At 45.3% G+C, this 113,201-nt stretch overlaps 2 protein-coding genes and 5 long non-coding RNA genes across 11 annotated transcripts; 1 reads left to right on the top strand and 6 right to left on the bottom strand.

The window, feature by feature from the left end:
• Positions 1-28,953: 28,953 nt before the first annotated feature.
• On the bottom strand, positions 28,954-48,922 carry ASB1 (ankyrin repeat and SOCS box containing 1). The gene is made up of 6 exons (XM_081182243.1): positions 48,758-48,922; positions 45,768-45,909; positions 44,537-44,839; positions 36,438-36,506; positions 35,734-36,119; positions 28,954-33,785 (listed from the first exon to the last, which is right to left on the bottom strand). Exons 1-6 carry the CDS (start codon positions 48,840-48,842, stop codon positions 33,652-33,654), a joined length of 1,119 nt encoding a protein of 372 aa, XP_081038369.1. The 5' UTR covers positions 48,843-48,922; the 3' UTR covers positions 28,954-33,651.
• On the bottom strand, positions 37,339-44,530 carry LOC308582018. The gene is made up of 2 exons (XR_014005451.1): positions 43,928-44,530; positions 37,339-42,816 (listed from the first exon to the last, which is right to left on the bottom strand). It is a non-coding gene; the product is annotated as an uncharacterized lncRNA (long non-coding RNA).
• A 1,010-nt stretch (positions 48,923-49,932) lies between the features above and the next one.
• LOC308584531 lies at positions 49,933-110,012 on the top strand. The gene is made up of 2 exons (XR_014006893.1): positions 49,933-50,073; positions 109,885-110,012. It is a non-coding gene; the product is annotated as an uncharacterized lncRNA (long non-coding RNA).
• On the bottom strand, positions 55,038-77,250 carry TRAF3IP1 (TRAF3 interacting protein 1). Of its 5 annotated transcripts, none has more exons than XM_081189278.1 (17): positions 76,900-77,250; positions 74,488-74,556; positions 74,189-74,350; positions 72,967-73,083; positions 72,375-72,857; positions 71,399-71,476; positions 69,009-69,084; positions 67,499-67,600; positions 66,519-66,593; positions 65,873-65,893; positions 65,392-65,485; positions 63,011-63,094; positions 61,998-62,115; positions 61,321-61,357; positions 60,755-60,828; positions 58,131-58,354; positions 55,038-55,317 (listed from the first exon to the last, which is right to left on the bottom strand). In XM_081189278.1, exons 1-17 carry the CDS (start codon positions 77,233-77,235, stop codon positions 55,158-55,160), a joined length of 2,310 nt encoding a protein of 769 aa, XP_081045404.1. In that variant the 5' UTR covers positions 77,236-77,250; the 3' UTR covers positions 55,038-55,157. The 5 variants fall into 5 exon arrangements, with proteins under 5 accessions (XP_081045404.1, XP_081045408.1, XP_081045405.1 ...); XM_081189282.1 differs by lacking the exon at positions 76,900-77,250 and adding an exon at positions 76,516-76,584; XM_081189279.1 differs by lacking the exon at positions 65,873-65,893.
• Positions 85,545-86,488, bottom strand: LOC308584521. Its single transcript, XR_014006882.1, has 2 exons — positions 86,325-86,488; positions 85,545-86,128 (listed from the first exon to the last, which is right to left on the bottom strand). It is a non-coding gene; the product is annotated as an uncharacterized lncRNA (long non-coding RNA).
• LOC308584512 lies at positions 90,110-91,993 on the bottom strand. Its single transcript, XR_014006868.1, has 2 exons — positions 91,013-91,993; positions 90,110-90,609 (listed from the first exon to the last, which is right to left on the bottom strand). It is a non-coding gene; the product is annotated as an uncharacterized lncRNA (long non-coding RNA).
• Positions 92,119-102,457, bottom strand: LOC308584504. Its single transcript, XR_014006853.1, has 2 exons — positions 101,723-102,457; positions 92,119-93,597 (listed from the first exon to the last, which is right to left on the bottom strand). It is a non-coding gene; the product is annotated as an uncharacterized lncRNA (long non-coding RNA).
• Positions 110,013-113,201: the final 3,189 nt, after the last annotated feature.

Raw genomic sequence — 113,201 nt, 5'->3', positions numbered from 1 at the left:
TAATAGAAAAAAACGGAGACAGTTGGAGGTTGCAGAGCTTAGAGAAATTAAAGAATAAGGTGCGAGATTGGTTACACTATGCTCAAATTCAAGAGGTTTTTAAACTGGACAAAAAAGTAGGGTTCCAGGTGGAAAAATCGAAACTAGAGACAGAATTGCTTGAACCAAAGACTAAGGTACTTTCGAGAATGTATAACTTGCTGCTTAAATGGAACACCCAAGATGAGACAGTCAAATCAGCCATGATAAAATGGGCTCAGGACATTGGGTATAACATTATGTTTGAGGACTGGGAAAGGTTATGGACCACCGGAATGAAATTCACGGCATGTAATGCCCTGAAGGAAAATATTATGAAAATGATATATAGGTGGTACATGACCCCAGTCAAGCTTGCAAAAATATATCACCTGTCTGATAATAAATGTTGGAAATGTAAGGAGGCTGAAGGGATATTCTTTCACCTCTGGTGGACTTGTCCAAGAGTGAAGGCCTTCTGGGAAATGATCTATAACGAGTTAAAAAAAGGTATTTAAGTATACCTTCCCTAAGAAACCAGAGGCCTTCCTCTTGGGCATTGTCGGCCAGAAAGTGTTAAAGAAGGACAGAACTTTTTTTATGTATGCAACCACAGCAGCAAGAATACTCATTGCAAAATATTGGAAGACACAAGATTTGCCCACACTGGAAGAGTGGCAGACGCAATTGATGGACTACATGGAACTGGCTGAAATGACTGGCAGAATCCGAGATTTGGGAGAAGAAACAATGGAAGAGGACTGGAAAAAATTTAAGGACTACCTACAAAAATATTACAAGTTATATGAATGTTAAGAAGTTTGCAGGATTTGGAAAATCTGGCTTCAGCAATCAGGATTTGATACAGGAATTTAAGCTATAAGTATGAAAGCGTCAAAGTTTAAAGTGATATTATATCTAATTTAAGGTATAAGTAGATTGAAAATAAGTATCTTAAACTTAAAATATAATATTTGAAAAGTACAAAGGAATGCATGAAACAAGGTAATAATTTGCTGATATCTTTATTGTAAAGAATGCAGGGTGAGGGAGATGCGGGGAAGTCCGGCTGGTTATGGAAAAATGTCATGAAATGTCGGATTTCTTTTTCTTTTTTTCTGCGTTTTCTGTTATTTCTTTCTTGTATTTGATTCTTTATCTGTACCTGAAAAATGGAATAAAAATATTTATAAAAAACAAAAAAAAAAAACAAAACGAAGCCCAGGATTCAAACGTCAATGAAAACTGCTGCTCCCACCTTGGGAACTCTTGTGCCAGGTTTGACAATGATATATTGAGAGTTGGCTAAATCTATGCCAAAAAATGGGCGAAGTCACGCCACAGTCATAGTTTGGTCTGCCATCTTGAATCAAAATGGCTCCCCACCCCAGGAATCATCATGTTGATTTTTGCAACATACTGAGAAGTGGTTGGATCCATGCCAAAAGAGCAAGTGAAGTCATGCTGCCAATGTCAGGTTTTGGCCCACTGTCTTGATTCAAAGTGACACCTGGCACCCAAATGTCAACACAGACCCTCAACCCCAACTTGGGAACCCTCATACTGAGTTTGGCAATGATATCTCAAGAGGCGGACAATCCTTCGCCCAAAATCGACATATAATCATAGAATCATAGAATCATAGAGTTGGAAGAGACCACAAGGGCCATCGAGTCCAACCCCCTGCCAAGCAGGAAACACCATCAGAGCACTCCTGACATATGGTTGTCAAGCCTCTGCTTAAAGACCTCCAAAGAAGGAGACTCCACCACACTCCTTGGCAGCAAATTCCACTGTCGAACAGCTCTTACTGCCAGGAAGTTCTTCCTAATGTTTAGGTGGAATCTTCTTTCTTGTAGTTTGGATCCATTGCTCCGTGTCCGCTTCTCTGGAGCAGCAGAAAACAACCTTTCTCCCTCCTCTATGTGACATCCTTTTATATTATTTGAACATGGCTATCATATCACCCCTTAACCTCCTCTTCTCCAGGCTAAACATGCCCAGCTCCCTTAGCCGTTCCTCATTAGGCATCGTTTCCAGGCCTTTGACCATTTTGGTTGCCCTCCTCTGGACACGTTCCAGTTTGTCAGTGTCCTTCTTGAATTGTGGTGCCCAGAACTGGACACAGTACTCCAGGTGAGGTCTGACCAGAGCAGAATACAGTGGCACTATTACTTCCCTTGATCTAGATGCTATACTCCTATTGATGCAGCCCAGAATTCCACCAAAGTGATGTTTCAGTCAACCCTCTTGTTTCAAACATCAACAAAGACCGCCTCTCTCAAAATGGGAACCCAAGTTTTGTGATGGTGATATCTCAAGAGGTGACTAAACCTATAGAAAACAAACAGACAAACCATTTCCCTAAATAGGCAATAGACGCTAATTAAGCCATTCATCACGGTAATGGTAAAAACCATAAACCGATGAAACAATGGGATGGTTGGCAGGTGGGCAGAGATAGGTGGGACGGGCTGGCGAGCTAGACTGAGGGATGTGTCAGAGCAGAGGTCCTCTGCTGCTTCCTCAAGCAGTGCCTGAGCAGTTGGGGTTAAAACGTATCCAAGTATATTCTGTGACTGATCTCCTTCCCAGATGGAACTTTCTTTCAGGACCAACATAAATAAATCTCATGATTAACTCAATAATTCTGTTGACATAAATGCTGGCAGCTTTTCCTAACAGTAAAATAAACTTAAGTAAGTTCTTCAAATAAACCAGTACAACCAGTACATATTTATGAAGGGGGCCCTCTCATAATTTGGTCCCCCCCCCTTACATAGATATCACACCGCTGTTGAAATGAAAGTGAAGACCAATTACTATTCAGGTTAAAAGGAAGGACATTTCACTGCTCAGTGCACCTCAAAGATGGAGATGTTCAGGGCTGCCAACAGGCTTTTCTGGACAGTGTACCATCCACACTGTATGTAGATTGTGCCCCCCACCTACTCCACTCGCAAGAGAGGGCACATATTTGCATAGAATTTGCATAAGCATTGTACCAGTGCTTTTTTTTCTAAACAAATGTTTAGTGGCGCTCTCATTTTCCTACTCATATTGAAATACTGCCCCTCAATGAGGCCAAACTTAGATTCACAAAATGTTTGAGGGTATGTGTACCCCTGCGCACCCCCAGGATAAAAGCACTGCATTATACTATATACTGTACACATTTCTGCCCTCTATTGTGGGAGGCTAAAATAAATTCAGTGGCCACACATAAATAATAAGTAATAATAAATAATAATAATAATTTTTTATTTATACGCCACCCTCCCCAGCCAGGGCTGGGCTCAGGGCAGCTAACATCGAATATAAATTACAATAAAACGTAAGGGGGGGGACACAGTTAATTAAAATACAGCTTAAAATGCAGCCTCACTTTAGTAGTAGCCCATAAATCAAGACCATAATGGGAGGAAACATCAGGTATTCACCCAAGCCAGCTATCCATGCTGGTCCTACATGGGCCAGCAAAAAAGCCAAGGGAAAATTTATATACCAAATCCCATATAAGGGGTCAGAGTGAGTCCAAACCGAAGGCCAGGCGGAACAGCTCCGTCTTGCAGGCCCTGCGGAAAGATGTCAAATCCCGCTCACCCTCTTTTGGGGCGGCAGATGCTCCCCCAAGGTCCCAGGGAGGGAATGGCAGCATCGGCTTCCTATCTTGATATGGGGCATGAGCCTCCGCTGCCAACAGGAGCAGGATCCTAGCCTGCACCCAGGATTGACAAATGGGGTGCAGGCTCAGCCATGGGTGGGCGAGGAAGCCAAGTCAACAGAATGAGGAGGCTTCCATGGGGTCTTCTCCCAGGCCCTTTCAACAGCCCACACCTGGGGGCCCACCTGCTTCTCCTTTGTGGGGTTCCCCACCCCCACCCTTGGTTCACGCTGCTGGTCATGCCTTGGCTGGAGGGCAGGAAGCGCTGGGGTATCCTGTTAATGGGATCCGGGGGGGGGGGGAGTCACCATGTCCTCACACCCAGCTGGGGGCCAGGGCCAATGACACTCCCCCAGACGGCGGTCCCTGTGGGGGTCACCCTATTTGATGTAAGTCTTAGGACCCCCTGCCTGGATTTACCTATGCATCACTTCCGGCAGTTGGGCTGGAAGTGTTTAATTGCCCCCTGCCCAAGCCAAACCTCTTTCATCTGTATTCAATAAAGTTGTGGCCTGCTTTGATCCAAACCAATCTCAGTGGTCTTTTAATTCTCTGGGGTTGGGGACTGGGGAGCACGATGCCTGGACCTGCAAGTCTGAATGACAGAAAGCTTTCCCCATAAATGTATTTCCATATTAGAAAAGGCTTAACCTGTTGAATTTATGGCTCCTGCACAGCTGTAAAAGGCACGATGCCAACCCTAAACCATGCAAAAACCTCAAGTTTCATGAGTTGTAAACCAGTTAGGTTACTGTAGGCATTTTATCTATTGATCTGAGACTAGTAATACTACATTCAGTGCAAGATCAAGTGTGCTGTCAGACTAAAATAAAAATTCAAGATTTACAGCAGCCTTGCTCAGATGTTCATGTCAAAAAGCATGCAGTGTGTTTATTTATTGTAGATATTTATTAATTTTTCATCACAGGTCAAACCATCACCTTTTTTTTGACATGAGAGAAGAAAAGCCTCCTCTGGCACAAGGAATAAATTTGTATACACACTTTGATCCCTTTCTGCATTCTTTTTTAAAAGTTTGTTTTAGCCACATCCTTTTCACTAAACCACTTGGCTAAAGATGCTTTAAATTATGGAGCGCTTCCCCCCTTCCGCTCCCCTCTCACCTGCCTGCAAGGCCTCAAGCTAGTCAGATAGCTTCATTTTGAAAACAGAAGAATGGCACAAATGAAAAGATTTTTAATTTGATTTATTCAGATATACTGTAAAGCTTCTAACATGTTGTCAGGGCTGCCACTCAGTCCCAGCTCACATAGGACCACGTTAGCCAGCGTTCAGGTTAAAAGAGTCTTTATTGGATTACAGCTTCCATTTCCAAACTGCAATATGCAGCCCTACTTCTTCTAGGTCAGACCGGCGAAGACCCGTCTGAGTCTCCGCCTCTAGCACACCAGCTTAATACCCTAGCCTTGCTCCACCTCCTGCGCCTTTCCCTCCGTCTCTGGGTCCTTCTGCCCCCCGGGGTCTCCTTTTTCCTACTCTCTTCTGACGCGGACCCCCCTGACCCTTCCGCCTCCTTGCGGCGGGCTTTGGGACCTGGTTCACTCTCTGGGCTGCTTACTGCGCCAGCTTCCGCTACATTTGAACTTGGCGCGCGCGCCCAACTCTCAACCTTCCTCTTGATCGTTTCGTCGCTCCCCGAGGTGGGCGTGACTACTCCTGACTCATGCCCTCCCTCCTTCTGAAAGCCTCCGGAACCCGATATCTGGTCCCCTTTCTCCCCGCTGTTCCCGTCTGGGTACGTGGGTCCCGATCTCCAACTGCTGCTCTCTGATTCCTCTCTGGACCCTTCTTCCTGGGGTGTCCCCCTGCTTTCCCCCCTTGCTCTGACTGCTGGCGCTCCCTTCTGGGAATCCTCGGACTCACTGGATAAGCTCGGCGATCTCGGTTCGTCATCCCCACTCATCTTTCCTTCGTATTCCTCCCCCTCGCTCTCTGTCTCCTCCCTTCTCTGCGTCTCTGCTTCTGAACCCCTGACATCCATCCCCCCCTCGAAGCCCCCCCTTCCCCCCTCCCCACTTTCAAGGGTGGTTGCAGGGTGCTCCATCATCACAGGAGTGAATGCCGGATACAGTTCGCTCCTCGTTGCTGGCCGCCAACTGAAGACCTCCGAGTCTTCCTCCTCGCGTTCGTCAACGGTGAGCTGCTCCGCCTCCATTTCAGTGCCGCCGTGCTCGAAACCGAGATCCTCCCCGCACACGTCCATGTCAGTCTCTGCGTCGATCGCTTGACCTGGCATCTCCAGCCACCTCCGGCGCCACTGCTCCTCTGGCCGATCGTCCCACCAATACGAGGTGTCGGACGCCGAACCCTCCGGTGACCCCTCTGGGGAATGTGTGCGCTGTGCGGGCTCCCCGTCCGAGTCGAAGCCATGGAACGTGCTGGAGGAAAGTGTGGGCGTGAACAACCAGTCGTCGAAGAAGCCTGCTGGCATGGGTCTGTGTGGGAAAAGGGCATGAAACTCGTCCTTGAGCAGGGGTTCCTCCAAAGCGTAGTCTGGCACCCAGCTATTAGCACTAGCCCGGGTGCCCTCTCTGGCTAGGAGGTATTCCACTCCGTCTTCCCCCCATCTGGAGTCCAAAATCTCCGTGACTTCGTTGATGGGGTCCTGCTGTGGCAATCTTCCCGCCTCCGACCGCTCCTGAGACGGACTCGGTGCTGTTCCTGGTTCCTGGAACCTGTGAGGTGTCCTGTAGGGAGTGAGCACCGACCTGTGGAACACCGGATGCATCCTGGAACCCTTCGGGAGCACCAGCCTGAAAGCTACTGGGTTGATCTGCGCTTCGACTTGGTATGGACCGAGTTGCTTGTGCCCCAACTTCTTTTTGGCTAACGATCTGGTCGGCACTGCGTGGGCTGCCAACCAGACCCAGTCTCCCACTCGGATCTCTTCGCCAACCCGCCTGTGCTTGTCCGCTTGCACCTTGTATGCGTGCTTCGCTAGCTCCAGCTGCCGTCGGAGTTGATCGTGGACCTCCTGCAACTCAGACGCGAAAGCGTCCGCCGTCTGCGGTTCCCCTTCCCCCACTCTGTCCAGTCCCGGGAAGGTTCTGGGATTCCTCCCATTGTTGGCGAAGAACGGCGTCACCCCTGTGGACACGTGCTTCGTGTTGTTGTAGGCGAACTCGGCGAGCGGCAGGTAATCCACCCACGTCGCAGGCTGTTGATTGGCATAGCATCTCAGGTACTGCTGCATGATGGCATTGACCCTCTCCGCTTGCCCGTTGGTCTGCGGGTGTCTCGCTGATGTCAGGTTGATCTTGACGTTCAGGAAGCCCATCAGCTTCTGCCAGAAATTCGAGATGAACTGGCGACCGCGGTCGGACAGTATAGACCGCGGCAGCCCGTGCACTTTGAACACGTGATCTATGAACAGTTTGGCTGTTTGTTCTGCCGTGGCCACCTTCGCACACGGTATGAAGTGTGCCATCTTGGTGAACAAGTCCACCACCACTAGTACAGCCGTCTTGCCTCTCGAGCTGGGTAGATCCGTGACAAAGTCCAGGGCCACCCTCTCCCACGGTTCAAACGGCGTTTGCAGCGGTTCGAGCAGTCCCGCCGGTGGTTTGTGCACCGGCTTGGCCCTCTGGCAGGTGTCGCACCGCGCGACGTAGTCCGCGACTTCCCCTCTCAGTCTGGGCCACCAAAAGTCCCTTGCGACTAATTCCACCGTTTTTTCCGTGCCAAAGTGCCCGGCCGTGGGTGCGTCGTGCAACTGCTGCAGTACCTTGGCGCGAAGTTCATCTCCAGGCACGTAGATGGCCCCTTTACGTAAGAGCAAGCCGTCCCGTATCTGGAACTCGTCGCTCTTCGCCGTGCCCTTGTGCACCTCGGCCATCTTCGCCTGCGCGAATGAGTCGTCCTGCAACGCCCGCCGCACCGCCTCCAGGTCTACTGTGGCTGAAGCGCACGCCCACGCTGTTGGCGCGAAGATGTGCATGGCTGCCGCTGGCGTCGCCTCTTCGAGGTATTGCGGTTTTCGGGACAGTGCATCCGCCATGATGTTGGTGTCGCCTGGGACGTACTCTATTCGGAAATCGAAGTCAGCAAAGAACTCCGCCCAACGTATCTGCCTCTGGTTCAGGAACTTCGCCGTGCGCCAGTGCTCCAGATTCTTGTGGTCCGTGCAGACCTGCACCGTGTGCTTGGCGCCGATCAGGAAGTGCCTCCATGCTTTGAATGCTGCATGAATGGCAAGCAACTCCCTGTCCCAGATGGTGTAGTTCTGCTCCGACTTGCTGAGCTTTCTGGAGTAGAACGCTCCCGGTCTCCAGACCCCCTGTGGGTCCCTCTGCAGCAGGACAGCTCCCACTGCTCTATCGGACGCGTCTGTCTCTACCCGCATCGGTCTGCTGGGGTCGATATGCAGCAGTTGCTCTTCCGACGCGAAGAGACGCTTGAGTGCCTGAAAGGACTGCTCTGCCTGCTCCGTCCAGATGAATTTCTTTTTCTTGGAGCTTAGCGTGTCCGTAATAGCCGCCGTCTGCATCGCGAACCCTTTGATAAACTTGCGATAGAAGTTGGCGAAGCCGACAAACCGCTGGACCTCCTTCCGGTTGCGCGGGCTCTTCCAATCCAACACCGCTCGCACCTTGGCGCTGTCCATGGCTAGCCCCTTGTCCGACAACTTGTAACCCAAGAAATCCACCTCCGTCGTGTCGAACTGGCACTTCTCCAGTTTGGCGTACAGTCTATGCTGCTGCAACCTCTCCAGCACCTCCCGAACGTCTTGGTCATGCGCTTGCTGCGACTCGGAGAATATCAGGATGTCATCCAGAAAGCAGACGCACTTCTTGTAGAGGAGTCCCGCCAACACATGATGCATGAAAGCTTGAAAACAGTGAGAACCGTTTTGCAATCCAAACGGCATCACTCTGTACTCGTAGGTGCCCAGAGGCGTGAACATGGCTGTCTTCCACTCATCGCCCTCCCTCATGCGGATGAGATTGTACGCCCCTCGCAGGTCCAACTTGGTAAACACGCGTCCCTTGCGCACCGTCGCCAGTAGGTCGTCAATCCTGGGCATGGGGAAATCAGAGGGCTTGGTCATCTTGTTCAAGAGGCGAAAATCCACCACCAGCCTCTTTTGGGGCGTGTCCTTCTTCTTCACAAAGAAAACAGGACTGCCCCCTACTGCCCTGGACTCCCGGATGAAACCGCGCTCCAAATTGTGATCTATGAACTGTTTGAGTTCCTGTAGTTCATCCTCAGACATGGAATACAGCCTCCCCTTCGGTAGCGTCGCCCCTGGTAGGAGGTCAATCTTGCAGTCATATTGCCTGTGCGGTGGTAACTTGTCTGCCTCCTTCTCGCAGAAGACCTCCAGAAAGTCTGCGTATTTGTGGGGGACTGCTTGCAACGTTCCCAACTGCAGTTGTGATTCCTCCTCCTCTCCCTCCTGTCCGGGCAGGATGCAGTGTTCTGCGCAGTAAGAGGAGCCGAAGATCAGCTGTCGCTGGTACCAAGCCAGTGTCGGACTGTGCCTGTCCAGCCAACTCATGCCCAACACAATGGGTGTGTCCGACAGTCGTGTGACGTTAAAACTGATGACTTCCCTGTGGTTGCCAAGGCGCATCACCATTGGTGGCGTTTGCTTCACCACCTGCCCCCCCAGCAACTCTCTGCCATCCACTGTGACGACTTGCAGGGGCAGAGTGGCCGGCAATAGCTGTATAGCGTGCTGCTCCACAAAATCCTGTGCTATAAAGTCTGCGTTGCTTCCAGAATCCACAGAAAGCGGGACTTCGATAGTGACGCCATCGGGCAGCTGAAGAGATGCTGTGAGTTGCACTACTGGTTTGGGTGGGAGGGGGTCTGTGGGTTGCAAGATCGCTGGGGACTGCTTCAGTGATGCGTCTGGCTGGGCCCCAGTGCCTCTGTCTCCAGCCAGACATCGTCGTTTCCCTGCTGGTGTTCGCTGTGTTGCGTGGCCGCTTTCACCGTTGCAGAGGCTGCAGTGTGCTTGGAGCTCCTCTGGGGACACTCTTTCGCCAAGTGTTGAGAGCTGTCGCATATATAACACTTCCTGGTCCCTCTAGGAGGTTTAGTCTTGACTGCCGCCGGTGCAGGGGCTCTGGTAGCTGACTGAGCCCTGGCTCCTCCCACCTCCATAGGTTCCACTCCCCCTCCTGGCGGAGGTGTAGATTGCGAACGCGTAGCGTCCCTGGGAACGAAAGAGAAACTTCTCGCTGCTTCGCGCCCTCCACGTCCTTCGTCTCTGCACCACGGACGTTCTTCCAGCCTCACCCCCCCAGTCAGCGCCCTTTGGACCACCTGCTGCGTGCTCCGGGGCCTCTCCCCCCTCGCAATTTCGTCTTTAACAGCACTGCTTAATCCCTCCCAGAAGAGGTCTCTGACTGGGGGCGAATCCCGGTCCCATTCCAAGGCACTGACCAGCGCAAAAAAGCGGGCGTGATACTGGCGTACGCTCGCCCTCCCTTGTTTCAGTCCATGAATCTCCCGTCGGGCAAGATCCACGTCAATGGTAGATAAAAAGCACGCATCCATCGCTTTGATAAAGGCATCTGCATTCTGAAGCGCCGGATCTTTATCCCTCCACAAATTGCGTAGCCACGCTTTAGCATCCCCATGCAAATGGGATAGTATAAACCCCACTTTCTCTTCCTCATCCCTAAAGTCTTTCGCCAGCAGTTGCAGTGCGCACATTACGTCTGCTCGAAAATTGGGGTACTGTTGTAAATTCCCATCGAAGTGAGCCACAAGCCCTCCTGCTCTCCGTGCCAACCCAACCCCCTCCGGTCTGGGTCCTGGCTGCCCATGCTTAACCAATGCTTCAAACCTGGCGTGGAGATCTCTGTAGGCGGCTGCCGCATCCTCCTCCCTTTTCTTGGATGCCTGTACCTCCGCGTTCAATTGGGTCACTGCCTGTTGCAGCGCTGAAATTTTCTCTGCTTCCGTCATCTCTGCCAACCGTTGTGAGCTCGCTCCCAAACACCAATTTCCTCCTCTCGCTGCTTCTGCCTCCGCTGCGAGGTATCAGGTGTCCGAAGCTTAAAAGAGACGGGTCTTACTGTCAGGGCTGCCACTCAGTCCCAGCTCACATAGGACCACGTTAGCCAGCGTTCAGGTTAAAAGAGTCTTTATTGGATTACAGCTTCCATTTCCAAACTGCAATATGCAGCCCTACTTCTTCTAGGTCAGACCGGCGAAGACCCGTCTGAGTCTCCGCCTCTAGCACACCAGCTTAATACCCTAGCCTTGCTCCACCTCCTGCGCCTTTCCCTCCGTCTCTGGGTCCTTCTGCCCCCCGGGGTCTCCTTTTTCCTACTCTCTTCTGACGCGGACCCCCCTGACCCTTCCGCCTCCTTGCGGCGGGCTTTGGGACCTGGTTCACTCTCTGGGCTGCTTACTGCGCCAGCTTCCGCCACATTTGAACTTGGCGCGCGCGCCCAACTCTCAACCTTCCTCTTGATCGTTTCGTCGCTCCCCGAGGTGGGCGTGACTACTCCTGACTCATGCCCTCCCTCCTTCTGAAAGCCTCCGGAACCCGATATCTGGTCCCCTTTCTCCCCGCTGTTCCCGTCTGGGTACGTGGGTCCCGATCTCCAACTGCTGCTCTCTGATTCCTCTCTGGACCCTTCTTCCTGGGGTGTCCCCCTGCTTTCCCCCCTTGCTCTGACTGCTGGCGCTCCCTTCTGGGAATCCTCGGACTCACTGGATAAGCTCGGCGATCTCGGTTCGTCATCCCCACTCATCTTTCCTTCGTATTCCTCCCCCTCGCTCTCTGTCTCCTCCCTTCTCTGCGTCTCTGCTTCTGAACCCCTGACACATGTCTTACAAAAAACAGCAAGATAAGCAAATGGATGTCATACAACATTTTAGAAGCAATACTCAGCATGTCTCACTGGTCAAATTTTCAAACAATGGGCCAATTTTCCAAAAATTGATAAAAAGTGACCATTTCTGCACTAGGAGCTAAAAAAATTATGCTCCCCAAATGTATTTTGCAAATAAAAAATTGTAGTATTTGGAGCAAAGCTTCACTTTACACAAACATGGGACTTAATAGTGTTGCTTTCTGACATACTGAAATCTTGTTGTAATCCTTAAAAGCAGCCCTAAAATGTAGGCCAGTATTCCTCTGTTGGGCAATCCCTAAGGAGAAAGGAGAATTTTAATATGTTCATAATAAAACCCCCAGAACAAAACAAGTACAGTGGTACCTCGGTTTACAAACTTAATCCATTCCTGAAGTCCGTTCTTAAATCAAATCTGTTCTTAAACCAAGGCGCGCTTTCCCTAATGAGGCCTCTCGCTGCCGGTGCCCTTCCACCGTTCGGCTTCCATTCATAGAGAGGTAAAGTTCACAAACCAGAACACTACTTTTGTGTGTGTGTGTGTGTGTGGAGTTTGTAAACCGAATAGTTCGTTAACAGGGTCCGAGGTACCACTGTAATACATATTCTGTCCAAGTGAAGGCAGTGATATCCATGCAGACAGGAGGGTGATTGTCATAGTAGATATTATATCTTGTTAAACCTTGTAGATCTTAATGCAATCAATATCTGGTACTGTTTACTTTGCTCTCTTTGACATGATAAAATGAGACTCTGAATAGGTGTTATCTTTTCTGAACAGGAGATCCCAAAGGGCCACCATGGATTGCTGCCTGCCACTTGTGGCACAGTTTGTGACTGAGAGATTGGGGAGATGGGACAAAGAGGCCCTTGCTCAAGTTTGGGTCCCGTCCCCCCTGCGCCCCAGCAGGTACCCTCTAGCTCATACTTTGAGAACTCTGGTTCCATGGAATCCAACTTGCAGCCCTGTTCTGTTTCTACATGCTTTCTAAAGTTATCATTTATGCAAAGAAGCAAAGATAGAATACAGACCAGTGCCACGCAGCAGGACACAGTGTTGTTGTTGTTTTTTAGCAGACTAGGCAGCCGTTTCCAGCTTCCTTCTCTGGATTGCTTAGAGCTCCTTCTGGCTTCCAGATGTACAATACCAGCCCCCTCCCTTCTTTCTACTATTTTCAACACAGGCTTTGATCTTCCTCATCTGTGACAGTAGCTGTGGGGGGTGAGGCAACAAAATGCCTCCTAGGTGCTGTGAAGTAAAGTGGCTGGTTTTCAGCCATGCATAACCAGAGCCCAACTTCATCTGCAATGAATCCAGAAGCCCCAGCTTACAAAGGTTGTTGTTTTTTCTCACCTTTTCAATATTTGCAGCAGTTGCTAAGGACCTTCCAGACAATCACATCATAGTCATCGTCATCATTTGCATCATGATCCTATAATTGCACAGGTTTGTTACATGGAAATCAGATGTCTGCTTGTTAAACTATTCTTCCAATGTGAATTCATTGCATTTTGCCAGCATTCAACTTGCACTCCTTTTGGCTCCCGGAAATATGCACTGTTGTTTTTTTCAGCTAGTGGTTTGGTTCAACATAGACAGCATCTTAAAAAGCAGAGACATCACCTTGCCAATAAAGGTCCGTATAGTTCAAGCCATGGTTTTCCCAGTAATGATGTATGGAAATGAGAACTGGACCATAAAGAAGGCTGGTCGCCAAATAATTGATGCTTTTGAATTATGGTGCTGGAGGAGACTCTTGAGAGTCCCATGGAGTGCAAGAAGATCAAACCTCTCCATTCTGAAGGAAATCAGCCCTGAGTGCTCACTGAGAGGCCAGATCCTGAAGCTGAGGCTCCAATACTTTGACCACCTCATGAGAAGAAAAGACTCCCTGGAAAAGACCCTGATGTTGGGAAAGATGGAGGGCACAAGGAGAAGGGGACGACAGAGGACGAAATGGTTGGACAGTGTTCTCAAAGCTACAAACATGAGTCTGACCAAACTGCGGGAGGCAGTGGAAGACAGGAGTGCCTGGCGTGCTCTGGTCCATGGGGTCACGAAGAGTCAGACATGACTAAACGACTAAACAACAATGACATAGTTAAATGACCTATGGTTTGCTAGGAATGAGCTAGTGTGCTGGTGCACGTTGCACTTGCCCCCTCCTCCCTGCACCAGGAGGAAACAAACCAGATGCTGGCTTAGCCTGAAGTGTGATTTCTCTTCAAACAAACCAGGAGGACAGGCCATAAAAGAGGGTGTTTGTAGTATTTTGTTTCTGAGCTCTGGTCAAGCAGAAAACTCACCCAGCCCTCTAACTATCCTCATCTCTACTGCCTGCTCTCTGTTGGGCACTTTCCTGGGCACAGGCACCAGCTCTATGGGGCCCTGGTCCCTTCGCCCGCTAATAAAATATTTAGGGAGACTGGGACTCCACAATATTTTCTGCAAGTTGTTACTGCCCTTCCTCCCTTGGGCAGCCAACACACGCCCCCCCCCAGGAAGGGTGGGGTGGGGGATGGAAGGGGAGACCTGTGCCCAGTAGTGGGTAGTGGAGGAAGGCGCATTCTGCAGAAGTGCGGGAAGGGGAGAGAATTGGTATTCAATATGACCTTAACAGAACTGGGCCCAAACTAACAAAATGTATTTCTATAGGGACAAATGTCAGGTTCTGTGCTTAGGCAGGAAGAGGCAGCTGCACCAATATAGGATAGGGGATACCGGGCTTGTGAAAAGGATCTAGGGCAGGGGTCAGCAAACTTTTTCAGCAGGGGGCCGGTCCACTGTCCCTCAGACTTTGTGGGGGACCAGACTATTTTTTGGGGGGGGAATGAACGAATTCCTATACCCCACAAATAACCCAGAGATGCATTTTAAATAAAAGGGCACATTCTACTCATAGAAAAACACGCTGATTCCCGGACCATCCGCGGGCCGGATTTAGAAAGCGATTGGGCCAGATCTGGCCCCCGGGCCTTAGTTTGCCTACCCATGATCTAGGGGTCTTAGTAGACCACAAGCTTAACATGAGACAACAGACTTCCAGTGCTTCCTGCCTTAATGGGTGCAGCTCCCAGATTAGCGGAGATCGTTAGTGAAGATAAACAAGTATGATTTGAGGGTAGTTCTTTTTGCAAGTTCCCCCTAGGGCCCGGGGGAGTAAGCTTCATCCACAGATCATCTTGATACCTGGAATGCACAAGGCAGGAAGACACTGGGTGCCAAAGCACTTCGCCTATCGGTAACCCCCCCCCCAACGCAGCCATTAAGATGCAGAGGCTCTTCTGTTTATTAGGATGAAACTGGCTCTAATTTACAGACATGTGCAGGGTGGATGGGACAAGATTATAAACTGCCAAGTGAATCAGCTACTGAGTTGCAACGTTTCGAACTGGAAAGATGATTTCCTTCATAGAAAAATATGGTATGTGAGCAGGGAGGGGAACCTTTACCCTTTCTTTATATATCCCATGTTTGCTACTTAAATGATTCGGCAAACCTCCCCCTGAATGCCAACAAACTGCTAAAAAGCAAGAGGAGAAAAAGAGAACAAGATTATATTTATGAATTAATATGAAAATAGAACTGTGTGAGAACATTGAAATGATTTAAAGCACTGAACTTCCACTTATTGCAATTTGGACTATGGGCTTAGAAGATTGGCCATAGCTCTGGCAGGACACTAGATCGTTAGTGATTTAAAGGTTGGAGGAGAAGGAGAAACTGGAGAATCGCCCGGAGCTATGGCGGGGACACCAGATTACTTCTTATCTATACTCAAACAAACCAAGATGGCGTGTGACACAGCTGAAATTAAATGGAAACAGAGGAAGAGAAAGAGTGAAAAAGCAGGAGTAGAGAAGCTGCATAGGACATGATCAGAACAGGAAAACTGAAGAAACAAATTGGGGGGGGGGACTTCTCACACACAGGGAATTTACAGGATATAGAACTCCTTCTGTGGAAATAAAATTTATTAAATGTGTTAATACGAATGGAAGTCAAGAACTCTGCAGCTATTGATAAGAGACTAAGATCAGGACTGAATGTAATTGGATTAATCAAGATTTTGGAAGCAGAAAGAAATAAGAACTTTATACCCCAAAACCCAGCACATGGGAAATCACACAAATTGTATAATTGGCTTTATAACTGATATATATTTGGGTATGAATTATAATTTGATACTAATAAAATATGGCTGTTACTGGATTTTAGCAATTGAAATTAATAAAATTTATTAAAAAATAAAAATAACATGAGACAACAGCAGCAGCAAAAAAAGCTAATGCTATTTTCAGCTGCATTGAGAGAAGTAGAGTCCCAATCAAGGAAAGTAATAGCACCGCTCTCTTCTGCCTTGGTCAGACCACACCTGAAATACTGTGACCAATTCTGGGCACTACGATTTAAGAAGGTTGTTGACAAGCTGGAACATGTGCAGAGGGGGGCAATCTAGATGATCAAGTGTTTGGGAAACGGTTTAAGTATCTGGGTACGTTTGGCCTGGAAAAGAGGAGACGGAGGGGAGATACAATAGCCATCTCCAAATATCTAAAGGGTAAGATGATGCAAGCTTATTTTCTCCTGCACAGGGGAATAATGTGATAGGAATTTTATGGTCTTAGATATATGGTAATGTTCATAACCGCACATACATAGATCAACACAGGAAGGCCAACCTGGAACCATTTTGATTCCTAAACTGACCAAATGTTTTCTCTGCAAGGTCAAACTGGAAAAGTCTCCCCATTGTCTCTTTCCTCACAAATCCTGTCTTAAGGACACATTTAAGATATGATTAAGGTGTGAGCCTGTGACCTGGCCCAGGAAATAAGTATTTTACCACTACAAAATAATGGCCAGGCTCCCCAGGCAATCCAATCAAGCAACCTGCCAGACAGGAGATAAAGAAAAACAACATTTAAATTTCTGTGATGTAGGTGGGATGTATCTGAGGGGTGGTCTTAGGTTACACCCCTTCTGTGATGAATGCATAATGTTTCTGGGGGTGGTCTTGATCTACAGGATGGGAATTTCAAAAGTCTTTATAAGTTCTTGCACAGCATTTTGTGGGTCCTCCTCCTTTCCTGCGTGTGAGGGGAGCACCCTGTTGCAACAGATCAATAAAGATCAAGCTTAGTAGCTGCTTTGCTTCTCAATATTCTCTGGTTGGCCTCTGTTATTTTCTCCTACCAATAGGGAACCTATGTAAGGACTCTATATGGGCTCTTGGATACCCCATAAGGGAAAAGGGCAGATTTTTATTTACAACAGTAGGAACTGAACCAATGGATTCAAGTTAAAAGAAAGGAGATTCCAACTAAACTTAAGGAATAATGTGCTGACAGTAAGTGTTGTTTGACAGTGGAAAAGACTCCCTTGGGAAGTTGTGGACTCAGCTTCATTGGAAGTTTTTAAGCAAGGGTTGGATGGCCCTCCGTCTTGGACGCATCAGCTGAGATTCCTGCACTGCAGGGGGTTGGACGTGATGACCCTTGGAGTCCCTCCCAACTCTACAATTCTGTGTAGCAGTTTATGCGTATTCTTTTAGTTTTGAAGTGCACTTTGCTTGATCATGAAGATGGCTGTTGTCTTCAGATGCCTTGATATTGTTGTGGTTCAGGCTTCATGAGCGGGAGCTGTGTCGCGTAGAAATAATGGCCTGAGAATGAATGCATGAATGTTAATAAAATTAATATGGGAAAGAAACACCGTGAGGACAAACTTGCAATAAAAACAAACTAACCCTGAGCCAATGTTTGCATTGTTCCACCTTCTCCCCTTGGGGGCAGGGAGGCTGTCCCCCCATGTGCTGCCAAGAAACAGAGCAGCCATAAAATTGCTGATATTCTTTTCAGTTCCCCTTTCAAATAGGCAGCGTTCGCCCCTGCTTCCCTCTCACAAAGCAGGAAATGTTTCAGGTTAAATTAGCATGGAAGCCTGAAAGCCTGGAATAGGAATCATTCTCTTTGCTGGGCTGTGAAGGGAGAGAGGAGGGGGAATTCTTCAGGCAGGATTTGGGAAGGACATCCCTTGCCAGCCCTTTCCACAAAGACAGGCACATTTTCCCATCCCATATTCTGCTTTAGTGCTTATGAGATTTATCCACAGCCTTGCTATGCCAATTCAGGAGAAGCAAACTAACTGGTTTAGTTGTATGTGAGTACAACATGACGTTTTTCAGATGTCCCCCATGATACTCCTGTGAGGAAGCTGGTAAAATGTGGGTTTGTCAAGGTTGACTGACTGAAACCACATAGTACGCCCTAATGCCAAGTGGGGTGCTGCAATGGTCTTTCCTGGGCCCGTTGTTCTTCAACATTTTCATAAACAACTTAGATGAAGGAATTGAGGGGATGCTCATCAGGTTTGCAGAGGACACCAAACTGGGAGGGGTAGCTAATGCTGCAGAAGACAGAATTGGAATTCAAAATGACCTTAACAGATTGTAGAATTGGGTGCAAGCTAACAAAATGAATTTCAATAGGGACAAATGTAAGGTTCTGCACTTAGGCAGGAAGAACCAGATGCACAAATATAGGACGGGGGACACCTGGCTTACTAGCAGTACATGTAGTAGATAGGTAGCCGTGTTGGTCTGCCATAGTCAAAATAAAAAAATTCCTTCTAGTAGCACCTTAAAGACCAACTAAGTTAGTTCTTGGTATGAGCTTTCGTGTGCATGCACACTTCTTCAGATACACTGAAACAGAAGTTGCCAGATCCTTCTATATAGTGAGAAGGTGGGGAGGGGTGTTACTCAGAAGGGAGGGTGCGAATGGGAGATTGGCAGATAGCTGAGAGAGCCTCTTGACGACTCTTAACGACTGTAATAGGTCTTACAGGAAAAGGCAAGGGGTGGGAAGGTGAGAAATGGTTTAGTCATGTATAGTGAGATAAGAATCCAATGTCTTTGTTCAGTCCAGGTCTTTTCATGGTTTTAAGTTTGGTAATGAGTTGTAATTCAGCAGCTTCTCTTTCCAGTCTATTTCTGAAATTCCTTTGTAGTAAAACAGCTACTTTGAGATCTTGTATAGAATGTCCTGGGAGATTGAAGTGTTCTCCTACTGGTTTCTCTGTTCTGTGATTCTTGATGTCAGATTTATGTCCGTTTATTCTTTGGCGTAAGGTTTGGCCTGTTTGTCCAATATAGAGAGCTGAAGGACACTGTTGGCATTTGATGGCATACACAATGTTAGACGATGAGCAATTAAATAGTCCCGAGATGGTATGTGTGATGTTGTTGGGGCCAGTAATGGTGTTGTCCGGGTGTATGTGGCAGCAAAGTTGGCATCTGGGTTTATTGCAGGCCACAGCAGACCTTGCCACTAAACTCTGCCAATTTGTCCTTACCCACAACAACTTCAAATTCGGTGATGACCTGTTTCTTCAGATCAGCGGCACAGCAATGGGCACCCGCATGGCCCCACAGTATGCCAACATCTTCATGGCAGATTTAGAACAACGTTTTCTGAACTCCTACCCACTCAAACCTCTCTTGTACCTGCGATACATTGACGATATTTTTATCATCTGGACACATGGTCAACAGACCCTGGACACCTTTCACCAGAAATTTAATGATTTTCACCCCACAATCAACCTTACAATGAATCAATCTATGCAAGAAATACATTTTTTGGACACTACTATAAAAATACAGGATGGGCGCATAGACACCACCTTATACCGCAAACCAATGACCGACAAACATATCTACATGCCTCTAGCTACCATCCCAAACATACCAAACAGTCCATTGTATATAGCCAGGCACTACGTTACAGCCGCATCTGTTCCAACTCTACAGACAGAGACTCTCACCTAAGGGATCTACAGCAAACCTTCTCAGAACTAAAATACCCAGCAGATGAAGTTAGACAACAGATCAACAGAGCCAGACTGATACCCAGAGAGAACTTGCTGCAAGACAGACCCAAAAAAGAAAATAACAGAACACCTCTAGTCATCACATACAGCTCCCAAGTTAAAACAGTACAACGCATCATCAGAGATCTACAACCTCTCCTGGACAATGACAGTTCTCTTTCTCAAGCTCTGGGAGGAAGACCTTTCATTGCCTACAGACAGCCACCCAATCTTAAACAACTCCTAACCCACAATAATACTACAACCAGACTTAACACAGACACTGGCACCAGAGCCTGCAATAAACCCAGATGCCAACTTTGCTGCCACATACACCCGGACAACACCATTACTGGCCCCAACAACATCACACATACCATCTCGGGACTATTTAATTGCTCATCGTCTAACATTGTGTATGCCATCAAATGCCAACAGTGTCCTTCAGCTCTCTATATTGGACAAACAGGCCAAACCTTACGCCAAAGAATAAACGGACATAAATCTGACATCAAGAATCACAGAACAGAGAAACCAGTAGGAGAACACTTCAATCTCCCAGGACATTCTATACAAGATCTCAAAGTAGCTGTTTTACTACAAAGGAATTTCAGAAATAGACTGGAAAGAGAAGCTGCTGAATTACAACTCATTACCAAACTTAAAACCATGAAAAGACCTGGACTGAACAAAGACATTGGATTCTTATCTCACTATACATGACTGTCAGGGGTTCAGGAGCAGAGACGCAGAGAAGGGAGGAGACAGAGAGCGAGGGGGAGGAATACGAAGGAAAGATGAGTGGGGATGACGACCCGAGATCACCGAGCCTGTCCAGTGAGTCCGAGGATTCCCAGAAGGGAGCGCCAGCGGTCAGAGCAAGGGGGGAAAGCAGGGGGACACCCCAGGAAGAAGGGTCCAGAGAGGGATCAGAGAGCAGCAGTTGGAGATCGGGACCCATGTACCCAGCCGGGAGAAGCGGGGAGAAAGGGGACCAGATATCGGGTTCCGGAGGCTTTCAGAAGGAGGGAGGGCATGAGTCAGGAGTAGTCACGCCCACCTCGGGGAGCGACGAAACGATCAAGAGGAAGGTTGAGAGTTGGGCGCGCGCGCCAAGTTCAAATGTAGCGGAAGCTGGCGCAGTAAGCAGCCCAGAGAGTGAACCAGGTCCCAAAGCCCGCCGCAAGGAGGCGGAAGGGTCAGGGGGGTCCGCGTCAGAAGAGAGTAGGAAAAAGGAGACCCCGGGGGGCAGAAGGACCCAGAGACGGAGGGAAAGGCGCAGGAGGTGGAGCAAGGCTAGGGTATTAAGCTGGTGTGCTAGAGGCGGAGACTCAGACGGGTCTTCGCCGGTCTGACCTAGAAGAAGTAGGGCTGCATATTGCAGTTTGGAAATGGAAGCTGTAATCCAATAAAGACTCTTTTAACCTGAACGCTGGCTAACGTGGTCCTATGTGAGCTGGGACTGAGTGGCAGCCCTGACAATGACTAAACCATTTCTCACCTTCCCACCCCTTGCCTTTTCCTGTAAGACCTATTACAGTCGTTAAGAGTCGTCAAGAGGCTCTCTCAGCTATCTGCCAATCTCCCATTCGCACCCTCCCTTCTGAGTAACACCCCTCCCCACCTTCTCACTATATAGAAGGATCTGGCAACTTCTGTTTCAGTGTATCTGAAGAAGTGTGCATGCACACGAAAGCTCATACCAAGAACTAACTTAGTTGGTCTTTAAGGTGCTACTGGAAGGAATTTTTTTATTTTAGCAGTACATGTGAAAAGGATCTAGGGAGTCTTAGTGGACCACAAGCTTAACATGAGTCAACAGTGTGATGCAGCAGCAAAATAAGCTAAGGTAATACTATTCTAGGGACACGGGTGGTGTTGTGGGTTAAACCAGTGTGCCGCTTGGGCTTGCCGATCAAAAGGTTGGCGGTTTGAATTCCCGTGACGGGGTGAGCTCCCGTTGTACGGTCCCTGCTCCTGCCAACCTAGCAGTTCGAAAGCACACAATGCAAGTAGATAAACAGGTACCTCTCTGGCAGGAAGGTAAACGGCGTTTCTGTACACTGCTCTGGTTTTGCCAGAAGCGGCTTAGTCATGCTGGCCACATGACCCTGAAAAACTGTCTGTGAAAGCGGACAAACGCCGGCTCCCTCAGCCTGTAAAGCGAGATGAGCGCCGCAGCCCCAGAGACGTTTGTGACTGGACTTAATTGTCAGGGGTCCCTTTACCTTTTAATACTATTCTAGGCTGCATGAACAGGAATATAGTGTTCAGATTAGGGGAAGTAATAGTCCCACTCTATTCTGCCTTGGTCAGACCACATCTGGAATACTGTACCCAATTCTGGGCACTGCAATTTAAGAAGAATGTTGACAAGCTGAAACGTGTGCAGAGGAAGGTTACCAAGGTGATCAAGGGTCTGGAAACCAAGCTTTATGAGGAATGGTTTTCTTTACACAGAGGAGTTGCCATATTGGGCAAAATTTCATTTTGCTTAAAGGAGTAGAGCAAAGGGGGAGGTGTGTAGTTTGAGGGAAGGGCCAGGAGATCAACTGATGGTCTTTGCCCAAGGACCCCCAGAAAGCTGGAGCAAGCCCTATGTGGGATAATAGCAGCCGGGGTAGTGGTGGTGAAGACTGGGGAAGTGGTGTGGAGATGAAAGAGTTAAGCCATCCTTTTCTCAGCATTGCTCCCCTGCTCTGATTTAGGGGTCCCACAGCTGCTTTTATGTTAAATCTAAAACAACAGGAGGTTTGTTGAGTGGCCTCCTGCGTCTTCTTGCTTCCTTTGGCCATCAGAGCCATCTAGTATTTAGAAAACAAATCTAAAGTCTCTTCCACCCTGTCAACATTTTGTCCACGTGCTGCATTTAAATGTTCCATTCAGCAACCAAGCCTGTTTAGTTTTTTTGTTCTTTTAGCTGAGATGACTGGACAGGTGGGTAAGTACACACTCTCTTAAGCAAAGGGCAGCTGGGGAACAGTTACCGCAACCTGGGATAAGCAAATGCATTATAAAACACCCAATTCTCTAGTTAGTATAAAGGCCTATAAAACTCCAGCCCTGCTGCTGCACATGATGTGGAGAGAGACCAGTGCTATTAAAAAACGAAAACACCTCTCCTCTCAGGCGGTTCAATTTGGCCCCCTTATCAGCACCATTTGAACTTTTGAAGACCTAACACCTCTATAAAAGAACAATTGCAGTTGCATTACACAGATTAATTCTTTGAAAAGGAAAGAACAGAGCTTTCCAAATTTTTGGTGTTGGGACACACTTTTTAGACATGCATCATTTCATGATACAGTAATTCAGTTTTACTAGCACACCGGCAGAGGATGAGATGGTGGGACAGTGTTCTTGAAGCTACCAGCATGAGTTTGACCAAACTGCTGGAGACAGTGGAAGACAGGAGTGCCTGGCATGCTCTGGTCCAGGGGGTCACGAAGAGTCAGACACGACTAAACGACTAAACAACAACAAAGCAAACCGGAGGTTAAACTAGCTCCTTTCGAGCCCTGAGAGGAGTGTTTCTGTGACACACCTGCACACTGCAGCTGACACAACAAACAAAGCTCTGGGAAATAACAGAATCCAAAAGATCTGCACCCAAAAGAAGGGGAAGCTGTAGTGGCTTGGCATGGGCCAGAGAAGGCAAGAGGAGAGAGAGGGCACCAGGGCAGAAGCAGCTAGAGACATGTACGTTCTGGTAAAATATTAATTTTAACAATTACCTTTTTATAGGGAGTTTTTTTAAATAGCAAATTTCCCAACTGCCCAAATTCTCCATCAGACACTCCACACTAAGAAGCAAACCAAATGAACACAAAGCATGCTTTGCTCCATGCTATTGTCCTGTATCAGTGGCCGTTTTCTCCACAGGGGCCAGTTGTTCTCATCTATTATACAAATATAATAGGCCACTCCCATGGCCCTCGCACCAGTGTAAATGTCAATTCAGTAACACTTGCACCAGTGTGAGAACCCCAATGCATCTGAAAGTTTTTTTCCTCTTCCTGCTGCCTCATCCAACTTATGCTGCCTAACCTGGTACCTCTCAAAGCAGGGGGCTTCTACAGTTTTCGCCAAGATGAGATGGGCTTCCAAGCACAGCTCCGCTAGCCTTTCACTGCACGCCACAATCCACAGGGCCTGCAGTCCAGACTTCCAATGCTGACTGGTCTTAGCCGACAGAGGAAGCAGAACAACTCAGGACACCATGTGGTGCTTTTATTTAGGTGTTTGTGGGCTCAGGGGTGAGGGCCATACATATGGCAAAAAAAATGAAAGAAAGCAGGATAACCCCTCCCCAACCCCTGTTCCTGACTCAAAGCATCCTTGCACAGTGTCAGACACAGACCTTGACTTGTGCTTCTTCTAACCAGCAAGGAACTAAAAAACAAACAACTATATCTAGCAGCTAAAACAGTTCTCATCTGCCCTTGTCTTCCTAGCTCAGCCCGTCAGCAGAATTTAGCCTTGGTTGGCTCAGCTGAGTAATTCAGTGCTAGCAAGGCTGAATTATCTCTCTCGTGTAAAATTTATTTAAACAAATAAATAAACTGGGTGTATTTCTGTTTTCCTCAGGGTGGGGAGCTTCACTGCAAGGTGGAAGCCAGGCCCCTTTTCACCTTGCCTTCAGAAGCTGCCTAAAAGGCCAGGTCCTATGGCAGGAAGACCAACCCAGACACAGAGGACTAAGCGGGGCAAGGGTGGCAGGCTACTGCCACCTACCAAGGAGTCTCTTCCACTAGCAGAGGGAGATCCTATGGTTGTTCCAAACAGTTCAGAAGCCTTTCTTGTCCCATGTTATCCAAATCTGCATTGGGGCTGCTCTACACAGGTGGTGACAAGAAAGGGCCTTGGCAAAGGTGGCCCCATGTCAGCACGGAGTCCCATCAGCACATCTGCTTCCAACATGCATGATAACATCCTGTCTCTGACAGGAGGCACTTCAGCATTATAGATCTCTCTTAGCTGTTGATGGTGAAAACTGTTTTCATAAAGGTGGATTCAGGGGAGGAGATGCTGTGGAAACGGCCAAAACTGATGAAGAAAAAATCTGGATCTCCAGGTGGAATGAGACTGAGTTCTCCAAACACCAGTGGAAGTTGCTAGAAGGGTTGAGAACCCCAAGCGCTTCCCATACTCCTCTAATATCTTGGTCTTCTGAGATATCCCCACCACTAAGTAGAAGCCTGTGCTGTGACTGAAGCTAAAACGAGGAGGGGTCAGCTGGATCCCTCAGACCACCAGTACTGGAGGCAGAGGGAGAAGCCTCAGGATTGGACCATGCATTACCCACAGATTGAGCCAATCAGATCAGGATCTCTTGAGACAGAACCTCCTGATTTCGGACTTCTGGCATCTGTACTCTCAAAGCCTCATTATCCTGCTGAATAACTACCTCCCTAACCCACCAGAACTCAGTTTCAGCATCTCTCAGGTGGGCACCCTTGCCATTCTAAGAGAATGAGGGAGGCGTTCATTGTGAGTTCCTGCACCCCAGGCACCCCACCCCAATTGGCCCATCAAGTTCTAGCTTCCAAGGAAGAGGTTGTGTCACAGTTTAAAAACATCTTGGCACCTGGGCCAATTTGTGTTTGGCAGTCTAGTAAGTTAATGTTTGCTGGTGGCATTTATGCTTATGGTATAGTCATCCAGTGGAACAGATTCCCTGGGGATTATTATTATTATTATTAATTTTATTTATACCCCTGGTTTCCCCAACCACTCTGGGCGGCTCCCAACAGAATATTAAAAACACAATACAGCGTTAAACATTAAAAACTTCCCTAAACAGGGCTGCCAACCTAGCAGTTCTCCTGCCAACCTAGCAGTTCGAAAGCATGTCAAAGTACAAGTAGATAAATAGGTACCGCTCCAGCGGGAAGGTAAACGGCGTTTCCGTGCGCTGTTCTGGTTCGCCAGAAGCGGCTTAGTCATGCTGGCCACATGACCCGGAAGCTGTACGCCAGCTCCTCAGCCAATAAAGCAAGATGAGCACCGCAACCCCAGAGTCTTTTTTTTTTAATGATATTTATTGCTTTTCCAATAATTTCAACACAACACTACAAACATAAAAAAGAAAAGAAAAAGAACAATACAAATACAAACAAAGTAAAAACAAACAAAAACAGTTTAAAAACACCTCAAACATTTTCAATATCTTATCTTTCATTTGCTTATTTCCAACGACCTCCTCACACCTCCCTTTTTGTATTCCACTTCTATTAATTGTTTCAGCAATTCCTTTCCATCTTCCTCTGTTTTCTATCCTATAATTATCTTAACACATTCTAACCTTATTTTTTCCTTTAATATTCTATTAATCTATTTATACTTAATTCCTTATAACATTTCTACTAAAGCCATATAACTTCATTCCAACATTCTTCTAACATTCATTAATTTTACAATACTTCCATAAGTAGTCTTTAAACTTTTTCCAGTCTTCTTCCACCGACTCTTCTCCCTGGTCTCGGACCTTGCCGGTCATTTCCATCAATTCCATATATTCCATCAACTTTGTCTGCCATTACCCAACACTTCAGTGTTTTCAAAAAGCAGCCATTCTCTCAGCCAGCAAAAAGCAGATGATTCACAACAAAGTTTAGGGGTCTGGCAGGGCAAGTCCGCCTCCTTCTTTAGCATCCGTCAATATCTTAAATTTTACTCGAGGCTTCCTGCCCTGCCAAACAAATCTGGAAACATCGCTCTGCCACCTCCTGAAACAATCCATCCCATCCAAAACTTGCAATGTTTGAAACAAAAGCAACATCCCCGGCAACACAGCAACCCTCATCCCCACCGCAACAGCTCGGCCCAACAATAACGACTTCAGATTTGTCCATATTTCCAAATCCCCCTTCTCTTCAATCCAACATCCTTCACAGTTATCCTTAAATAAATTCACATTTTTGGTGGTCATACTAACCCCCAAATACCTCTCTTTCTCAACCGATGTTAGTCCTGCCTCCTCCTGAAACTCTGTCAAGCTTTCCTTTCCCAATTCAGGTAGGGCTCTGGTCCTCAAATTCATCTGTTTTTCTTTAAGCTCAATCATAACAAATGTCAGCTTATGTTCATCAAGTTGCCTTTGTATGGATGGGACTCTCTCTCTCTCCAATTGTATTGCTTTACATTCAGCAGCAAGGGCTTTCTCCCTGGCTTCATCCGCAGTTTGCTGTATCAAAGTAGATTCCTGTATCAATTTCTGGATGGTTTCTGTATTGGTATTCACCTTTTGTCCCAGATTATTTATACTTTCTGCAATTGAGACGATTTTAATATTTGCAACATCCACTTTCACATTTATCACGTCTGTTTTCTTATGAAGCTGTTCCAGCGAATTGTTTATTTTCACTAATGCGACCACTAAGGCCTCTTCTGTCGACATTCCATCTGTTTTTTCCTTTCCATTTGCCATAACACTTAAGAGATTCAAGGTCTTCTCCCGCCTGTGATTTTTACGGGTCTCCGCCTTCGCCATGGCAGTACAGACCCAAATTCCAACGGGGCGAATTCCTCCCGATCAGAGGAATTCCGCCATTACCGGAGGCACCAACCTGGAAGTCTCCCGCAACCCCAGAGTCGGTCACGACTGGACCTAATGGTCAGGGGTCCCCTTTACCTTTACTTTAAACAGGGCTGCCTTCAGGTGTTTTCTAAAAATCAGATAGTTGTTTATTTCCTTGACATTTGATGGGAGGGCATTTCACAGGACGGGCACCACTGCTGAGAAGGCCCTCTGCCTGCTTCCCTGTAACCTCACTTCTCATAATGAGGGAACCGCCAGAAGGCCGTTGGCGCTGGACCTCAATGTCCAGGCTGAACGATGGGGGTGGAGACGCTCCTTCAGGTATACTGGGCCTTTGAGGCCGTTTAGGGCTTTAGAGGTCAGCACCAACACTTTGAAGTGTGCTTGGAAACTTACTAGGAGGTGGTGGACTTTCCTTCCATGGAGGTTTCTAAGTAGAGGTTGGGTGGCCATCTGTCATGGCTGCTTGCGTTCAGATTCCTGCATTGCAGGGGGTGGACTAGATGACCCTCGGGTCCCTTCCATCTCTACAGTTCTATGACTCCATGTTGTAAGCCGCCTTAAGCATGGTTTGAACTGTGGAAAGGCGGCTCACAAATAAAATGATGCATGTAAAAAGAGACTGAGATGTGGGTGGAGCATAGGTTGCGACGACATGCCCACTCTGGCAACTTTTGCTCAGGGTTCAGATTAACTTTTTCGTGCACACAAATGTGAGTCAGTAACTGTATATTACAACGTAAAATAATTGTTTCTTTTTGGAATACTTGCAATTAGATATAGATTACTCATTCAATTTATTTGAGTTTTATTTTTATGTGGTGGTAATCTGGCAACAAATACCACAAAAAAAGATTGCCCGTTCTTTTCCCGTGAACTGGAAAAATGGCAACTTAGCTGACATTACCCAACTCATACAAGTAGGCTGTTGGTATGAGAAGGGTTCCCTCCCCGTCATTTATTTGAGCACATTGACCATCAGTATTTTGTCAGAACTGATCCTCAGTGAGAAAATGATTTAGGAGTGCATTGAAGTTGTACTGAAATGGTTAGCTAGTTGTGGGAATGTGGCCATTGTTGCTTCAGGAAAATCTTTATTTGATGCGCATGAAATTGAGCATCAGGGCAAGGAGAGGCTTTCAGAAGGCTTCCAATTTACTCCATCTGATGAGGAAGAGCCATCAGCAACGTCTCAGGGCAGCACTCACAAGACTTCCACTAATTGCCTTTGAAATGTAGCCTTACCTTTCACCTGGAATTCTAATTTATGGTCTGTATGGCATTAACAAAGAAAATAAAAGATTTCCACCCTGGAAAAGGTGACAATTGACTGTCTGCTTCTGGGGGCTTTTCTCCACTAAAATAATTCCTCATTCTGTTGTAATGCAATAGTAACTTGCCAGACCTTCTAATGACTAGTGCTGTTTATTCCAAAAACAGTATGGCTTTTCCATTTATAATTCAAAAACCAGAGGGCACAACTTTCCTACAGTGCAATCACACTGCTTGATGTTGAGCCAGGTTCACAGGATGAAAATAAAAGCAACTGGGTCCCAAAGGAAACCAGTGGGGGGAGGAGGAAGGCTCTGCAAGGCGGCCAAAACCCATGAGAAGTTAAGTGGTGATGGTCAAGGAGCAATAAGCTCCACTGCTCCAAGAATCTCAAACTGAAATAAGTTTCTGGCCCTCATGGCTCCCACGATCTCTGGTAAAATGCTGTGGCACATGCAGAAAATCCCAGGTCCAGCAAAAACAAGGCCTGGATGACATGCATAGTTAAAATGCTGAAGTAAGAATAGAGCTCAGCATTGAGACACCGCTTGATAATGAATAAAGGGCATGTTATAACCTTCCTATTCTTTCAACAACCCTTTAGAATAAGCCAGTATTGTGGGGGGGGGGGGTTGCAAAGTTTATTATTACTATTTCATTTTATAATGTACAGAGATAACAATTTCATGAACAAGTTGCCTCCCCTCACCCATGACTTCCACCCAAGCAATACACAGGACAACATAGCTACTGGGTCAAATCAGGCCACAACTTTATTTATGACAGATGTAATGGTCTTTGGAAAGGCATTGGGTACGGCCACATGACCTCCAGCCTGCCTGTTAGGGGTCAACCTGAGGCCAAGGGTTGCCGCCCTGAGGAGCACTATGGCCCCCGCTTGGGATTCTGGACAGAAGCAACTACTTCTGGATCCCCTTAGGACTGGAGAGGCAGAGGCTGCAGTCTCCCCTCCACCAAAGATCAACAGTGAGATCCCACAAGCAACCAAGGGAGGAGCTGGGCGCCAGCAGTGTTCCTGAGGTGGACTGAAGTGGAGATGAGTGTCCAGTCCAAGCTGCCCCAGGGATGGAGCCAGCGGAGAGGCTTGCCTGCCATTGGCCAGTCAGCCAGCAGCCTTTGGTCCACTTCCCAGACCAGCACAAAGCCCAGTTGTGCTGGGCCTGGGGGAAATCCCCATCCCTTGCCAGCTCAGGGTAGGGAGAGAGGTGCTGCCATGCAATGCTGCCTGACCAGTTAAGGTAAGCATAATGATAAAGACAAAAATGGAAACCAAAACTATAAAATAGGCATGCAGAATGAATGGTTGTACATGACTTAAAATAAAGTCGAAGTAGAGACTATCAGATCTTCAAGTATAATTCCAGATTTGCCCGGCTTTTGACGAGGGTTGACTTGAAAATGAAGGTTTTGCTGTATATGTCATAAAGTAATGCCAAATCATATTAAAACTGTCTGGAGGTTCTAGTCCTTGCTGAAATCTCAAATTATACATTATTTTCTCCATTACAGCTATATTCCAGAGTGAGTGGTACCAAGCGTTCAGTGTAAGATTTTGGGCTGTTTTGCATTGAGTTGCACTTCCAGTTTGTGCTGCCTATATCATATAGAAGACCAATTCTATTGGTATCATAAAAAATGTCCAGTAACATTAATTTTGGACAACAAACAATAGTTTCCTTAGTAGTATTTCACTCCCTTCAAGTGTCCCAGTTTTCTAAGGACAGTCCTGGAATTACAGAAGTCATCCCAGTTTCTGAATTGATCCTGGAATGTCCCGCTTTTCCCTTTTCCTCACCTCCATGTCTCAGAGAACAATTAAAAGTGGGGGTGGGGGTGGTAGCTGCAAAAAACAGAGTCCTGTTTATACTGAAAATAAGATCATTGCACGAAGTGAAGGAAAAGGTGAATCTAGAAAGCAAAGCCCTTTCTATAATTTTGAAGGAAAAGTTCACCAATCCACTTTAAATTCTTTAATTGCAATGCTTTCACAATCAGCCATTTTTAGGAAACGCAGGGAGCCTCGATTTCTTTATTGTAAGTTGAGCCTTCCACTGTCTACTCACAAGTAAGTCCCGCTATATTCAATGGCGCTGAAACCCAGGTACCTGGGTCAAGACTGGGCAGCCTCACACTGCAATCCAAAGCGTGTCTACTCAGAACTAAGTCCCACTGAGTTCAATAGGATTTACTGTCTGGTGTGTTCCTGATCATTCTCATGGTTACTACTGATACTACTACTACTACTATTACTACTACTACTAACAACAACAACCACTTCCCACCTTTTTCCCTGTCAGGGACTCAAGGCAGCTTACAGCTACAGGTTTATTTCACTGTTGTACACGATCCCTTTCCTCGCACATTTTTTCTTTGCAACAATTCTGCAAGGTAGGTTCAGCGGAGAGGCTGTAATTGGCTCCAAGTGACCCATGTAGATGTGTCTATAACGTCTATGTGTGCGGGAGATCAAACACGGGAGAAGCTTCCTGGTATAGAAAGAGATAGCCCTATTTTCATCAAAGAAATATTGGTGGGTATGAAACTTATCATCTTTGCCAAAATTAAATTCCAAAAACCTCGCACCATCTAACATTCCCACCATAAAAGAGAATACGTACCAAGTTTATTGTAACCCCTCCAACAATTAGGTGATATATATATATATATTACATTTCCAAAGGGGTGCGTTACCATCTGTGCAATAATTTCCCCATTTTTAAAAGGGGTTCCATAGATCAATAAGTTACATTGAGCAATATAGAGTACAATTTAGAATCTAATCCTTTTGCCCCTCTGCATTTAATAAATTTTCTAATTGTGTTAAGGGTTTCAGAGCTTGTGTTTTTACATGTTGTTTCAGTTACTGTTAAGATTTGACAAAGGTATTTTTATTTGGTTAATAGATATAGGTTGATTATTGCTATACAAATCCCATTATGTATATAATCCTATGGATTCCCAATGTTCAAATTGCTTATCTCGCCCTTTGCTGGAAGAAATCTGGGTGGTGTGATATTGGAATTAATGAAATAATAGGTGTAAGTTTAGGTTGCCAGATTTTCTATACCCTAATAGTACAATTAGTAAATGGATTTGCTACGGTGTTCAATAGATTTGTTTTAAGATTCTTAAATGAATGAGCTCATAGAAAGTTTGGAAAGTTTGATTTCAATGCTGAATGGGAGTGAAAGGAGAGAGAAGAACCCTCCGCCACTGCAGTTTGGAGTTTTAATTATACCAGGTTTAATATTGTCAAGAATGATCCTGAATAATAATAATAATAATAATAATAATAATAATAATAATAATAATAATAAATGCCCCGCCCATCTGGCTGGGTTACCCTCTGGGTGGCTTCCAACAAAATATTAATATTAGCTCTGATGAGGCACAGACACGGAAGATAAAGGCAATAGCCTGAAAACAGTTGGAGATTGTGAAGAATGGGATGTGTGGGTAAAATGTCCTGGGATTCCCTTATAGTGGTTTTTAGAAAGCATTGATTCACAACAGCAGCGCACTGAATCAGCAAACTCTGAAGCCCCAGGCAGATGGCCACCCAGTGTCCAGGACGGCATGGAGGGAGACCCAGGATAGCATTCATCAGCCCACATTCAAGACCTCATTTGCACAGGGGCCTATACCCAATGCACAGCACATGTAGGATTCTCACAGGCAACTTTGGCTCTGCAAAAAGGGAGGGTACAGGTCCTGCATAGAAAACCTATTTATGCAGCCCCTTCTGCAAGCATGATCCCAGTCCGGCCCACACATATTTATTATTTGTATGTACAATTTCTGTTTACACACCGGGTTTGCGATATCTCTGACTATATAAGCAAAACAATGATTTCTACCCTCCCTGTGATCCTTCACTTTTCTCTTTGTGCAATGGCAGTGATCAATGCAGCTGATCAGACTCAAGTCCTGTTAACTGAGAAAAAGTCTGGTGGTAAATTGTAAACCTGTGGTCATGGACTATGGTTGTATCCAACAGTAAGAGGGCACCGGTGGAAGCGCCTTCTGTATGCACAACAAGACTCTCCCTTCCAGCCATCTTCAAATATCTCAAGGGCTATCACATGAAAGACAGAGCAGGCTTGTTTTCTCCTGCTCTGGAGGGCAGGACTCGAACCCATGGCTTCAAGTTACAAGAAAGGAGAGTCAGACTAAACATCAAGAAGAACTTTCCAACGGGAAGAGCTGTTCAACGGTGGAACAGACTCCCTCGGGCGGAACCTCCTTCCTCCGAAGTTTTTAAGCAAATGTTGGGTGGCATCTGTCACGGATGCTTTGGCTGAGATTCCTTCCAACTCTTCTATGATTCCTGCACCCTGTGCGTCCACTCTGTGCATCCTCAAAATCTGCTCCAAAGGCTTGGAGTCCTGCTGTAGGAGGAACTCTACTTGCACTACATTGGATACAACCAATATTTTAAATATTTTTACAGCACATAGAAAAATGCAGGTGCTTTGTGAATAATAAATACGAATAGCATTAGGAGCCAAAAGTACATATTTTGGACATCAGAAAATGCTGCATTCGCCTTACCCTGAAGATTTTTTGAAGCCAACATGATTTCTTAAACACATACACACAAGATAAAATGCTTCAGAACTGTGGTTACCTCATACTACTGATGGACAAGATTTTTAGTATACTTTACACTGTGCTGAAAAGAAACTGGAATAAATTCCACAACAGCTAATCATCAAGACAGCAACAATAATTTACTGGTGATTATTTGAATAGCATGAAAAAAATCAGATGAGTGCATTTCAAAACATATATGTAATTTGTATTGAGAAGGCACGACTGGGAATATGTAGGTTGTTGGAGTTGGCCGTATGGCGAGGGATGAGGTAAGTCTTGGAACCAAAACCATGTAGATTGCGACCCTGAACTACTTTCTGCTGCCTATGACTGCAGAACTCATTCTGAGCCCTCAGAAGAGCAGCACTGCTCACCTGGCCTCCCTCTGGCTGAGATGCTGCCTCATCCCAGGATGGAGAAGGGTGAGGTGTCTGTGGCAGCCGGGAGGCACAGCCTTGCCACAATGGCTGCTAAATAAATACCTTGAGCTGTTTTTGGAATAACAGCACATGCTATAAATAAACACATCCACACCACTAAAGACAAATACTGTCTGCACTAAAGCTATAGGACCATGTCCTATCTTTTTCATGATACGTGAAGCACTGTAACACATCAGATCAAATTCACCAGGAAGCAGCTTTGCTAAAACCCAAATTATATAGAATAATTAACAGAAATAAGATCATGAAAATAATTGTATAGCATTAAACAAACACAAACAGTTCTTCCTGTTTTCAATTGCTCACTCTTAAAAAAGCAAAATCCTCATTAAAGGGGGGGGGGAGGAAACAATGAAGGAAGGGAATTGTCCTCCAAAACATCCAAGGAGACCTCACTGCTGTTTATGGAGTAAAAAATTTATGATTTGGTCTGGCACTGGAAGAGCATGGATCAGGTGCAGACGACGTTTCCCGAGTGTCCTTCGTACTGCCACGCGGCACAAAGACATCAGACTCCTAGGGCAGCCTGTAACGCAACACACGAGAAAGAGACAAGGAGAGAAAAAGAAACAACTGAATACCACAGCAGACCCACAAAGACCTATGCCTAGTTAATACCTTTAGGCTGCATGCAGAAGTGAGAGGTGCACCCAGCTCTAAGCAGAACTTAGGGCTCATCGCTTTCACCCAGGGAAAACCCACTCTGCAGGGCTGAACTGGAGAGAATGTCAATCGGGCTTCCCGCAAATGGGTGTTTGCTCCGATTCAGCACTAAAGAGTGGGCTTTCCCGGAAAGTGGAGTAGCAAACGCTCAGTCCCCTGCTTTCTAGGCACGAGACAAGTGGAAGTGTGGAAAAGCCAGAAGCAGGGAGAGTAAGAACTAAACAGCGACTCTGCAGGAAGGAGCTGGTTGGATATCACTGCTGCTCACAAATCTGCACTAGCTGCCAATTTGTTACCAGGCCATATTCAAGGTGGTACTATTAGTATATAAAAAGTCCTCAGTAGCTTAGGCTCAAGTTTACTTGAAGGACTGCCTTACCTTGTATGTGCCTACATAACTGCTTTGATCTGAAGAACTGGCACTTTTACACATACTTCATAAGGTTTGTTCTTGACTTGCAAGGAATTGATCATTCAGTGGAGCAGTACCTACAGCTGGAACTCCCTACCCCTTGATATTAGGCAGGTGCCCTAAAGGAGCAGGTAGCGCTGTGGTCTAAACCACTGAGCCTCTTGGGCTTGCCGATCAGAAGGTTGGCAGTTTGAATCCGCACAATGGGGTGAGCTCCTGTTGCTCTGTCCCAGTTCCTGCCAACCTAGCAGCTCAAAAGCACACCAGTGCAAGTAGATAAATAGGTATCGCTGTGGTGGGAAGGTAAACAGTGTTTCCGTGCGCTCTGGTTTCTGTCACGGTGTCCCATTGCACCAGAAGCGGTTTAGTCCTGCTCGCCACATGACACAGAAAGCTGTCTGTTCCCAGGCCCAACTCAAAGGGCTGGTTCTTACTTGTAAAGACTAAAACAGGTTTTATTGTAGTTGTATCTGTACTTCCTATCAAATTTAATATTATATGGTTTTATTGTTATGTGGTATTCTGCACTCTTCTACTTTTAGTAGAAGAGCAGGGTATAAACAGATGATTTATGATGATTATTTAATCCTTATTATCTCAGGGAACATCGCCTCCTGCATGACTTCCATGCGCAGAGCTTTTTTTCAGCCGGAACTCACCAGAACTCAGTTCTGGCCCCTCTCAGCTGGGCGCCATGGCCATTCTAAGAGAGTGAGGGAGGTGTTCACGGTGAGTTCCGGCACTTCTTTTAATAGAAAAATAGCACTGTCCCTGCCACACCCACCTCGGCAGTACTGATGAGCTCCTCCTCTGAATTCCATCTTATGAGGAGCCTAGATTTATTTGTTTGTTTACAGTAAACAAACTTTATACACCAACTGACCATAGTAAAACCTCTAAAACCTTGTTCACAAGGAGTAGGGCTTCCTTGTAGGGACCCCAGTACTGTGGGTCACAACAAGATTCCTACAGCTTCCCCCCTGCTAACTTGCTGAAAATAGGCAAAAAAATTTCTGTCTCAGTTGGCCTTTGAAAAGGAATTCATTAATTGTTCTGGCTCTAATGTGGATTGTAGCTGTGTTTCTTTTTTGTTTTTACTGTTTTAGTTAAATTATTTTATTTTATGGGTGTTTTATTAGCTTTTTGTTTGTGTGCTGCTTTTGAAATTCATATGGAAAATTCTATATAAATTACTGTAATTATTTAAATGAAAATCATATTCAGATACTATTAAATTTCCATGTCATGTATTAAAAACATTTCCCCATTTTCATCAGTTAAAAAAATCCCCAATGAAAATTTAAACCATCTGACAACCCTAAGAGAGGTACTTTCAGTTCACTACGCACTCTTTTTGCAGGGATAGAATATGAATGTCAAAATAACTTTTTCCACTCACTCCTGGCTTCTTTGAACACCTGCAAGGCTTCTGGGTTCACTTTGATCCTTCCTGCAGCTCCTTCTCCCAGAGTCTCCCATTTCACCAGATTCAAGTTGGCACCAAAGTCAATCAAGAGGTTGACAAAAGCCACGTCACACCCATGTCTCAAGACTGCATCCATGACACACACCGCAGAGCCCCTGGAGAAGCCCTGGATGTTGACGGGGCCACAGGAGTTAAAATCTGGGTTGGCTCCCGCTTGCAGAATCAGCCGGAAGCACGGCAGGTTGTGATAGGCCGCGCTAATGTACAACGGGCAGACCACCAGGGAGGTGAGCGGCCGGGAAGATGGGCTGGGGGTCCCCGAGATCAAATGGTGATTTACATCCACATCAGCACCATACCTGAGGAAAGAAAATGAAATTCATTGGGAAAGACTATGGCAACCCTGCCTTCATCAAGCTCTTTTGTGGCGGCGAGATGGTGGCTAGGCAAGCTGCAAAATCCTGCCCTGTTGGACTTTATGTGCCTTGGACCAAGCGGGATAGGAATAAAACCTTGTGAAGTCGAGCAGGAGGTGGTCGTCCTCCACCAGATTATGTACCTCTAGCGTTAGGTGAGAGCCAGTGGGGTGCAGTGATTTCAATGTCAGCCTTGGTCCTGGGGAGTCAAGGTTCAAATCCCCACTTGGATATGAAGCTTACTGGTTCAGCTTCACCTACCTGACTGGGTTGCTGTGGGGATTAAAGGAGGAGGAGGAGGAGGAAAACCAAGACCACCACTTTGAGCTCCTTGGAGAAAAAGGTAGGATATAAATGCAATAAATACATAAGAGGTGCAATCCTCAGACAACAGATAAAGACAATTCCAACAAGAAAGAAAAGCACGAGGCACTAAAGAAACTGGTGTGGCTGCATAAGGAGCTTGGAGAAGAAATGGAAGAAAGGGGAAATCACAAAGGAGGAGTATTATACACAAGTAGCACAGTTGCCCAGGGAAGGTCAGGTGGGTCAAAGCTCAAAATGAGATCAGGCTTGCAAGAGAGGTTAAAAATAATAATAAAAGTTTCTTTGGCTATGTCTGAAGTAAGATGAGAGTCAAGCAAGTAGTAGGTCCTCTGCATGGAGAAGACGGAGAAATGCTACTGGGTGGCAGAGTGAAGGCCTACTTTGCCTCTGTCTTCACCCAAAAGGAAAGCGATGCCCAGCCTGGTGATAACAGAATAAATGATGTAAGGAGGGAGCTGCAGCCCAAGATAGGAAAAGAGGTAGTAAGGGAACACCCAGCTACTTTAAATGAACTTAAATCTCCAGGGCCTGAGGAGCTTCACTGAAGGGTACTAAAGAAGTTTGAGGATGTCTATAATCTTTGAGAATTCTTGGAGAACAGGTGAGGTCCCTGCAGACTGCAGGAGGGCACATGCTGTCCACATCTTCTAAAGGGAGGGGAAGAGAAGATCCAGGTAGCTACCAACCAGTGAGCTTGACATCAATACCTGGAAAGGTCCTAGAAAATATAATTAAACATTTAGTATGTTAGCACTCAGAAATGCATGCTGTGGTTACAAAGACCCAGCATGGGTTTCTCAAAAATAAGTTATGCCATACAAATCTTTTTTTAAAAAACAATAGAGTTAGAAGCTTGGTGGGTCAGGGGAATGCTGTGGACATAGTGCGTCTTGATTTCAGTAAGGCTTTTGACAAAGTTCTTCATGATATTCTTGTGAAGAAGCTGGTAAAATGTGGGTTGAATAAGGTAACTGTTAGGTGGATTTGTAACTGGTTGACTGACTGATCCCAAGGAGCGCTCCTTAAAGGTTCCTCAGGGTTCTGTCCTGGCCCCGTTGTTGTTCAACGTCTTTATAAACGACTTGGATGAAGGAATTGTGGGGGTGTTCATCAAATTTGCAGATGACACCAAACTGGGAGGGGTAGCTAATTCAGTAGAAGACAGAATCAGAATTCAAAGTGACCTTAACAGATTGGATAACTGGACCCAAGCTAAAAAAATGAATTTCAATAGGGACAAACAACAAGTTCTACACTTAGAACCAGCTGTACCAATATACGATGGGGGACACCCAGTCAGTAGTACATGTGAAAAGGAGGTCTTAGCAGAACACAAGCTTAATATGAGTTAGTGTGATGCAGCAACAACAACAAAAGAAAAAGCTAATGTTATTTTAGGTTACATCAACAATAGCATAGATACTGATCAAGGGAAGTAATAGTCTTATTTTACTCTGCCTTGGTCAGAACACACCTGGAATACTATATCCAGTTCTGGTTACCCCAATTTAAGGAGAATATTGACCAGCTGGAACATGTGGAGAGGAGGGTGACCAAGGTGATCAAGGCTCTGCCAACCAAATCTGATGAGGAACTGTTGAAGGAGCTGGGTATGTCTAGCCTGCAAAAAAGGAGACTGAGGAGATATGATAGCCGTCTTCAAATATCTCAAGGTCTGTCACATGGAGGATGAGCAAGCTTATTTTCTTCTGCACAGGAGAGTAGGAACTGAACCAGTGGATTCAAGTTACTGAAACATCAGGAAGAACTTTCAGACAGTAAGAGCTGTTTGGCAATGGAATGCACTGCCACGAGAGGTGGTGGACTCCCCTTCCTTGGAGATCTCCTTCCTTCCTCTCCTTCCTTGGAGGTTTTTAAGCAGAGGTTGGATGGCCATCTGTCAGGGATGCTTTGGCTGAGATTCCTGCATTGCAGGGAGTGGACTAGAGGACCCTTGGAGTCCCTTCCTACTCTACAGTTCTACCATTCTCTGACTATAACTGCATCATCAAATGTTGCTCTCGGTTGCTATACTGGCTCCCTGTTCAGGCTGGGTTTTTCTTTAGCCGTCTGGCCACCTTGCCCTCTTTGCCTCTCACTGCACTGACGATTCCTGTCTCTCCCTCTTCAGTTTCAGAAGCTACAAATTCACATGAGCATCAGGGTGAGGCAAAGAGGCTTTGTTAAATCCCTCTCTAAAGGTAGTGCCAATTAAATCTGCTTTTCACCGCATGTGGTTACAGACAAGAATATATATCTGCCAAGTAGCCAGCTTGCTAGTTGCTAGGATAGCTTTCACATGGCAAGATGGAAACAGAGAGTGTTTAGCAGTATTCAGAATGTAAACTATGAAAGCCAAGACTCCAGAGATGTGCTGGTGCGAAAGAATTGTGCCGCCCTCTGTGGGAAAACTGGGGGAAAGCCTGGACTGAGCTCTCCCCGACTAAAATGAAGAATCACATATGCTATCCTGACTGTTTTGGGAAGCAAAGGTTGTCTAAAATGTGGCCCAATAGAGGAGAGGGATGAGGGGACACAGATTCCTTAAAAGAGCCAGTCCTGTTGGACTGCAGAAGCACAGAACCAGAAGTTACTACAGGTATTCCAGCCGATCTCCTGCCTCAGTTAAGTACAGTTCTCCCAATGCATGGATCACCCCCCTCAGTGCAGGCCACAGTATGCCATATCCATAACTTAAGGGAGATTTCGGAAGAATTTAGGTTAAGTGTTGACAAAATCCTTCAGCGTTTATTACTGATAAGATCATGAGGTTTGTGATTCTGCCCTGTAATATACAGTGGTACCTCAGGTTAAGAACTTAATTCGTTCCAGAGGTCCATTCTTAATCTGAAACTGTTCTCAACCAGAAGCACCACTTTAGCTAATGGGGCCTCCCACTGCCGCTGTGCCGCCGCTGCACAATTTCTGTTCTCATCCTGAAGCAAAGTTCTTAAACCGAGGTACTATTTCTGGCTTAGTGGAGTCTGTAACCTGAAGTGTCTGTAACCTGATGCATCTGTAACCCGAGGTATCACTGTATTTTGAATCCTTCCTGGGCAACCCAGTCAGATGGGTGGGGTATAAATAATAAAATTATTATTATTATTATTATTATTATTATTATTATTATTATTATTATTCCTTCCCACTCCCAAAAATAGGTGTGGGCCAGGGGTCAACCTAAAACAAATTCACAGTCATGCAGTGTCTCAGTATTCAGGAAAGAGGCGGCATATTACACCTTTCCTGGCCTTGTTGGAAATGAGTGCAGTGGTCAAGCTTTGACCACTGTTTTGAAATGGAAAATTGGTGGCTGCAATGTACACACTAACTTTACCGTCTGATATCTGAATATTGATCACAACCATAGAATTCCCACAAGGCAGTCATTGCTAAGTCAATAAAAAAGACAAAGCACATTAGCAGCTCAGCTTTCAGCAGCGGGAGCTGCAATAGGCCTTGGCTAGATTCTGTGGGCTGGACTCACACATCTTCCCTAACTAGAAGTGAGCAATGGCTAAGAGACTGGGCTGTGAGACGGCTGGTGCAATTCTTACTACAGCCATGAACTCACAAGATGGTTTTAGGCAAGCCTCTCTGCCTTTTGCCTTCAGTCCCCCTACCTGCTATATGCAAATAATAATAACAACACCACTAGAGGACTGTTTTAGATCATGCATATTAAGTACTTTGAATATTAGAAGTACTCTATTAATATGAAGTAGTAGTATTACTGTGCTGATCTTCCTCCTCTATCCCATACCAACTCAAGGGGAGGGGGGGAATTGGGGGTGCCACTGAGGTAGCCCCACTTTTGGTTGCTTCCCACTTGTCCTGCCTCTTTGGCCCTTTAATGTGACTGTTCCAGTGCTGTCAGCTCACACAAACACCAACAGCATTTCCGAACTTGTTGCCTTCTAGAGATCTCCTCCTATGACTTTCACTATTGACAGACACAAAGATGCACACACCTTCAGGAAACCAACCTTTTGTGATAATAACGGCTGGCAGAGTAGAAAAGCATGGACAGCAGCAGCAAACAGGGAAGGCGGGAAATGGCAGCTCGTCAAATAAATGGCCACGTATTCGTTTTCTGTTTATTGCCAGATAGAACTCAAAGAGTTGAGCAGGATTTCAAAGCTATCACTGAGAGCAACATGTTTGTTTGAAATGTAAATCCCGCAGACTAGTTGCGCTTGCCAAGGCAAAAGTCACCAGAAGCAGAGCAGTTGTGTTTGGCTCTGCTGTAACCAGGAAGGGGATTCCACTCTAAGCAGAGTCTCCAAATGTCCCTACGGAGTAATTATATGACTTAGGAATAACTTTACCTTCCCATCCAAACAGTCTAAGAATGAGGTTCTGCTTTCCTAATTATATATTTCCATTCTACCTCCACTCCCTGGTTAATAAGGAAAGGGTGATATTATTCTGTGCCAGGTTTGTGGGGGAAAGTCCTGGCTATGTCTGTATGTAGAACTTACTAGTCATTGCAAAGCTGGAAAATACCACTTTGAAGAACGCAGACAATTCTCTGTGAAATCAGTCAGCACTATCTGCAGGCTCAGAGACTAGTCAGGCTACATAAAATCATGGGGTGGCACATGGTCTGCTTACAGTTTTTGTTTTCTGATTTGGCCTTTCAGGAGAGGGAATTCTCTAGAACCCTTTCACATGATGAGGAAAGAGCCTCCTACTCATGAAAAGGCTGCTCTACCTGATAGAATCCTAGAACTGGATTGGGACCCCAGTCATCAAGTCCAAACCCATGCAATGCTGGAATCTTAGCTAAAGCATCCATGGCCTCTCATGCCAGAGTGTTGCCCATGAAAAGGCTGAAAAGTGAAGCTAAATCTTTAAGATGTTTTCTGATTCTGTAAGAGTGTTTGAAAGATAAGAACTGCTGTAGAACTTATCAGTTTGAGCAACACTTGCCCAAGTAATTGCAAAACAGTGGCAGTGGCTATTTGCTTTCTGCTCATCCTGGTTTTTCAGCTCCAACTGTTTTTGTTTTGCAATTTAATTTTGAAAATATCCAAGAATGGCCTACTGAATCTTGCTGTGAACCTTATTTCTCAGCACCCCAAATAAAAAAATGGTGTCCCTGCTTCTGAATGGCTGTCAGGAGATGAATCTGACATGCACCTGGAAAGTTGTATTGCAATCTAATTGAGGGATGGGAAGCAGAAGCAATATTAAATGTATTCACTTCTCAGACCTTCTAATATTTCTTTTCCCGCACAGACACATGAAAAACCATCTCAGATAAACCACATACTCTGTGAATTGGAAACGGGGACACAGGTGTGCTTTCAGTGTAGCTGCATGCATTACTAAACTATGGCATGTGTCAGATGGATGATTTATCATGTACCCAGGTCAAAAATGTATTTGAGAGATGTTCTAACATAGGACAGTCCCTTCCCCCCCAAAAAAAGTATATTTGCTTAGGTCATAATTCTTAGGGTCAAGCTAGACTGGATGTGGAATTTTGTTTGCTTGCTTTAGCAGTTGGGCATATGTATGTATCTGTATTTTACTGGACGAGTGCATTTTCTGTAGTATGAGTGGCATAACTGATATTTTAAGCTTTCCACAAAGCAATTTAAACTGATTAATAGCTGTATTTCAACTTGACAATCTGGTATTAGCATAGTCATCATGATAGAGAAATTATTTAATGAGAAGATATTGGCCAGGGTCAGTTAATTTTAAACTTGAAAACTTTCCAAAGTCTACATTTAATATTGCTGGCCAAGAGTCCTTGCAGCAGAAGTATAAATCTGCACACCATCACCTTACACCAAAGGGGCTGTTGATCCATAGATCATGGAGATGCAAGAAACCTTGGATGTGGTTCTGACATGTGGGTCTGCCTCCATCACATGTCGTTTGGCTCACAGAACTGAATGGCTCAGCTGCCTCCACTGCGACATGACACTTCAAACATCAGCTTTCCAGGTCTGTATACAGAAAATTTTATGTGTACACCTAACTAAGTAAAGTGGTCTTTAATTAATGGGTGTTTAAGAATGTGTATCTATCTTATCTATTGTAGGCATTTATCTCCCACCCTTCAACAAGTTTATTGGAAGGCACACCTATTAGAGGCTTGGGACTGGTGGTGTGAGTGGCTCTTGAGTACACACTAGATGGCAATCCCAGGGGTTATTTGTCTGTTTGGCTCTGGACGTATTTGCCCTAGAATGCCAACTCTTTATCTGCCTTCAGACCCCGGGTTAAGGCAATGTGTTATTGGTGAAGGCTGTAATCTGTCTGGTTCTCATACCAGGGATTGTTTCTGGCTTTGTTGCTTCTCTCTTTGAATTAGAATCATAGAATCATAGAATCATAGAATCATAGAGTTGGAAGAGACCACAAGGGCCATCGAGTCCAACCCCCTGCCAAGCAGGAAACACCATCAGAGCACTCCTGACATATGGTTGTCAAGCCTCTGCTTAAAGACCTCCAAAGTAGGAGACTCCACCACACTCCTTGGCAGCAAATTCCACTGTCGAACAGCTCTTACTGTCAGGAAGTTCTTCCTAATGTTTAGGTGGAATCTTCTTTCTTGTAGTTTGGATCCATTGCTCCGTGTTCGCTTCTCTGGAGCAGCAGAAAACAACCTTTCTCCCTCCTCTATGTGACATCCTTTTATATATTTGAACATGGCTATCATATCACCCCTTAACCTCCTCTTCTCCAGGCTAAACATGCCCAGCTCCCTTAGCCGTTCCTCATAAGGCATCGTTTCCAGGCCTTTGACCATTTTGGTTGCCCTCCTCTGGACACGTTCCAGTTTGTCAGTGTCCTTCTTGAACTGTGGTGCCCAGAACTGGACACAGTACTCCAGGTGTGGTCTGACCAGAGCAGAATACAGTGGCACTATTACTTCCCTTGATCTAGATGCTATACTCCTATTGATGCAGCCCAGAATTGCATTGGCTTTTTTAGCTGCCGCGTCACACTGTTGGCTCATGTCAAGTTTGTGGTCAACCAAGACTCCTAGATCCTTTTCACGTGTACTGCTCTCAAGCCAGGTGTCACCCATCTTGTATTTGTGCCTCTCATTTTTTTTGCCCAAGTGCAATACTTTACATTTCTCCCTGTTAAAATTCATCGTTTGTTTTGGCCCAGTTCTCTAATCTGTCAAGGTCGTTTTGAAGTGTGATCCTGTCCTCTGGGGTGTTAGCCACCCCTCCCAGTTTGGTGTCATCTGCAAATTTGATCAGGATGCCCTTGAGTCCATCATCCAAGTCGTTGATAAAGATGTTGAATAATACCGGGCCCAAGACAGAACCCTGTGGCACCCCACTAGTCACTCTTCTCCAGGATGAAGAGGAACCATTGATGAGCACCCTTTGGGTTCGGTCAGTCAGCCAGTTACAAATCCACTGAGTGGTAGCATAGTCAAGACCGCATTTTACCAGCTTCTTTATTCTGCTGGCTACAATTTCATTGTAGTGGTGAGACATATTTTTAACCATTTTTTATGTTTTTATGACTTGTTCATGCCAGCTGCCTTGAGGGTGGAGAGGTGGGGTCAAAATGGGACTTTAAATGTTTAACTTTGGCAAGACAGAAGATGGAAAGCCAGACCTTCAAGAGGGGACATGAAGGTCTTTGACCTGCAATCCCTGTTCCACATGTCAGCCATCAGCATGGGATGTTGCAGCTGCTGGCTGAATAACTCATATATGTTCTTATTCTCAGAATGGTCAGGAAGGGAAGAATAAAAGTGTGCCGTCTTGAGCATGTTTTTGTCAGAATGGTAACACATTAAATTTTGCAGAGAAGAAAAAGACGAAGTGTAGATATTTGAAAGGATTCTGAATTTCTCCTACCCTAAAAATGGAATTCCCAAGTCTTTCCATTTTCTGAAGACCCTCCCCCAACTCTGCCTATCTTCTCTCACTGACAACTGCTGCCTGTTGGAATTGGACAACTGAGAATCCTTTCCGTAGCAAATGTACCCTCTTTGGCTGACCGGCAATTGGCTCCTGGGCAAAGATGAAGCAAAATCACTCTGTACTTACCTGATCAGCTCTCTCAGGATGTCAGTGCTGCCTACCCGGGCAGCATGATACACGGGGGTGCTGCGGTGGTGACGGCTCCCATTGGGGTCAGCTCCGGCTTGCAGAAGGATCTGTGCGCATTCCAGATGCCCATTCACAACAGCTACGTACAGGGCAGTTTGCCCTTTCACGTCCACAAGATCAATCTCTGCCCCTTTCTGAATCAGGAAATCCACACAGTTTCCATGTCCTGCCGTGGCAGCAATCCGCAGCGGCGTACAAGGCAGCCAACCACAACACCACACGGATTTCTCATTGATGCGGCTGAAGAAAGCAAAAGCAGCACAACTAAGTAATCCATGAGCGTGCCTGGATCTTGCCTTGCTTCCCCCTGTGAGCATGCCCTGTTCTCAGCAAGTGTGGGGCAAAAATTAAGAACAAACACCAACTTTTCTCTCTCTGGATTCTTTCCCTGGATGTCCTATGTTATCCATAACAACAATTTTCTGACAGCGTGGGAATAAAATCACGTCTAAATAGATATATAAGGCACAATCACATGCAGCCTTTGCTAACCTGCCACTCTTCACTTGTTTTGGACTACGATTCCAATCAGCCCCATCCAGTATCCATTTGATGCAAACAGTCTGTCACTGACTGCACACATGCACACCCAAACCTACCGTATTTTTTGCTCTAGAAGACTTTTTCCCTCCTAAAAAGTACGGGGAAATGTGTGTGCATCTTATGGAGCGAGTGCAGGCTGTGCTGCTATCCCAGAAGCCAGAACAGCAAGAGGGATCGCTGCTTTCGCTGTGCAGCGATCCCTCTTGTTGTTCTGGCTTCTGAAATTCAGAATATTTCTTTTCTTGTTTTCCTCCTCCAAAAACTACCTGCGTCTTATGGTCTGGTGCATCTTATAGAGCGAAAATACCGTATATGCAACCCCAGCTTAGATACATACACCCAGAATTACGTACGCCTGAATAATTCATAAGGAAGGCTACCCATAATCTGAACTCTACAAAAATGGACAGTACAGATCTGATAGATGGAATAAATGTGCAGATGGAACCTGGAACATACAGAGCCCAGGAGGATGATCCACAGGAGATCCCTATCTTCCTACATCCCTTTGAACCCTCAGTGCTCCTCAGTGACTATTTGCATGAGGCTAAAATGTACTCAGGGCTAAAGTGTTTGATCTATCACCTGAGAATCCATGCTCCATTTCAGTAAAATTGAGAGCTACCTTTGGAAGCTCTCTTCCTCCAACAGGTTTTTAATGGTTTGCAAGTCTCCCACATAAGCGGCATCATGCAGTCGAGTGTCCTCACAGTGCTCGATGGGGTGGTCACAGAATTGTTCCTTCAGCCACTCCTTCAGATTGCGACCTGTGCTGGAGAGATTGTTGCTGCTTTAGGTCATAAAACTCAGCAGGAGCTCTGCCCTGACCAGGAGGTTCTGCTATGGTCACTGGAGTAACCCACTGCGGATGAGAAAGAAGCAGGGCCACAAGAGAGGCCTTAACCACAGTTACCTTTTGCTCAGGTCTGTGCTTTAAAGCTCCTTTTCCAACAGCTCTTTCTTTTGCCCCAAAACATTCCCTGTAAAAACCCACTCTTTAAAGCTGAAGTGCAACCAATGGCAATTCAGGTTTTCTGTGAATTGCTGTTTGCTCTTATTCAGTGATAAAGACACGGAGCTTTAAAGCACAGACCATGCCTGGAAAGCACCGAGGAGAGGTAAGTGTGGAGAAGCCCTGCATCAGAGAGGGTCAGGTGGGGCCTGAGATATTTTCAACCTCTTTGAGACCCTGTACAGACTGGTTGTTGCTTTTTCCAGATATTTGAAGGTCATGTGGCAGGACTATTTTGCCCTCAAGTATAAGATGTTCTTTCATAGGTTTTATAGGTTGGGAAGAAAATAGCTAAAACGTCAGCAAAACCTATTTGACAAGAGACCATTGTGGGACATAGCACTACCCTACTGTCTCCAAACGTCCAAATAATTATTGTTTACAATCATCCAATATGTCCTGAAAACAAATGCCTTTGCATGCAGCGAACAAGTGTTCGAGCCACTTACCGTCACATTTAAAAATATCAAAGATTTGTAAAGTTGCCTAACATGTTTCATAATATGGCTCCTCCATTAGACCCAGCCAAATAGGCATGAGGCAAAATGTCCCTAGATATATTCTGAGCAGTCTCCTTCGCTCAAGGACTCCTTGAGATGTGACCTAGCACAATGCAGACAAAAGATACTTGTAACATACAAAGTGCTTTGTGATGTTTAGAGTTGTTACCTAGCTTGGAGCTTCAGAACAAAAGTAAATGAACACAATCATCTGGCACTCCTTCCCTACAGGATCAAGATACAAATAAACAGGTTCAACAAAACCAATTTTCAGTTGAATTATATTAGCAACTACCTAGAGAAAACAGGGAAACTAACATAATTAGACATCAGCAATCGAGTCCTAATTCTCTCACTGAGATTGTAAACCTATGTTTGGAGTGTTTTCCTCCAGGTTGGGGCTTCAAACTCATACAGACTGCAATACAAAGACTTATCTATCACCACATCATCTAGAAAACAACATGAAAAATTAGTTTAGTAACTATGTATAAGAACCTGTGATGAAATCTGTTATTAACATTTTCTGGGAATCCCAGGAAGTAAAGCAAACATGAATTAAGAATAATTGCTTGCTGCATTAAAAGCCACAAACTTCAAACCCATTTGCTAGAATGACTGAGAACAACTGTGCGGCCTGGGAATCCATTAGCAGACAATTACATTTCTTCCCCAAACAAGTCACTGTGATCTGATTAGGTGAAATTAAATTATAATTGCATGTGTAAGATTCAGAGATATTTGCCTGTTAAATATTCTGAAGGTATTCTGTAACATATCCTACTAATAATACAATGTTCTCTCTCTCTCTCTCTCTCTCTCTCTCTCTCTCTCTCTCTCTCTCTCTCTCTCGTGTGTGTGTGTGTGTGTGTGTGTGTTTGTTTTGCTGGTGTTATAGAGAGTGGCTGATGCCTTTTTCAAAAAAGGAAAATATCTGTAGATGTTCAAGACAGTAAAGTGCTTTAAATTTGCTCATGAAAGTTCATCTCAGCAAAGCCCCAGATATACACAGAAAAGCCTGTTTGAAGCATTTCCACACACAAATGCTCATCACACATTCCTTGCTTCCTGTATTTGGGTGACTGCGTGAGGAAGCAGATTCTGTACTCACACTACTATGTCTCCCAATTTACCCTTTGAATATTAAAGAACTGTGCTTAGTTAATTTATTAAATTTGTATCTTTTCTTTCCACCACACTATTGCAATGAGGGTAAAAGCCAAGAAGGAGTGGCAAGGGCTTCTGTATTCCTGGTATATGCATTCAGCATTCAATGTTTGTAGAAAATCAAAGCACCACCAATGGGCGTAGCCAGGATTTTTGTTAGCGGGGAACAGAACCTTGGATTTATATTGATTTTTATTAATTTTGATTGATTGGGGCGGGGAGCCTGCCCTCCTGGCTACGCCCATGGCACCACCATTATCCCTATTTTACCGAAACAAATAGCAGGGGACACGGAGCAACATTTCCCCCAGATTCATCTGGCAGCTGAGCTAAGAATACAGGTCACTTGATGTCCCAGCCCCCAAAAGTGACCACAGTCCCCAGCAGACAGAGTGCTTCAAAAAACAAAAAAGCACTGGCTTTTGCATACAACCTGCTTACTTTTATCAAACGCAGTCCAGTAGATCATGGCGAGGATAAAAAAGCTAACTAGTTATATTAGAGAGGCTATTTTCCACGATCCGTGAATAACTGCTCAAAACCACGCGCAAACCATCCCTCCCTGGCTGAGCCTCAAAGGAGAAGCGCGAGGGATCAGAAGTCACAGGTTGTAAATGGGAGCAAGATGTGCACTGGCTGCGCCTCGAATGCGCAGGGAGCCGCTTAAGTGTCTTGAGGATCCTGGTCAATTTAAGCAGAAACCTGTTTGGTTTAGTTTGTTCAGCCTTTTCCAAGTCCAGGTGCCTGAGAGATACTCGGGTGGAAAATTCAACATCGGAATAAATATGCACCACTTACTGGAAAGAATCCTGAATGTCAGCAGCTGACACGAACGAATGAACACATTCACACAAACACACAGACACGCGTTTGACTCTTTTTCGCGTGTCAGACCCCCCTGAAAGGAAGACGGATCCCCGGCGCCCCGCACGTTACCTGCCTGGCCCCGCGCGGCCCCCGGAGGAGCCCCTGGGGCTTCGGGGCGTCCCTCGGCCTCTCCCGCCGGCCTCGCCTCGGCCATCAGCCCCGCAGGGAGCGCGGCCTGGCCGGCCTCTCCGGCTGCCTCTCCCGGCGCCGCCTTCGCGCTCGCCCCATTGGCGGAAAGGCTTCCCGCTTCGGCTTAAGGTGGTTCGCGGGAGTTAAGGTGGTTCGCGGAAGTCTTTCCCCTCTGGGTTTCGCCTGGGGCCGGAGCATGAAAGGCTAAAGCGTTTGGGGGCTCGATAGGTTTCCGTTTTCAAATGATGCCCGAGAGGAGGCAGGATAGAGGCCGGTCAAGTTGCAAGAACTCTGCCTTTCGGCGGGGCTGCGCCTGCCCTGCGGAACTCCCTGCCTCGTGACGCCAGGCAGATGTCCTCGCTGCGCTCTTTCCAGAGGCGCCTGCTTAAAAACACATTCCTGTTTAGACAGGCTTGCCCAGATGATTAGAAAGCTGGTGTGAATGTCAATCTATTTTAGCTCCTGTGTTTGCTTGTAAATTTCTGACAATTTTATTGTTTTATCTTTTTTTGGGGGGGGGGAACCGCTTTGAAGTTTTCTTTTGTTTTACAATCAAGCAGTGTATAACTTTTATGAAACAAACATTAATAACGTGAATACGGAATCGTTTCTCTATCAGAACACTAGAAAGCCAGTGAGATTGATGGGCAGTAGATTCAGGACAGAGGTGCCAGCTGCCAGGAACCCTGGGGCCCCAAGCACCCACAAATTTGCCCGTGAAGGGGCTGGGCACCCACAGATTTTGGTGCCAGGGCCACTCACGTGTCATGGCACCCACAGTCGCAGGGCAAAGTTGGCACTCCTGATTCAGGACAGGTAAAAAGAAACTACTTCTTCCACACAGTCCATATGCATGGAGTTTACTCACGCCTGGATGTGGTGATGAGTACACAGTTAAATGGTTCTAAAGGGGATTTGACAAATTTGTGAAGGTGAAGCCGATTGAAGGCAATTAGTTGCAGTAGCTAAATGGAACATTCATGTTCAGAAGCAGCACACCTCTGGCAGAAGGCCAGTTGCGCTGTGTGTGTGTGTGTGTGTGTGTGTGTGTCTGTCTGTCTCTGTCTGTCAAACAACAGGGTTAACAAACCTGACAGCCCTTTAAGGTACCGTATTTTTTGCTCTAGAAGACTCACTTTTTCCCTCGTAAAAAGGGGAAATGTGTGTGCGTCTTATGGAGCGAATGCAGGCTGCGCAGCTATCCCAGAAGCCAGAACAGCAAGAGGGATTGCTGCTTTCACTGCGCAGTGATCCCTGTTGCTGTTCTGGCTTCTGAGATTCAGAATATATTTTTTTCTTGTTTTCCTCCTCCAAAAACTAGGTGCGTCTTGTGGTCTGGTGCGTCTTATAGAGCGAAAATACGGTATTTGAAGGTGGCGGATCCCAGACTCTGGAACTCCTACCCTGGAGAAGCAAGACTGGCTGCCACCCTCTTTGCTGTCCTTCTGCCAGCAGATGAATATATTGTTTTTACTGTATTGTATTTTTATTATCAAACACTGCTGTGTAATCTGATGGATGAAAAGGAGTCTATAATTTTAAAGAAAAAAAGTGGGAACTTTGGTTATACTTTCCTGCACAGTAGGAAATCTGTATACATATGGGGTCTTATTACCTCAAGCCATGCTTTCAAAATATAATAAATGTGTTGTAAGTTGTTTGGAGAGCTCTGTGTAATAAATAATAAATTATGATAAACTTCCAACAACTAAAATGCTGTGTAAAAAATAAACCAGACAAATGGAAGAGAAATCTGCATGTTTTTGTAGCACTGCAACATTTATATTAGATTTTTTTAAAAAATAGACTAACAATTCTATAAGCGTGTCTTACGTTTTTGTTACCTGTTGTTTTGTACAAAATACACAGAACTTTAGAGAAAGTAAACACAGCATTATCCACAGCTTCTTGTCAATGTTTGCTTTCACTATGGTTGCTGGTCCATTCCACAAGCCCATCAACAACATCTGGAAAATATAGAGGGCTGTTTTAGACGGGGAACAGGCATTGTTCAGGTGTGGCAGACGGCCTGCTTGCTTTTTTCTGTCTCTGTGTGTTTGTGTAGGAGAATGCTTGCTTTGCTTTTACTTTTCTCTTCTCTTCAGAACAGCTGTTCAGCTTTTGTGTGAAAGAAAAGTTGGGCATAAAAGTGGTGGGATGATTCCATTTCAAATTTAGACCAGGCTCAGTTATGACCCCTGAAAAACCAACCAATTTGAACAAAGAGAAAGAGCAGAGATGGATTCAACACAGAAGCTCACACCAAAAGGCTAACACAACAGAGTGTTTCCCAAACTTCCTTCTCACTAGATACAAATCTTGTTTTAAACTGCCACGTTCCTCCTCTCAACGTCACCTCATTCATTCTAGCGGTCAAACTGCTTCTGGTTTAAAATGGTAATTCCCCCTTCAGTTGTTTAAAACCTGCTGCGTCGATTGTGATGCGACATTACAGATCCTCCAGTGAGGGCTGTGCGATGACCACCTCATGTTTTTCCATAAATAGGAATAAATATATCCCAGCTTTCCTCCAAGGAGCTCAAAGTGGCACATATGGTTCTCCTCTTTCCGTTTTCTCCTGCAAGGTATATGGTAGGTTGAGAGACAGTGACTGCCCCAGGTCACGTAATGAACTTCACGGCTCAGCGGGGATTTGAACCCGGGTCTATCAGGTCTCAGGCCAACATTCTGACCACTACACCACACTTGCCATGTGTGCTTGGTTGCAGCACACGAGGTGCTCATGAGTTTATTTGGCTTGTAAATGTGTCATTGGCCCAAACAGCTTGGTAATGCCTGGTTGGAGGTGTGAGCGATGTTGAGAAGACCTCACACCATTCACACAGAGAGTGAGAGAGGGTAGGATCATGCCCCCTGGACACCCCCCCCCAAAAAAACGCTGCATGTGTGTGGTGTCATTGAAGCCCCACATTTATAAATGCAGGAAGCTGACTGGCCAGCATTCGGTTTAGATGGAGGAGTGCCCCCCCCCCAGGAGCTGGAGTCTGCGCCTTGCCCTTCAGGCCAGGTGGAAAAGACCTTGCACTAGGGAGCAAGTGCCCCAGCAGTCACCATGGACTGTTTATATAACATGCAACAAAACGACACCACCACAAACTGGATTATAAGTATAAAACCAAATTTACTAGAATAACCAGAATAGAGATAGACTTGTAACCATTCAAGGGCTGCACGCTTCATCAGTCCGAAAAGCTAGTCATACAAAACTGGCTCAGGATAAAGAAAGTATTCACAGGCACAGCGTGTAGCGAAACCTGTAATATATCCTGAGAACAGGTCTCCTTTTGCCCACTTGCTTTGTGTTTCCAACTCAAGACCTATTGAAGAATATCTCATCCAGTTCAATCTTTGAAAAACTTTTTCATATTCTCCAGTGTGCTACTCTTGCCATTGTGGCAGCACGGGGTTGCCGTTCTGTGATTGGGCTTATGCTACTTGTTGAACAGTTCATTTATCCAGTCTGTACAGTGGTACCTCGGGTTACATATGCTTCAGGTTACATACGCTTCAGGTTACAGACTCCGCTAACGCAGAAATAGTACATCGGGTTAAGAACTTTGCTTCAGGATGAGAACAGAAATCATGCTCTGGCGGCGCGGCAGCAGCAGGAGGCCCCATTAAAGTGGTGCTTCAGGCTAAGAACAGTTTCAGGTTAAGAACAGACCTCCAGAACAAATTAAGTTCTTAACCCGAGGTACCACTGTATAACATTTATTGCACATGTAACTTGTTATGATACAGTTGTACATTTATCCACTCCATGTTTACAGTATCTCCAGGCTTTTTTTGCACATGGCAAAAAAAGTATGTTTGTTGCTTGAACGGTTACTAGTCTCTCTCTATTCTAGTTATTATTCTAGTAAATTTGGTTTTATACTTATAAGCCAGTTCGTGGTGTTGTTGTTTTGTTGCATTATTAATATTGTCACCACATTTGATACTTTGTGTATATACTCTGTTTCTATAAACAGTCTTCTTTCTCATTTTATTGGCTTTCAAAAATAACTACAATCCAAACACCACTATTCATAGAAAAAATATGTCATTTAATTATTATATATAAAAAGAAAATAAATTTATAATACAAATTATATTTTAGGCTGTACATTTTTACTCACATACAGAAAATGCTGGATTCTTCTAACACAAACAGTTTTAACCATATATACAGATCCACACTTAAATGTGATGGGATTTTTTCAATGCTGAATTCAGTCCTATATACAATTACATGCATTTTGAAAAGACTGCAGCTGAAAACAGTTCAGCACTTCTGCTGATGCTTTTTAAGACATTTTCCCCAAATTAACTTCTAATATCCCTTTCCAAATATGACAATCATACCATATACTAAGGCTCTGTAGTTACTTTGAAATATATGCAAAAACATTTGTTGTAGTAATTTTGGGATGGCTTCTTTATAAAGGCAGCGGGAACCATTCAGTCAAAAACTCTACTAGACAGCAAACAAATCATATACATTCCTCTGTAAGGGCTTAGACTGTTAGCCTAAGCTGTGTTATTTATTAGAAGTAAATGTCATTACTTCCAAATGTTTTGATCAGGGTGTCAGACTGATAAAGTGCACACAATTTATTAAATAGCTTGCTAAACTATTGCAACACAGCATTTTTCTCCAAGCCTTAAACATTTCTGAGACTTCTCAGTCAATAAGCACAAGATTTCAAACCATATCCCACATTACGTTTCTCCTGTGCAACATCCAGTAAGCCATACTTAACCCATAAGAAATATAATTTTATGAGAAAATGGAGAGATGGTAGATATGCAAACGAAGAGACCATGAGATTTCTCAAATCCAATCTACCGGGGGTGGAGGGGGTTGGGAATGGAAACTTGAATCACATTCACTTAAATAATGGTGTAGCTTCAAAAGATTCAGATTATATGTGGTCTGTGTTTATATGACACAGGGACATCAATAAGCAAGTCCACAAGCGCACACAGCATGGTGTGTCCTTACCCGCTTTTGCCAAGCATGACAAGTCTCAGGTGTCCTTCCAAGCTTGAAGTAAAGTGGGATGGGAAATTCATGCAGTTGTGCTGTTTCTAAGGCACTCTAAGCACTCTGCAAGTGCAATGCAACGTGAACAAGTCCCAACCCTTGAAGCTGGGAAATCATTACCATGAAGGAGCTGGGCTACACTTCAGAAAGACTCAAATGCTCCAGAAGATCTGCACAAACACACTATCCCTTTCCTGAACTAAGAAATCAGAAGGAGGGATAGGCTTATATGTATTGTGTTTGCTTCCAAGGTGCTTGGGATACCCCAGAAGCAGAGCACAGCAGCAGGGATTCTTTTGTCCCAAGTGTTGGGAGAAGAGCTGGGATTTGTTGCTTCAATATGCCTTGAAGGAGTTCCTAGCACCCTGGAAATGCAATGCAATAGTTAAGTTTCAGGCCTATTCCAGAGCTGCATTCTTTTTGACTTTGCAATGAGAGGCACTTAAGAACATCTCCACGATTCAATATGACATCAGGCAGTACTCCGTTAGGCAAGGCGAGAAGCCACAAATATGGCTGATTACCAAGACCATCCAAGATTTATGGGGTCTCCAAGTGCAAGTATTGCAGGTACTCTTCAAAAAAAAATTGGAACCCCCCCCCAAAAAAAACCCTCCATGCAAAAATGCATACACCCCCTGCTCAAATTCTCTCAGAATGATTTAAAGTAAAAACATACATGGCTGGCCATTTAGTTGGAGGAAAAGTACTTAACTACATAAATAAAGGCAAGTATAATTAACATGTTCAGATAAACTTATTTTGTTATCTTTCTTATTTGTATGACTTAAGGAAAGACAGATAAACCCAATTTTGCTTCTTGATCTGCATGAATTTTTAAATAATTCTTCTTAAAGGGTTTGCCAACAAAAGGTCATATTTCAAGCTACTCCAACAGTAAATTCAAGCTACACCCAAAATTTCATACAATATATTTATATATTGCTCAAAATGCCACACATATACCAGACATGAAGGGTACAAAACCTGATCAGAGTATATTGTTATTAAATAATCCAGGAAAGTGAGCTCTGCTGACAATAGAAAACCTATCACAATATAGGTTAAATATAGCGAATGTTTTGCATCGACTGTTTTTTAAAGCTTTTTACAAACATTGAATAAATGGCAAATTTCACCTACACAATATAAATCTTCCGAGGCCATACACCATCACGTGAATAAGTTTATTTGAAACTGTATTTGCTGCTGTATGCAACAGATTTCTTTCAACACAAAGATTTATTTCTTCTATTTAGAAGAAAATCCATTCCCGCTCGCGTGTTCCATTGTTCACCTCCTTGAGTTGATGTTATGAACCATCTTCTGAATTTTTTCATCATTCTTTAAAACATTGGCCATTTTAGCACAAATCTTATCTTGTTCGTCTTTGATCAACTGATCCAGCTCCGCAAGTTCTACTTTCAATGGTTCCACAACACTGTCTGTAATACTGTTGAGACAAAACACGGAACTTACAAAAAATTCTTGTGAAATCCATTATGGTTAGACAAACACATCTGAAGCAAAGAAAGCAAATGTAAGGGGAGAAACTAAAAGTACATACTAAAAACAAACAAACAAACAAACAAACAAACACTCTAATGTTTGCCTATACAGTGGTACCTCGGGTTACATACACTTCAGGTTACAGACTGCTAACCCAGAAATAGTGCTTCAGGTTAAGAATTTGCTTCAGGATGAGAACAGAAATTGTGCTCCGGCGGCGCGGCGGCAACAGGAGGCCCCATTAGCTAAAGTGGTGCTTCAGGTTAAGAACAGTTTCAGGTTAAGAACGGACCTCTGGAACGAATTAAGTACTTAACCCAAGGTACCACTGTAGTGGGTAGGGGAAGAGGAAGTCAAGCAGGAGGTTGGAATGAGCTCTGAGAGTTCTACACTCAAATCCCAGTTCAGAGGGGGGAAACCCTCAATTGCTTTTAGGCAAGCATCTTACTCTTGTTTACTATTCGGTAAAACAAGAACAGTTGGGATCTGCCTGACAAAGTAGATATGAGTAGGAATGATAGCTATCTTAAGCCTTATCTTACACCTCATCATAGGCAGATACTAATCATAAAGATAGTGTTTTTATATAACTTAGCAGGAGTGAGAAACAGCCGCATAACTTTCTTTGTACTATCCACTGTCATTAATACCAGTGGGAAGAGTCAGTGTTGCATTGCGAAAAGGGTGGGGGGGGAGTAGTACTGGGGGCTTTAATACTCTTGCTATGAATAGCATTTAGTTAAGTCACAATCTCTAATCAAAGGACTGTCCTGCAGATAAAACAAGATCACCCACATATGCTAACACCCTGAATTCCTTTGAAAGACTGGGTATTCCCATGGAATGCGGAGTCAAGGACCCCCATCTTGGAGATATTCAGATCACCTCAGAATCTAAGACTGCTTTAGATATCAAACAGTCCAAGGTGATAACTGTCTCTGAGGCTTTGGAACTGTTTTGTAGCCTCAGGAGGGCTTCCAAAGTTTGTTGGTCAGAGTTTTGTTAAGAATGCAATAAAGGGAACATGCTAGGCAGAGAGGAGGCGGGAGGCAGAGAAAGAGAAGTATAGTTTGGTGGCTGACAGAGCTACCTTTCCTCTGTTCTATTTGGGTAGTTCTCTAGCTACAAATGCTAGATTAGGAAGATTGGTAAGCATTTTCAGTCTTAGCCCCCCAAATGCTGACAGGTTTCTGCTCACCCACCTATGCCAAGGGCTAACTCACTGACTGCTTTATGGCCCACCTACTGGAATTTATTTATATATAAAGTTTCCAGTCCATCTTTCAGCAGTAACGTTCCATTTGGACAACTGCAATGTACTGTTCATAGGGTTGCCAACTACAACAGCTTAGAAACTCTAGCTAGTGGAGAATGTGGTGGTAAGATTGCTAACTGGGACAAGTGTTTTGAGTATATTACATCCTTTCCTTCTTCCAGTGACTTCCAATTTATTTCCATGACCAATTCAAAGTGCTGGCTTTACCTTCTAAACCTCCACACAACTTGGGTTCCCAGCATCTAATGGAACACCTTTTCTCATGTGAACCTACCCAAGCTCCAATAGGATCTATAGAGGCTCTCCTATGAATGTCATCTCATACTAATTGCAGATAGGTAGCCGTGTTGCGTCTGCCATAGTCAAAATAAAAAAATTCCTTCCAGTAGCACCTTAAAGACCAACTAAGTTAGTTCTTGGTATGAGCTTTCGTGTGCATGCACACTTCTTCAGATATCTGAAGAAGTGTGCATGCACACGAAAGCTCATACCAAGAACTAACTTAGTTGGTCTTTAAGGTGCTACTGGAAGGAATTTTTTTATCTCATACTAAAGCAGGGAAGGTGGCAAAGAGAGGGCCTTCTTGGTGGTGGCCCCTTCCCTGTATTTGGAAACCTCTCCTTAAAGAGATGTGCCTAACATCTGTTTTAATGTCTTTTCAGCACCAGGCAGTGGCCTTCTTATTTCCCAGGCCTGTTAACAATTTAATGCTATTTCAGCACCTCCAATTTTAGTTTCTAATCTGCTGGAAATAAGTTTTAGGGGTTTTCATTTTTATATGATTGTGCCAGAGCAGATAACTTGTCCTTTATTGTTGATTGAGTGCAATCACCCAATTCTGAATTGTTTGCATTTTGTATGTTCCAATGTTTATATTGTATGTTACTTAGAGGATCACTGTGTGAGATGACTTGGCAAATATATATAATCAAACAAATGTCCTCTTCGTGCACAGGACAGGTGGAAGGAACTTCCTCACAATTCCCAGTGGAGGTAGCAGCTAGGAAGCTCCTTGGCTCACAGCTTTCAGGGGAGGTTGGTTTGAGCAGAGGGCAGGCAGTGCTGCTGTACTCCTTAAACCTCCCTGCCCAACCTCCTTGGAGCTAGAGCTTGGCTGACTGCTCAGCTGGGTGCCAGTCAACACGTAAGTGGTGGGAAGCCTTGTGTTAGGCTGCTGAGTTGACCGCTTGCCTTTCGCTTAATACGGTGACATGACCCGAGAGGCAACAGCACCTGCGCATTTGCTTCTACTACCATGACAATAGACTTAGCTCACACCGTTTAAGTTTGTGGGATTGTTCCAACTCCACCCATTATATTTTACTGCAGTAGAAGCCTTCACTGCTGGGGTACACCTTTCTTGCCCCACCTTCTCCCTCAGCTTGGCCCTCCCAGACCTGATTAGCATCACAAAACTCTATGCATGTTGTTTTGGATTAACCAATTGCGCAGCAACCGTGCAATTTCTCAAATAGTCTCACCTTTGTTCTTTCTGTAGGGCATCTTCAAGTTGTTTATTTTCATTCTGCCACATCTGGAGTTCATTCTTCATGGCATCCACATCTTCCTGAATATAGTCCATGATTTTTCCAAGGGGGAGAGCGCTCCGACAAAGGGCCTGAATGGATCCACGGAACTTCTCTATTTCCTTTGCTACTAGATCTTTCTCTTTTCTCCTTGCTGCTTCTGACAAAAGTGGTTTTTCCTAATTGTTAAAAACACACACACACACAAATAGACAAATAGTGAAGGAATGGGATTGTTGTTTAAGGGGTGAATTAAATATATGGGATAGATTTGAAAACCAAAACATAAAAATAGAAAATAGGTGTGTTCTGAGGCACATCAATGAAACCAATACTAATTAATAATTAAAGATCACTCACCTTAGCCCAATTCTGCCATTGGAAAATAGTGCAATGGTCAAGAATGATCTCAAAGATAGCACACTTTCTGTTAAAGCAGAGAGATGCAAAAGGACACACAGCCAAAACTACATTATTTGCATTACTGTATGCCCATTAACATCCAAGGCCGATTTAAGATCCTGCTTTTGACTTGTTTGGCTTAGGATGTAATGTTCACTGCCTCTCTTACTATATGACTAAACACCTTACATGCGATCTCCACCAACTAAGTTCTCCAAGCAAAGAACTTCCTGCTCTGGACATGACAAAGCTGTAAGAGGGGTGCAACAGGTTGACCTTTCAAGCCCTAAACAGCCTCGGCCCAGTATACCTGAAGGAGCGTCTCCACTCCCATCATTCAGCCCAGACACTGAGGTCCAGCTCCGAGGGCCTTCTGGCGGTTCCCCCACTGTGAGAAGCAAAGCTACAGGGAAACAGGTAGAGGGCCTTCTCAGCAGTGGTGTCCGTCCTGTGGAATGCCCTCCCATCAGCTGTTAAGAAAATTAAAATCTATCTGACTTTTAGAAGATATCTGAAGGCAGCCCTGTACAGGGAAGCTTTTAAGGATTGAGGTTTTTTGTGTTTGAATACACAACCTAGTCAGATGGATGGCATATCATAATAATAATAATAATAATAATAATAATAATAATAATAATAGATTCTTATGCCATTCTTTCTTCAATGAGTTAAGGACAGCATAAACTACTCTCCTCTCATCCATCCATTTTATTCCCACAACATTCCTGTGAGGTACATCAGTCTGAGAAACAGACACCCAGTTAGCTTCACAGCAGAGAGGGATTTAAAAGCTCTGGTTTCCCCAGGTCAAAATCCTGGGGACAATCTATCCAAAATCTATCCACACCAGCACACAGGGAGATTCAGTGATGCAACAATGAAGTACAGTTGTACCTTGGTTGTCGAACGGAATCCATTCCAGAAGTCCGTTCAACTTCCAAAAACGTTTGACAACCAAGGTGCGGCTTCTGATTGGCTGAAGGAGCTCCCTGCACGCAATCGGAAGCTGCAGAAGCTGCGTCGGACCTTCGGCTTCCAAAGAACGTTAGCAAACCAGAACACTCACTTCCGGGTGTGCGGCATTTGGGAGCCAAAACGTTCAAGTCGCAAGGCGTTTGGGATCCAAGGTACGACTGTGCTTATGTGCACATTTCAACAAATAATAAAGATATAATGAATGTGGGTAAAAAGTAACAGATTGTGGGCCATAAGTACGATGCAGCCTGCAACAGAAGGTATATGTCTGCAGACAGGATGCGTATGGAGTGAAGAGGGAGCTGTGCTTTTGAGGCTAGTTCTCTTGGACCTGCCTGAGGAAAGGATTGTGTCCAATGATTGGTTCTCTCCCAGTATGACTTGCTGTGTTTGGGACCTGCCTTGTGGGTTAGGATGGATTCATTTGGGTCAATATGAAGGTTTGTAACTTGAGGCCACAGCATGTTCGGCAGCAGAGTTATGAATAACCAAAACTCAACCAAGAATATTGAAGTCACTTTGTCACCTGATGACAGCAATGGTTGTTTGGCTATCAAACAGTAGCAACCAACAGGAGCTGCTGATCAGGCTTCTCAACGCTGTACACTGCTGCCAGTTACCAGGAGGGAGGGACAAGGCTGTAGGGAACTTAGCAGTGGCACAGAAACAGAGCCAATCTGACACCCCTGCTGCTGTGCCAAGCTCTCTGCGGCCTCGTCTCTCCCCTTCTCTGCAACACAGCAGCAACATGCGATGCTGGGAAAAGAGACCAGCAGTGCAGCCCAGCCCACACTGCCATTAACCCAACACCGCTGATGGGGTTTCTTATGATCTTCTTATCGCAGGATCAAGTCTGTTGTCAGGAAGCACAGGATAACGGGCAGATTCTTCCAAGAGCATTGCAGATGCACACATGACTTGTGCTAGAGGTTTGCTGGAGTGATGAGGGAAGTAAAGTGCTCCTGGTTTTATTGAACCAGACAGCCTTTAACATACGTGCTTCATAAAACGTGACGGTGTCTGCTAGGTGTTTCTATTTTATAAGAGGTTACTAAAAATGTTCCTTCTTTGGAAATCTGTTGACATTAGTTTAACTTTGTAGGATACAGAGCAATGCAACGTTGAAAAAGAGGTTGGAATGAAAACACTGACGAATAAGCAACTAAGAACACTCAATTCTTTGAGGTTTATTGCATGATTACCTTCTCAGCAGATTTTGGCAACTGGGACAATTCATAATCTTTCTTTGTTTCCAATATTCTTTTGACAAGCCCACCTGTTGAAGATAAAAATTATAGTTCTTAACTGCAAAAGACCTCTCTAAAAAGGCCAAAAAAAAAAGTGCTTATAGTGGCTCAGTTTTGGTTCATACACCCAACTAGTTTCTTCTGTATAGAACATTGAAATGAAACATTCTTTCTGAAACTCCTATAATGTACTTACAGCCACTAAGGTATAATAAAAGTCAGCAAGAGAAGGCATCATATTTTTAATTGGATTACAATCATTGGATCTATCAAAGACCTGACAAGTGTCAAAATCATTGTACTTGTGCCAAATTTCATTAAGAACAAGGAACAAAAAGGATGGAAAGGGATTTTGAAGTTATCTCAAGTCAAAGCAAGTAGTTGACAAGAAAGCATGAATTGGACTGCATACGTATTGAATCTTGAAAGGAAGACCAAGGATATAGGAAGTGACAGGTTATGAGGGACTTAATCACAAACAAGCAAGTAAAGAAAAACCTTAAGAAAGTAAAAAGACTTGCCATGCTTCTCATCTTCTTCCAACTCTACTGTTGCCTCCTGAACAATAGAAATCAAAGGGAAGTTAATAAATTAAAACTAGACAAGTAAGGAGACAATAATACTTGAGAGCTGACTGTTCATTTTCTCTCTGTTCTAAGAATAGCGACTGCCTCCCCGCCACCTTGCCACTAAAAAACAACCACTGATCTGCCAACTTGAGAACTGCATTTTACAATTCTATCATCCGTCCCTGTAAAATAAAAAGGGAGCTCAATTGTACAACTTGGAGCATGGACCAATCAAGATGACATGTGGTTTGACTATCAATGGGATTTGCGCCAGATCCTCGTAATATAAAATACAGAGGGTGAGGGGTTCCACAGCAGTCATTCTAAGGTAATCAGTGGCACCTCATACTCTGGCAAAATTATTAAATGGAAGCAAGGGCTTTAGGCTTCTAGGCTGCCTGTAACTGTTAATTCACTGTTCCTCTCCTTAATTATACACTATGACAACACAAACTTCCTAATGGGGCTGGAGGGTGCTTCCAGCTTCGACTCACTTCCATTCATCGTGCTTCAATATCAAGCATAAAGCATACCACTGGAACTCTATTCAGAAAGAGACAAAAGGAAGCAGCAGACAACACAAAGTTAATGCTTGGTTCACATCTGTATGAGAAAATGTATTAACCGACCGTTGCCATTTCTGCCATTTCAGGCAGATGCAGTGCTGACTCCACAACAAACTGATCGTCATCTTCTTCCTCCTCTTTGTCTATAATGACATTTGTCACTATTTTGGCACTGCCATTTCTAAAAGAAAGGAAGAACAGGACTATACTTCAGGCATGGTGTTACAAGTGATCATTCAAGGCAGAAAATACTGTAGAATCCTTTCTTTAAAAGAAAAAGGTGTATTCTAAAGGTGTCTAAAGATAAAAAGGTTTTGGGAATTTTCAAGTTGGGTGAGGGGTGGAACTGAAATGTACACAACATTTACTTTTAGTTGGATCCACACTGAAAACTATGGGACCAGTAGGTAACGTTTAACTTAAGTCTCATTTATTCTAATGTGACTAAAGCGTAACTCAAAACTGGATCCAACCTGTACATACTTTAAGAACACAAGATGTATTATTTTTAACTTACCAGAACAGAAATTTGTACAGTTTAGCATTACAATTTTTAAAGTTCCACTGATTTATGAGCAGAGCAGTTGTGTGTGGTTGTAAAATAATCTGTGGCACAAGAACTGCAAAACCCAAAGCCCTGCTCATCTGATGCTAGTCAGGGCAGAAAGCTGGGGAAGGTGGGGGGGGGACACAGAGAAAAGTCTACATTATCTTATGGCCACTTCCCGAAAAATGTGGAAAAATATGAAAATGAAAACTATTGACAATATTGTAAACAAAATAAAGGTTTTCTTCTCTGAGCTTAGAAACACTTATGTTTCTCAACATTCTAATGCAGAAACAGGAGAGACTCAAGAGTATGCCATCATCATGGATGCTGTAGGACTGTAGTCTAATTTGCTGTAACTATCACATTTCTGCATTCATGAATATACCACATCAATAGGAAAAATTGTGTCGGGGACAATTTTCTAGTCTTCTAAAGGCCTAGAAAGTTTAACACACACTTGACTTCACATTTGATAATAAAACAAACTATAGAACAATACTTCAGCAGATATAAAATATTTCCTGACCTCTCTGGTGCTAAAACTTCTGCACTTTCTTGGCGTTTTATCCGGGGCGGAGCTGGCCTTGCACTGCTGGGTCGTGGAAGTCTTCTGTAAAGGGAGGTAAAGAGCATTTCCTTTCTTAACACAAATTAGTGTGTGAAACCACTTATTTTGAGCAATTTGCAAAAATCTTATCAAGCACTGGCGTGCCTTCATTAATAAAGAATATACAATGCAATTAAAGAATTGTTTAATTCTTAATTCATTGTATTCTAATCAGAACACAAGGAGATTCAAAGCCAGACCCCCCCTTCCCCCCAAAATCCAGCCAAAGTACAGTACAGTACCCTGATTTCAATGCCAAACAGTAAAACACATATTTCACTTCTACTGAAATCAACGGAATTGAAATATATTTCATTTTGATTGAACAATGCTGATTGGCTGTACAATGCTGTACATAGATGACTGAAGGGATATAACAAATTAACCCAAGGCCGATCTTTTCCTGCTGAATGCAACTTGCATAATTTAATAAGCTTAATATTAATAATGCAAATCAACATTTTCCCCAAGTAGTAGTGATGGCCATGAAATTGGACAGCTTCTAAAGAGGTTGAAACAGACTTAGGGAGGATAAAGCAATCAATGGAGAAATCAATGGCTACAAGGTCCAATGGGTATGTTCTAGGCCCACATGCAGAGAAGGAAGAGTAAGTCTCTGAAGGACAGTTGCCCTTGTGCCCTGATTTGGACACAGGCTCTCCTGTTCACTACAACAAAGGACGCCATGCCAGAAGGTACTGCTATATTGGGGAAGACGACCTTTTAAATTGGATTACATCTAAAGAGGTAAGAGCTCAAATGTTTCTAATCTGAAATTTATGTACAGTGGTGCCTCGCAAGACGAAAAGAATCCGTTCCGCGAGTCTCTTCATCTTGCGGTTTTTTCGTCTTGCGAAGCAAGCCCATTAGCGGCTTAGCGCTATTAGCGGCTTAGCGGATCAGCTGATAAGCGGTTTAGTGGCTTAGCGGATCAGCTGTTAAGCGGCTTAGCGGATCAGCTGTTAAGCGGCTTAGCGGCTTAGGAGCAGCTGATAAGCGGCTTAGCGGCTTGGGGAAAGGGGGGGGGAGGAAAAAAACCCCGCAGGAACTCGCAAGACATTGTTGTCTTGCGAAGCAAGCCCATAGGAAATTCGTTTTGCGAAGCACCTCCAAAACGGAAAACCCTTTCGTCTAGCGGGTTTTCCGTCTTGCGAGGCATTCGTCTTGCGGGGCACCACTGTATTACAGTTAATTTTACTCTTTGTTGTTTCTATTCAGGCATAATAATGCATATTAGAATAAGTGCCACAAACTTTAAAGATAAAACAGTAGAAAACAACACTTAGGAGTAAGTCGTATTTCAGCAACATTGTGGTCCTGTGCAGGCGTTACATTGATTCCTTGAAAACCGTTGTTTGTAAATTAGGAGTTTTGGAGACATACATTCCCACTCCAGAGCAAATTTCCATTGTTGTGTGCTATTGGTCCTATTGACACTTTATAAACATATACACATGACACTAACCACAGTTTACTCCTAAATTGGTTTTCTTGTAACTACAATCTAAAATTCGGAAGAATTCAAACCATGGGTTCAAATTGTGTAATCAAATTATGATTAACAACAACCAAGGTTAGCAACGCTAAAGGGCTCTTGGGATCCCTTCCAACTCTACAGTTCTATTATTCTCAGGCTAGCATTTGTGCACTTGCAATTCTAAACCATGTTTAGCGCCAACAAGGGCAGGGGGGAAATTATTCTGGGGGAAGGGGGGAAAGGAAGCCAGGAACTCTTAGCTACCTCTTAATTAGCAAACCACAGTTTACTGAGTAATACAGTCATACCTCGAGTTGAATGTGCTTCGGGTTCAGTGCATTCGAGTTGCGCTCCATGGCAACCCGGAAGTAACGGAGCGCGTTACTTCCGAGGTTTGCTGCTCGCGCATGTGCTCAAAATGACATCACGCACATGCACGGAAGCGGCGAAATGCGACCCGCTCGTGCGCAGACGCGCCTTGCGTTCCATTCGGGATGCAAACAGGGCTCCGGAACGGATCCCATTCGCATCCCGAGGTACCACTGTATTACAGTTTGATCAGAGCTTTTACAATTTCATAGGCTTTGATGAATTTCCTGATTATGGTCAATTTACTATCTAATGTGTCATCAAGCCATTGTCAGTTTAAATTCATGGGGTTACAATCCAAACCATAAGCAAGTTTACACACCACTGACTTAAATTAATGAATTAATAATGTTCAAATCTTTCTAACTGAAGTAAGTAGCATTTAAGTGCATAACTTAAACTGGATTGTACCCCAAATTTTTAGTCTTTAATAAAAGGGAAGATACAGACATACCTTTGGGTGACTTGAGGAGGAAGCTCATTAGTAATTTCACTATTTTCAGAAACAACAATTTTTTCAGGGGCAGCAGTGTTCAAAACATCTCCTTCTATGAAACAAAACAGTCTGTCATTTTGAAAACTGTATAAATACCAAATGCTGGTAATATATATAAATTTAATAAATAATAATAATTTCTTTTCTAATACTGAAATAAGCAGAACTTCCCCTCCCAGCACACACAGATGCCATGATTATGCTGCAGAGATAAATTCAGTATTGCATATGAAACAAAGGCCAATTGCCAATCTATTTCTCCTTTACTGCTTATGTGACATTTATTGTATTCCAATGTAAAAACAAATTAACATTAGATTAATAGCCATATACCAATATGAAAAAGCTGTCTCTTTCCAAGCTCTACTTCACCATAGTTAAAATTCTCTTAAATTTTTTTAAAAAATGATTATGTGTTAAAATTCAGCATAATTTTTACCTGCATCACTGGATGAGTCACCTGCAACATAAGTACATACTAATTATTCCTCATGCTTAGGAACAATTAAAAATTGGATTAGACACACCACTGTTTGTATGCAGGACAGCAACACAAAACACTCTTCTTGATTACTGGATTGTTGCCGTACATCTACTAGAAAGGTAGGCTCACATTCTGTGAGGTCAGGGTGTACGATTCAGGGAGTGAAGCAGGAAAATGCAAACACACATCAAACACAACATGTTTCCCTCAGTTTGTCCTGGGATGCCATATTTTCACCCTAGGGAAAAAACAGCAAAATTGCTCCAGGCAGCAAGCTATTAATTAGTAATAGCTGCTTTCGACCTTATCAGTCTCTATTTCTTCTTCAGAGAAAAAAACTATGTTGAAAAGAGTCTATTCTTTACAACAAATATGGCAGGGGAATAAAAAATTCCAAATCTATTGTGATAATTATGTCTGGTAAGCTAATACTTTAACTATCAGTCTCTTCAAGTTACACCCTGGAAGGCGTTGACATGGAAGAGAATTTTTTAAAAAGAGGCTAAAACAAAACATGAAGCTCTACGGTACAAAGAAGCAATGGCTCTGAAAAGATAACCTTCCAAAGAGAGCACGGAAAAGTGCCTACTGTTTTGCTTACCTCTCTGTTTTACTGCAATTTCTGGCTCAGCTTTTCCATGTAAAACAGTTGCCGGTTTTTCCTCTGCAAGTGTAGCTGCAATGATATTAGTTCCCATTAATATTCCTAGCATAAAAGTTTGTGGTAGGAAGCCATGAGACAATACAGGTTTTCACCCTCCATCCTCTAAAAACTCTCCTAAACATATTTGCCAAAAGTTCTGGAAACCCAAAAACTACAGTTCCAGTTTCTAGGCTGATAGTTCGGGACAGAATACCCTTCCCAATTCCCTCTCATCAGAGGCAGGAGAAGAAAATTTACTGGGATATTCAGGAAAGGAGCTGGCAAATTTTCCATTTAGCAATCATGTCTCTGCTACGGAAGGCAGTAGCATTTGGGGAGTCCCCAGTGATTTGCCACTTACAAGGTTAGAATCATAGAATCATAGAGTTGGAAGAGACCACAAGGGCCATCGAGTCCAACCCCCTGCCAAGCAGGAACCACCATCAGAGCACTCCTGACATATGGTTGTCAAGCCTCTGCTTAAAGACCTCCAAAGAAGGAGACTCCACCACACTCCTTGGCAGCAAATTCCACTGTCGAACAGCTCTTACTGTCAGGTTGGCGAACTCCTGCCCTAAACGTATTAGCAATTCTTGCCATTAAAGATTGGTAATAATACTTATCATGTCGCACTTTCCAACATTGCAGGGCACATCAGTATTATCATCCTATACTGAAGATAAGTGACTGAATCTGAATGAGACTCACCCAGTGAGATCTAAATAGACACATGGTTTGCAATAGGGACTTTTTGATTTGTAGCACAGTGTCTTAGTGACTAAAGTACATCAGCTCTCTTGGATTCAAAAGCACTTCATCAACACACTGTATGTTGATTTGATACGTGGTAAAACAAAAGCTGTAATTATAGCACTTATAAAAAACTGACATCTAGTTAGTGCTCAAAGACGAAGCAAGAGAGCTTTGCCTTTTCTTACCTGGCTCTTGTGCTGTAATAACTGGCTCAATTTTCTGTTTTAACATGTTAGCTGCTCTTTCAATTGCACCACTAGATACACTTTTACTAGTTTCCTTTCGCCCTGACATGAGAGAATTCACAGAGAAATGTGTACTATATGCTATTAGGATCATTTAGACATGTTTAGATTTGGCAGAGTTATGCAGACACTTCATCAAGATCTTCACCACAATGTTACCTAGCCGATTTATCAAATGGCTGTGCTACTACTTCTTCAAACTATCAAACCTGTACATTGACAGATATCTCCTGCTACAACATCAGCAGCTCGTACTATAACCTTAGAAACACTAAAATATGCAGAGACCTGATAAAGACACGGGGGAAAACCATAGTTTCCTGCTATGTGAATGAGTCGGCTCCCTACTCCCCTACCCTTCTCTTTCACATACCAGAAAAAAGATTGCAAATTTCCACTTCTTACTTTAAAGTACATGTCCCTGTGATGCATGTCCCTTCTGTTCATGTAGATTTCCCTTGCAATTAAGAACCTTGATCTTCCAGGGTCATAAATCACATGGCAAGCCTCCCATGTAGCAGTTCCTTGCTGTGGAGGTTACAGCTGAACTCAAGAACAGCTGTCAAGAGCAGCATAAGGACTGGGATGGGGCTAAGAGAAAGGCCTTGCATCTCCTTTGCACTCATGTTGTCCATGCAACATGAATAGTGTGGGCCATGGCTGCAAGTTCTGTGAAGTTTATTGTTGTTGTGGATCATTAACTCCTCGTAATTATTAGACTGTTATGTTTATGCAATTGTTCTAATTACGTTATATACATGTTAACTGAACAGTTTTGTGTTTTAAAATATGTGAGATCTCACACCCCTTTCTTATATGTTTAAGTACTTTACCTCACGGGGTCCTACTGACCCCAAATGACTTCTCTGTAACGTAAAGGTACTTTACTTTTATAGCTTCTTATTTTATAGTACTTTATAATTCCAGCTTTCTTAGGGTACACTTAGAATCATAGAGTTGGAAGAGACCACAAGGGCCATCGAGTCCAACCCCCTGCCAAGCAGGAAACTTGATCCCAAAACCAGACTGATACAGTTACAGTCGTACCTTGGAATTCGAACAGCTTAGTTGCCAAATGTTTTGGTTCCCAAACGATAAAAAAACGGAAGTGATTGTTCTAGTTTTCAAACGTTCTTTTGGAAGCTGAACTTCCTGCAGCCAATCGGAAGCCATGCCTTGGAAGTTGAACATTTTGGAAGTCAAACAGACTTCCGGAACAGATTCTGTTCAACTTCCAAGGCACATCTGTATTCATGTTACAAAGAATTGTAGTTAGTTAAAAACTAAAAGCAGAAGCTTCCAGCTCCTCTGGCACACAAAAGAGAAGCCCTTGTTCATGTAGTGAGAAACGGTGGCTTCCTTTGTGCCCTACGTGGACCGTAGATTATGAAGTGCCACAAATTCAGGAATTCTCAGGAAAGAATGAAACAAAAAGACTTGTTTTGGCTACCTTCACCAACAGGTTTGGCTCGTTGTCTTGGTCCCTTTGTTGAATGTTGCCTTGATAATCTTGCTGCGTTTTCACTCTTGAAAAGATATACAAAGCACGCAATTTAAAAAGGCACAACTCACAATTTTTCAGTCTACTGAAGTTTTCCACACTTTCAGAGTAAGCAAGATTCACCCCTAGTGCTGAAGGAGCCTGGTGCCTTTATCTTTTGTGGCAATCCATTTTGCTACAATTTTTGGGAGGAAGCAGGGTTGGGGTGTGTGGATTCCATAAATTCCCCAACCCCATTAATTTGAGCACTGGTGTAAACACTGTGGTCAGAACAGCTGCTCCTCCCTATTGGTAAGGAAGGAGGTGATGATAAAAGAGATGGCATATTTTATATTTATACACACACACACTTTTCTTAAAGAAGAAGAAGATAAATAAATAGGAGAAGCTCCCAGAAGGAGTGATATAATATAGAGTTTGGGTGTAATCCTTGACGCCTCCCTTTCCATGGAGGCGCAAGTCACAGCAACAGCCAAGGCGACATTTTTCCACCTTCGCCGCATCAAGCAGTTGGTCCCTTACCTTTCCCGCCCCGACCTGGCCACAGTGATCCATGCGACAGTCATCTCCAGGCTTGACTACTGTAACTCGCTCTACGCGGGGCTGCCCTTGAAGCTGTCCCAGAAACTCCAGCGGGTACAGAATGCTGCAGCGAGGCTCCTCACAGCGTCTCTGCCATGGGAGCATATTCATCCAGTGCTTTTCAAGCTGCACTGGCTCCCGGTGGAGTACAGGGTCAGATTTAAGGTGCTGCTTTTGACCTTTAAAGCCCTTCACGGCCTAGGACCCTCGTACCTACGGGACCGCCTCGCCTGGTATGCCCCACGGAGAGCCTCAAGGTCCATAAATAACAACACCCTAGTGGTCCCAGGCCCTAAGGAAGTTAGATTGGCTTCAACCAGAGCCAGGGCCTTTTCAGCACTGGCCCCAACTTGGTGGAACGCTCTGTCTCATGAGACCAGGGCCCTGCAGGATCTGATCTCTTTCCGCAGGGCCTGTAAGACAGAGTTGTTCCGCCTGGCCTTTGGATTGGAGCCAATTTGATTCCCTCCGCCCCCTTTTTCTTTTTTCTTTTCCTTCTCCTGCAATGAGGCTCCATTTTAATATTTTAATGTTCCATTATTTTAATGTTGTATTTTATTTTTGTTTTTAAGTTGTAATCACTCATCTTGTTTTTATTATTGCTTGTAAGCCGCTCTGAGCCCGGCCTTGGCTGGGGAGGGCGGGGTATAAATAAAAAATTATTATTATTATTATTATATAGCGGGAAAGGAGCACAAGGCATCTGTATTTGTAACAGTTCTGTTTTGGCAGATACCGCTTGTTATTTGGCACTGAAATTTCCTCTCTTACGTAACTATTAAAACTTTTGTCTTTACCTCTGGTCACCTCAGTAAAAGTGTAAGTATGGGAATTTCTCTAGAACCCATTTCCTACCCATCTCTTCAACTATGCACCAAACAATGAACTGGAGTTGAATCCCGTGTGACATTTCATCTGCACTACAAATTTCATTCAAGCCCAGAAGCCCATAAACTTGAGGAGAAGATGCATCACACAATTTTGGAATATGAAAAAACATTGAGAGCATTTTTCAGAAGTAAAATGCTAACATTTAACAAAAAAATGCAACAGGCACCAGATTTACTTAACCAATAACGCAATTCTAAAAAGGTTACGTTGTGATTTCTTTGTAATATGTTTTTCTCTGACCACAGCATGAATCATTAAAATCAGGAAGACTATTAGAAATAGGAATAGTTAAATAAGCAAGCTCCCTTTTCCCTTGAGTGGACATCTCACCCCCATCAAGGGTTTCTGACTGTAAAGCATCTTCCTTTGGATTCATTCACATGCCAAACCATCAACTGTGTCACCCAGCAGTAGCCACTGCATCAGGCTGCGGCAGAGGAGAGAAGGCAAGCAGGACCCCTTCGTTTACTCTTCACTCTCTCTCTCACTGAACAGGTCCCATCTCAGCTGAACGTTCTAAGAACTCTGTAAATAAGAACTGGTGCCTGAGTTTGGTTTTCCCCCTTCTTCTCCCTTTGGTACTGTGCCATTTAGTTGCAGGTCTAAGAGCAGGGGATGGTCTTTTTTTACTGATCAGTAGTTTGCTCTGGGAGCCTTTTTGACAGAGGAGTGGGGTATAAATGCTGTATACAGATAAATCACCCAGAAGGTTTGTTCATGCAATGTCAAACCAAATATGTTAATAAAATAAGTAAGTTTTTAAATGGCTTTGATATTTTGAAATCACAAGCTGATTTTCACTTGTACTGAGTACAGAATTGAAACATTTAAACTGCTTTGCAAAATGTGTATACTTGATTACTTACTTCTTTCTCTGGTTCAGCTTTATCTTTTACAGATCGTTCCAACAGTTTTTTAGTTACATTCTCCTCTGATCCTGTAGGCTACAGAAAAATATTTATACTGAACTTTTGCAATGGTTAGTAGGAGCTGGTTTGCAAATTATGCTAAGCCAAATGAGAACATGAGGATTCTTAGGAGACTGGGTGTGCTACTCTCCTCCCTTGGTCCTCCTGCTGCTGCGAGCTTTAGAGGTGGGGAACCTTTCTTCACTCTGAAGGCCACATTCTCCCATGAGCAACCTTTGGGGCTACATGTCACTGGTGGGTGGGGCCAGGTGCAAAAGTGGGTGGAGCTTCTAATATGGGTTCAGGACTGTTTCACACATTACTTCACTGGACATAGGTATTAGGCTATTATTGTAAAAAGCATTTGGGAACACGGATTTCATTCCTCAGACACAGTTAACACACTATTCCCATATACATTTTACACACTTTTTCCACAATCAGGGTGGGCACCCTATTAACCAAGAGACTATATACTGTAATACTCCCTTAATCAGTTCAGCAACTGAAGCATGCCCCTAGATTTTCCTGCGGTTTATTTCTGAAAATCCATCTCTAGCTTTGCTAATATGAAGGCAACCACGTTTTTCCTGAGCTCTGTCTTACAAGGCAGCCACACGTTCTGATTAGTGCTACAGACAAACTTATATAAATAGCTTTTGCCACAGCTTATTTTTCTCTCAGTAGCCTTTTGGTTTAACTAGCCACCGTCAAACCAGGTTACATTTGTATTCATTTGCTCTTCCCAGTGCAGGATTTTGATACCCACCCTACCCCCAAGGTATTCATAACAAGCAGGCCTGATTCCACACAGAAGTCTCATGTGCAAAACCGAAAAAAACACACAAAGAGATTGTTCAACAGATCTGCTAATTATAGTTCTCATCAACGGCTACTTTATGCCTTTTTTAAATAATAATAAAAAACCGTTTACCTTTTTATCTGCCTTGTCCTTTCCTTGTTCACGTGACTGCTCTGTCTCTTTCACTCGTTCCCTTCGTTTATCTTTTTCTCGATCTTTTCCCCTTTCTCTGATCTTCTCATGCTCCTTGTCCTTGGCCCTCTCTTTGTCTTTTTCTCTTAATCTGTCTTTTTCTCTTCCACCCTCGTGTTGTTTCCTTTCTCTGTCCCTTTCTTTATCGTGCTCCTCTTTTTCTTCTTCCCCATCTCCTTTTTCTTTGTCTCTGATTTTCTCTGACTCTCTTCCCTGTTTGCTTGACCTATTCTTATTTCTCTCTCTTTCATGTTTCTCACCTTCTTTAAAATTGTCTTTATCAAGATTTTTGTGCCGGTTCTCATAATCCTTATGTTTGTCACTTTCTCTTTCTTTTCGCCTGCTCCCTTCCTCTTTTATCTCTTCTTTGGGTTTTTGGTCTTGAATTGAGTTTCGGTCTTTTATTTCTGAGTCACCTCTTCCCTATATAATAAAATGTAAAATTATTAAATTGTAACACAGTCTTCTCTCTAGTTGCTCAGGCAACAAGAATTATTTATACTCCCCTTAACCCAAAAGTTGTTCACAGCACCTCTTTATGGGATCTTTGATCTTCTGTTCTGTTTTGGGTTTTAGAAGATGATATCCCTCCTTTCATATCAGCTTTCTCCCCTGCAAGGACTCTTTGAACAGCTTCATCACTGGATAGCTACAAAGAGATAACCTGTTAAACTGAGCATAATCTTGGCAATAGTCCTTTCTATCCTATACACAATGCTGATTTCTTTCTGTCTTAAAAGAAAAATATGTATACAATCTTAGTTATCATTCCTTTCAATTTTGAACAATTCCTTTTAGGGAAACAACCCTAATTATGCTTATTAAGGAGCATGTTCCACTGAATTCAGTGCAGTTAGGTGGACATCCAGCTTCTACGTTTTGCCAGTGGAGAGGCTCTTAAACCAGAGTCTAAACCCGTACCCATTTACCTGGAAGTAAACCCCATTAAGCACTAGAGCTGGGCGACACGTGGCTTTCAACATTGTGAGATATCAGCAGCTAAATGTCTCTCAGCTGCTTCTTTCTCCCCACTTTAGAGGAAGAAGTAGCCAGAATACATTGCCCAGCCCTACTAAGCTCCAACATCGCACTGGCTCACACGAGCTGGAGGGGCATCAGAGCTTCATTGAACTGCTCAACTTGGGGGGGGGAGCCTCCTGCCCACCAGCTAAGCTAGCCCCTGATACCCTGGCCGGCAGCTGGGCTGCGGAGGGAGGGACAGAGTGGGCGAGCATCAGGCCTGACTGAAGTGTGCAATACTGGCTGCCAACAGGGCAAGCAGGGATTCGCAATAGATTGCCTGATGGGAAATTCTGAAATTGCTCTCGCGATTTTCACTTTAAACCAGTTTCAGGCAATGTATCAATACCTATTAAGCACAAGAGACTTCCTTTTGAGTAGAAGTGCATGCCATTGTACTGTAAGTTAACTATACAGTGAATTCTTAATGAGTGCCTGATCTTCAGTTACAGGAGACTCGTTATGAGACCTGTTACTAGCCAACTCTTGTATACAAATGCCTGGTTGCTATGTATCTACAGTACTGCAAAGGGCACTGGGAGGAAAGCACTTCAAGAGTTGGTGGTGGTGGTGAGAGAGGCATGTCACTTTTCCACGGCAACTGTCCCCAAGGTGCCTTTCCCTTGTGACTCCCCAACCTCGCTTTCCCCCCAGCTCAAGTTCAGTATGGTGCTTGCAGGGAAACTTTGTGTAAGATTTAAGTCCAGGGATAAAGCTCCATGTAGAGATCCTACCTTATTAAGACAGCATTTGGCAATTGCCTGGAGTAGTTCATTGGTTCTTTCAGGTTCATGCCCAGCAACAATACGTGCAGGCTTCACTGCCAAGGGTTCCCCCGTCACCATGATGACAACGTCAATTGCTTTCTGAAGGAAGCCGATTTTTGCATCTTTATCCTGGTAGGGCAACACAGTTACATAAAATTATCCAGATTTCAGCATAAACTGTGATCTTCCTGGCATATAATCAGATTAGTGTGCATGTGTATTATACTCTCATTTTAAAAGTTGAAACAATTAAAGGCTTTGCATACCTTAACATTATCAGATTTCATCTCTGCTTCTGTGTACAGTCCTTTCATGAAACCAGTTGATCTAATTACCTTTATAAAAGAAAAGAATGTGTTTTGATTCTGGATCTGGCAGGCAGTTTGATTTATGATGTCTGATTTTCTATAGGGGTTCTAATGTTTACAGATTTTATGACTTTTCAATGACACTTCACATATATTAGAATTCTATCAGGAGTGGGGGGTTGTGCCAAAGCATAAATTGTTAGAGCACAGATAATGGTAGAGATGATCATGACAGTCCATGACAGCCTCTGGAGAAATTCTGCTCTATGGTATTCTTACATTTAGTTTATAACAAAACAACTCTTCGGTTACAACTGTTATCTGTACAGAGATTAAGCATTCTTTTAGCAACTAATATTATAAGTACATGGATACGTATCTGTGCAGGTGGGATGGGTAGGTGAAAGGAACTTGGATTCTTGTGAGTCTCTGGATCGGCTTGAATTTTCAGTTCAGATAATATTATGATTGATAACTTCCAAAACAATGAGTAACTTTTCAGTGCTAATTAGTTTTGAAGACAGTTCTCTTCATTACCATTTCAAATGCAACTTGCAGTTAAGGCACTGACAGAGTAAATTGGATGAGTAAAAAGCATGAGTAAACCAGTTTTTAATAAGCTACAAGACCAGGAAGGTATTGCTCAAATGTCAGGGCAGAAGCCACCAGTACATCATGGGAATCTTATGGGTCAGTTGCTATGTTATCGTTGGCTGGTAATATGTAAGAGCTCCAAAATTCTCTGTGTGATACGTCATATGACTCTAACTATGGCAACAAAGGGCAGGTGCAGCTTCTACCTGCATGGTGTTTCTAGAGATGCCATTTTTGAAGCCTTCCTCAATAGAGAATTATAGAACAGTCTCAAATAAGTTGTCAGCATTTACAGGCTTAGGAAACTATTTGAGAACCACCACCAAGGGTAGGGAGATCTAACACAGAAAAATTAAGTCTGAATTTGGTAACTAACAAAGGCCAGGCAGTAATAAAAATAAAATGTGAAAGTATATAAAAGCCAACAGAAAAATAAGACTAATTAACCAGCAAACTGGACTCTTTCTCTTTCAGTAAATGCTTAAAACTACTTAGATGTCTTTCTGAAGATCTTCAGTATGGGAACAAGCCAAAGTGAAGAATTTAACATCTAATTTATTTTGCGGAGAAAATTATGATACAATGAATCTGCTAGTTTTTTCAGTGTTAAAAGACTACAGTGGTACCTTGGGTTACGAACTTAATTTGTTCTGGAGGTCCATTCTTAACCCGAAACCGTTCTTAACCTGAGGCACACTTTTGCTAATGGGGCCTCCCGCTGTTGGCGTGCCACCGCCACGCGATTTCCGTTCCCATCCTGGGGCAAAGTTCTCAACCCAAGGTACTACTTCCAGGTTAGCGGAGTTTGTAACCCGAAGCGTTTGTAACCCGAGGTACCACTGTACCTGCAATGAAGGGGTAGCAGGGTGGGTGCCATTCTTTCACCACCTTCAATGCCCCTAGGGTCTCTCCCCTATTTCCCTCCATAGTGGCCTAGGCAACTTTAACTGCAAGCTGACCTACAAAAAATCATAGGTAAAGCTTTTTCATGGCATGTGGAAATCAAAAGAACAGCATTCCACCTACTATGCTAGCCTGCTAGACCTGGGATAACCCTGGCTGCTACTATCAGATTTTTATTTTTATTTAAAAAGCCTAACACCTGAAAGGATGGCTTCATATGCCTGCGTATATGGGAGGGCTTTTCATCCGGGTGATGGTTAATTTTTTTAAAAAGATCAAAGGCTATACAATTTTGAGGTTTTATAATACTGTGCCTCTTTTTATTGGCTTGGAACCTGTGGTCTGCTAAAAGGGGTAGCTGCACAGAAACTAGACAGGGAGTGGGCGACCTTGCAGAATTCTACAACTGGGAAGGGTGATGGGGGCCGGGGGCGCGTGGCTGGGGGATGGTGAACTGATGGGCTTCTGAGGGACTTGGGAGCAGTTCACCTACGAAGCTGCTTTACCCGGCACGTGCCCACTGGGACCCCTCCCCTGCTGCAGGCGCCGCATGGATACCCGCCCGGCAGAGCCTGCCTCTGGAACTCCCTGCCTCATGAGACAGCCTTGGCTGCGCTCTTTCCGCCCCGTGCCAAGAACATTATCGCCTAGACAAGGGATGCCCAGGACCGCCCAGGCGAATTCTTCTTATCTGTTAACCTTCGAGAATTCCTCTTTTGTAAACCGCTTGGAGGTGGCGCGGGGGGAGGGGAAGCGCCATCCCTTCCCTACCCGCTCGTTGCCTGGCAACCGGGGAGCGCGAGCCGCGCGGCGCGTCCTTTCGGCGGGTCCCACGTCCCGTTCCGCGCCCCCCCCCTCGAAGCCCGGGCTGACCTCCCCGATCACGTCGTGCAGGTATCGGAAGGGGGGCTTGCTGAGAAGGCGCTCCGTGAGGGGCGGCTTCCGGATCACGCGCCCCAGCAGCTCCTGCGTGCGGCGGACCATGGAGCCCTGCATGGCCCCCGCAGCCCCGGCCCGGCCCGGCGCCCAGCGAGGAGGCCCCGGCACGCCGCTCCCGGCCCACCCGCGCTCGCTCGCTGGCTCCTTCCGCGGGGCGCGCGCCCTCCGGCCTCTCCTCGCCGTTGCTACCCGACTCCGCGGCCCTAGCAACAGAAGGCCGCTCCGGGGCGGGGCCTCCTTGCCCCGCCCCTCCGCATCCGGCGCCCGCATTGGGCGACGCGGGAAGGTGACGTCGGGAGGCCCCGGGAGCCTGGCCGGAAGGCGGAGGAATCTTTTTGCCGCCGGACCGCTTCCCCCGGAGGCGCTGAGCCGCTGACTTTGAGTTCCTGTCAAGGAAAAGGGCGGCAGATAAAAATATAAAACAAAACATGGAATGTATTTTTTGCTAGTGTCGTTTTTATTGTAATTATTTATGTATGTTATTACTATTTATTATATACAGCTCTTCCTCTGGAGGCCTCGGGGCGGTTCACAGCCTGTAAAGTCTACCCATATTCAATTCTTATTCTTTTAAAAATTGTTTTCTTCTTGTGTTTTGAGCTTGTTTTTCTCTGTAAGCTCCCTCGAGCTCGTCAGGGAAGCCCGCTTGCCCCCTCACTGCGCAGGCGCCGCTGTCACCTGGCCCCGCTCCCCGGAGGGCGATCTCCCTTCCTCCAAGATGGGCTGCTGGCTGGTACTTGGCCTGGCCGTGGACGTTGTCCTTGCCGGCCAGGAGTTTTTCTGCTTGGCAAACTGGCTCTGGCTGAGAGTGTATGTCAATGGCGACTCCAGTAGGCCGCTTCCCCTTTTCTTGTTCCCACTGGAGCCTTCTTTGGCTTGCCACACCTGCGGGCTCTCTTCCGGCCAACGCTGCCAATGACCGATCTTAAAAACTTGGGGTCGGTGAGATTCGGCAATCGCGGCACCTTGCGCCTGCTGGACCTCCTGAGCGGAGCGGGTTGTGTCTTGCTCCTCGTGAAGTAGGGCAAAATGTGAGGAGTGTTGCAAGCCGGCGCAGAGGCAGAAGGTCTGGCCGAGGTGGTAGAGCATGGCTTCTCTGTCTGGGGCTTCTTCCTAATCCAGTAGAACACCATTATCATACGCCTCTTAGATGGGTTGGACATGCTGAAGATGATGCTGGAGGCCCAAAGACCAGGGTGACTTCAAAGTGGAGGATGCAGCAGGCAGTTCCCTATCAATGGTGCCAAATCCAAGCAAATGTTAGCTCCAGTCCTGTTCAATCGATCCAGCAATTCTGAATGTTAAATAAGGGATTAATTCCTCAGGCCGTACGAAAAAACTTCCTGTGGCTTTTTAATAGCAGGGAGCTCCCAACTACTGCCACTGTTGACAGCCTGTTGCCCCTTATATCTGCTTGAATGGGTTATGTCACAATGGTTCCTTCATCAGGTGTTTGTGAGCACAAAAATGCTGTTGGGAGTTTCAGCAATGAAGGCTCAGGCATAATACACTGTTTGAAAGTCTGAACATTTCCTCTTTTTTTATTTAACAAAATTTATATACCACTTTTATAATTTATATACAAATTATTCGGAGAGTAAGTTAAAAATATACTATAGTTGATTCACTTCTAGGCTAGTTTACATACTTTATTCCTACTTACACTTCTATCCCACCTTTCCTCCACAGAGCATACACACTTCAGCCTCCACCTTCTCCATTTTATCCGGACAGCAATATTGTGAGCTAGGGCCATAGCTCAGTGGTAGAACAACTGCATGCAGAAGGCATCAGGTTCAGTCCCCAGCATCTCCTGGTGGGACTGGGAGAGATCCTGCCTGAAATCTTGGAGGGCTGCTGCCAATCAGCGCAAACCAAGTATCTTCAGCCTTTGAAGACCCAGGCCTACTTTGAATCATACATGCATTTGGGGACCCATTTCTTAATCTTTTCCCAGCTCTCTGGTTGCAACCCACCTTGGATCGGGCTGCAGCATGTTAGTGGGTGCCAACCCACCAGCTGAAGACCAGTGGTGTATGAACTGAATGGACCGGTTTCATGTGTTACTCTGTGTTGGGCTGAGAGAAAGAGAGGAACTGGCCCAAGGTCACCCAGTGGACTTCATGGCTGAGTTGGGATTTGAACCCTGCTTTGGCAGGTCCTAGTCTAACACATCCAAAATATCTGGAGCATTGGGAAATTTCCCAAGAGTGTCTTCCTACATACATCCCTTCCTCATCCCCTTTAAAAATGAAATAAAATTCTTTGGCATACTGAGTTTTCAGAATGAAATTTAAAATGTGGTACGCCAGCCTAGTTAACTTGGGGGGGGGGTCCTGGTCATTGTGACAAGTGGTGTCTGTTAAGTTGTGGGTGAATATATCAGACGACACAGCAATTCAAACAGCTCTTGTTTATTCACAGGCCAGGACAGAGTTCAGTCAGCCTGCTTATATAGAGCTCCAGTACAACGTAACTGTAACAACTTTCTAAAACTATCCAATCACTGAAGGTTGTAAATCTCAGTTTGATTTCATCCCCAAAAGTGCACTCTTCCAGTTTCCCAAGACAGATGGATTCCAACCAAAGGAAGGAATCCCAATTCCAAACAGAACCCACCATGGCTATTACCGTATTTTCCCCCTCTATAAGATTCACTTTTTCCCTCCTAAAAAGTAAGGGGAAATGTGTGTGCATCTTATGGAGCAAATGCAGGCTGCGCAGCTATCCCAGAAGCACACCTCCACTAGCCAAAAGATGGAAAATGAGTGAGATCCCTAGTAAGGAAGACTGGCAACTTAAGATGATAGTGGAGGTGTGCAGCGAAAGAATAACATAGAATAAGAGGGCAAGAAGAATCTTTATTCAAAGAGGAGTGGAAAAATTTTACTGAATATTTAGAAAGCAATTGTGTACAATTGAAAACGCTGGTAGTGTTTAAATAAATTCAACAGTATGGTAAATATTTGAAGGATTGTAATTATTTATGTATGTTATTACTATTTATTATATACAGCTCTTCTTCTGGAGGCCTCGGGGGGGGTTCGCAGCCTATAAAGTCTATCCATATTCAATTCTTATTCTTTTAAAAATTGTTTTCTTCTTGTGTTTTGAGCTTGTTTTTCTCTGTAAGCTCCCTCGAGCTCGTCAGGGAAGCCCGCTTGCCCCCTCACTGCGCGGGCGCCGCTGTCACCTGGCCCCGCTCCCCGGAGGGCGATCTCTCTTCCTCCAAGGTGGGCTTCTGGCTGGTTCTTGGCCTGGCCGTGGACGTTGTCCTTGCCGGCCAGGAGTTTTTCTGCTTGGCAAACTGGCTCTGGCTGACAGTGTATGTCAATAGCGACTCCAGTAGGCCGCTTCTCCTTTTCTTGTTCCCGCTGGAGCCTTCTTTCGCTTGCCACACCTGCGGGCTCTCTTCCGGCCAACGCTGCCAATGACCGATCTTAAAAACTTGGGGTCGGTGAGATTCGGCAATCGCGGCACCTTGCGCCTGCTGGACCTCCTGAGCGGAGCGGGTTGTGTCTTGCTCCTCGTGAAGTAGGGCGAAATGTGAGGAGTGTTGCAAGCCGGTGCAGAGGCAGAAGGTCTGACTGAGGTGGTAGAGCATGGCTTCTCTGTCTGGGGCTTCTTCCTAATCCAGTAGAACACCATTATCATACGCCTCTTAGATGGGTTGGACATGCTGAAGATGATGCTGGAGGCCCAAAGACCAGGGTGACTTCAAAGTGGAGGATGCAGCAGGCAGTTCCCTATCAATGGTGCCAAATCCAAGCAAATGTTAGCTCCAGTCCTGTTCAATCGATCCAGCAATTCTGAACGTTAAATAAGGGATTAATTCCTCAGGCCGTACGAAAAGACTTCCTGTGGCTTTTTAATAGCTGGGAGCTCCCAACTACTGCCACTGTTGACAGCCTGTTGCCCCTTATATCTGCTTGAATGGGTTATGTCACAATGGTTCCTTCATCAGGCGTTTGTGAGCACAAAAATGCTGTTGGGAGTTTCAGCAATGAAGGCTCAGGTATAATACACTGTTTGAAAGTCTGAACATTTCCTCTTTTTTTATTTAACAAAATTTATATACCACTTATAATTTATATACAAATTATTAGGAGAGTAAGATAAAAATATACTGTAGTTGATTCACTTCTAGGCTAGTTTACATACTTTATTCCTTCTTACACTTCTTACACCAGCTGAAGACCAGTGGTGTATGAACTGAATGGACCGGTTTCATGTGTTACTGTGTGTTGGTCTGAGAGAAAGAGAGGAACTGGCCCAAGATCACCCAGTGGACTTCATGGCTGAGTTGGGATTTGAACCCTGCTTTGGCAGGTCCTAGTCTAACACATCCAAAATATCTGGAGCATTGGCAAATTTCCCAAGAGTGTCTTCCTACATACATCCCTTCCTCATCCCCTTTAAAAATGAAATAAAATTCTTTGGCATACTGAGTTTTCAGAATGAAATTTAAAATGTGGTACGCCAGCCTAGTTAACTTGGGGGGGGGGGTTTCGGGTCATTGTGCCAAGTGGGGCCGAGGGACATTTGCCCCAGATTCCTGCCCTGATGGCTCCACTGCCTGAGAGGACCGTCAGATCCTGGAGCTGGCCTGGCCCCACAAGAACCCTTAAAGTTCCCTCGAGCTCGTCAGGGAAGCCCGCTCGCCCCCTCACTGCGCAGGCGCCGCTGTGACCTGGCCCCGCTCCCCACCCCGTCCCAATCCCGGAGTGGGCTGCAGCCCCCGTGCAAGGCGGGCTCCTGCGCAGGCCTCTCCCTTCTTCCACGATGGGCTGCTGGCTGGTTCATGGCCTGGCCGTGGACGTTGTCCTTGCCGGCCAGGAGTTTTTCTGCTTGGCAAACTGGTAAGGCGGTTGGGCATTGGGTCAGCCTTAGTCTTTAAATGGAGGGCAGCTTGTAGCCTCCGCCTGCCCCTCCTTGGCTAAGGGGATCCCATTCAAGGGATCTGTGAGCTTCTTTCGGAGCCCAGGCGGGGCCTAGAGCCACAGCACACCTAAAACAGGGACGCTTTGGGAGGAGGGGATACCTCTATTTGATGTGTGTCTTCAAATAAAAACATCTTGAAGGTCCCAGGCCTCAGAGAGGTTAGGCTGGCCTCAACCAGAGCCAGGGCCTTCTCGGCTGCGGCTCCAACCTGGTGGAACGCTCTGTCACAAGAGACCAGGGCCCTGCGGGACTTGACATCTTTCCACAAGGCCTGCAAGACAGAGTTGTTCCACCAGGCCTTTGGCCAGAGCACAGCCTGACTCCCTCCCTCGGCAATCTTCGCGGAGCTCTGGCCCAATGGTTGCCAGTGGCTTGATTTGAATTAATTTTATAATGAATGATTTTAGAGTGTTGTTTGTGCTGTACTTTTATACTGTTTTATTGTTGTTAGCCGCCCTGAGCCCGGCTTCGGCTGGGGAGGGCGGGATATAAATAAAATTTATTATTATTATTATTATTATTATTATTATTATTATTATTATTATTCCCTCCTAAAAAGTAAGGGGAAATGTGTGTGCGTCTTATGGAGTGAATGCAGACTGTGCAGCTATCCCAGAAGCGATCCCTCTTGCTGTTCTGGCTTCTGGGATTCAGAATATTTTTTTTCTTGTTTTCCTCCTCCAAAAACTAGGTGCGTCTTATGGTCTGGTGCGTCTTGTAGAGCAAAAAATATGGTATATTCTCCTAACAAGCAGAAAGCTTAATTCTTCAAAACTATAGAAGAGAAACTGTTTGATATTTGATGGCAAATTAATAATGATGGGTGACTTTAATGGTGTGGTGTCCCTAGATTTAGACTGATCTATAAAAAAATCAGACTCTAAAGAAGGGAAACTACCTAATGCTTTCTTCAACATGGTGGCCAACATGGATCTAACTGATCTTTGGTGTCTCAGACACCCACTGGTCCGGGAATCCGCTTTTTTTTCTCAAAGGCAACAATTCTTCAAGTAGAAAAGACTTCTTATGGGCTTTGAAAGACCTGACAACTAGAGTAAAAAAGGTTGAGATATAACCAAGGACGTTATCAGATCACAATGGTATTCTTATGACCATGGCAGGCTAAATGATGTGATACTACATCATATAGAAATTGTTAATAAGGGAATGTGTTCCCAAAAGAATTTTTCAACCTCAACCTTAATAAAGGAACAGATCTAAATATGGTTTGGGATGCCAGTAAGGCAGTGATGAGAGGTTTTTTAATCAAACAAAGTGCATGCATAAACACCCACCCCCAGCTCCACACTAGCCCAAAGATGGTTTAACATAGAATAAGAGGGCAAGAAGAATCTTTATTCAAAGAGGAGTGGAAAAATTTTACTGAATATTTAGAAAACAATTGTGTACAACTGAAAACACTGGTAGTGTTTAGATAAATTCAACAGTATGGTAAATATTTGAAGGATGTCAAATGGAGAAATGATTACATTTGCTATAGTAAAATATGCAGGAAAGTTGATAAGTAGCATGAACCATGAAAGGGGAAGGAGGGAAGTCAATTGTTACATCATATTATGTAAAATGTTTATTTTGAGATGTATAAACTGAATAATTAATAAAAATTGGTTTTTTTAAATGCTAAATAATTTTATTTCATTTTTAACAGGGATGGGGAAGGGATTTATGGAGGAAGACACTCTCGGGAGATTTATGCCTTTACAAAATGAAAAACGTGCATTTGTGGGAGTTTTTTTAACAAACGAATTCAACATATTCCACAGGTGAGAGCAGTGCCAACTTGGCAGGAGTGTCCACTTCTTCTGCCCCGCATGCCGCTGGCACCCGAAGCTCATCAGGTGTCCATCTCCTCGTCCCACTTGGCAGCGTCAGGCAGCTTCATGTTTTGCCACATGAAATCGAGGAACATGGAGGCCTGCAGTAACCGGCCCAGCCTCTGGAAGTGCCGTGTATGGTAGGAGAGACTCCACAGCTGCTTTGATCCCTTCGTATTGCAAGAGGCTCTCTGCCATCTCATGCTTGAGGAGGGTTTCCACCACTGCCTGAGCCTCGAGGTAGTTCCACGAGTTTGTGTTCCACGTGATGGAAATCTTCAGCACAGCCTCTGGAAGAAGGGTTTGGGGAAGACATGTCAGGAAGGAGTGCAAGTTGCAGGCAGCGTGGCCACCTTGAACCAACACACCTCTCTTGCGAAGCGTGGCCAGGTCTGGGCACACATCTGACCTGCGCCTTTCTTCAAGGCAGGGGAGAAGTTGAAACACCCCTCCCCACCCTAGTAGAAAAGCAGCCTGCGGTGTTGGTGGGTGGTTTTGAATCAGAAAAATGCCAGGAGGGCGCAGGGTCAAGCAACCTCTCCTCTCACCCGTCTTTCTTCTTAAACTCGCAGCTTTCCCATGGCTGCTGTTCAAAAGAACAAAGAAAGACTTTGCGAAAGGGCACCTGCTGGGTAATTAAGTTCAGTACACACACACACCTTTAGAGGTCGTCCCTGCAGCATACCAACTCACCTTTCTGGTCTTTCCGAAGCTTCAGGAGGTTCTTTTCCAAGTCGTTATTAGTTATTATTAATGAACTCCATTTGCATGTAGGAACTCCTATGACTATTAATGATGGGAGAGGTGACTGAGTTTATTCCAGACTACATGGCTTGCAGGAATGTGTTTTATAACATTTATAAAATTACAACAACAATATGCATTATAATCTTTGCTCGAGTATTACAGAGCTGGCGTAGCTATTTTTTCAGAATGGAATTTAAAATGTGGTATGCCAGCCTATTTAACTTGGGGGGGGGGGGTGTTCTGGTCATTGTGCCAAGTGGGGCCCATGGACACTTGCCCCAGATTCCTGCCCTGATGGCTCCACTGCCTGAGGGGACCGTCAGATCCTGGAGCTGGCCTGGCCCCACAAGAACCCTTAAAGGCAGAGCGTTGGTGGAGCCAAGTCAGCATTTTACCCTTCCCAGATAGACCTATTTCGTTAGCAGATCCCACTGTGGCTAACGCGCTCTCTTTGCCCAGCCAAGAATTCTTCAAATTTTGCTCACCGTTTGTACCACTTCCTGATGCTGTGTCCGTTCATCAGTCCCCCACCCCACCCCACCCCAATGTGTTGCAACAACATGCTTCAACCCCTTAAGAATTAACAGCACTTGTCCATCAGCATTGTCTTCTGGCCATCTCAAGGAAATAATGCTGACTTTGCAATACTGCCGTACTTACCTGTTTCTTTGGGGGAATTTCTTTAATTTCAGTGTTTCCTTGTCAAAGTCAGAGACATGACAAGGGTACTTTGCGCAATGCATTACTTGGTGAGGGAGAAGAGAAAATACCTATTAGAAAATAGACTACCAGACATAGAAGAAGAATATGCAAATTGAAATTCAAATATTGAACTTGAAGAGATTAAAAAAGTGATTAAAAATATGAAGGATGGGAAATCGCCGGGACCAGACGGAATCTCAGTAACATCCTATAAAAAACTAGAGGAAATAATAACACCGAAATTAAAGTCAGTCATGAATGAAATTCTAGATAAAGGAGAAATACCCAATTCGTGGCCAGAAGCATTAATAACTTATCCCAAAGCAAGGCACAGATCTGAGATTTATATAAAACTACAGGCCAATATCTTTATTAAATATAGACTATAAAACATTTACACGATGGGGTGGGTGTTTGGGGGCTGTGGCAATGGCTGGGTTGGATTGGCTGCTGCAGCAGCAATTGGGTTGTTGATTTTTGGATGCATCAAGGGCTGCTGTTGATTGGCTTCCGCTGCGTCAATTGTGCCTGCGCTTGCCAGCTAGTGGTGGCGATCGGGCCGTCGGTTTGCTGCTTTTGTGACGCGTGCGATAGGCAGCGTTTATCATTATGGTGGGTGATTTGGGGCATTCCCTCCTCCCAAAACGCTCAACAACTCTGGGCCATCTCCCCCCCATAGTCTGAAATAGGAGTCCCCCAAAATAGGGGTGTCTTATACATGGGGGCATCTCATACACGGAAAAATACGGTCAATAGAATAAAAGAAAGAATGGGTAGGATTTTCCACCCGTTTCTACATAACTCTCAGCTACTGTTCTCTGCTACTGGATGCTTTGTAACTTTTCTTCTTCCACCTTCCCTTTCTTGTCATCCTCTGACCTGCTTCTATGTGAGAAAATTGTACCATAGATGTAGAGAGCTTCAAAATGGAACATCATCTTAATGAGCAGAGTAAAGAAAACAAAAGGAGGGCTGTCACTCAAATCTTCATTGAATGGTTAGAAGTTTTAAATCTGCATACATTTCCATAAGGGCTGCAATGAAAAAGGCATACTGTGTTTGCTCTTAATATGCATGCATTTTAGGAGGACATGCCTTGTAAAAATACTAGTTTGGGAGTCGTGGGCAACTTACACCCCCAGGAGCAACGCCTCCATGACTTCCACATGTGCTGCATCAGCAACTTTTGGGGCATCACATGGTAGGACAGAATATCCAATATGTGCTCTCACAAGCCCACATTCCCAGCATGTTCACACATCTACACGGGCTTGATCATGTCCACAACATGGAAGACGGCAGGATCCCCAAGATCTGCTCTTTGGGGAGCTGGCTTCAGGCACCAGACCCGTTGGCAGACCAACTCTCTTACAACGATGTCTGCAAACGTAACATGAAGGCTAGCATCATAAACCCTGCCATGTGGAAATCCCTTGTAGACAGATAGTCAGGTCATGTATCCACAGCAGTGACTAGAGGAAGAATGACTGCTGGGAGGCCTGGAGAGAGAGAAAACCATGGTGCATTTTCAGCTTTCATCTGCCCCAGCTGTCTCTTCCATAGCAGTCTCTAGAGACACAGCCAACGCTGTAAATCTCAAACAGTTTGATTTCAGCCTCTCCTCGCCGTTGCTACCCGACTCCGCGGCCCTAGCAACAGAAGGCCGCTATGGGGCGGGGCCTGCTTGCCCCGCCCCTCCGCATCCGGCGCCCGCATTGGGCGACGCGGGAAGGTGACGTCGGGAGGCCCCGGGAGCCTGGCCGGAAGGCGGAGGAATCTTTCTGCCGCCGGACCGCTTCCCCCGGAGGCGCTGAGCCGCTGACTTTGAGTTCCTGTCAAGGAAAAGGGCGGCAGATAAAAATATAAAACAAAACATGGAATGTATTTTTTGCTAGTGTCGTTTTTATTGTAATTATTTATGTATGTTATTACTATTTATTATATACAGCTCTTCCTCTGGAGGCCTCGGGGCGGTTCACAGCCTGTAAAGTCTACCCATATTCAATTCTTATTATTTTAAAAATTGTTTTCTTCTTGTGTTTTGAGCTTGTTTTTCTCTGTAAGCTCCCTCGAGCTCGTCAGGGAAGCCCGCTTGCCCCCTCACTGCGCAGGCGCTGCTGTCACCTGGCCCTGCTCCCCGGTGGGCGATCTCCCTTCCTCCAAGATGGGCTTCTGGCTGGTTCTTGGCCTGGACGTGGACGTTGTCCTTGCCGGCCAGGAGTTTTTCTGCTTGGCAAACTGGCTCTGGCTGAGAGTGTATGTCAATAGCGACTCCAGTAGGCCGCTTCCCCTTTTCTTGTTCCCGCTGGAGCCTTCTTTGGCTTGCCACACCTGCGGGCTCTCTTCCGGCCAACGCTGCCAATGACCGATCTTAAAAACTTGGGGTCGGTGAGATTCGGCAATCGCGGCACCTTGCGCCTGCTGGACCTCCTGAGCGGAGCGGGTTGTGTCTTGCTCCTCGTGAAGTAGGGCGAAATGTGAGGAGTGTTGCAAGCCGGTGCAGAGGCAGAAGGTCTGGCCGAGGTGGTAGAGCACGGCTTCTCTGTCTGGGGCGTCTTCCTAATCCAGTGGAACACCAGTATCATACGCCTCTTAGATGGGTTGGACATGCTGAAGGTGGTGCTGGAGGCCCAAAGACCAGGGTGACTTCAAAGCAGAGGACGCAGCAGGCAGTTCCCTATCAATGGTGCCAAATCCAAGCAAATGTTAGCTCCAGTCCTGTTCAGTCGATCCAGCAATTCTGAACGTTAAATAAGGGATTAATTCCTCAGGCCGTACGAAAAGACTTCCTGTGGCTTTTTAATAGCAGGGAGCTCCCAACTACTGCCACTGTTGACAGCCTGTTGCCCCTTATATCTGCTTGAATGGGTTATGTCACAATGGTTCCTTCATCAGGTGTTTGTGAGCACGAAAATGCTGTTGGGAGTTTCAGCAATTAAGGCTCAGGTATAATACACTGTTTGAAAGTCTGAACATTTCCTCTTTTTTTATTTAACAAAATTTATATACCACTTTTATAATTTATATACAAATTATTAGGAGAGTAAGATAAAAATATACTGTAGTTGATTCACTTCTAGGCTAGTTTACATACTTTATTCCTTCTTACACTTCTTACACCAGCTGAAGACCAGTGGTGTATGAACTGAATGGACCAGTTTCATGTTACTCTGTGTTGGTCTGAGAAAAAGAGAGGAACTGGCCCAAGGTCACCCAGTGGACTTCATGGCTGAGTTGGGATTTGAACCCTGCTTTGGCAGGTCCTAGTCTAACACATCCAAAATATCTGGAGCATTGGGAAATTTCCCAAGAGTGTCTTCCTACATACATCCCTTCCTCATCCCCTTTAAAAATGAAATAAAATTCTTTGGCATGTCTTCAAATAAAAACATCTTGAAGGTCCCAGGCCTCAGAGAAGTTAGGCTGGCCTCAACTAGAGCCAGGGCCTTCTCGGCTGTGGCTCCAACCTGGTGGAACGTTCTGTCACAAGAGACCAGGGCCCTCCAGGACTTGACATCTTTCCGCAGGGCCTGCAAGACAGAGCTGTTCCACCAGGCCTTTGGCCAGAGCACAGCCTGACTCCCTCCCTCGGCAATCTTCGCGGAGCTCTGGCCCAATGGTTGCCAGTGGCTTGATTTGAATTAATTTTATAATGAATGATTTTAGAGTGTTGTTTGTGCTGTACTTTTATACTGTTTTATTGTTGTTAGCCGCCCTGAGCCCGGCTTCGGCTGGGGAGGGCGGGATATAAATAAAATTATTTATTATTATTATTATTATTATTATTATTATTATTATTATTCCCTCCAAAAAAGTAAGGGGAAATGTGTGTGCGTCTTATGGAGTGAATGCAGACTGCGCAGCTATCCCAGAAGCCAGAACAGCAAGAGGGATTGTTGCTTTCACTGCGCAGCGATCCCTCTTGCTGTTCTGGCTTCTGGGATTCAGAATATTTTTTTTCTTGTTTTCCTCCTCCAAAAACTAGGTGCGTCTTATGGTCTGGTGCGTCTTATAGAGCGAAAAATATGGTATATTCTCCTAACAAGCAGAAAGCGTAATTCTTCAAAACTATAGAAGAGAAAGTGTTTGATATTTGATGGCAATTTAATAATGATGGGTGACTTTAATGTTGTGGTGTCCCTAGATTTAGACTGATCTATAAAAAAATCAGACTCTAAAGAAGGGAAACTACCTAATGCTTTCTTCAACATGGTGGCCAACACGGATCTAACTGATCTTTGGTGTCTCAGACACCCACTGGTCCGGGAATCCACTTTTTTTTCTCAAAGGCAACAATTCTTCAAGTAGAAAAGACTTCTTATGGGCTTTGAAAGACCTGACAACTAGAGTAAAAAAGGTTGAGATATAACCAAGGACGTTATCAGATCACAATGGTATTCTTATGACCATGGCAGGCTAAATGATGCGATACTACATCATATAGAAATTGTTAATAAGGGAATGTGTTCCCAAAAGAATTTTTCAACCTCAACCTTAATAAAGGAACAGATCTAAATATGGTTTGGGATGCCAGTAAGGCAGTGATGAGAGGTTTTTTAATCAAACAAAGTGCATGCATATACACCCACCTCCACCTCCACACTAGCCCAAAGATGGTTTAACATAGAATAAGAGGGCAAGAAGAATCTTTATTCAAAGAGGAGTGAAAAAAATTTACTGAATATTTAGAAAACAATTGTGTACAATTGAAAACACTGGTAGTGTTTAGATAAATTCAACAGTATGGTAAATATCTGAAGGATGTCAAATGGAGAAATGATTACATTTGCTATAGTAAAATATGCAGGAATGTTGATAAGTAGCATGAACCATGAAAGGGGAAGGAGGGAAGTCAATTGTTACATCATATTATGTAAAATGTTTATTTTGAGATGTATAAACTGAATAATTAATAAAAATTGTTTTTTTAAAATGCTAAATAATTTTATTTCATTTTTAACAGGGATGGGGAAGGGATTTATGTAGGAAGACACTCTCGGGAGATTTATGCCTTTACAAAATGAAAAACGTGCATTTGTGGGAGTTTTTTTAACAAACCAATTCAACATATTCCACAGGTGAGAGCAGTGCCAACTTGGCAGGAGTGTCCACTTCTTCTGCCCCGCATGCCGCTGGCACCCGAAGCTCATCAGGTGTCCATCTCCTCGTCCCACTTGGCGGCGTCAGGCAGCTTCATGTTTTGCCACATGAAATCGAGGAACATGGAGGCCTGCAGTAACCGGCCCAGCCTCTGGAAGTGCCATGTATGGTAGGAGAGACTCCACAGCTGCTTTGATCCCTTCGTATTGCAAGAGGCTCTCTGCCATCTCATGCTTGAGGAGGGTTTCCACCACTGCCTGAGCCTCGAGGTAGTTCCACGAGTTTGTGTTCCACGTGATGGAAATCCTCAGCACAGCCTCTGGAAGAAGGGTTTGGGGAAGACATGTCAGGAAGGAGTGCAAGTTGCAGGCAGCGTGGCCACCTTGAACCAACACACCTCTCTTGCGAAGCGTGGCCAGGTCTGGGCACACATCTGACCTGCGCCTTTCTTCAAGGCAGGGGAGAAGTTGAAACACCCCTCCCCACCCTAGTAGAAAAGCAGCCTGCGGTGTTGGTGGGAGGTTTTGAATCAGAAAAATGCCAGGAGGGCGCAGGGTCAAGCAACCTCTCCTCTCACCCGTCTTTCTTCTTAAACTCGCAGCTTTCCCATGGCTGCTGTTCAAAAGAACAAAGAAAGACTTTGCGAAAGGGCACCTGCTGGGTAATTAAGTTCGGTACACACACACACCTTTAGAGGTCGTCCCTGCAGCATACCAACTAACCTTTCTGGTCTTTCCGAAGCTTCAGGAGGTTCTTTTCCAAGTCGTTATTAGTTATTATTAATGAACTCCATTTGCATGTAGGAACTCCTATGACTACAATTAATGATGGGAGAGGTGACTGAGTTTATTCCAGACTACATGGCTTGCAGGAATGCGTTTTATAATATTTATAAAATTACAACAACAATATGCATTATAAGCTTTGCTCTAGTATTACAGAGCTGGCGTAGCTAATTTTTCAGAATGAAATTTAAAATGTGCTATGCCAGCCTATTTAACTTGGGGGGGGGGTGTTCTGGTCATTGTGCCAAGTGGGGCCCATGGACACTTGCCCCAGATTCCTGCCCTGATGGCTCCACTGCCTGAGGGGACCGTCAGATCCTGGAGCTGGCCTGGCCCCACAAGAACCCTTAAAGGCAGAGCGTTGGTGGAGCCAAGTCAGCATTTTACCCTTCCCAGATAGACCTATTTCGTTAGCAGATCCCACTGTGGCTAACGCGCTCTCTTTGCCCAGCCAAGAAGTCTTCACATTTTGCTCACCGTTTGTACCACTTCCTGATGCTCTGTCCGTTCATCAGTCCCCCACCCCACCCCAATGTGTTGCAACAACATGCTTCAACCCCTTAAGAATTAACAGCACTTGTCCATCAGCATTGTCTTCTGGCCATCTCAAGGAAATAATGCTGACTTTGCAATACTGCCGTACTTACCTGTTTCTTTGGGGGAATTTCTTTAATTTCAGTGTTTCCTTGTCAAAGTCAGAGACATGACAAGGGTACTTTGCGCAATGCATTACTTGGTGAGGGAGAAGAGAAAATACCTATTAGAAAATAGACTACCAGACATAGAAGAAGAATATGCAAATTGAAATTCAAATATTGAACTTGAAGAGATTAAAAAAGTGATTAAAAATATGAAGGATGGGAAATCGCCGGGACCAGACGGAATCTCAGTAACATCCTATAAAAAACTAGAGGAAATAATAACACCGAAATTAAAGTCAGTCATGAATGAAATTCTAGATAAAGGAGAAATACCCAATTCGTGGCCAGAAGCATTAATAACTTATCCCAAAGCAAGGCACAGATCTGAGATTTATATAAAACTACAGGCCAATATCTTTATTAAATATAGACTATAAAACATTTACACGATGGGGTGGGTGTTTGGGGGCTGTGGCAATGGCTGGGTTGGATTGGCTGCTGCAGCAGCAATTGGGTTGTTGATTTTTGGATGCATCAAGGGCTGCTGTTGATTGGCTTCCGCTGCGTCAATTGTGCCTGCGCTTGCCAGCTAGTGGTGGCGATCGGGCCGTCGGTTTGCTGCTTTTGTGACGCGTGCGATAGGCAGCGTTTATCATTATGGTGGGTGATTTGGGGCATTCCCTCCTCCCAAAACGCTCAACAACTCTGGGCCATCTCCCCCCCATAGTCTGAAATAGGAGTCCCCCAAAATAGGGGTGTCTTATACATGGGGGCATCTCATACACGGAAAAATACGGTCAATAGAATAAAAGAAAGAATGGGTAGGATTTTCCACCCGTTTCTACATAACTCTCAGCTACTGTTCTCTGCTACTGGATGCTTTGTAACTTTTCTTCTTCCACCTTCCCTTTCTTGTCATCCTCTGACCTGCTTCTATGTGAGAAAATTGTACCATAGATGTAGAGAGCTTCAAAATGGAACATCATCTTAATGAGCAGAGTAAAGAAAACAAAAGGAGGGCTGTCACTCAAATCTTCATTGAATGGTTAGAAGTTTTAAATCTGCATACATTTCCATAAGGGCTGCAATGAAAAAGGCATACTGTGTTTGCTCTTAATATGCATGCATTTTAGGAGGACATGCCTTGTAAAAATACTAGTTTGGGAGTCGTGGGCAACTTACACCCCCAGGAGCAACGCCTCCATGACTTCCACATGTGCTGCATCAGCAACTTTTGGGGCATCACATGGTAGGACAGAATATCCAATATGTGCTCTCACAAGCCCACATTCCCAGCATGTTCACACATCTACACGGGCTTGATCATGTCCACAACATGGAAGACGGCAGGATCCCCAAGGATCTGCTCTTTGGGGAGCTGGCTTCAGGCACCAGACCCGTTGGCAGACCAACTCTCTTACAACGATGTCTGCAAACGTAACATGAAGGCTAGCATCATAAACCCTGCCATGTGGAAATCCCTTGTAGACAGATAGTCAGGTCATGTATCCACAGCAGTGACTAGAGGAAGAATGACTGCTGGGAGGCCTGGAGAGAGAGAAAACCATGGTGCATTTTCAGCTTTCATCTGCCCCAGCTGTCTCTTCCATAGCAGTCTCTAGAGACACAGCCAACGCTGTAAATCTCAAACAGTTTGATTTCAGCCTCTCCTCGCCGTTGCTACCCGACTCCGCGGCCCTAGCAACAGAAGGCCGCTATGGGGCGGGGCCTGCTTGCCCCGCCCCTCCGCATCCGGCGCCCGCATTGGGCGACGCGGGAAGGTGACGTCGGGAGGCCCCGGGAGCCTGGCCGGAAGGCGGAGGAATCTTTCTGCCGCCGGACCGCTTCCCCCGGAGGCGCTGAGCCGCTGACTTTGAGTTCCTGTCAAGGAAAAGGGCGGCAGATAAAAATATAAAACAAAACATGGAATGTATTTTTTGCTAGTGTCGTTTTTATTGTAATTATTTATGTATGTTATTACTATTTATTATATACAGCTCTTCCTCTGGAGGCCTCGGGGCGGTTCACAGCCTGTAAAGTCTACCCATATTCAATTCTTATTATTTTAAAAATTGTTTTCTTCTTGTGTTTTGAGCTTGTTTTTCTCTGTAAGCTCCCTCGAGCTCGTCAGGGAAGCCCGCTTGCCCCCTCACTGCGCAGGCGCTGCTGTCACCTGGCCCTGCTCCCCGGTGGGCGATCTCCCTCCTCCAAGATGGGCTTCTGGCTGGTTCTTGGCCTGGACGTGGACGTTGTCCTTGCCGGCCAGGAGTTTTTCTGCTTGGCAAACTGGCTCTGGCTGAGAGTGTATGTCAATGGCGACTCCAGTAGGCCGCTTCCCCTTTTCTTGTTCCCGCTGGAGCCTTCTTTGGCTTGCCACACCTGCGGGCTCTCTTCCGGCCAACGCTGCCAATGACCGATCTTAAAAACTTGGGGTCGGTGAGATTCGGCAATCGCGGCACCTTGCGCCTGCTGGACCTCCTGAGCGGAGCGGGTTGTGTCTTGCTCCTCGTGAAGTAGGGCGAAATGTGAGGAGTGTTGCAAGCCGGTGCAGAGGCAGAAGGTCTGGCCGAGGTGGTAGAGCACGGCCTCTCTGTCTGGGGCTTCTTCCTAATCCAGTGGAACACCATTATCATACGCCTCTTAGATGGGTTGGACATGCTGAAGACGGTGCTGGAGGCCCAAAGACCAGGGTGACTTCAAAGCAGAGGACGCAGCTGGCAGTTCCCTATCAATGGTGCCAAATCCAAGCAAATGTTAGCTCTAGTCCTGTTATATCGATCCACCAATTCTGAACGTTAAATAAGGGATTAATTACTCAAGCAGTATGCAAAGACTTCCTGTGGCTTTTTAATAGCTGGGAGCTACCAACTACTGCCACTGTTGATAGCCTGTTGCCCCTTTTAACTCTGCTTGAATGGGTTATGTCACAATGGTTCCTTCATCAGGTGTTTGTGAGCACAAAAATGCTGTTGGGAGTTTCAGCAATGAAGGCTCAGGCATAACACACTGTTTGAAAGTCTGAACAGTTCCTCTTTTTTATTTAACAAAATTTATATACCACTTTTATAATTGATATACAAATTATTCGGAGACTAAGTTAAAAATGTACTATAGTTGATTCACTTCTAGGCTAGTTTACATACTTTATTCCTTCTTACACTTCTATCCCACCTTTCCTCCACAGAGCATACACACTTCAGCCTCCAGCTTCTCCATTTTATCCTGACAGCAATATTGTGAGCTAGGGCCATAGCTCAGTGGTAGAACAACTGCTTAGCATGCAGAAGGCATCAGGTTCAGTCCCCAGCATCTCCTGGTGGGACTGGGAGAGATCCTGCCTGAAATCTTGGAGGGCTGCTGCCAATCAGCGCAAACCAAGTATCTTCAGCCTTTGAAGACCCAAGACCTACTTTTAAACATACATGCATTTGGGGACCCATTTCTTAATCTTTTCCCATATATTGGCAGGGTGGTAGCTCTCTTCTTGCAACCCACCTTGGATCGGGCTGCAGCATGTTAGTGGGTGCTCTTATTTGCATAACTATCTACAGTATCCCCCTGCTGGCCCAGGGTGAGAACCTCAGTACATAACACCCCTCCCCACCGAGATAAGGCGTTAGTTACAATCGTAATGGTTTCCTTATATACAGCACTGCGCGTAATGGTTCAGTTAGGCATAAAAGCATATCGGTTACATTTCACCTACTTCCATTAGACCAACAGTGTTGCATGTCCAACAACATCGTCCTTTAAATAAGTTGGGTGCTTGGAAACTCTGCCAGAGCGCTGGGGACCGGTACCCAAGTCCAGGGGGCCGCCCAATTTTTGCTGAGGCTGTGGCATGACCCTAGGTGGCGTTGAAACCCCTGGATCCGCTGCTTTGGGTGGATACCTCCGCAAATGGAGTTGGTGGAATGTCAGGAAAGAAAGGACAGAATATCCAATATGTGCTCTCACAAGCCCACATTCCCAGCATGTTCACACATCTACACGGGCTTGATCATGTCCACAACATGGAAGACGGCAGGATCCCCAAGGATCTGCTCTTTGGGGAGCTGGCTTCAGGCACCAGACCCGTTGGCAGACCAACTCTCTTACAACGATGTCTGCAAACGTAACATGAAGGCTAGCATCATAAACCCTGCCATGTGGAAATCCCTTGTAGACAGATAGTCAGGTCATGTATCCACAGCAGTGACTAGAGGAAGAATGACTGCTGGGAGGCCTGGAGAGAGAGAAAACCATGGTGCATTTTCAGCTTTCATCTGCCCCAGCTGTCTCTTCCATAGCAGTCTCTGTAAATCTCAAACAGTTTGATTTCATCCCCAAAAGTGCACTCTTCCAGTTTCCCAAGACAGATCGATTCCAACCAAAGGAAGGAATCCCAATTCCAAACAGAACCCACCATGGCTATTACCGTATTTTTTTGCTCTATAAGATTCACTTTTTCCCTCCTAAAAAGTAAGGGGAAATGTGTGTGCATCTTATGGAGCGAATGCAGGCTGCGCAGCTATCCCAGAAGCACACCTCCACTAGCCCAAAGATGGAAAATGAGTGAGATCCCTAGTAAGGAAGACTGACAACTTAAGATGATAGTGGAGGTGTGCAGCGAAAGAATAACATAGAATAAGAGGGCAAGAAGAATCTTTATTCAAAGAGGAGTGGAAAAATTTTACTGAATATTTAGAAAGCAATTGTGTACAATTGAAAACGCTGGTAGTGTTTAGATAAATTCAACAGTATGGTAAATATCTGAGGGATTGTAATTATTTATGTATGTTATTACTATTTATTATATACAGCTCTTCCTCTGGAGGCCTCGGGGCGGTTCGCAGGCTATAAAGTCTATCCATATTCAATTCTTATTCTTTTAAAAATTGTTTTCTTCTTGTGTTTTGAGCTTGTTTTTCTCTGTTAGCTCCCTCGAGCTCGTCAGGGAAGCCCGCTTGCCCCCTCACTGCGCGGGCGCCGCTGTCACCTGGCCCCGCTCCCCGGAGGGCGATCTCTCTTCCTCCAAGGTGGGCTTCTGGCTGGTTCTTGGCCTGGCCGTGGACGTTGTCCTTGCCGGCCAGGAGTTTTTCTGCTTGGCAAACTGGCTCTGGCTGAGAGTGTATGTCAATAGCGACTCCAGTAGGCCGCTTCTCCTTTTCTTGTTCCCGCTGGAGCCTTCTTTCGCTTGCCACACCTGCGGGCTTTCTTCCGGCCAACGCTGCCAATGACCGATCTTAAAAACTTGGGGTCGGTGAGATTCGGCAATCGCGGCACCTTGCGCCTGCTGGACCTCCTGAGCGGAGCGGGTTGTGTCTTGCTCCTCGTGAAGTAGGGCGAAATGTGAGGAGTGTTGCAAGCCGGTGCAGAGGCAGAAGGTCTGGCCAAGGTGGTAGAGCACGGCTTCTCTGTCTGGGGCGTCTTCCTAATCCAGTGGAACACCATTATCATACGCCTCTTAGATGGGTTGGACATGCTGAAGACGGTGCTGGAGGCCCAAAGACCAGGGTGACTTCAAAGCGGAGGACGCAGCAGGCAGTTCCCTATCAATGGTGCCAAATCCAAGCAAATGTTAGCTCCAGTCCTGTTCAATCGATCCAGCAATTCTGAACGTTAAATAAGGGATTAATTCCTCAGGCCGTACGAAAAGACTTCCTGTGGCTTTTTAATAGCTGGGAGCTCCCAACTACTGCCACTGTTGACAGCCTGTTGCCCCTTATATCTGCTTGAATGGGTTATGTCACAATGGTTCCTTCATCAGGCGTTTGTGAGCACAAAAATGCTGTTGGGAGTTTCAGCAATGAAGGCTCAGGTATAATACACTGTTTGAAAGTCTGAACATTTCCTCTTTTTTTATTTAACAAAATTTATATACCACTTTTATAATTTATATACAAATTATTAGGAGAGTAAGATAAAAATATACTGTAGTTGATTCACTTCTAGGCTAGTTTACATACTTTATTCCTTCTTACACTTCTTACACCAGCTGAAGACCAGTGGTGTATGAACTGAATGGACCGGTTTCATGTGTTACTCTGTGTTGGGCTGAGAGAAAGAGAGGAACTGGCCCAAGGTCACCCAGTGGACTTCATGGCTGAGTTGGGATTTGAACCCTGCTTTGGCAGGTCCTAGTCTAACACATCCAAAATATCTGGAGCATTGGCAAATTTCCCAAGAGTGTCTTCCTACATACATCCCTTCCTCATCCCCTTTAAAAATGAAATAAAATTCTTTGGCATACTGAGTTTTCAGAATGAAATTTAAAATGTGGTACGCCAGCCTAGTTAACTTGGGGGGGGGGGGTTTCGGGTCATTGTGCCAAGTGGGGCCGAGGGACATTTGCCCCAGATTCCTGCCCTGATGGCTCCTCTGCCTGAGAGGATGTCAGATCCTGGAGCTGGCCTGGCCCCACAAGAACCCTTAAAGTTCCCTCGAGCTCATCAGGGAAGCCCGCTCGCCCCCTCACTGCGCAGGCGCCGCTGTGACCTAGCTCCGCTCCCCACCCCGTCCCAATCCCGGAGTGGGCTGCAGCCCCCGTGCAAGGCGGGCTCCTGCGCAGGCCTCTCCCTTCTTCCACGATGGGCTGCTGGCTGGTTCATGGCCTGGCCGTGGACGTTGTCCTTGCCGGCCAGGAGTTTTTCTGCTTGGCAAACTGGTAAGGCGGTTGGGCATTGGGTCAGCCTTAGTCTTTAAATGGAGGGCAGCTTGTAGCCTCCGCCTGCCCCTCCTTGGCTAAGGGGATCCCATTCAAGGGATCTGTGAGCTTCTTTGGGAGCCCAGGCGGGGCCTAGAGCCACAGCACACCTAAAACAGGGACACTTTGGGAGGAGGGGATACCTCTATTTGATGTGTGTCTTCAAATAAAAACATCTTGAAGGTCCCAGGCCTCAGAGAGGTTAGGCGGGCCTCAACTAGAGCCAGGGCTTTTTCGGCTGTGGCTCCGATCTGGTGGAACGCTCTGTCACAAGAGACAAGGGCCCTCCAGGACGTGACATCTTTCCACAAGGCCTGCAAGACAGAGCTGTTCCACCAGGCCTTTGGCCAAGGCACAGCATGATTCCCTCCCTCGGCAATCTTCGCGGAGCTCTGGCCCAATGGTTGCCAGTGGCTTGATTTGAATTAATTTTATAATGAATGATTTTAGAGTGTTGTTTGTGCTGTACCTTTATACTGTTTTATTGTTGTTAGCCGCCCTGAGCCCGGCTTCGGCTGGGGAGGGCGGGATATAAATAAAATTTATTATTATTATTATTATTATTATTATTATTATTATTATTATTATTCCCTCCTAAAAAGTAAGGGGAAATGTGTGTGCGTCTTATGGAGTGAATGCAGACTGCGCAGCTATCCCAGAAGCCAGAACAGCAAGAGGGACCGCTGCTTTCGCTGCGCAGAGATCCCTCTTGCTGTTCTGGCTTCTGGGATTCAGAATATTTTTTTTCTTGTTTTCCTCCTCCAAAAACTAGGTGCGTCTTATGGTCTGGTGCGTCTTGTAGAGCAAAAAATATGGTATATTCTCCTAACAAGCAGAAAGCTTAATTCTTCAAAACTATAGAAGAGAAACTGTTTGATATTTGATGGCAAATTAATAATGATGGGTGACTTTAATGGTGTGGTGTCCCTAGATTTAGACTGATCTATAAAAAAATCAGACTCTAAAGAAGGGAAACTACCTAATGCTTTCTTCAACATGGTGGCCAACACGGATCTAACTGATCTTTGGTGTCTCAGACACCCACTGGTCCGGGAATCCACTTTTTTTTCTCAAAGGCAACAATTCTTCAAGTAGAAAAGGCTTCTTATGGGCTTTGAAAGACCTGACAACTAGAGTAAAAAAGGTTGAGATATAACCAAGGACGTTATCAGATCACAATGGTATTCTTATGACCATGGCAGGCTAAATGATGTGATACTACATCATATAGAAATTGTTAATAAGGGAATGTGTTCCCAAAAGAATTTTTCAACCTCAACCTTAATAAAGGAACAGATCTAAATATGGTTTGGGATGCCAGTAAGGCAGTGATGAGAGGTTTTTTAATCAAACAAAGTGCATGCATATACACCCACCCCCAGCTCCACACTAGCCCAAAGATGGTTTAACATAGAATAAGAGGGCAAGAAGAATCTTTATTCAAAGAGGAGTGGAAAAATTTTACTGAATATTTAGAAAACAATTGTGTACAATTGAAAACACTGGTAGTGTTTAGATAAATTCAACAGTATGGTAAATATTTGAAGGATGTCAAATGGAGAAATGATTACATTTGCTATAGTAAAATATGCAGGAATGTTGATAAGTAGCATGAACCATGAAAGGGGAAGGAGGGAAGTCAATTGTTACATCATATTATGTAAAATGTTTATTTTGAGATGTATAAACTGAATAATTAATAAAAATTGGTTTTTTTAAATGCTAAATAATTTTATTTCATTTTTAACAGGGATGGGGAAGGGATTTATGGAGGAAGACACTCTCGGGAGATTTATGCCTTTACAAAATGAAAAACGTGCATTTGTGGGAGTTTTTTTAACAAACGAATTCAACATATTCCACAGGTGAGAGCAGTGCCAACTTGGCAGGAGTGTCCACTTCTTCTGCCCCGCATGCCGCTGGCACCCGAAGCTCATCAGGTGTCCATCTCCTCGTCCCACTTGGCAGCGTCAGGCAGCTTCATGTTTTGCCACATGAAATCGAGGAACATGGAGGCCTGCAGTAACCGGCCCAGCCTCTGGAAGTGCCGTGTATGGTAGGAGAGACTCCACAGCTGCTTTGATCCCTTCATATTGCAAGAGGCTCTCTGCCATCTCATGCTTGAGGAGGGTTTCCACCACTGCCTGAGCCTCGAGGTAGTTCCACGAGTTTGTGTTCCACGTGATGGAAATCTTCAGCACAGCCTCTGGAAGAAGGGTTTGGGGAAGACATGTCAGGAAGGAGTGCAAGTTGCAGGCAGCGTGGCCACCTTGAACCAACACACCTCTCTTGCGAAGCGTGGCCAGGTCTGGGCACACATCTGACCTGCGCCTTTCTTCAAGGCAGGGGAGAAGTTGAAACACCCCTCCCCACCCTAGTAGAAAAGCAGCCTGCGGTGTTGGTGGGAGGTTTTGAATCAGAAAAATGCCAGGAGGGCGCAGGGTCAAGCAACCTCTCCTCTCACCCGTCTTTCTTCTTAAACTCGCAGCTTTCCCATGGCTGCTGTTCAAAAGAACAAAGAAAGACTTTGCGAAAGGGCACCTGCTGGGTAATTAAGTTCGGTACACACACACACCTTTAGAGGTCGTCCCTGCAGCATACCAACTCACCTTTCTGGTCTTTCCGAAGCTTCAGGAGGTTCTTTTCCAAGTCGTTATTAGTTATTATTAATGAACTCCATTTGCATGTAGGAACTCCTATGACTACAATTAATGATGGGAGAGGTGACTGAGTTTATTCCAGACTACATGGCTTGCAGGAATGTGTTTTATAACATTTATAAAATTACAACAACAATATGCATTATAATCTTTGCTCGAGTATTACAGAGCTGGCGTAGCTATTTTTTCAGAATGGAATTTAAAATGTGGTATGCCAGCCTATTTAACTTGGGGGGGGGGGGTGTTCTGGTCATTGTGCCAAGTGGGGCCCATGGACACTTGCCCCAGATTCCTGCCCTGATGGCTCCACTGCCTGAGGGGACCGTCAGATCCTGGAGCTGGCCTGGCCCCACAAGAACCCTTAAAGGCAGAGCGTTGGTGGAGCCAAGTCAGCATTTTACCCTTCCCAGATAGACCTATTTCGTTAGCAGATCCCACTGTGGCTAACGCGCTCTCTTTGCCCAGCCAAGAAGTCTTCACATTTTGCTCACCGTTTGTACCACTTCCTGATGCTCTGTCCGTTCATCAGTCCCCCACCCCACCCCAATGTGTTGCAACAACATGCTTCAACCCCTTAAGAATTAACAGCACTTGTCCATCAGCATTGTCTTCTGGCCATCTCAAGGAAATAATGCTGACTTTGCAATACTGCCGTACTTACCTGTTTCTTTGGGGGAATTTCTTTAATTTCAGTGTTTCCTTGTCAAAGTCAGAGACATGACAAGGGTACTTTGCGCAATGCATTACTTGGTGAGGGAGAAGAGAAAATACCTATTAGAAAATAGACTACCAGACATAGAAGAAGAATATGCAAATTGAAATTCAAATATTGAACTTGAAGAGATTAAAAAAGTGATTAAAAATATGAAGGATGGGAAATCGCCGGGACCAGACGGAATCTCAGTAACATCCTATAAAAAACTAGAGGAAATAATAACACCCAAATTAAAGTCAGTCATGAATGAAATTCTAGATAAAGGAGAAATACCCAATTCGTGGCCAGAAGCATTAATAACTCTTATCCCAAAGCAAGGCACAGATCTGAGATTTATATAAAACTACAGGCCAATATCTTTATTAAATATAGACTATAAAACATTTACACGATGGGGTGGGTGTTTGGGGGCTGTGGCAATGGCTGGTTTGGAGTGGCTGCTGCGGCAGCAATTGGGTTGTTGATTTTTGGATGCATCAAGGGCTGCTGTTGATTGGCTTCCACTGCGTCAATTGTGCCTGCGCTTGCCGGCTAGTGGTGGCGATCGGGCCGTCGGTTTGCTGCTTTTGTGACGTGTGCGATAGGCAGCGTTTATCATTATGGTGGGTGATTTTGGGCATTCCCTCCTCCCAAAACACTCAACAACTCTGGGCCATCTCCCCCCATTGTCTGAAATAGGAGTCCTCCTATTTCATACATGGGGGCTTTGTAACTTGTCTTCTTCCACCTTCCCTTTCTTGTCATCCTCTGACCTGCTTCTATGTGAGAAAATTGTACCATAGATGTAGAGAGCTTCAAAATGGAACATCATCTTAATGAGCAGAGTAAAGAAAACAAAAGGAGGGCTGTCACTCAAATCTTCATTGAATGGTTAGAAGTTTTAAATCTGCATACATTTCCATAAGGGCTGCAATGAAAAAGGCATACTATGTTTGCTCTTAATATGCATGCATTTTAGGAGGACATGCCTTGTAAAAATACTAGTTTGGGAGTCGTGGGCAACTTACACCCCCAGGAGCAACGCCTCCATGTCTTCCACATGTGCTGCATCAGCAACTTTTGGGGCATCACATGGTAGGACAGAATATCCAATATGTGCTCTCACAAGCCCACATTCCCAGCATGTTCACACATCTACACGGGCTTGATCATGTCCACAACATGGAAGACGGCAGGATCCCCAAGGATCTGCTCTTTGGGGAGCTGGCTTCAGGCACCAGACCCGTTGGCAGACCAACTCTCTTACAACGATGTCTGCAAACCTAACATGAAGGCTAGCAACATAAACCCTGCCATGTGGAAATCCCTTGTAGACAGATAGTCAGGTCATGTATCCACAGCAGTGACTAGAGGAAGAATGACTGCTGGGAGGCCTGGAGAGAGAGAAAACCATGGTGCATTTTCAGCTTTCATCTGCCCCAGCTGTCTCTTCCATAGCAGTCTCTAGAGACACAGCCAACGCTGTAAATCTCAAACAGTTTGATTTCAGCCTCTCCTCGCCGTTGCTACCCGACTCCGCGGCCCTAGCAACAGAAGGCCGCTATGGGGCGGGGCCTGCTTGCCCCGCCCCTCCGCATCCGGCGCCCGCATTGGGCGACGCGGGAAGGTGACGTCGGAAGGCCCCGGGAGCCTGGCCGGAAGGCGGAGGAATCTTTCTGCCGCCGGACCGCTTCCCCCGGAGGCGCTGAGCCGCTGACTTTGAGTTCCTGTCAAGGAAAAGGGCGGCAGATAAAAATATAAAACAAAACATGGAATGTATTTTTTGCTAGTGTCGTTTTTATTGTAATTATTTATGTATGTTATTACTATTTATTATATACAGCTTTTCTTCTGGAGGCCTCGGGGCGGTTCACAGCCTGTAAAGTCTACCCATATTCAATTCTTATTATTTTAAAAATTGTTTTCTTCTTGTGTTTTGAGCTTGTTTTTCTCTGTAAGCTCCCTCGAGCTCGTCAGGGAAGCCCGCTTGCCCCCTCACTGCGCAGGCGCCGCTGTCACCTGGCCCCGCTCCCCGGAGGGCGATCTCCCTTCCTCCAAGATGGGCTGCTGGCTGGTTCTTGGCCTGGCCGTGGACGTTGTCCTTGCCGGCCAGGAGTTTTTCTGCTTGGCAAACTGGCTCTGGCTGAGAGTGTATGTCAATGGCGACTCCAGTAGGCCGCTTCCCCTTTTCTTGTTCCCGCTGGAGCCTTCTTTGGCTTGCCACGCCTGCGGGCTCTCTTCCGGCCAACGCTGCCAATGACCGATCTTAAAAACTTGGGGTCGGTGAGATTCGGCAATCGCGGCACCTTGCGCCTGCTGGACCTCCTGAGCGGAGCGGGTTGTGTCTTGCTCCTCGTGAAGTAGGGCGAAATGTGAGGAGTGTTGCAAGCCGGTGCAGAGGCAGAAGGTCTGGCCGAGGTGCTAGAGCACGGCTTCTCTGTCAGGAGCGTCTTCCTAATCCAGTGGAACACCATTATCATACGCCTCTTAGATGGGTTGGACATGCTGAAGGTGGTGCTGGAGGCCCAAAGACCAGGGTGACTTCAAAGCGGAGGACGCAGCAGGCAGTTCCCTATCAATGGTGCCAAATCCAAGCAAATGTTAGCTCTAGTCCTGTTATATCGATCCACCAATTCTGAACGTTAAATAAGGGATTAATTACTCAAGCAGTATGCAAAGACTTCCTGTGGCTTTTTAATAGCTGGGAGCTCCCAACTACTGCCACTGTTGACAGCCTGTTGCCCCTTTTAACTCTGCTTGAATGGGTTATGTCACAATGGTTCCTTCAGGTGTTTGTGAGCACAAAAATGCTGTTGGGAGTTTCAGCAATGAAGGCTCAGGCATAACACACTGTTTGAAAGTCTGAACAGTTCCTCTTTTTTATTTAACAAAATTTATATACCACTTTTATAATTGATATACAAATTATTCGGAGAGTAAGTTAAAAATGTACTATAGTTGATTCACTTCTAGGCTAGTTTACATACTTTATTCCTTCTTACACTTCTATCCCACCTTTCCTCCACAGAGCATACACACTTCAGCCTCCAGCTTCTCCATTTTATCCGGACAGCAATATTGTGAGCTAGGGCCATAGCTCAGTGGTAGAACAACTGCTTAGCATGCAGAAGGCATCAGGTTCAGTCCCCAGCATCTCCTGGTGGGACTGGGAGAGATCCTGCCTGAAATCTTGGAGGGCTGCTGCCAATCAGCGCAAACCAAGTATCTTCAGCCTTTGAAGACCCAAGACCTACTTTTAATCATACATGCATTTGGGGACCCATTTCTTAATCTTTTCCCATATATTGGCAGGGTGGTAGCTCTCTTCTTGCAACCCACCTTGGATCGGGCTGCAGCATGTTAGTGGGTGCTCTTATTTGCATAACTATCTACAGTATCCCCCTGCTGGCCCAGGGTGAGAACCTCAGTACATAACACCCCTCCCCACCGAGATAAGGCGTTAGTTACAATCGTAATGGTTTCCTTATATACAGCACTGCGCGTAATGGTTCAGTTAGGCATAAAAGCATATTGGTTACATTTCACCTACTTCCATTAGACCAACAGTGTTACATGTCCAACAACATAGTCCTTTAAATAAGTTGGGTGCTTGGAAACTCTGCCAGAGCGCTGGGGACCGGTACCCAAGTCCAGGGGGGCGCCCAATTTTTGCTGAGGCTGTGGCACAACCCTAGGTGGCGTTGAAACCAAGTCCCCTGGATCCGCTGCTTTGGGTGGATACCTCTGCAAATGGAGTTGGTGGAATGTCAGGAAAGAAAGGACAGAATATCCAATATGTGCTCTCACAAGCCCACATTCCCAGCATGTTCACACATCTACACGGGCTTGATCATGTCCACAACATGGAAGACGGCAGGATCCCCAAGGATCTGCTCTTTGGGGAGCTGGCTTCAGGCACCAGACCCGTTGGCAGACCAACTCTCTTACAACGATGTCTGCAAACGTAACATGAAGGCTAGCAACATAAACCCTGCCATGTGGAAATCCCTTGTAGACAGATAGTCAGGTCATGTATCCACAGCAGTGACTAGAGGAAGAATGACTGCTGGGAGGCCTGGAGAGAGAGAAAACCATGGTGCATTTTCAGCTTTCATCTGCCCCAGCTGTCTCTTCCATAGCAGTCTCTAGAGACACAGCCGACGCTGTAAATCTCAAACAGTTTGATTTCATCCCCAAAAGTGCACTCTTCCAGTTTCCCAAGACAGATCGATTCCAACCAAAGGAAGGAATCCCAATTCCAAACAGAACCCACCATGGCTATTACCGTATTTTTTTGCTCTATAAGATTCACTTTTTCCCTCCTAAAAAGTAAGGGGAAATGTGTGTGCATCTTATGGAGCAAATGCAGGCTGCGCAGCTATCCCAGAAGCACACCTCCACTAGCCCAAAGATGGAAAATGAGTGAGATCCCTAGTAAGGAAGACTGACAACTTAAGATGATAGTGGAGGTGTGCAGCACACCTAACATAGAATAAGAGGGCAAGAAGAATCTTTATTCAAAGAGGAGTGGAAAAATTTTACTGAATATTTAGAAAGCAATTGTGTACAATTGAAAACGCTGGTAGTGTTTAGATAAATTCAACAGTATGGTAAATATCTGAGGGATTGTAATTATTTATGTATGTTATTACTATTTATTATATACAGCTCTTCCTCTGGAGGCCTCGGGGCGGTTTGCAGCCTATAAAGTCTATCCATATTCAATTCTTATTCTTTTAAAAATTGTTTTCTTCTTTTGTTTTGAGCTTGTTTTTCTCTGTAAGCTCCCTCAAGCTCGTCAGGGAAGGCCGCTTGCCCCCTCTCTGCGCAGGAGCCGCTGTCACCTGGCCCCACTCCCCGGAGGGCGATCTCCCTTCCTCCAAGATGGGCTGCTGGCTGGTTCTTGGCCTGGCCGTGGACGTTGTCCTTGCCCTGTTCGGGGCTGGCCAGGAGTTTTTCTGCTTGGCAAACTGGCTCTGGCCCTGCGGCTTTCGTCTACCCGTAGCAATTGTCAGAACTTGGTAAGGCGGTTGGGCAGTGGGTCAGCCTTAGTCTTTAAATGGAGAGCAGGTTGTAGCCTCCACCTGCCCCTCCTTGGTTAAGGGTAGCCCTCACCCCTTTTCCTGTTCCCGCTAGAGCCTTCTTTGGCTTGCCACGCCTGCGGACTCTCTTCCGGCCAACGCTGCCAATGACCGATCTTAAAAACTTGGGGTCGGTGAGATTCGGCAATCGCGGCACCTTGCGCCTGCTGGACCTCCTGAGCGGAGCGGGTTGTGCCTTGCTCCTCGTGAAGTAGGGCGAAATGTGAGGAGTGTTGCAAGCCGGTGCAGAGGCAGAAGGTCTGACTGAGGTGGTAGAGCATGGCTTCTCTGTCTGGGGCTTCTTCCTAATCCAGTAGAACACCATTATCATACGCCTCTTAGATGGGTTGGACATGCTGAAGACGGTGCTGGAGGCCCAAAGACCAGGGTGACTTCAAAGTGGAGGATGCAGCAGGCAGTTCCCTATCAATGGTGCCAAATCCAAGCAAATGTTAGCTCTAGTCCTGTTCAATCGATCCAGCAATTCTGAACGTTAAATAAGGGATTAATTCCTCAGGCAGTACGAAAAGACTTCCTGTGGCTTTTTAATAGCAGGGAGCTCCCAACTACTGCCACTGTTGACAGCCTGTTGCCCCTTATATCTGCTTGAATGGGTTATGTCACAATGGTTCCTTCATCAGGTGTTTGTGAGCACGAAAATGCTGTTGGGAGTTTCAGCAATGAAGGCTCAGGCATAACACACTGTTTTCAGTGTGAAAATTTTCAGTTTTCAGAATGAAATTTAAAATGTGGTACGCCAGCCTAGTTAACTTGGGGGGGGGGGGGGTTCGGGTCATTGTGCCAAGTGGGGCCGAGGGACATTTGCCCCAGATTCCTGCCCTGATGGCTCCTCTGCCTGAGAGGATGTCAGATCCTGGAGCTGGCCTGGCCCCACAAGGACCCTTAAAGTTCCCTCGAGCTCATCAGGGAAGCCCGCTCGCCCCCTCACTGCGCAGGCGCCGCTGTGACCTGGCCCCGCTCCCCACCCCGTCCCAATCCCGGAGTGGGCTGCAGCCCCCGTGCAAGGCGGGCTCCTGCGCAGGCCTCTCCCTTCTTCCACGATGGGCTGCTGGCTGGTTCATGGCCTGGCCGTGGACGTTGTCGGGGCCCGCCAGGAGTTTTTCTGCTTGGCAAACTGGTAAGGCGGTTGGGCATTGGGTCAGCCTTAGTCTTTAAATGGAGGGCAGCTTGTAGCCTCCGCCTGCCCCTCCTTGGCTAAGGGGATCCCATTCAAGGGATCTGTGAGCTTCTTTGGGAGCCCAGGCGGGGCCTAGAGCCATAGCACACCTAAAACAGGGACGCTTTGGGAGGAGGGGATACCTCTATTTGATGTGGGTCATAGAACCCCCCCCCCCCAGTTGGGTTTACCCAAGAATAAACATCCAGCAGTCGGACTGGAATTCAAATGTTATGCCCAACAACCTAAGGCAAAACCGTCACTTCTGTAATCAATAGAGTTGTGGCCTATTTGGCCCACTCTTCACTTCCACTCCTTGTCCTGCCTGGTTGTTCCCCTCTATTGGGGGTCAGGGGGTCACAGAGCCCTGCCATGCAAGGGCGTATTGAAAAATAACAGTAGCACTGCTGCCCCATGAGAATTAGCCAACAGGTTAAATGGATCACAGGTGTTTTGACCATATTGTGCATGCACCAGGACCTGCAACTCAGTGAAGTTTAGATTGCCTGAGAATCCTCCATTTCTAGCCCCAAGAGGAGCGCGGGGAGCATTTGTACAGCATACCTACACGCCGCGGCTGACACATGAATGTGTTGTGACACACAGTTTGAAAAGCGCTGGTTTAATGGAAATGCGCTGCCTGCTGAAGATTCAGCAAATGAGGGGTTAATGAGCTGGAGTGCTGGAATTAGATGAGCAATTAGAGGCCCCTTGCTTTGTTTCTTGGTCTGGCCTACAGTTGTGAGGGTCAAGGGAATGGGGTGTGGGTGTGTGTGTGGAGCGAGACATACCATACTTTTCCATGTAGAAGACTAGCTTTTTAACTGGAAAACAGTGTTCAAAATTGGGGCTTGTCTTATACTCAGATAGCGCAGAAGGGAGATGGGTGATATCAGTCTCTAGAGACACAGCCGACGCTGTAAATCTCAAACAGTTTGATTTCATCCCCAAAAGTGCACTCTTCCAGTTTCCCAAGACAGATGGATTCCAACCAAAGGAAGAAATCCCATTTCCAACCAGAGCCCACCATGGCTATTGCCGTATTTTTTGCTCTACTCACTTTTTCCCTCCTAAAAAGTAAGGGGAAATGTGTGTGCGTCTTATGGAGTGAATGCAGACTGCGCAGCTATCCCAGAAGCCAGAACAGCAAGAGGGATCGCTGCTTTCGCTGCACAGCGATCCCTCTTGCTGTTCTGGCTTCTGGGATTCAGAATATTTTTTTTCTTGTTTTCCTCCTCCAAAAACTAGGTGCGTCTTATGGTCTGGTGCGTCTTATAGAGCGAAAAATATGGTATATTCTCCTAACAAGCAGAAAGCTTAATTCTTCAAAACTATAGAAGAGAAACTGTTTGATATTTGATGGCAAATTAATAATGATGGGTGACTTTAATGGTGTGGTGTCCCTAGATTTAGACTGATCTATAAAAAAATCAGACTCTAAAGAAGGGAAACTACCTAATGCTTTCTTCAACATGGTGGCCAACATGAATCTAACTGATTTTTGGTGTCTCAGACACCCACTGGTCCGGGAATCCACTTTTTTTTCTCAAAGGCAACAATTCTTCAAGTAGAAAAGACTTCTTATGGGCTTTGAAAGACCTGACAACTAGAGTAAAAAAGGTTGAGATATAACCAAGGACGTTATCAGATCACAATGGTATTCTTATGACCATGGCAGGCTAAATGATGCGATACTACATCATATAGAAATTGTTAATAAGGGAATATGTTCCCTCCAAGAATTTTTCAACCTCAACCTTAATAAAGGAAGAGATCTAAATATGGTTTGGGATGCCAGTAAGGCAGTGATGAGAGGTTTTTTTAATCAAACAAAGTGCATGCATATACACCCACACCCAGCTCCACACTAGCCCAAAGATGGAAAATGAGTGAGATCCCTAGTAAGGAAGACTGGCAACTTAAGATGATAGAATTTGCAGAAGCAGCAGGTTTAACATAGAATAAGAGGGCAAGAAGAATCTTTATTCAAAGAGGAGTGGACTCCACAGCTGCTTTGATCCCTTCGTATTGCAAGAGGCTCTCTGCCGTCTCATGCTTGAGGAGGGTTTCCACCACTGCCTGAGCCTCGAGGTAGTTCCACGAGTTTGTGTTCCACGTGATGGAAATCTTCAGCACATCTTCTGGAAGAAGGGGTTTGGGGAAGACACGTCAGGAAGGAGTGCAAGTTGCAGGCAGCGTGGCCACCTTGAACCAACACACCTCTCTTGTGAAGCGTGGCCAGGTCTGCAAATTTTACAGACCCCTTACAAACTGTAGTTCCCATTACTTCTTTGGGAGAAATGTGCTTTTAATTCCTGTTTTTGCTGCAGCAGGCATGCTCAGCTACCCCTCTGGAAGCTCAATCCCACAGAAAGCTCTGACGGCCACCAACTTGGATGCTTTTATGCAGGAGGAGGCTATCAATGGCCACTAGGCACAATGGCTATGCTCTACCTCAGTGTTTCCCAAACTTTTTTGGGCAACGGCACACCTGTTTACTGAAAAAAAATCTCGCGGCACACCACCATTAAAGCCCCGCCCCGTGACGTCAGCGCGCAGCGTCACGCCGGGAGGGACACACGAAAGTGAAAGTTTTTTCCCTCCCCCCTCAGTCCCTCGCTCGGAATTCAGCTCGTTTGGGGCATCGCTCCGGCTGCTCCCTCTCCCGCCGCGCAGGAGCGATGCCTCTCTCTGGCTCTCCCTCCGCGCAGGCTGAGGGAGGGAGGGAGGTGCGCGTGTGACCCGTCTCTGCTGGGAGACCAAACCCAGCGAGGCAGAGTCGCACGGAGGCGCCCAGGCAGCGCTGCCGGCTGCGAGGAGGAGCACCAGGCAGCAGCAGGAGGCGCGGCCTCTCCTCGCCGCCGCCGCCCCGCCTCTCGCCGCCCGACTCGCCCGCCTCCCTCCAGGCATCTCGCGGCACACCAGCCGATGTCTCACGGCACACTCGTGTGCCGCGGAACACCGGTTGGGAAACACTGCTCTACCTCCACAGTCAGTGGCAGTAACGTTTGTGAATAGTAGTTGATGGAAAGTATAGGAATATAGAACGCTCTTGTTTCCACAGGCCTCTGGTTATGCATTGTGAGAACAGGATGCTGGGCTAGACAGGCCAATGTGGCCTCATCCAGCAGGCACTTCTTATGTCCTTACGTGGTTCAAGGGTAGAGATTGTGAGAAGGCATCTTCCAAAGCAATCCCACCCCGCAAATAGCTTTGGAGCCTTCTTGCCTCTAGCCTAGCCCTCACCCCTTTTCCTGTTCCCACTGGAGTCTTCTTTTGTTTTGTTTTTATAATACTTTTTATTGAATTTTCCCACAAACAAAATAAAACAGTCTTTACAATCATTCTTAATATCATCTTATTTACATTGCGTAAAATCACGCCTCAACTTCCTTCCTTCCCAGTTGCGGTTTTCTTAATATACATCTTAATATACATCTTCTCTTCATTTCTATACATTTCTAGAGACAGCACAGCGTGGGGGGTGGGGGTGCTTTCCCTTTTGCGCCTGCCACTCCGTCCCGCTCTCGGGCCTTTAAAAAAAACCCAGAGAAAACAGGGGAGCAAACTGTGGCATCGCTGGGTGCCCGTCCCCCAAAGATGATCCCCTTGAGGTTTGGTGGTGCGCAGTGCCCTTGCGCCACCCCCAGAGCCCCCGTGCCGCTTGGAAAGCCTCAGAGACGTTTTCCCGCGCTTCTACGATGTCCGTGGTTAAACCAGAAGTCTCGGAGTCTTCTTTCGCTTGCCACACCTGCGGGCTCTCTTCCGGCCAACGCTGCCAATGACCGATCTTAAAAACTTGGGGTCGGTGAGATTCGGCAATCGCGGCACCTTGCGCCTGCTGGACCTCCTGAGCGGAGCGGGTTGTGCCTTGCTCCTCGTGAAGTAGGGCGAAATGTGAGGAGTGTTGCAAGCCGGTGAAGAGGCAGAAGGTCTGGCTGAGGTGGTAGAGCACGGCTTCTCTGTCTGGGGCTTCTTCCTAATCCAGTGGAACACCATTATCATACGCCTCTTAGATGGGCTGGACATGCTGAAGATGATGCTGGAGGCCCAAAGACCAGGGTGACTTCAAAGCGAGGACGCAGCAGGCAGTTCCCTATCAATGGTGCCAAATCCAAGCAAATGTTAGCTCTAGTCCTGTTCAATCGATCCAGCAATTCTGAACGTTAAATAAGGGATTAATTCCTCAGGCAGTACAAAAAGACTTCCTGTGGCTTTTTAATAGCAGGGAGCTCCCAACTACTGCCACTGTTGACAGCCTGTTGCCCCTTATATCTGCTTGAATGGGTTATGTCACAATGGTTCCTTCATCAGGTGTTTGTGAGCACAAAAATGCTGTTGGGAGTTTCAGCAATGAAGGCTCAGGCATAACACACTGTTTGAAAGTCTGAACATTTCCTCTTTTTCATTTAACAAAATTTATATACCACTTTTATAATTTATATACAAATTATTAGGAGAGTAAGATAAAAATATACTGTAGTTGATTCACTTCTAGGCTAGTTTACATACTTTATTCCTTCTTACACTTCTATCCCACCTTTCCTCCACAGAGCATACACACTTCAGCCTCCAGCTTCTCCATTTTATCCTGACAGCAATATTGTGAGCTAGGGCCAAAGCTCAGTGGTAGAACAACTGCTTAGCATGCAGAACGCATCAGGTTCAGTCCCCAGCATCTCCTGGTGGGACTGGGAGAGATCCTCTGGGCTGTTGGGTGGGTGGCCAGGTGCCTTCCCAGCAAAATCAAGGTCATGGGGGGGTGTTTTGGCTCCTCTGATAGACGGACCACGCACCCCCGATTCCTCTCTGCTGGCGGTGCTGGCGGCAGCAGTCCTGGGAGCCCGGGAGTCAGCCAGACAGAGCCGTTTACTCTGGCTGGCTTCAGGAGCTGTTTTGTGCTGTTGCAGCCACCATGATGCCTCCATAAAAATTGTTTTTTTAAAACAGTAACAGCACCACAATACCTGGTGGAAAGTATTGGGCAGGACACCATTTGCAAATAAAAAAGACTAGTGAAAAATAGACTTGTGAAGAATAATTGTGAATTCTGCTGAACATTTTTAACCATATCTGTTAAGAAATATATATCGGTTAAAAGGTAAAGGGTAAAGGGACCCCTGACCATTAGGTCCAGTCATGGCCGACTCTGGGGTTGCAGCACTCATCTCACTTTATTGGCCGAAGG

This window comes from Podarcis bocagei, assembly GCF_964188305.1.
Source record: "Podarcis bocagei genome assembly, chromosome: 1".
NCBI lineage: Eukaryota > Metazoa > Chordata > Lepidosauria > Squamata > Lacertidae > Podarcis > Podarcis bocagei.
Note: the sequence above shows the minus strand (reverse complement) of the source record. Positions and strands in the feature narration are given on the sequence as shown.

Excerpts from the sequence above, each read along its gene's own strand:
- TRAF3IP1 (XM_081189278.1), bottom strand. The coding sequence starts at position 77,235 with ATGCGGGCGCCGGATGCGGAGGGGCGGGGCAAGGAGGCCCCGCCCCGG. Across the intron at positions 72,858-72,966 it reads ATCAAAGATCCCATAAAGAG|GGAAGAGGTGACTCAGAAAT; the intron begins GTGCTGTGAACA and ends TTTATTATATAG. Across the intron at positions 69,085-71,398 it reads AAGCTGAACCAGAGAAAGAA|AGTGAAAACGCAGCAAGATT; the intron begins GTAAGTAATCAA and ends TATCTTTTCAAG.
- ASB1 (XM_081182243.1), bottom strand. The coding sequence starts at position 48,842 with ATGGCCGAGGCGAGGCCGGCGGGAGAGGCCGAGGGACGCCCCGAAGCC. Across the intron at positions 36,507-44,536 it reads ATCCTGAGAGAGCTGATCAG|GAGCTCAAAGTGGTGGTCTT; the intron begins GTAAGTACAGAG and ends TTTTTCTCCAAG. Across the intron at positions 36,120-36,437 it reads CCCCACAGCAACCCAGTCAG|GTATGGTGCTGATGTGGATG; the intron begins GTAGGTGAAGCT and ends TTCTTTCCTCAG.